Consider the following 141,789-nt stretch of genomic DNA (forward strand, 5'->3'; position numbering starts at 1 on the left):
GCAACTAGAGAAAGCCTGTGCACAGCAACAAAGACCCAATGCAGCCAAAAATAAATAAGTAAATAAATTTATTTTTAAAAAAATTCCACTTGTTCTGATGAAACTGGTATAGCATTAAGGCCCTTCAGTTCTGGACTTGTTTGCACTGGATCCAGGAATTACCAATTTTATTCCAAATTCTATAGATTCCAGGCCATTTATGTTAGTATTTAAAAGACCCCAACTTTTAAAGATAAATTCCTCTGTGGGTTAGTGAGCAGAAATAACTGTTTTATTTCTTATAAAAGAGAAATGTGTTTATAACATCCTAGAAGAACTGAAGGAAAAGTGCTTGTTGAACAGACTGGGTGTATCTTACTTAGATCATGAGTAGTGTTTCCTCAGTTCTGTGGTATGGTGGAGGTTTTATATTTTGTCTGTCATTCGTGGAGTCGACCGGATTTCACAGTGCCTCCCATACATCAGATACTGATCAGGCAATAGGAACAAAAGATTCAAAAGTGAATTGCTTGGAGGCACGTAGAGCCTAGGGTGATGTAATAAAGATGTGTGTGAAGAGCTACTAGATCACAAAGGAAGGAACATGTAGCCTCCTTGGTGAGAGGAGGTGGTGAAGGGAGGTTTTGCAAAGGTGGTAGCATATGAGCTGAGTTTCGAAGGGTGAATAGGAGTTTACAGGCAAACAGGAAGGGCACTGGGGCAGAGGGACAGCTGCCTGAGAGAACTTGGACTTGAGGGAGCAAGGTTCATTGTGGGAAGGCACTAGGACTGGAAGGCTAGGAAGGTTGTGAGGAATCTTTTACCCATGATAGGAGTTTGCAGTTTATCCTGTAGTCTAGGCTTTCTCGGAGGGCATTCTGTGGAAATCCAAGCCCCATGAGAGTCTCTGGGGGAGAAAAGTTAGAGATTCACATGAACATTACAATGTTAGACTCTTGAGTGCTCAGTAAAGAAACCAGTTTCCTGTTTATAAACTCGAATAAATGTTTTGGGAAGGATTGCTATTAGGCAGCGCAGGGCTCCTGAATATTTTAAGCAAGGGAAAGACTTCAACTGATTTACATTTAGGAAATTAAGTGGCAACAGTGAAGGGGTAGGTTGGAGTAAGGGGAGATTGGTGGCAAGAGAACAGTTCATAACTATTACTAGTTTTGGTAATAAAATCTGGCCGTCAGTATAGAGATGTTTAATCTCAAAATTTAGGAATTTAGGGCACTTCTAAGAAAAAAATATTTTAACAATGAACTAAAATACTTAGTTGACAGCCAAGATTTTGAGAGGAGAATTTTGGGACAAATGCAGATTTTGTTTCTGACTTTGATTAAAGATTAAACAGGGCTTCCCTGGTGGCGCAGTGGCTGAGAGTCCGCCTGCCGATTCAGGGGACACGGGTTCGTGCCCCGGTCCGGGAAGATCCCACATGCCACGGAGCGGTTAGGCCCGTGAGCCATGGCTGCTGAGCCTGTGTGTCCGGAGCCTGTGCTCCACAATGAGAGAGGCCACAACAGTGAGAGGCCCGTGTACTGCAAAAAAAAAAAAAAAAAAAAAAGATTAAAGAAAATCTTTGGTTTAAATTTTACTTTAGGAGTAATGTTTTTTAAAAATCCCTTATGATACAATCTCTTGAGTTCTTAGATCAAAGTGGTAGGGTTTTTAAAAGTTTTTTTAAAATAATGCTGGATTAAATTTTCAAATACATTATAATATACCTTCATTTAAGGACCATTTTCATTTCTTTTACTGTGATATATTATTTCTTCAGTCAATTTTTAAAAATAGATTGGATTTTTGGTCTTTCTGGTACCAGTTTTTAGGAGCCTTTTATATATTGAGGAGATTGGCTTTTTATATGTGATATTAGTTACAAGTATTTTTCCCCAGTTAGTCTTTTTTGCTTTGTAAAAGATCCCTGTGTTTTATTACCTGAATATATCTTTTTCTGTGGTGTCTGGTTTTTGAGTCATAGGTAGAAAGGGCTCTGTACTCCAAGGTTATAAAAAGGAATTTACCCAGTTTTGGTCTGGAATCTTTACAATTTTGTGATTTATATTTAAATATTTGATCTGTTAGGAACTTACGCTTGTGTATGATGTGCAGTATGAATCACTTTTTCCAGATGGGTATTTTAATTGCCCAGGCATCGTTCATTATATAGTCTTTTCCTTCCTCAGTTTTGAGATACCTGCTTCATCATTTACCATTTTCTGTTTCTGGACTTTGTAATTTGTCCCGTTGATCTATTTATGTGCTGTTGCCATACTGTTTTGAGGCTTTATAATATCTAGAAGTGCTAGTTTCCTTCTAATACTCCTCTTTTGGCATTTTCCTGACTTGTCTTATATTTTAATTTTTCTACATGAACTTTAGGATCAGCTTAACCTGTCCCGTAAGCATTCTGGCAGGGCGGAGTGGCAGTGGGGGAGTGGGGTGGTGGGGGGATCACTTTTAATTTACAGATTAATCTCTTTATTGATGGATGACTCTAAGTTGTAGCTTTAATTTAATCTTTCTCTTACAGATGATATTAACCGTGTTCTTGAGCAACAATGAACAGATTTTAACAGAAGTTCCCATAACACCAGAAACAACATGTCGGGATGTTGTAGAATTTTGCAAGGAACCTGGAGAAGGCAGTTGCCATTTAGCTGAAGTGTGGAGAGGAAATGGTATGTATTAGGCTCTATAAAGATGACTAAGTACATGAAATCCAGTGTTTATTGAATACAGAATGTTGTTTCCGGTTCTTTGTTATCTGGGGTAATAAGGAATTGAGTAAAGTAAAAACTATTTTATCGCATGAGGATAGGATGTTATAAATGCTGTTTGCAAAGAAGTGTGTTCTGTGATTTGACCCTCACCGTAGCCATGTGGAAGAAGCCGGGAAAGCAGATCTGGTTCTTGTGTGAAGGCTTTCTGACATCACTACTGACCAAACGAGAGTTCCCTGTCCACTGAGGCCTTACAGTGTTTCGTTTGTTGCATGTCAGGTTGTTGATCTGCTTTTCTTCTCCCTACGGTAACTTCACGAAGACAAAATCACTGTGGTGTTCCCCTGCGCACAAAGCCTTTTAAATAGTAAGTGCTTCATAAATATTTGCTTATTAAGTTGAGAAGAGTTAATACTGGCTCTTACATTTAAGGATTTGTCAGCTAGCTGGGCAGAGATGATCAGTGTAGGTAATATAATTACCGAATACAGAAAATTCTGCAAAATAATGTGGATTCTCATGGAGATGTGGAATTGAACTGGGATAGGATACACCAGGCGAGGGGAGCAGTGTGAGGGAAGGACAAGAGACGAGCATGGAGAAGGCGTGCTCCTCAGACAGCACTGAGAGGAGGGGCCCAGGAGGGTGGGAACTAGACTGGCAAGGCCACCTGCTCTGACAGCGTGTGGAAGGAGGTAGCTGTGTGCATGGATGGGTCTGAGTCAGGAAGCAAGAGAGTGGTCATTTGGAACATGCTGTGTATGAGGTGGGTGTCCAGATGGATGTGTTTAAAGGACACTTAGGGATAATCAGTGAATTCTTACACTTTTTAAAAATAATTTTTTAATTGAGGTATAATTGACATACAACATTTTATTAGTTTGAAATGTACTATATAATTATTTGATATTTGTATATATTGTGAAATGATCACCACAGTAAGTCTAGTTAGCATCCATTACTGCACACAGTTACAGAATATTTTTTCTTGTGATGAGAACTTTTAAGGTCTACTCTTTTAGCAACTTCAAATATGCAGTATGTTTTTTTTTTAAATTTATTTTTGGTGGCATTGGGTCTTCGTTGCTGTGCACAGGTTTTCTCTAGTTGCAGCGAGTGGGGGCTACTTTTCATTGTGGTGCGTGGGCTTCTCATTGCGGTGGCTTCTCTTGTTGCAGAACATAGGCTGTAGGTGCGTGGGCTTCAGTAGTTGTGGCACATGGGCTCATTAGTTGTGGCTCACAGGTTCTAGAGCACAGGCTCAGTAGTTGTTGCTCCGCAGCATGTAGGATCTTCCCGGACCAGGAATCGAACCCATGTCCCCTGAATTGGCAGGCAGATTCTTAACCACTGTGCCACCAGGGAAGTCCCTGCAGTATGTATTGTTAACTCTGGTCACCATGATGTACATTACATCCCCAGTAAGAGTTCTTTATATATTGTAGATACAGGTCCCTTATTAGGTGTATGATTTGTAAATATTTTCTTCCAAAGTCTTGTGCTTTTAATGTTATCCTTCAGATTCAGAGTAAAAACTTTAAGGACACATTGAGAGAAACTTGACTTTGATAAATGGTGGACTATTTACTAAAGTAGAAGTAAGAGGCCAGGTCCTCAGTTATCAGTCTGATATCAGCTACAGGAAGAGGGGTGTTAAGTAATTGCAGTTTTTAGAGGACTAATGTTAGAGCCTGGTCATTCCATCATTGTTTGCTCTTCTCTAGCCTCTTAGCACTCGTGCTTTTTGTGGCTTGCTGTCACTTCTTATTCCTTATCTGCCCCTTATATTAGTCTGGGAGAGCCCCAGTGGTCCCTGGCCGCTTGAGTCACTCATTTGTTGCAGTCCTTGGCTCCAGGGCCATCTGAAATCATAACCTGTGGTCTAGCCTCATCAGGAATGAGGCCTACCTCCTCGGAGCACAGAGGGTCACAGCCACTGCTCCCACTGTCTAGAGCAGTCCCTAGCACCCACGCACCTTTGCCTCTCATCCCTTCCTTGAATCTCAGAGTGTGTTAAGGGTCCCTCCCCTTTGCTCCAGTACTGTCATTGTATTTATCAAAACATAATATGGTAGCTTTCATCTCTCTCTGTCTTATTGGACTAAAATTCCTGAAGGCAGGAACTTGTTTGTTCACCATCATACTGCCAGTGCCCAGCCTGTTTCTCATAATAGGCCCTGAGTAAACACTTAAATCATTGAGTAAATTGGAGCAGCAAAGCGAGGTCTTGAAGAGATGGTGGTGGATGAGATTCAAAGGAAGGGGAAAAAGCACAGCCTTTCTCAGTCTTTTTTACCCCAGAGGAACCCTTAAGGTAATATTCAGATTTTGGAGAACGCTTTGCATAAAAATGATTGCATCTATAACACATGGTATACTCATGTCATCAGTATTCAGAAATATGATACTCCAATGTAATTGTCAGTGCTTTTGAGAAGAGAGTATTTCTCTGTGGATCTGTGTATTACTTTGCTCAGGCCGCCATAACAAAGTAACACAAACTGGGTGGCTTAAATAAGAGAAATTTATCTTTTCACAATTCTGGAGGCTAGAGGTCTGAGATCAAGGTGTCAGCAAGGTTGGTTTCTCCTGAGGCCTCTCTCCTTGGCTTGTAGACAGCAGTCTTCTCCCTGTGTCCTTACATGGCCTTCCGTCTGTATCTGTGTCCTAATCTCTTCTTAAAGGGACACCAGTCATTTGGATTAGGGTGCACCCTAATGACCTCATTTTAACTTATTACCTCTTTAAAGATCCTGTCTTCAAATAAGGTCACATTCTGAGGTACTAGGGGTTAGGACTTCAGCATATGAATTTGTGTGTGAAGGGACACAACCCAGCCCATAACAGTCTGTTAACTTGGCCAGCTTATTATCCTGATCTTTTTGTGGTTCCCTTCCTCGAGTATGTCAGCTCTCATGCAAATCAGGAGTGTAGGTAGAACCTTCAGTTTTTCTTTTTGTGAAATTTCCTACTTGATTTTCTTTTTGCCTTATCCAAGAATGGCTGAAAGTCTTATCATAGATTTCTCCATTACATAAGATGCTAATGAGGTATAGTATGCTATTAATTCTGCATGATACATGTGGGGTAGTTTTGTTTTCGCTTTAAAACAGAAATACGTTTTAGTTAACCCTTCTTATTTAAAAAAGGTAGTGAAGCTTAGCTTGCTTTTCTTGAAGTTAGTCTTTAAAATTTTTTTACTTATAAAGGGAAACATTTTTTTCAATAACTGGCTTTAAGGCAAAATTGGAGTTTTAACTTTATAAAGTTATGCTCAGACTTGGTAGATTTAAGTGGGGATTGTAAACTGATTTTAATTAATGTGAAAAAAATTTGTAAGCCAAAGCAATATGAATAAAAATATGGCCTAAGACACAATGTTATGTAAAACCAAGGGACACGATTAGGCTTAAACATGGGCCTCACAGCTATAAAACTACAATATACAAGTTCTTAAAAATCTTTTTTATAGGCCTATATCCATAAAAAGTGTTACTTTCAAAACTAAAAATATGGAATGATATTTCTTCATTAGTGTTCAGTTTGTGCTTGCTTTTTGTTGTACAAATACTCAGTTCAGAGTTGAACTAAGCACACACAGACTTCATTTTCAACTGAGATGAGATGATTTATGTCCTTGCCCTTGATGTTGGCTGAATAGGCAAAGCTTGCCTGCACATGTAGGAAGATGAAACGGCAGCAGCACAGTGTGCGCTGCATTTCTATGAATGGTGGGGTTTTCTTCCTTACGGAAGTCTGGCACTTATCTAGGACTGAACAGTAAATCACACCTTGAATGTATGATAAGGCTGCAGCTTGCACAGCTCTTTCTCTTGACTCAGTGTCGGGTTCTCAGGCTGAGCAGGAGGAGCCTCTCGCCCAGACATACTCCTGTGTTGAGAGGAGCCAAAATATGGTTCGGTCTTGTCCTGCTCCTCTCCCACGCCAGGCCGTTTGCTGTGAGCCTTGGAACTTGCCGATATCCTTTCTCGCTTTCAAGCCCAAGCAGCAGTGGGAACATTTCAAGATTTCCTTTTAATTGAGATAAAATTCACATAGCATAAAAATCCCCATTTTAGTGTACAACTTCGTGGTTTTTAGGACATTCTCAGTGTTGTGCAACTATCTCCAAACTCTGTACCTCCCCATTCCTTCCTCCCCCAGGCAACCACTGTATTACTTTCTGGCTCTATGTGTTTGACTATTTTAGGCATCTCATATAAATTGTATCATATAATATGTGACTTTTTAAAAAAGTATTTATTTTTTAATGTGTGACTTTTTGATCTAGCTTTTTTCTCTTAGCATGTTTTCAGGATTCATCCATGTTGTAGCATGTATCAATACTTAATTTCTTTTTTTGGCTGCAAATATCCATTGTATGATATACAACAGTTTATTTATCCTCTCATCAGTTAATGGACCCTTGGGTTGTTTCCACTTCTTGGCTACTATGAATACTGCTGCTGTGGACATTCACGTACCGGTGTTTGTGTGGGCTAGCTGTATTGCCAGCAAGTGCGTTGTCAAGCCTTTATACATCTGATTGCCACCTGTAACATTTTAATGAATAACAAGATTCAGCCAATTTGTTAATGTGTTTCTTTGAGAGAGTGGGAGGCATACTGCTTCATGATAAATATACTAAAGGACATTTTTTTCACTGTTCCCCATTTAATGTGCAGAATTGCTTTTATGTTTACTTCTTTGTGTTTATATGTTACCTAAATTATTTCCCCTTCATGGTCTTGTTTTCACTTTATTAAAGTTAAAATTCAGTGCTTGTAATATCCTTGAATTCTAATATATGTGTACATTTATTTTAAATTATTTTTATTCACTTTTTACTTTTGGTACGAGTCATTTTGTTTGTTTCTGAGAAAAGTAAGATTTTTTGTTTGTTTGTTTTTTTCCTAGAGCGTCCCATACCCTTTGATTATATGATGTATGAACATCTTCAGAAGTGGGGGCCACGAAGGGAAGAAGTGAAATTTTTTCTTCGACATGAAGATTCCCCAACCGAGAGCAGTGAACAAGGTAGATAAGTGCTTTTTTTCCCCCATTTGCTAATTTTTGCCATAAAAGTTAATTCAAACATTAAATTAATTAAAATTAATTTAAGAATTAACAGGAGTAAATATTAAATTATTCACGATTTCCCCCCCTTCACTTACAAGTGGTGAGAGGGAGAGTTGGTATCTCACAGGTTTTTTGACCTCTGTTATTGCAGTTTATGATTATTTCACACTTTCAGCCTCCTCCTCAGGATCCTAAGTTAGTCACGTAATGCACTGAAACATGTAAGGGGACCTGCTGATGAAAGGGATTGCTTTTGATAAATATCACATGGCTGAAATCTCTAGATTTTAAGAATAAATGAAACCATGAAAGGATCATAAAAATTCTGGGAAATATATATATATTTATATAGTATCTATATATGTGTATATATACACATACATGTATATGGAGAGAGAAAGAAAAACAGAAAAATAAGAACAAGACCTAAGTGGGGAGTTCTCTGGTGGCCTAGTGGTTAGGATTCCGGGCTTTCACTGCCACAGCCTGGGTTCAGTCCCTGGTTGGGGAACTGAGATCCTGCAAGCTGCACGGTGTGGCCAAAAAAAAAAAAAAAAAAAAAAAAAGAACAAGGCCTAAGTGTAACTAACTCTAAACCATAATAGAGAAGACAAACCGAATTATTAAAATAAAAAACCAAAAAAAACCTCTTTGCATGGCAGTAACCACATTAAAGCAAGGTCAAAAGACAAATTATAAACTGGGAAACAGCATGTATAGCTCATATTGCAAAGGGCTAATTTCCTTTACGTAAAATGATAAGGAAAAAAACAGTAAAAAAAATAGACAAAATATACAAACCCGATGTTCACAGAAAAGGAAATATTCATGACCCAGAAATATATGCAAAGAAGTTCAGCCTTACTCCTAATAAAAGAAATGTAGGAAAAACACTGAGATACTCTATTTCACCTGTCACGTGGCCAAGATTAGAACATTTAATAACACAGTGTTGGCAAGAACGCTGAGAAACAGGCAGTCTTCCACATTGTTGGCAGCTTCTGTAGAGGGCAGTTTGGTGGTATCTGTTAAGCTTACAAAAGCATGAAACCTTTCACCCAGCAATCTCACTTTTGAGAATTTATCCTAAAGCTGTGTCTGCACACATACAAAATGACATATACATAGTGTAACTCATGGGCACTGCTGGTAGGAGCAGCCTTCAATGCCTCCAGGGGCGTCGGCTGAAGAAACTGGAGTACATCTGCTCTGTGCCCTGTCCCAAACCACTTCCTGCACTTGTCACTTGAATAAGCACAGTGTACACACATGCTGCCTCCTGTGTAACAGAGATGAAAGAGTAATGACGTATTCTGTGTTGGCTTGTGTGTATGAAATATCTTTGGAACGATAAGTAAGAAACTGGTAACATGGCTAGCCTGGGGGGAAGGCTGCTGGGTAGGGGAAGGAGGGAGGGAAAATTGGTCATTTATATCTTTTGGTTCCTTTTGAATTTTTTAAAAAATTTATTTTATTTATTTTTGGCTGTGTGGGTCTTCGTTGTGGCGTGCGGGCTTCTCATTGAGGTGGCTTCTCTTGTTGCACAGCATGGGCTCTAGGCACACGGACTTCAGTAGTTGTGGTGTGCAGGCTCAGTAGTTGTGGCTCGTGGGCTGTAGAGCGCAGGCTTAGTAGTCGTGGTGCACGGGCCTAGTTGCTCTGCGGCATGTGGGATCTTCCTGGACCAGGGCTCAAACCCACGTCCCCTGCATTGGCAGGCGGATTCTCAACCACTGCACCACCAGAGAAGCCTGTTTCCTTTTGAATTTTGAATGATAGGAATATACTACTTTTTAAAAAAAAATTTTATTGGAGTATAGTACATTTACAATGTTGTGTTAGTTTCAGGTATACAGCAAAATGAATCTATTATACATATACATATATCCACTGTTTTTTAGATTCTTTTCTCAAATAGGCCATTACAGAGTACTGAGTAGAGTTCCCTGTGCTGTACAGTAGATCCTTATTAGTTATCTATTTTATATATAGCAGTGTGTATATGTCAATACCAATTTCCCATAAACTACTTATTTTTTAATTAAAATTTAAAATAAGGGAATCTTTTTTTTGGAAAGCATATACACTGTACAGTTAAGAAAGAAACCTTTGTTATTTAGCGGTGATTATGGATTACTTCTGGTATTTAAAAAAAAAACAATGAAAGGACATCCTTTTGTAAAAAGAAGGTTCCTTTATTACAAGTTATCCCTCTTTATTTATTTATTTTTTGCTGAGCCACATGGCTTATGGGATCTGAGTTCCCCGACCAGGGATTGAACCCACATCTTCTGCATTGGAAGCACAGAGTCTTAAGCACTGGACCGCCAGGGTAGTCCCTAGCTGTATTTTTTTTTTAATACCTATTTATTTATTTGGCTACTTCAGGTCTTTGTTGCAGCGCATGGGTTCCTCGTTGTAGTGCGCGGGCTTCTCTCTAGTGGTATGCAGGTTTTTCTGTGTCTAGTTGTGGTGCACGGGCTCCAGGGCTCATGGGCTCTGTAGTTTGTGGCACGCGGGCTCTCTCGTTGAGGTGCGCAAGCTCAGTAATTATGGCGAGTTGCCCCATGGCATGTGGGATCTTAGTTCCTTGACCAGGGATTGAACCTGCGTCCTTGCATTAGAAGGCGGATTCTTTACCCCTGGACCACCAAGGAAGTCCCTGTATTTTTAATTAAAGGATATTTTGCCCCTAGGATGAGCTACTGTCTGCTTTAAAATCATCTTCCCATAGCTGTAAATATCATGCTGTTTTTCACAATGCATCATTACTTCTGGTTTTTTTGTTTTTTTTTTTTTGCGGTACACGGGCCTCTCACCGTTGTGGCCTCTCCCGCCGCGGAGCACAGGCTCCAGATGCGCAGGCTCAGCGGCCATGGCTCACGGGCCCAGCCGCTCCATGGCACGCGGGATCCTCCCGGACCGGGGCACAAACCCGCGTCCCCTGCGTCAGCAGGCGGACCCCCAACCACTGCACCACCAGGGAAGCCCTACCTCTCGTTTTTATTTCACTGGGTGCTGGTCATCTGGAGTCAGGAGACCAAGACTCCAGGCCTAGCTCTTCATCCATTTCTACCTTAGAAAAGGGCCCTGCCTCTCTGGACGGACTCCTCCTGAGGAGGATTAGACTAGCTGGCAGTTAAAGCGCTGTTCTAGTGCTAAGAACTTACTTTAACGCTCTACCTGAGTGCTCCAAATATTTATACCCTAGAGTTAAATGAAAAGTTTTATATTTTACTTTAATCATTATAATATATGTACATAACCCTTACTGTCCCAGGATGGTGGAATGGGGGGAAGGTCTTATATTGTTCTCACTCTGTAAAGTCTGGAAGCGTTAGGGATACTTGAGAGAACTGTCTAGAGTTACAAGGAATGGGACAGCACTGACCTTCCAGTTGACCTTCATTGTCACACCGGATGCTGCTCAGTCTCGTTGTGCTGACGTGGCAAGTACACCTGAGACAGTGGAAGAGCTGGATGCTGAGCTGTTTGAGGTTAGGGAGACAATGCGTCCCAGGGGGATGGCGCTCGAGATGAGGGCCTTGAAGAGGGAGTCGGACCTGGAGGGGAGAGTACAGAGCTGCTGCACTGAAGGCAGGAGACCAGGATGAAGGAGGCTCCGAGGGGGGTGGTGCCAGGGAGTACATCTTTCTCGACCCGGGCTGGTATGGAGGGTTGGTCAGGATTGGAAGAACCAAATTCATCACACGACTCTCATCACTTTTCACAACTTTCAGCAAAGTCCCTGCTTCCCTATTTAATACTCCTCAGCTTAGCTTTGATGGCATTTGTAATGGGACCCTGCTCATCTCCTCAACCTCACTGTCTCTTCTTTCTCTCTTCCACCATATTCTTAGTTGCATATTCATTCCCTGTCGTGCCCTAACTCAGAATTCCATCTTCCTCCAGCTGTGATGCTCCACCCTCTTCCCTTTTTCCTCTGCCTGTGCTTCTGCATGTTCTGCCTCTCTCTCAGAGCTCAAGAAGAAAGGTGGCAGGTAGAACAGCTCTCATTGGGTGCTGTGTCCTGTTTTATTTCTGTTCACTGAACTTCTCCTCCAGCTTTTTTTTTTTTTTTTTTTTTGCGGTACCCGGGCCTCTCACTGTTGTGGCCTCTCCCGCTGTGGAGCACAGGCTCCGGACGCGCAGGCTCAGCGGCCATGGCTCACGGGCCCAGCCGCTCCGTGGCATGTGGGATCTTCCCGGACCGCGGAACGAACCTGTGTCCCCTGCATCGGCAGGCGGACTCTCAACCACTGCGCCACCAGGGAAGCCCTCCAGCTTATATTCTAAGCAGCCAGAGGTGAAGATCCAAGACTCATGTTTCCTCTCTGCTCCCCACAGAGCTGACAAGCCAGTTGTCACCGATATATATTGTTTAAAAGGAGTTACATTTGAGTATTTATTGCTTGTAGAACTATAAGATATAACAAGAAGTAAAGGACAACCCTGACTTAAAAGAGTAGGAATTCTCTATATGGAAGCTAGAGGAGAGTGTGGAGGACATTTCCTTCAATCACCTTGTATACCTGGGGGAACAGAAGCTTAACGTGTAAAGTAACTCGGTGCAGGTCATGTGCAGAGTGTAAGCTAGAATCCGGGGGCTGGTGTGATGGAGTTTGGAGCGAGGCCTCCTGGGTTCAGCACCGGCCCTGCTGCTTACTCAGTTTGGACCTTGGGCAAGTGACTTCCATCCCTGTGCCTCCGTTTCCTTACGTGCAGGTGCATTGGGTTGTGGTGGCAGTTAATGAGGCATCCTGGCGCAGTGCTAAGTGTCAGCTCTTACTATTACTTTCTGACTCCAGAATGCAAGATCATCAAGTTTCTTCTTTACCATCAAAGATTAAGTGGCACTTGATATAATTTCAATGTTGTGTGTTCTATAGTATTCTAATTTGATGGCTTGCTGTTTGCAAGAGGCAGCAATGATAGAATATTAAATTAACCCGAGTACCTTATTTCTTAAAAGTACTAATAACTAAGAATTTAATTTACCCTGTAAACTGATAGATGCTGTAGTCTAGGATGTGTGTATGCGTAATTTCTGCTAATAGGAAATATAATAGCTGTGATGAAATGGCTATTGTATATTCGACTGTGTTCGGTGGCATACTCTGTCATTTCCATTTGTTTAACCTCATTTTTCATTATCACCTCCCTAAGGGCCCTTTACTGGATATAGTATTCTTACTTGCTCCTGTCTTCCCCCTATCAGATGTACTGTATATCTGTTTATGTACCCAGTAGCTTTGCTTTATACATAAAAAGAGTAAGATTTTTTTTTAAATAAATTTATTTATTTTTGGCTGCGTTGGGTCTTCGTTGCTGTGCACGGGCTTTCTCTAGTTGCGGCGAGTGGGGGCTACTCTTCGTTGCAGTGCACAGGCTTCTCATTGCAGTGGCTTCTCTTGTTGCGGAGCACGGGCTCTAGGCGCACGGGCTTCAGTGGTTGTGCCACGCGGGCTCAGTAGTTGGGACTCGCGGACTCTAGAGCGCAGGCCCAGTAGCTGTGGCTCACCGGCTTAGTTGCTCCGCCACATGTGGGATCTTCCCGGAGCAGGGCTCAAACCCGTGTCCCCTGCATTGGCAGCTGGATTTGTAACCACTGTGCCACCAGGGAAGTCCAAGCTTTAATTTTTAATAAAAATTAATTGTGGTAAAATAACAGAGAAGAAACTCTGAAGTCTGGCTGTGGGCAAAGAGGCACCACTGGAAGGTGTGCTTCTTCTTGGACCCTCCCCTGCGGTCAGGGGTGCTGCAGCTCCCACCCAGCCTCCAGTCTGGGGCACAGAGTCACTCTCTGCACGGGGTGCAGCTGGTCGGAGGCTCAGAGCTGACCAGGAGGTAGCCTGTTCCAGCCAGCATTTCATCCAGGACCCAAGAGGGCTCCAGGAACCGGAAGGCGAAGGCCCAGGTCTGAGGACCGTGTCCTCAGGTCACAGAGCAGAGGAGACCCAGGCAGTGCCAGGAGTCAAGGTGAGGTTGGCAGGGGACAGGCCGCCCAGGAGGGGCGCCCCTGTGAGGCCCGAGAGCACCCCTCAGAAGAAGACCTGCCCATGGTCCCCATCTGTCACCCATGCCCACACTCCTGTCGGCAGCCCGACCCCGGTCATCAGGCCCCTGGTCCAGATGAGTGAGCTCTGCAAGCCTGAGGCAGACCTTCAGGCCCCAGTCCAGGCCCGGGGCCCAGTGGAGGCGCAGCGTTCGGGACCGAGGGGGAGGAGGCTGCAACCCCCTCGTCCTCCTCCTCCCCAGTCCGTGCCCACCCCCCAACCCAGGCCGAGTCCTTGTCCCAGGAGGCACTTGGTGTGCTGATGGCTGACCTGGTGGGGTTCCTGCTCCTCAAGTATCGCACCAAGGAGCCGACCTCCAAGGCGGAGATGCTGAGTATGATCCTCCGGGACCATTGGGACCACTTCCCCGTGGTCTTCAGCCATGCCTGCGAGTGCATGCAGCTGGTCTGTGGCATGGACGTGAAGGAAGTGGACCCCAGCAAGCACACCTATGTACTGGTCCCCACCCTGGGCCTCACCTGGAATGCCATGCTGACCGATGGGCAGAGCACGCCCAAGGCTGGCCTCCTGGTGATGCTTCTGGCTGTGATCCTCCTGGAGGATGAATGTGCCTCTGAGGAGGAGGTCTGGGAAGCACTGAGCATCATGGGGGTGTATGCAGGAAGCAGCACTGCATCTGTGGGGAGCCCAGGGAGCTGCTCACCAAAGTGTGGCTGCAGGAGGGCTACCTGGAGTACCGGCAGGTGCCCCACAGCAACCCCGCCCACTACGAGTTCCTGTGGGGTTCCTGGGGCCAACATGGAGACCAGCAAGTGGCAGGTCCTGGAGTATCTGCTCAGGGTCCATCGATGGGATCCCAGGTCCTTCCCATCCCTGTCTGCAGAGGCTGTGAGCATTGAGGAAGAGGGGCCCTGAGCCAGAGCAGCAGCCAGGCTCCTTCCAGGTCCACGTCCAGCAGCTTTTCTTGCAGGGCAGGAAGGGAGGCTGATCCTCCACTGTGAGTTTGAAGAGGGAGCAGTCAGCCTTCTAAGTAGTGAGGGTCTGGGAGAGTTAGGGGAACACGGTGTATAGCATCTTTGGGTTCCTGTTGTGTATGATGACATGGAATTTCATCTCTGTTTTCTTTAGGAATTCTTCAAATATTCCTTTTAAAAGAAGGCTTAATAAGCTTCGGTATCTAAGTTTGTGAATGGCATTGATCACACATGTATTTGCGCTAATTCAGTTCAACGACAAGAGTTTTGCTATTTTGTAAAACAGATTGTGAGATTCCCATATTATTTTGTGATCCTGAACAAGATAACATGGCATTGGAATATGAATCTCTTGGAAATGAGAAAGAACTTTAGAATAAAATTGATGAGGTCAAGAAAAAGAGAAATAAAAGTTAATTCTAAAAAAAATATATATACACACACACACATAACGTAAAATTTACCATCTTGACCATTTTCTAAGTGTTAGAAACTTTTTGATGTAAAGCAATTTCAAAATTCTGAAATAGAATATTAGAAAAAATTTTCATTTAAACAACTTTATGTATACAGGTTGATTATAAGACATTTTTTCAACTGTACTAATTTTTGAGTTGTCCAGCCTGGTATTTTATACTTGTGTTCAATAAATATTTGAATAAGTGAAGCAATGATAAAATACCCCTTTTCTAGTATGTCTTTTAGTAAGTTTGGCCTTCATTTCTCTAGGTGGCCATCAGACCCAAGAGCAAAGAACTCAGAGAAATGTAATAAATGTACCTGGAGAAAAACGCACTGAAAATGGGGTAAGTAATAGTGAATTAAATTGAAAAATTTTAATTGCTTTTTATAGGTACTAATGAATTGGGGTTATAATTTATTTTTAAAGAATTAATTTTGGGGTAGTGCTAACCGAAAACAATAAAACAGCCAATTATTTTACCAGCAAAACAAGTTTATTTGGGAACAGTGAAGAATTGCAATTCAGGACCCGCAGCTCTGGACAACCACATCCCAGTCCTCTAAAGCAAGAGGAAACTCTTTTTTAGAGGAGAAGGGGAAGTTGGGAGGGGCCGCTGTCAACAAAAAGTCTGTTGGAGGAACCTGGGAGTTTGAAGTATGGTGGCTTTACATTGGCTGAATTGTTGTCAGGCAAAGAGGAGATCGTTCTTCCTGCTGCTGGTGGCAGTAGAATGGTGTTACTTCCTCTGGGGATGCACAGTACATCTCTTCCTCTTGGGATCTGCACCAGTGTCTAGTGGTATGTGTGTGAGAGCTCCCCATTGTGGCTTCCCAACTCCATTTTCCTGAGGTTGCCCTTTATTTTCACAGAAGTTGTCATTTCTGTTGAATATTTCAAACATTTTTATGAAGTTATAAAGTGGCAGTCACTTGAGTGGTAATAGTTTTATCAATCCACACCATGGCCCATGCACTGGATGGTCTCAAGCACAGCAGTGCTCTCCATGCCCGTTACATGTTGCCGCCCACAGCATGTCCTGGAGCAGCAGCTGCATGTGTGCCTCTGTGCTCATGACAATGGCCTGTCTCCAGGAAGCAAATGGTCTAGTCTCTAGACTAAGAGATGGGCAGGCAGACTTGCTTTGTATCTTCAGTGTTGATGTCTTGATCCTTCTGTCAGGTCTTAAAAGACAAAGTGGCTGGTGGGTTGAAGTCTTCATAGGTGCCTCCAGGAAAGAGAACTTCCTTTATCATATGGTGTAGAGTTGGAGAATAGGCCTAACATTGATATAGGTGAGGAATTTTGTCTAAGTAGAAGCGTTCTTTTTTTTTCTTCTTTTTTTAATATTTATTTATTTTATTTGGTTGCATCGGGTCTTCGTTGCAGCAGGTGGGCTCCTTTGTGACTTGCAGGCTCCTTTGTTGTGGCACATGGGCTCCTTAGCTGTGGCATGCATGTGGAATCTAGTTCCCTGACCAGGGATTGAACCTGGCCCCCTGCATTGGGAGCACTGAGTCTTATCCACTGTGCCACCAGGGAAGTCCTAAAGGGTTCTTTTTAAGAAATACATGTTAAAAGAATGAGCAGAAATGAATGAACGAGGGTGAATGAATGAGAGAAGGAAGAATGAGAAATTTTCACCATGGTCTTTTCTGGAAGTTTTAGTAATAAGTTTTCCAAATAATTTTCAGGCTGGAGAATTAGTTTCTTTTTCTGGCTCTGCCACTAACTAGGTGTGTAGCCTTGGGCGGGTCACCCCCTGGCATGTGCTTGGCACAGCTATACACTGGAAAAAGCACCGGCCTGGAGTGCGGAGGGCCCATGCTCAGACACGGCTTCAGAACTTTCTAACTAGCTAAGTCTGAGCAAGTTACTTTGCCTCTGTACTTTCCAACTCGCTATTATTGATTTCCGATTTTATTTCTTTTATTGGCTACCATTGTGACTTTAAATGATATACTTAAGTCTCTATTTCTTTGTATGATAAACTTTAAACCATGTCTCTGGACCTCCCTTCTTGTAAGATGAGGGTATTAGCACCCCCTCCCTTTTCTCCGTCTCCCCTTCCCTCCTGTCCTACCTTCCAGCTTTTTCAGCTGTACTTTTCTTTTTTTTTTTTTTTATTTTTGCGGTACGTGGGCCTCTCACTGCTGTGGCCTCTCCTGTTGCGGAGCACAGGCTCCGGACGCGCAGGCATGGCGGCCATGGCTCACAGGCCCAGCCGCTCTGCGGCATGTGGGATCCTCCCGGACCTGTGTCCCCTGCGTTGGTAGGCAGACTCCCAACCACTGCGCCACCAGGGAGGCCCTTTTTTTTTTTAATTTATTTATTTTTGGCTGTGTTGGGTCTTTGTTGCTAAGCACAGGCTTTCTCTAATCGCAGCAAGTAGGGGCTACTCTTTGTTGCAGCGCGCGGTTTTGTTCTCATTGCGGTGGCTTCTCTTGTTACGGAGCATGGGCTCTAGGCGTGCAGGCTTCAGTAGTTGTGGCACGTGGGCTCAGTAGTTGTGGCATGTGGGCTCAGTAGTTGTGGCTCGCGGGCTCTAGAGAACAGGCTCAGTAGTTGTGCATGGGCTTAGTTGCTCCGCGGCATGTGTGATCTTTCCAGACCAGGCATCAAACCCATGTCCCCTGCATTGATGGATTCTTAACCACTGCGCCACCAGGGAAGCCCTCAGCTGTACTTTTATGTTGTCAATGTTGACAATATTTGTGTACTTTTATCTAAGTATAGTTAAGACTTTATACTTTGTTTATACATTGGTGATAAAGTTGAAAACCATTTAATGGTGTTTATTATTTTAGATTTTTCAGATATTAGCCACTGCAGAGCCAAGTGGTATACTAGATTATATTTTCTTCTTTTTAGTTCCAATGTACTAATCCTTGTGCCACTTAAGGAGAACTATTCCTAATGTCAAGATTAAGGATTCTCCTTCCTTACCCTTCAATTTCTAAAGATCATTCCACAAATCCTCTTCTTATTCCTGCCTTCTGATATACTTGTCCACTCCAAATCTAGAGCCTTTGTGGGGTTCCGTCAGGCATATGTGCTTCAGAAAGTCATAAGAAATAAAGGCCTAGGCCCCACTGGCAGAACTTTTGATTCAGTAAGTTTGGAATGGGCCAGGAAAACTCCCTATATGACTCTGTTGCCCTGCCAGGTTTGGGAACCTCCAGGTTACATGTACCCACTGTCGGAAGCATTCAGAACTTACCTGTACAACAGAATTTTGAAGATCCTTTTGAGTTCTAAGATTTCCTGACCTGAGCTTTAGGGAAGGTGAAGTAAATACATTGAGTAGGCTTTGTGTATTGAGGCGGGGTATGTGTGTATATGATAAAGGGAAGGGACTCAGGAGGAAAGGATTCCCTTCCAATAACGTAATAAGGTGAGTTTTGATGTTTTGATGTGATGGGTCTGTGATCTTTTCCAGGATGAAGTTGTTTCTTGTTAACATGGAAATGATGTTTACATTTCAAGAGCAACAAAACTGAAACCTGAAACCAAAATTAAAAATGTGTTTGTAGGGCTTCCCTGGTGGCGCAGTGGTTGAGAGTCTGCCTGCCGATGCAGGGGACACGGGTTCATGCCCCGGTCCAGGAAGATCCCACATGCCGTGGAGCGGCTGGGCCCGTGAGCCATGGCCGCTGAGCCTGTGCGTCTGGAGCCTGTGCTCCACAACGGGAGAGGCCACAGCAGTGAGAGGCCTGCATACCGCAAAAAAAAAAAAAAAAAAAAAAATGTGTTTGTAGCCTTTACATGAGCTTATAATTAGAGGAAGGTAGAGAGCTAGCGAGGAGGTATAACTCTGGCCTAGAAGCATGACATCTAAGATGTTACTGTGTTTTATGGCACACACACCTGCCTTTTAAGCCTAATAATATATTACCTTTGTGAAGTACTTTATTGTCTACAAAGCACTTTTACATGCATTTTTTTTTTTTTTTGGTGGTGGTACGCGGGCCTCTCACTGCTGTGGCCTCTCCCGTTGCGGAGCACAGGCTCCGGACACGCAGGCCCAGCGACCACGGCTCACGGGCCCAGCCACTCCGTGGCATGTGGGATCCTCCCGGACCAGGGCACAAACCCATGTCCCCTGAATCGGCAGGTGGACTCTCAACCACTTGTGCCACCAGGGAAGCCCTACGTGCATTTTTAAAGTTAATAAGGGGCTTCCCTGGTGGCGCAGTGGTTGAGAGTCCGCCTGCCGATGCAGGGGACACGGGTTCGTGCCCCGGTCTGGGAAGATCCCACATGCCGCGGAGCGGCTGGGCCCGTGAGCCGTGGCCGCTGAGCCTGCGCATCCGGAGCCTGTCCTCCGCAACGGGAGAGGCCACAACAGTGAGAGGCCCGCGTAACGCATAAAAAAAAAAAAAAAAAAGTTAATAAGATGTTAAAAATGTCCTTCTCCAAAAATGTTTTTGTGTATATCCTGGATATAGAATGGTGGCACAGTGAACCTTCTGTCTGTGGGCTGCAGCAACCAGGAACAGATCCAGCAGCCTGTGGGTTGGAAGAGAAAGACAGGCTGCTGATTTGGTGTGATTCATGCCCATTAGCAGCTGCTGAGGCAGGAGGCTGCGAAAGTTCTACTCTCCTAAAATTGCAGGTCATGAAGTCAGGTTGTCTAAGAAATAAAGGCCCACGGGCCTCCCTGGTGGTGCAGTGGTTAAGAGTCCGCCTACCTATGCAGGAGACACGGGTTCGAGCCCTGGTCCATGAAGATCCCACATGCCATGGAGCAACTAGGCCCATGCACCACAACTACTCAGCCCACGTGCCACAACTGATGAATCCCGTGCACCTAGAACCCGTGCACCGCAATGAAGAGTAGCCCCCACTCGCCACAACTAGAGAAGCCCGCGCATGGCAGCAAAGATCCAACACAGCTAAAAGTAGATAAATAAATAAATTTATGTATTTTAAAAAAAAAGAAAGGCCCAGATCCCATTGGCAGAACTTTTGATTCAGTAAGTGTGAGGTGGGCCTGGAAGACTCCCCATATGACTCTGTTGCCCTGCCAGTTTGGGAACCTCCAGGTTATATGTACACACTGTCGTAAGTATTTGGAACTTACTTTTCCAACAGAACTTGGAAGATCTTGTTTAACTTTATGGTATAAAGGCAAATTGATTTATTCTCATTGTGTATGCCTGTATCAGGGATCCCAAGACCACCCCCGGTGTCGGTGATTTGCTTGGAGGACTCCCAGGGCTCAGCATTATGGTTGTGCTCATGGCTGCAACCTCCTCCAGTCAGAGGACACAGAGCAAGAGCAACAGAGGGAAGAGGGGCACGGGGTGACGTCTGAGGAAACCAGGCTCCCAAGAGTCCGCTCCCAGTGGAGTCACACAGGATGCACTTAATTCTTCCAGCTGCTAATCGTGACACGTGTGAAATGTCTGCCAGGGAAGCTCGTCAGAGCCCGGAGGCCTGGGGTTTTATTGGGAGCTGCTCACGTGGGCAGCCTCTGTCTAGCAAGCACCAAAACTCCAGACTCCCAGAAGGAAAGCAAGCATTTTACTTAGGTGTCCTGAAAGTATCTATACTTCTTTGCTGTTTTCTCAGCCAGTCAGGCTAAATCTGAGTCCGTTTCTACTCTATTCCTCTACATCCACTAAGTTGCCAAGGCCAGTTGATCCTACCCCCACCCCCCATATTTTCTTCTAAGAGCTTTATAGTTTTAGCTCTTATATTTAGGTCTGTGGTCCATTGTCCATTTTGAGTTAATTTTTGTGTATGGTATGAAGTAGGGGGGCCAAGTTTATTCTTTTGCATGTAAATATCCAATTACCCCAGCACCATTTGGTGCAAAGACTATCCTTTCCCCATTGAATTGTCTTGGCACCTTTGTCAAATCAATTGACTGTATATGTGTTTGTTTGTTTCTGGAAGCATTTATTATTAATATGGTCACTTAGTCTCCTTGTTTTCCATATGGTACCCAGGACTCAGCTGGGGCTGTCATCTCCCAGGCCAGATAACGTTTCAATTGTCTAGAGAATAAACTTCTAGACTTCCGCCAGGGTAAGAGAGAGGCAGTCACCTAGATCATAGAGTTGGGGAGAAGATCTAGGGATTTTACTGCTGCTTAAATATCTTTCACTCAGTTTGCTTTGTTTTAGGTGCCTTACATTTCATCCCCCTTTCCAGAGATACATAGTTTTGCCAATTCCTGAGCCCTTTGAAGGTTCTGTGATATAACTGGTTTCTTCATCCAGTTTCACCTCTTCTCTCTTGAGGTTTGTCTCAGATCTACTAGGTCAGTTACTTCTCATCCATTCTCTCTCCAGCTTCCAAACATTCTTGATGTCTCCATTCCTGTTTTTGTGGTTTTATATTATTTGATGTCAAAAATCCCTTTACTATCATATAGTGGTTTTGAGATTTAATGAAATTAGGATTAAATAATTCTCTGTTTTGAGCAGAAGAACTAAGTGTACATTTCTGTTAATTTCTCCTGTTGGGATTTGTTGAACTTACTGATTCTGAGGATTGGCATCTATCAACATAGCTGGAAAGTTCTCTACTGTTATCTCTACAGGTATATCTTCTTCCACATTCTTTCTTTTTTCTTCTCTGGAACTTTGATTAGACATGTTATATCTTTCATTTTATCCTTAATTACTCTTTTATATTTTCACTTTCTTTGTCTCTTTGTACTGTGTTCTGGATAATTTCTTAAGATACATTTTTCAGTTAATGAATTCTGTCTTTCACTGTGTTTATTTGGATGTTAGTACATATAATATGCTTTTAGTGTTACTTGTTATGAAAAGACAAGGCACAGTGTGGGAGAAAATACTTGCAAATACTATACCTGATAAGGAACTATATTCAGAATATAAAAAGAAATCTCAAATCTCATTAAGAAAATAAAACAGTTTTAGAAGAAGCAGGCAGAGTATTTGAATAGATGCTTCACTAAAGAAGGTATGTGAATGTCAAGTAAGCACGTGTAAACATGTTCCACATCATTAGTTTTTAGGAAAATACAAATTAAAACCACAGTGAGATACTACCACGCATCCATCAGAATGTTTAAAACTAAAAAGACTGGTGATAGCAAGTGCTGGCAGAGGTGTGGAGAGCCTGCGAGACACACACGGCTGCTGAGAATGTAAGTGGTGTGGTCTGGAACACAGTTGGACAATTTCTTTAAAACCTGAACATAAATCTGTTATACGATACAGCAGTTCTACTTCTAAGTATTTACACGAGAAAGGAAAGCAGATGTCCATATAAACTTGTACATGAATGTTATAGCAGTTTGATTTGTGGTAGCCAAAAATCTAGAAAAACCCTAATGTCTTTTAACAGGTGAATGGACAAAAAAACAGTTATATCCATACAATGAAATATTCCTGAGCAATAAAAAAGAATGAACCGGGCATCCCTGGTGGCACAGTGGTTAAGAATCCGCCTGCCAATGCAGCGGACACGGGTTCAAGCCCTGGTCTGGGAAGATCCCACATGCCGTGGAGCAGCTAAGCCTGTGTGCCACAACTACTGAGCCTGCACTCTAGAGCCTGCAAGCCACAACTACTGAGCCCACGCACCACAACTACTGAACCTGTGCTCTAGAGCCTGTGAGCCACAACTACTGAGCCCACGTGCCACAACTACTGAAGCCCGTGTGCCTAGAGCCCGTGTTCCGCAACAAGAGAAGCCACCGCAATGAGAAGCCCGCGCACTGTAACAAGAGTAGCCCCCGCTCGCTGCAACTAGAGAAAGCCCGCGAGCAGCCACGAAGACCCAACAACGCAGCCAGAAATAAATAAATAAATAAATTTTTTAAAAAAGAAAAGAATGAACCACTGCTGCATGCTACACCATGGATGGATCTCAAATCATTACGCTGTAAGAAAGAAGCCAGACAAAAGAGTACACACTGTATAAGTTCCATTTATATAAAATTCGAGAAAACATAAACTAATTTCTAGTAAGAGAAAGTAGATCAGCAGTTGCCTGTGGACCTGGGACCTTGGAAGGGGTTGGAGGGAGGTGGGAGGGAGGGATTACAAAGGAGCACAAGGAGGTTTTAAGGGTGATGGGTTTGTCCATTTTCTTCATTGTTGTGATAGTTTCATGGTGTGCATGTTTGTCAGAACGTGTCAAATTGTGCACTTCGGATATGTATAGTTTATTATACGTCAACTACAGTAAAGTGGACTTAAACAGTCATTAAAAATTTTTCAGTTTAGAGGTTTTAATTGGTTCTTTTCCACCTCTTCTTGGTTACTCTTTGGTCATATTTTAAGCTTCTCTTACTTCTTTAAACACACTAAACATAGTCATTTCATATTCTGCAACTAATAATTTCAGTTTCTGCATATGTCGCTTCTACTGGCTTTAAGTCATGGTTTTATGATCTTTGTGTGCTTTGATTTTTGACAATGAGCTTCTCATTTTCCTTGGAACTTGACCTGTGAGGTTTTTGGGTTTTTTTTTTTTTTTTTGCGGTACGCGGGCCTCTCACTGTTGTGGCCTCTCCCGTTGTGGAGCACAGGCTCCGGACATGCAGGCTCAGCGGCCATGGCTCACGGGCCCAGCCGCTCCGCGGCATGTGGGATCTTCCCAGACCGGGGCACGAACCCGTGTCCCCTGTATCGGCAGGCAGACCCTCAATCGCTGCGCCACCAGGGAAGCCTGACCTGTGAGTATTTTTAAGGTCTGGATGAAGGTGGGATTTTCCCAAGTGGTTTGCATTTGCTTTGGTCAGTAACTGGGCATGCAGATAGACTCACTCTGTGGTCCCCTTTGTGGGTCTTGAAGCTTTCATGAGAGCTGTCAAGTCTTCATAGATTCTTAGCGGGGTCGTCCCCCTCCACTCAGACTGTGATGGAGAGAGGGCAGATTTCTCCTGCTCCCATCTGTGGGTTTGAGGCTGTTTCTCATTCACTGTCACACTGAATCGGGGTCCTGGATGTATATGGGCATCTCCTATTGGACTCTCCACCCTGGGTGGGTCTCGTCTTTCTCTCTCTTTTTTTTTTAAATCTGAAATGTGTTTATTGGGATGGTTTCCTGCTCTTCTTGATTCAGGGCGCTTCCATTGCTGCTTCCGTCTGGAGGAGCATCCTTCTGTAAGCCTCGCTCTTCCTCTTGCAGGCTGGCAGAGGGCAGTAGAGCAGCTGCCACACAAAGCTACTGTCTGTGCATGGCTAGAGGCGGTGGTGATTTTATAGCATCCTGGGCATTTCACGTCCGTGAAGTAGGAACTGGGGCTCTGCACCAGGCACTTCTTCTTGTGTTCCTCTTCTCTCCTGGAAAGGGATGAAGGAGATCCATTCTGAGAGGCGTGTTCTCTTGGGGAGGTCGTCACTACCAGAAAACCATACTTCTCTCTTAGTGCCAGGCTTCAGCAGCTCCAGAGGGCAAGTCTCCAGGTGGGCATAAGGTGGCTTTGATATTTCCTCAATGCCCAGAGCTTCTGCTCTCTCTTTATTTTGGCCCCTGTAGCTTCCTTCCTGCTGTGTCAGCTCGGTGATGCTTTTAAAAATAGGTTTTTTATGTTTTTTAATTTTTTTTGCGGTATGCGGGCCTCTCACTGTTGTGGCCTCTCCCGTTGCGGAGCACAGGCTCCGGACGCGCAGGCTCAGCAGCCATGGCTCACGGGCCCAGCCGCTCTGTGGCATGTGGGATCTTCCCAGACCGGGGCATGAACCCGTGTCCCCTGCATCGGCAGGCAGACTGTCAACCACTGCGCCACCAGGGAAGCCCGGTTTTTATGTTTTATCTTGCCTTTTAATTGTTGCTGTCAGGAGGGTAGCTCAGCGTGTTTTGTGGACCACATTCTGAGAGGTGGAGTAGTTACCATAATCCTCAGCTTGTAGCACTCATGCGGGGTGTAGTTGGTTTCTCTTATTGGTGTTCATGCTCTTTGATAGCCCTGTTCTCCTGTTGATCTTTCTAGCGCCAACTGCACCTAGCCACTTGCCTTGGGTATAAATGTGGTTAAACCACACTGAATTGGTATCAGTGAATTTTAATCATATGAGTGATTCACATATAGGATAAAATAGCATATTGTAGTAGTATTGCAGGGGGTGGGAGCCAGTATATGCTTTAGATATCTGATTGACTCTTATTAATTTGTAAGACTTAGTAATTTTTGGAATATGAAATACACGAGTCCCAGAGCACAATGAGATGTTAGAGAGGTTCAATTTTACAGAATATTTTATGTGATAAAAATAAACCTACATGCTTATAATGTACCTTGATATCATTATCACCTACTTTTTGTTTGCTAAATAAGCAAGTAAAAATACTCTCCAAACCTGAAAGTTTATAACCTTGGAGAGAGGTAGGAAAAAAGAGGAATGATTTAATGTTCTAGAATATCTTGTGAGTATAAACAGATTTTATCCTAATTATTTTGTCAGTTTTGTTTTAGGGATGTTTGTCATCTTTGAAGTGGCATTGTTCTTGAGAATCCAGTTATACTTTAAAAAACTAGTTATAATTTTAAACCAATATCTTGTGATGATTAAATCACAAGATGGGATACTGGCTGTTAGGTCTAATTCTTCTTTATTTCTTACTTTTTAAATTGAGAAATAAATTTACAGAAGAATGTGTAAAACATGTATGGTTTAAAGAATTACTTAGCAGACACTCAGGTAACTACCACCCAGGCTTGGAAGTCCTCTTTTATTCTTTTTAAAGCAATTCTATCCAGTTTATTTGTTTGTTTATTATCACAGTAAGTAGATTGACAATGCTGTGCTAGTTTCAGGTGTTCAGCAAAGTAATTCAGTTACACACACACACACATATTCTTTTCCATCACAGGTTATTACAAGATATTGGGACTTCCCTGGCGGTCCATTGGTTAAGACTCGGTTCTTTCACTGCCGAGGGCCCAGGTTCGATCCCTGGTCAGGGAACCAAGATCCCACAAGCTGCACGGCACGGCCAAAAAAAAGATGTTGAATGTAGTTCCCTGTATCCAATTTATTTATTTATTTGCGGTACGCAGACCTCTCACTGTTGTGGCCTCTCCCATTGCGGAGCACAGGCTCCGGACGCACAGGCTCAGCGGCCATGGCTCACGGGCCCAGCCGCTCCGCGGCACGCGGGATCCTCTCGGACCGGGGCACGAACCTGTGTCCCCTGTGTCGGCAGGTGGACTCTCAACCACTGCACCACCAGGGAAGCCCCCAATTTATTTTTATTTTAGATAGACCAAAGACATTATCAATGCAAGGTGTTTGGTGGTGGCTACTTGAAGTCTGCCTCAGATTTCACAGAGAAAGAATGGGTGTTTTTTGGAGAGAGCTGTGAAAACGGATAAACTATAACACAGTGTGAGGAGTGTGATGAGAGTAGGACAAGGCACCACAATAACAGGGAGGATCAGATTAGCTTTACTGACGTGGTGACCAGAGGCTTCCGCAAAGATAGGGAGGAAGACGTGGGGCTGTGTGGCGGCAGAGAATGTAACAGCAGAGCCAGGGGACAGGAAGGTGGGGTGATGATGAAGAGGGAAGAGAACTGGAGAACCCGCCCGGGGGTCTCAGAGCCTGGACATATCTTGTAGGAGGTTAAGTAAGAGGAAGACAGGGTCAGCTGTATCTCAGAAGGATCCCTGGGTGCCAGCGTGTGTGCTTGTGTGTCTGGGTGGAGGGTGGAATGGGACCGGAGGCAGGGAGCCTCATGAGGCTTTGCCAGCTCTACTTTACAGCAGAGTCACAGCTACTTGAATCTCAGAGAGAATTACTTCCAAAGAAAATATTTGAAAATAAAAATGTCAAGGTTATGGAGATATAAACTCAAAAGACATCCTGTTATCTGTAAATTACAACTTAAAGAAAATGTCACTTGAGATACTAATGTAAACAAGAGGAGTTATTAGCTAACAGAATGATCTTTCTTTATAGAAATCTTAAAAGAAATATTTGTAGGAGGACAATATTACCCTCCAAGAAAAGAAATTCCTTGAAAATCATCTTTCAAGAAAAATGATCAGACATGAGGTTTTAAAATTAGTTCTTCCGGGACTTTCCTGGTGGCGCGGTGGTTAAGAATCCGCCTGCCAATATAGGGGACATAGGTTCATGCCCTGGTCTGGGAAGATTCCACATGCCGCGGCGCAACTAATCCCGTGCGCCACAACTACTGAGCCTGTGCTCTAGAGCTCATGAGCCACAATTACTGAGCCCACGTGCCACAACTACTGAAGCCCTCACGCCTAGAGCCCGTGCTCCACAACAAGAGAAGCCACCGTAATGAGAAGCCTGCACACCACAATGAAGAGTAGCCCTTGCTCGCTGCAACCAGAGGAAGCCCGCACGCAGCAGCGAAGACCAAACACAGCCAAAATTAAATAAATAAATTTATTTTTTTAAAAATTAGTTCTTCCCCTCTTATAATTCATTTATATCTGCTTACATGAAATTGTCCCAAGAAAGCCACAGATGACTTCCTCTGGAATAATAGCAGCAGCGATAGGCAGGCCTGCTCACCATCCTGCCTTCCTCCAGAAAGCCCTTCAGTGTCACTAGGCAGGTGTCATTAGTCTATTTTGTCATTTCTCATAGTCTTCCAAAAATAGTTACCTAGAGTTCATTCTTCCCTGTATTTTTTTAATTATTATATGCTAGAATCAAGTTATCTTTAGCTTTTACATTTTTCCCAGGGGGTGGAATTAATCCTTTCCTGTTAGATTGAACCATATGAAATTATTGATTTTGACCGTTTTTTGATCTACAGAAATAGCATTTTCATATGATTCAAACTAATAATAATAACTGGTGTCTAATGGAGTGTCTACCCTTTGATACAATAAATGATTGTTGGTTAGGAGCAATCAGATGTGCCTATGCTGTAGCCTGGTAAGAAAAAAACATGAGGGCAATACCACCTGTGCGATGGAAAGAGCGTCTGGCTTGCTGTCAGGAGACCCAGGGTAAGATCCTGACACGGATACTGACCCAACCACAGGAACTTGGGAGAGCCGGCCAGCAGCTGCACAGAGACTCAGCTTCCTCATCCTAAACTAAGCTTATTTTCCTTCACAGAGTTTTCGTACACATCAGCTAAGATAACTGTAAACTCAAATATATATAAATGTCTGAGCAAGTGCTCCTTACATGTTGTTGAATCTCTAGAATTTCGAATCCATTAAAAAATACTGAGTTCTGTCCTATGTCTGGAAGTGATGTCAGATCCTGAGCGTCAGAACAGCTGTGTAAGAAATCCCTTAGATGATCAGGAAAAACTTCAGGAAGCAGATGGTATTGCCGCTAGATCTTCAAGGATAAGGAAGGGTTTAGGAAGTAGGAGAAAGGCACTGTGGACAGAAGGAAGAATGTGAGCAAAAATATGGAGGTGGGGAAGGGTTGCTTGTGGAATGGGGCGGCAGGCACAGCTGTGAGAGAGATCAGGAGCTGAGCCGCAGCTTCCAGTGGGCAAGGTGGGCTCAGGGTAGAGACAGTGCGAGAGCCATTGATGAAAGTCTGGAGTTTAGGGAGGAAGCCCGAGTTGGAAGGAAAGGAAGGGGTTTGGTTTCAGACATGTGGAAGTTGAAGTGCTGGCAGGGCATACAAACAAAAATGTGAGTTTGGCCATGGGAACTCTGGATCTAGAGCCCCTTTGGAGAGAGGCCAGGGGTGGATGGCTAGGCTCACCAGTGGGTTAGCTGTGTTCTCCATATAGACTAAATACAAGAAGAAACTTGAAAGCTTGGGGAACTTAACTTTTTCCCCAAATAATATTACAGTTATATTCTTGTCTGTTTTATAACCAGAGATGAAGTTATTTGGTTGAGCGTTAAAATCAGCATATCAGGATTAAAGCTGACATCTAAGGTGGCCCATTAGCAGATAGGTGTTTAACTACTGACAGAATCCACTAGTCTTTACTGTTAATTGGTTACCAAGCAGTGTACGTTAGGCATTGAGGGGAAAAGCAGCATTTATATTTAAAACCTCTTGATTGCCCTGTTATCTTACTCTCCTAAACATACACTCACAAACGCTCTCTTCGGATGGTGACAGTGCTGTTGGGAACAGCCAAACTCTTCTAAGTAGTACGTGATAGAACGATAGAAGTCTGTAGTCTTCACGAGACTTCACAGTCAGTGGATGTGGTGGTTTTTAAATATGTCTGCAAATTCTTTAACATGCCTCCCTTCAGAGGTGGAGCCTAATTCCCCTCCTCTCTAAGACTTAGTGACTTGCTCCTAACAGACAGAATGTGGGGAAGGTGAGGTTGTGTGACTTTGAGGCTGGTTCATAAGGAGATAGCTGCTCCAGCTCTCTCTCGGATTGCTTGCTCCGTGGGAAACCAGCCACTGTGTCACGAGGACACTGGAGCAGGCAGCTCTGAGAAGGGGCCCACTTGGAGGAGAACTGAGGCCCCCCACCAGCAGCCAGCAGCAGTTGGTAGCCATGCGTGTGAGCCATCTTGGAACCAGATCCTGCGGGCCTTAAAACGGCCACAGCCCTGCCTGACATTTGACTCCATCTCAGGAGGAATTTCTAGCCAGCACCAACCAGTCATGCTGCCCGGGAATCCTTCACCCACAGAAGCTGTGAGCCATGATGAATGTGTACTGTTTTAAGCTCATACCAAGGTTAGGTGTGATCCGTTAGCAGCAGAGAGCGGACACACAGCCTGGGAGATAAAGAAAGGGGGACTGTTGATTCCCAAACTGTTTTCACAGATATAAAGTATATGAGTTGAACGCTGAAGTCATGATGATAGAAGTAATAACACATGAATACAGCTGGGACATGAAATGTCATGCAATGACAGTGTGTCATATTTGTGAAAGGAGGAGAAGGCTTCACAGTAGGTGTGGTTGGTGGAGAGGGATGCAAGAGAATTTTTCTTTGGAATGACTTTGAAATGTAAATTCTTCCTTTTATGTAATTTTCTTCACCAATTTTTCAACTTTTGGGGATAATGCACTCAAACTGAACTTAAAGTTATAGGACAGGAAAGCATCTTTAGGGTAACAAAAGCTAAATAAGAGAGCACTTGAAAACAGATGGGGGAGGCCCTGTGCACAGTAGAGCAGAGGGTTGAAGAAGACGCCCCTCGGCCTCTTCACCAGGCGCGTGTGCTCAGAGCGCACGTGGGGACTCACCAGCCGTGACACTCGCTCTAGGGTTGGGCCACGTCCTATTCTCTGATGCAGAGCAGTTGGGGTGAGTAAATTGGTGACTGTTGATTTGCTTGAAACTAATGTCACAATATCATTTCTTATAGAGCACTTACTTAGTGTGTTTTCTGGGGGGTTTTTTTGGGTATTTTTGTGGTACGCGGGCCTCTCACTGTTGTGGCCTCTCCCGCTGCGGAGCACAGGCTCCGGACGCGCAGGCCCAGCGGCCATGGCTTACGGACCCGGCCGCTCCGCGGCATGTGGGATCTTCCCGGACTGGGACACGAACCCGTGTCCCCTGCATCGGCAGGCGGACTCTCAGCCACTGCGCCACCAGGGAAGCCCGCTTAATGTGTTTTTGGATGTCATTATACCAAAAAAAGTTGTCTGGAAAAGGGTGTCATTTTTTTAGGAACTGTGAGAGTGAAGAGTCATTAACTGAACACATACTGTGCGAGGTGATGAACTTTTTGTTTTCATAGACAGAAGTGCAGTCTTCGATGGTTTTGGCACATATTGGAAAAGCACATTCGGTGCATGCTGGCAGAACGTTTTCAGTAGCACCTCAGATGGGACATAAAGCTAAGTCTTCTTACTAATATTTGGGAAGACTGAAAATCTACAAGACATCATTAGAGACCTAGGATGGAAGATGAGCGTATTGCATAATTGTCCACAATGGTTTGTTTTAGAAGCTTTATTATATATTTTTAATAACTAAATTATTGTAACACCAGTTTCAAAATATATATCAAACACATTACCCGAGGAGACAAAAATACATTTGACTAAAGCCATGTTATCAACTGACTTGTGATCTAAAACTTTTAACCACAACTATCAAGTGAGTTGTAGTTGTTTAATATCTAAAAAATCTAGTTCTGATAGCCTGTTTGTCAAACATACTTTATTTTGATAGCTTTCTGAGTCATGACTCATATACATAATTAGTACAAATGAGACATTAGCCTGGGAAATAAGCCCCCCTTTCTATCTAAATTTCAGCAAATCTAGCTAGATTATTTGTTTATTTATTGGCTGCGTTGGGTCTCCATTGCTGTGTGCGGGCTTTCTCTAGTTGCGGTGAGCGGGGGCTACACTTTGTTGTGGTGCGCGGGCTTCTCACTGCAGTGGCTTCTCTTGTTGCGGAGCACAGGCTCTAGGCACATGGGCTGCAGTAGTTGTGGCTCGCGGGCTCTACAGTGCAGGCTCAGTAGTTGTGGTGCATGGGCTTAGTTGCTGTATGGCATGTGGGATCTTCGTGGACCAGGGCTCGAACCCGTGTCCCCTGCATTGGCAGGTGGATTCTTAACCACTGTGCCACGAGGAAAGTCCCTAGCTAGCTTATTTATTGAAAATCTGATCATCGTGCGTTTGGGGTTGATAGCTTCATTAAGGACATTTTTATGCTTCTTTTCATTATCAAAATACCATTTATATGGAATTTTTTCTTCAACAGGAGGTTAGCATTTTATTTCAAAGGGGGATCATTAAAATTTAAACCCTGACAACACCAAATGTTGACAAGGATGTGGAGAAGCTAGAGCTCTCATATATTGCTGGTGGGAGTGTAAAACATCGCTTCACTGTGGAGAGCAGTTCGGCAGTTTGTGTCAGTTAAACCAGCCCTTAACCACACAGACCACCCATCAACCCGTTCCCCTTCAGTTACCCAAGAGAAGCCAGGACGTCTGTCCACATAAATACTGGTACATGAATGTTCAAGATGGCTTTATTCCTCATAGCTAAAAAGTAGAAATAACCCAAATGCTCACCAGCAGATGGACAGGGTAACAAAACCTGTTATATCCACGTGACTGAATACTACTCATAGCAGAAAGGAACGAGTTCCGGGTACGGGTGATAACGTGGATGAATCTCTAAAACGTCGTGGTGAATGAAAGAAGCCCAACACAAGGAAGTGACCCTGTCTGTGAGAACTTCTCCAGGACGCGGGACTCAGTGATGATCGTGGCACAACCAGCACCACCCCTGCAGATGGCTGGTTTGGGGCGGGGGGAGTGGAGGTGACTGGGAAGCACAGCGGGGAGCTTTCTGGGATGATGGAAGTGTTCCGTCTTGACTGGACTGGTGGTTACACTGTGATGTGCAGTGGTCAGAACTCATTCAGCAGTAGACTTTAAATGGCGTATTTATGGTCTGTAAATTATGCCTCAATTAAAGTAAACGTGAAAAACTTCACTGGGTATTTCTTAAAGTAGCCTGTTGTCACTTCATTTTGTTAACTTATTACCACTATGGATGTTTTTGAAACTTTGTATCTGAAATGGATTAGAATATATGCATATCAATTTTTTTAAGTGGCTAATCTTAAATTTAGGAATGTAAAAATTAGAAAATCATGTGTTCTTTTATTATAAGTGTTGTGAAATTATATATATGTGTGTATATATATATTTAAACAGTAAATTTTATTATCTTACATAGTTTCTAGGGGTCAGGAAATCAGGGCTTGGCTGCGTGGTTCAGGGTCTCTCATGACGTTGTAATCAAGATGTTGGCCAGGATCACAGTCATCCAGGGCTTGACTGGGCTGGAGGATCTGTTTCCAAGCCCGTGAAATAATATTTTTATGAGGAATTTCTGTAAAGTCAGGAACAATAATGTAAAGAGGGTTTAGCTTCTCATCTGGGGTAGGAGGTTTTAAGAGGCACTTTTTATTTTCAGACCCACAGTTCTCATGATGAGTGGACGCAGGGTAGCTGAGTGTGGTGCTGTGAAATGTTCTGCTTTTCTGAGCTGTTCACAGGCTTTCCAGGACGGGCGCCAGGCTGAGCAGCACACTTTCACAGGAGTGCATGGTGATGCGTCAAGTCCTTGCTGCTGCGCTGGAAAAATGCTCTTTGTATTTCACATGAGACTCTTCAGTATGGAGAGCTGAGCTCAGGCTCTGCTCCTCATAGTTGAATCTGATGGGTAACTTCATTGCTTCCCGTGTGAGATTCTTATCCCATTCAGCAGAATCGAGGTTCATTGAAAACAGGGAGAAACTGCGTTTTACTTTCCTATTGCTTACAGTATCTGGGATTATATCTGGCATATCGAGGGTAAACGAATTACCATGGTATCAAATGTGTATAAAACTTAAAAAAAATAAAAGCCCCAGTTCTCCTGACCCCTTCACAGTCACCCTGTCGTGTAAATAGAGAATACCTGGTGCTGGTCCCCCCTCTGTCTCTGACTCCTGCTGGGGTCTTGAGCACATGGCTTAGTTTCTTCTTCTACGAAGCTCCTTTACTACTGCTGCTTATAGCCTTTCCAGGCAGACAGGAGTTAGGGGACATCGTCAGAAGGGAGGTGATAGGGGCCTGAGGAAACGTGGGTTCACGAGGTGTGGGGAAAGATCTGGGGAGGGAGATAAAATGGTGAGGAGCATGTCGACTCCCCGAAGGAAGACAGGATGAAAAGAAGTCTGGACTTTTAAGTTTGAGAAGATGCTGTCTCTGTAGGTGCGTGATCAGGGTGTGGTGGAAGGATGAGGAAATATTAACTTATAAATTCATTCAAGAAATGTTAATCATTGATCGGAGCCTGTGGCCATGCACTGGGCTGGGCGCTGTGGGCGTTGGATGCACTGGGACCTGTGGAGAGTCTCTCATTAGCCAGGGCATGCCAGCACAAGTTTTCTGTCAGGTGAGAGTTTTGTATATATTGCAATACAAGTATTGTAAGTTAGAGGAATAATGTCTCTTAATTCATTGTTCCCTCAAGTAGATTTGTAGACGCTTGGAGAAAGAAGCGGATGATATGCCCAGATAAGTGAAGGCTGGGGGCAAGAGGCTTCTGATTTTCTCTGAGCTTGTTGGGGGTAGGGGTGGGTGGGGAGTCCGTTATACCTGGGCTTGGGTGGGCTCTGTTTGTTGTGGGAGATGGGTGACATCAGTGTCAGGCTGGAGAGTGAACCCGCGTTCACTGGGAACATAAATACCAGCCCTGGAATTCAGAATCCAGGTAGAATGTTGGCGGGAGAGGGGACCCTGAGCCCTGGGGCCCCAGGCAGCAGTCCAACTGGGAGGATGGTGCAGCAGGTGGAAGGCTGGGGAGCTGTTTCCTTTCTCTGGGCCTGTATTTTAGAAGCCTGTTGGGCTGTGACCGAGAGAACTTCTCCACTAGGTTTACTAGTCGTGGAAGTGACTTGTCCTCCCTGTGACCTGGAGTTGAACTCATCAGATAACTACCATTATGAGGGACCTCGATGTGCCCGTGTGAACAGGATTTGATTTCTTCTTATTAGATGCAATGAGAAGAAATAAGTAAGGAATTAGGTCATCGGTTTGTCTGAATAAATTGAGTTCATATGGAGAGCTTTAAATTGTTCCTATGGGTTTTAGTTTACAAGGAGAGAATGCATACTGATAGGCCTGTCATAAAAGGATAGAATTTACATCAAAGGTTTCTGTTTTCTTAAAAAACTCTGAAAAGGTGCTTTCTTCTAAATTTTCACATTGAACAAATTAGGGAATATGTACTAAAGTGTAAAATGTTGCCTATCTGTTGACTTACAAATTTATGGTGGCTTGTGTTTTTATAACCCGTTTAAAATACAGTTAAATTACACAGGTGTGTTCACTCTGAAATAACTCACTGAGCTGAACACTATGATTTATACAGTTTTCTGTTTGTGATATCTATGTCAATAAACTTTTATTAAATTACAATATATATGAGTATATACATAAGATATAATACCTGAATTATGACAACAGAGTATATCTTAGTCTTATAGTTAGAAATACACATATGACACAACACATAAAAAGAGCTCTCTCTTGTTCACGAGTATGAATATCAGAATATCAAACAGTTAAATTTCTCCTCTGTCCTCTTTTCATTGTTATTCTAAGCCATTGGTGTGGAGGGGAGACCAAAGAGACAGGTTTTTGTTTTTTCTTCAAGTTGTAAAATTATGAAATTAATGTGAATTGAAAGATTTGTTGCATGAACTTCATTTTTCTCTGGTGAAAAATATGTTTAAGGAGTAAAGTTCTGAGAGTTTTAAAAATACCTTTTGTTGTGGTGATTGGAAAATCTCAATAGGTAGAAATTAGAATCCTTTATTAGTATTAAAGCAGAAATTTGGGGCATTGTGACAGTCCTGCCGGGCATTTCTGGAGAACGAACCAATCTCTTTTCAAATGAAGTTTCTGTAACTTGGCAGTTTACAATATCTAGTTTTGAAAAGGGGCTTGCTCCATATTACCTTCTCGGGACGTTAGATAAACGTGGTCCAGTTAAGACCGGTGAACAGATCCTGATTCCATTTTCCAAGAGTCCAGAATGGGCTTGAACACCACACGATTTGGGGAGGACTGGAGCCAGAGGAACAGGGGTGGGTACCCCTGTGAAGAATTACAAGAGGGCGCAAGGGAGGTAGGAGGGACTCTGAGACTGAACTTGAGCCTAGAGGTAGAAAGTGGAGCTCTGAGGAGGGGCTGTGCACCTGTGTGGTTAGCACAGCCGGGCTGGAGGAGGTGGGAGGAAGACAGACGTGGCTAGAATTGCAGCTCTGTCCCTTTGTCAGCTCTGTGCCCTTAGCCACGTCCCTTCACCTTTCTCCTGGGATTCCTGCCCATTGTGGGGCTCATCTGCCCGACACAGAGGTTCGCTATGAAGACTGTGTGATACAGCGCGTGTGTCACGTCTAGCGTAGTAGCGCATGCTTAGTAAAGACTGTGCTGTATGAGATGGTCAGCAGTAAGCCTACTCTGTCCGTGCAAACTGCCTGACCTGTGGCACAGTTTGAACTCTCTGCTTCATGTTCTCATCTGTAGACCAGGGATATAATGATACCTACCTGAGAGTGTCATTTTGAGGCTTAAATGAGTTCATAAATGGAAAGTCATTACTTCAGTGCAAGGTTCTTGATGAACATAATAAAAATGCTTGATGCAATTATTTATCATTAACAGAGAATGGACATGCTTTCCAATTCCATTGTTGCCACTCCTCCAGACGTGTTACCTTTTTGTATTTATTTCACATAGATTAGATAATTCTCTGTCAATAATGGGTCAATCTTTGGTGTAGGCCATACCTATGCTGTTTTTAATGAGATATTTGTATATTAGAATCTTCTATGTATTTCAGCTTCTTGAGACCAGGTGGCAGTGAAATGACATTTGTCCTTAAGGTGTCACCTACACATTTTTTTTTTTTTTTTTGCGGTACGCGGGCCTCTCACTGTTGTGGCCTCTCCTGTTGCGGAGCACAGGCTCCGGACGCGCAGGCTCAGCGGCCATGGCTCACGGGCCCAGCCGCTCCGCGGCATGTGGGATCTTCCCGGACCAGGGCACAAACCCGTGTCCCCTGCATCGGCAGGTGGACTCTCAACCACTGCGCCACCAGGGAAGCCCTACACATTTATTTTTACGTTGTTTATCCTTAAACATTTGACATCCCAGTTTACTCAAATAAGTTTAATAGAAGCAGTCAGCAATTAGGAGGAAAAGTTCTTATGAGAAAGTAAACTTATTTATCTTCTCTTATTTATCTTCTCTTAGCTTCTAGGGAACCTATTTAAAAATCTTGATGTGTGTGCATTTTGACACTAGAGAAAATGATTATGCAGATAAACATACATTCCAGTCTGAGTTTGTTTTGTTCCCTGCAGATTGGAAATCCACGTGTCGAACTTACCCTCTCAGAACTCCAAGATATGGCAGCTAGGCAACAACAGCAAATTGAAAACCAGCAGCAAATGTTGGTTGCCAAGGTAAGTTATTAAAATAGCGGTGGGGAAATGTTCAACAAGTGTGTCCTTCGGCATTACTTTAGATTACCTGGCTAACCCCTGCAAGTAGGACCATGCCGCCACAGTGTTAAACACAATATCTTTCTTAATTATCTCTTCTGTAATCATAAGTGCATACTGTAGCTTCTTGAAGTTGGGAAAGTATCAGAACAAGAGCATCTGACCCTTGACTTGCACACACAACCCCCCGGGACAGGAAACAGTTGGCCTTACCCAATTGTAGATAAAATTGGGAAAGAAAGGATGCTTTCCATTGTCCCCTCTTTTTCCCTCTGGATGTGTTCTCGGCTGATGTAGTTGGCATTAGTGTTCTAGAGGAAGCCAATGACCTGTGATAAGACACTGGCCCTGGGCCCCCAAGACAGTGGCTTCCCTTTATCCCACCCTACAAGGAATTTGTTTGGTTTATTTTGGTGCACGGCATCATCAGCACTCATTATTTACACTGAGTACTAGATTTGTTGTTGAAACTCTGTCGTAGCATTTGAAACTGTTGCCGACCCGCAGTGAGGCCAAACAGACCACAACAGAAATGTTGGAGTTTGGAAAAGAGAAAGGTTTATTGCAGGGCCAAGTGAGGAAAACGGGTGGCTCATGCTCAAAAAATCTGAATTCCCTGGTGGTTCTCAGGGAAGCATTTCTATAGGCAAAATTTAGGGGAGGGCTGCAGGGTGTGTGGCTTTCTTCTGATTCGTTGGTGGTGAGCGAACAGTCTGGTGTTCCGGAGTCTGTGCTCAGCGTGGAGTTAGCATCCTCCACCTGGGTGGGGGCCTTAGTTCCTGCAGAAGAGCTCAAGGGTACATCGTTCTGTGTGTCCCTGGAGGAGGAGCCCAGGACCCTGTTGTTTCCTGACTGCTCCTCCTTGGTTCCTGCATTCTCTTACTTCCCTGGTTAGTAACTGAATCTGCCTTTTAGGGCTCAGGGAAGGCATAGGAATCTGAAGCCTTTTCCCTACAAACCAGAAATGGGGGCGCAGAAAAGGCTTTTGTACCTGGGACGGCCCCACAGGATCCTGCTTGCTTTCAAAACTTTTCTAAATAATGGTTTAGTCTTGGACTAAAAAATCAGACCTATCACCCATGCCTGCTGAAAATGATTTCATGTTCTAATGATCGTAAATGTTCTGAAACTGCTGTAGAGAGAACACGTTAACGCCACTACCTAGGTTTTTCATGCTTGCTCTGTAGAGAGATTTTCTTAAGAACCAAATGTCCAGTTCAATTTTTTATCATTTATTGAATGACCATGTGATTCTGTCCACTTTTATATAAATAATAGTTTAAGTTGGACTTGTTTTTAAAAGTTGTCTTACAAAGTTTATTGGATTTACAAGAATAAAGAACAATTAAAAGTAATTGGAAAGTATTTTCATTCCATTTCTAAGATGAAATGTACGTGGTATTATGTCATTATAAAATTTTCTAATTCTACTTTTTATTTTCTTTCCAAATATTGATCCAAGAGTATTGCTATTTTAAAAAAATCTTAGATATTTTCAGCAGTGTAATTCACAAGTTAATGCTGATCTTTCCACATTGAAGCACATATTCCCTTCCCTTAGTGTGCAGTGTGTAACGCCTACACAGTCACACTTAAGCCTCTTCTTAAGTATGTTTTATGCATACAGATGGGACCATGAATAATACTGACTGTTACCCTTAAGGTGTGCTTTCACATGAGTAGGGAAAAAAACTATTGAAGAGTATCGCATATATTTTTGCTGTAGGACTGTCCTGTTCTTGTCTGACTATAAAATGTTTGATTACTTTTGAAGGAACTAATCCTAAAGAAAACAAACCCTTCCTCAAAGGTTCCTGTCACTTAGCAGATTAGAGGTTCATCTCCTTACTGCTCACCTTATCTCTTTTCAATATAAAATCCTCTGCTACTCAGTGCTCATTTCCTTTAGGAGGTTAATATAAGGGACCCTTGAAAGCCGCTTTGTAGCAGCAGGAAACCTGGTACTGGCGGCAGGAAGCTTAGGCTGCTGGGGCTTCACACACAGGATGGAGGTGAAAGCGTGGCTGGCATTTCTGTAACATTCATTAAGATAGGAAATACTGAGGGATCCACTTAAACTTTTTTTAGTGTACAAAAGTTACTGTATGTTTCAGTTTTCAAAGTTAGCTATTTTCCTCTCTCAATAGGAACAGCGTTTACATTTTCTAAAGCAACAGGAGCGCCGTCAGCAGCAGTCTATTTCTGAAAATGAAAAGCTTCAGAAATTGAAAGAAAGAGTTGAAGCCCAGGAAAATAAACTGAAGAAGATCCGTGCCATGAGAGGACAAGTAGACTACAGCAAAATCATGAATGGCAATCTGTGTACGTGCCGCGGCCCACTGGCACCCACACTCAGCAGGCGTAGATGACGTGAGACAGAGGCCAGCTTCCAGATGCTCTCAGTCACAAGCTGATTTCAGATCTTGCTGTAGAAAAGCACTAAAGCTTTGCTCTGTCATCTGCATCTAACTGGATGGATTGGTTAGATTAAGAGATTTTAGAAAATCTTCTGCAGCTTTAGCAATGTAGTAGAGAGATCCTTTTGTTCCCTTGGTTGCAGCCGCCCTTTGGACTGGGGCTAGGGTACTCTTAAGACTCACCTCATCATGAGGGTCTGTTTTAATTGAACAGCATAAATTCTATCTGTGTATTAAGATAAAGCATACAAATGCTCACTTTTTATTTCTGTGTGCGTGGATTGTTACTTCATCAGTCAATTCTGTTAGTACCTACTTTATGTTACAGAATAAGCAAGATAGATTTGGATGGTCCTGCCCTCTCAGAGCCTTTGGTCTCTTTGGTGCCTTGAGATTCCTAAGTGGCTTGACCAAGATAGCTTTTGGACAGATTGCCCTAATTTAAAAATATTGCCCTAATTTAAAAATATTCAATAATTAGTGCAAATTAATTGTTTGTCATATGAGCGGTCACATTTTGTGTTCCAAAGGCTTGTTGAAGTGTGTTTTGGATTATGGATATTACAACTTTCTCTCCAAGGTCTGGCACTAGATGATGCTAAAGTTGAGTTAAATGGATAGAAATGAAGAAATCACAAAATAAAAATAACAAAATACTATGAAAAAAAGAATATCAACTAAATTATGTTTTTTTTTTTTTTCCTAATTGGTGGGAAATTATAGCTGCCGAAATAGAAAGGTTCAGTGCCATGTTCCAGGAAAAGAAGCAAGAAGTACAGACTGCAATTTTAAGAGTTGATCAGCTCAGTCAGCAATTGGAAGATTTAAAAAAGGGAAAACTGAATGGGTTCCAGTCTTACAATGGCAAGCTGACAGGACCAGCAGCAGTGGAGCTGAAAAGACTGTACCAAGAGCTACAGGTAACTCACCTGGGTCTGAGGAATGATTCTATTAAAACTTCCTTATCTTTTGAGTTTTCTTTCAGTGTGGAAACCTCAGGAACTGGAAACAAATTAATGGATTCTAATTTAATAGTAGGCACAAAATGTATTCAGTACAAAATAATTTTTTAAACAGCTTTGAGACATAATTCACATAGCATACGATTCACCCATTTAAAGCATACAATTAAGTGGTTTTCAGTATCTTTACAGAGTTCTGTATATGCCACCACAGTTGATCTTAGAATATCTTCATCACCCCCAAAAGACACCTTTTAGCCATCACCCCACAACCCCCTATCCCTCTAGCCCTAAGCAACCATGACTCTACTTTCCATTGCTATGGATTTGCCTATTCCAGAAATTTCATATGAATGGAATCATGCAGTTGTAGTTCTTTGTGACTTGCTTCTTTCACTTAGCATGTTTTCGGTACAGAAATTTCAGTATGAATTTAATTGGCAATATGATGAACTGGTAAAGAATTAAGCTTTAGATAATACTTAAGGCCTCTGTGTAAACTGTGTTTTGACAAGATAGATGCTTATTTGTTAAATCCTTGTCTTAGTCAGCTTGGGCTGCCTTAAAGCAACAGACATTTATGTTTCACAGTTCTGGAGGCTGGAAGTCCAAGATCAGTTCATGGTGAGGGTCCACTTCCTGGCTGCCTTCTTGTTGTGTCTGCACATGCTCTGATCTCTCTTCCTCCTCTTATAAGGACACTAACCCCATCATGAAGGCCCCACCCTCACGACCTCATCTAAGCCTAATTACCTCCCAAGGGCCCCATCTCCAAATACTATCACATTGGGGATTAGGGCTTCCACATATGAATTTTGGGAGGACACAATCAACAACCCTTAAGATTCCCATTTCTCAGAAACTGTCATTCAGCAGGTGATTTTTTAAAAATATTTATTTAGGCTGAGCCAGGTCTTAGCTGCGGCACGCAGGATCTTTAGTTGCAGCATGCAGACTCTTGGTTATGGCATGTGGGATCTAGTTCCCTGACCAGGGATTGAACCTGGGCCCCCTGCACTGGGAGTGTGGAGTCGTACCCACTGGACCACCAGGGAAGTCCCCAGCAGGTGATTTTTCAAGCCAGATACAAGTTTTGCAGTTATATTAGTACTTGCTAGAAAGTATTATATCATTTTACGAAATGCAGATTTTTAATTACAGAGAGTAAACTCACTTGTTGCCATTAAGTTCTGTAATGTACACGCATAGAAACAAAGTGTTATAAAAATTTATTACTTTTTATATTTTTAAGCAGTTGTTAAAAGTGCAGGGTTTTTCTTTTTTCTTTTTAACATCTTTATTGGAGTATAATTGCTTTACATTGTTGTGTTTCTGCTATATAACAAAGTGAATCAGCTATACGTATACATATGTCCTCATATCCCCTCCCTCATGCAAGTGCAGGGTTTTTTAAGGATTTATTTTTGGTAAAGTGTGATGACTGTAGTACATTTATTTATATATATTTCCAATTTTTTGACTGCAGTCTAGGTTATAAAGTACATGTTACCTCCTGTCTGTACACATATGCCAGTATGTATGTGCTAGTACATGCATGCATCTGAAAGAGTTTAGCAAGACAGGACTTAACCTTCTGTGTGCAGTGCACTCTCATGTTTTCTGTTCTCTATTTCATTTTTTAAAAGTGCTTGTTATAACCCATTAAAATGATACAAGAACATTCTGCTTGGTGATTTGGCCATCCTTGGGTTTCCTGCTGCCACATTCAATGGACTGTGTGAGGCAGAACAGATACCCCTCCTTATGTCACTGAACCCACCCACCCCCGTTCCCTAGGACCACAGGCATGGTGTCCCACAGTCATTACTGGTACTAGTCATTCCGTACGCTTTGAAGAAGACACATTTGCAGATATTTGCTCTTTTTTTGTTCCATAAGAAATATGTTCCGGCTTCATCTGTGCTGTATCTGTAAAATATTTAGCATACAGGGGACGATGCCTGTATGTAAATACACGTAAGAACTAAATGTTGCTTTTTTCTTCTTTTTTTAATCCCCCTAACAATGAGAACTTGACTATTTAGTTAATACAAATCATGAATGTTGTGTTTTCTATTTTGCAGATTCGTAATCAGCTCAACCAGGAGCAGAATTCAAAGCTCCAGCAGCAGAAGGAGCTCTTGAATAAGCGCAACATGGAGGTGGCCGTGATGGACAAGCGGATCAACGAACTGCGTGAACGTCTTTATGGGAAAAAAATTCAGGCATGTGAAAAAGAAAATACTTCTGTGAGATAAACTACTGAAAATGGTTCATCCCCAAAGTGTACATCTTCACTGTAATGCCATTCTGCCCCCCATTTGCCATAGCTGGTAAACGTAAATTGGCCATAAACCATAAGAAGTGACAGCAGAAGAAAGCTCATGTTCCCAAAGACACAGTTGTTTCCTGGTGTATGTATGGATCAAAACCGCCCGGTGCGCCGCTCCTCACCATTCGTTCTCCCCAGGCAGCTCTGTCTCCTTTCCACTGGGGGGAAGCTTTGGCGCTGGAGTTGCAGCAACCATTTTAAGCTGCGCCATGTGCATAAATTCCTTGACCTTGTGTAGCCTCGTGTCCTTGCTGTGAACTGAGAATTCCTATAAGGATTCTGAGAAATAACCCATGTGGAAAGGCTTTGTAAACTCTTGAGAAAAGTGCTATATAAGGAGTTAGGGCTTTTTAAAAATCTTTATTTGGTATTTTGAATTTCAAAGGTGGTAAATACTCACTGGAAGAAAGTTAAAACAGTGCAGAAATATTTAAAGGAAAATGTGGAAGTCCCTTCCATCCTTCTCCTCCTCCAGGGATGGTAGTTATTAATGGTTCCAGTCTTCTGCTTAATATAGAGAGAAAGGTATTCAATTTTTAATTGAAAATGGAATTGTAGGAATTATATCATTCACACTGTTCTGTACCTAATCTTTTTTTTTTTTTTTTTTTGAACTGCAATATGGGTATCTTTCCAGGTCATTATTACCTCATTCCTTTTGTAACTTCTGTGTAAAATTCCATGTTCCAGGGCCTGTGGTCATGTTACCCAGCCCTGTTGTTAGGCAGGGTGTCCCTGAGTCTTGCTGTCAGTGCTTCGTGAGCGTATGCATCGCTGGGAGTTTGTGGGAGGATAAGGGACTGCTGTGTGTGGTGTCTCTGGCTGGATGTAGCACTTGACCTTTCGTTCCACCAGTGGTGCTCAGTGTTTGAGGGGAGCAGTGCCTGAGTGGAGAGCTGATTGGCACTTTGCCCTCAGGAGTGGAAATGGAGCAGGCAGCCAGGTAGCTGGGATAGTGCTTCCCAGAGTTCCTCTCTCCACACTCCAAAACCGGTGCTTTCACGGTTGACAGGTGTCCTCTTGTCAGCTCCTGCTGCTCTGAAGGTAGCTCTCAGGAGGCAAGGTGCAGGCTTCAGCAGCTTCGCCTGGTGGGATGGGTTAGGAGGACACGAGAGGCAGAAGGGTACTGCCACTTCTGTGGGCGTTGTGATCAGTGGTCTCAGGTGAAAAGTCTCTTATTTACAAATCCACACTTTTTTTTTTTTTTAACCAGAGTGCTTAAAGGTCAATGGTTGATCTGTACGATGCCATGATTTCAGATAATGATTTCCTTGTTCTCTCAATTAACAACACACAGTGCATGGGAGAGGACGTGTGCCCGTGTTCCATGCTTGCTTACGTTACAGTCTTAGTAGTGGTGGGTCAGGGGTCTCCGGAGAACAGAATCAGTTCTGTGTGTACATGTGTGTAGAGACTGATCAGCCGGCTGACTGTAAGGAACTGCCTCATGCGGTTGTGGAGGCAGGCACACCCCACATCTGCAGGGCTGGCTGGCAGCCTGAAACCCAGGGAGCTGTGGATGTTGCAGCATGAGTCTGAAGGCAGTCTAGAGGTGGAATTTCCTCTTCTGAGGACCTCAGTCTTTCTCTGTAAGCCCTTCAACTGATTGGATGCAGCCCACCCACATTATGGAGGGCAATCTGCTTTACTCAAAGTATGTTGATTTAAATGTTAAAAATACCGTTACAGCAACATCTAGACATGTTTGACCAAATATCTGGGTATCACAGCCTAGCCAAGTTGATAGGTAAAATTAACCGTCACAGATGGCTACATAAATATTACTTCTTATTCCATCTGATACTTCAAGGGATCTCCCTGAAGAAGTTGGTGCTTCTGCAGAGATGTGTCTCCAACCCAAAGGTTTTAGGCACCTTTGAACAACTGTCAAAATCATGGACGCTTTCTCCAAAATGACACATGCTCATGCATGCAGAATCTTGCAAACAATTGTAGGATGGGTATGGCTCTCTCAGAGCCTGTCTGGGGAACTCTAAGGGTCAGTGTTTCTCTAGTCAGATCCCTGTTTTGCAGGCTTTTGTTGTTGGGCAGTGTCACGTGACCAGTGTCATTGGCTGTGGCCTGGTGTCCTTGCTGAGAACAGCAGAGCTGCCTTCAGGGAACTGGTCAGAGTCTCACCTGGTTCCAGACCCTATTACTTTGTCCTGCGTGGCTCATTCAGTCCTTAAAACAACGCTTATCCTGAATTTTCGGACATGGGCACAGAGGCTCAGAGATGTTGCATCACTTGCCCAAGGCAGCCCAGCGAGTAAGTGGCAGAGCAGGATTTGAAGCCAGGCTCAGAGCCCAGGCTTGACGATGCCTCTGTGCCCACCCAGGGAAGGGAGTGCATCCCCAGGTGAGAGGGTTATGTACACAGAGGGGTCCTGAGGGGTTGCTCTGTTACACACTCGGCTCCTGGTTTTATAACTCACAAACAGGTAGGTGTTATCACAGAGCATCACTCATGTGGGACTGTGGGTTCAGGCCCTTTTTTGAAGTCTTGCCCTTTCCAGATACTGATCTTCTAGGGTGATGGAGCTTCCTACGTATGAACTGTTGAGTGATGGGCTCAAATCTGAGCAGTCGGTCATACTAGGCTTACAGTTAAAAGAACTTAACTGAGGATAATCTTGACTCTGATTTCTTCCCATTTTACAGCTGAGCCGTGTGAATGGCACGTCGTCGCCACAGTCACCCCTGAGCACGCCTGGCAGGGTCGCTGCGGTGGGGCCTTACATCCAGGTTCCCAGCGCCGGCAGCTATCCTGCCCCCGGAGACCCCATAAAGCCCCAGTCTCTCACTATCGCCTCAAGTGCTGCCCACGGAAGATCCAAATCCGGTGAGTGGCCTGGGTCCTCTTTCGGGGGGAGAGTGAGCAGGAAGGGGGACTGTGGGGGGAACAGTGGCCTCAGAGAAGACTCCCACGTTGCACCCAGCCTCTGTGATGTGTCCTCCAAGGCACTTTGTCCTCTAGGGCAGCATTTGGGGAGCTGTGTGCCACCACAGTAATGATGATCCTAAAACAAGAACAGGTTCTCTTTTTTGGACTCAGTGTCCTTACTGTGTGGCTTCTTAAAACACAAATTAGTTAAGACCTGAGCCTCTCCCGCCACAGGTTTTGTTTGCCTGTGAGGGTGCTCACTGGCGGCAGGGGACGCGTCACTGTAGCCTGGGCTGCCGCTCGTCCTCACGCTGCGGCCCAGGCAGAGGGCTGCCTCCACGTCAGCAGAGCCTGTAGCTGCTCTGCCTTCCCTACCCAGCATGGTCTCTGTCCACCAGAGAGTCCACAGACCACCCCTTTGGCTCTTGGCCACCCTGAATCGTGCGGTGTGACCGGACTCGGGCCCCAGCGCCGAGCCGGTGCGTAGCTGTCCCGATGACATGGAGCCCCTGCGGCGCCCCCAGCTTCCTAGCCGAGCGCAGGCCCAGGTCTCCACGGAGACTCTGCACTGTGTGCTCAGAGGAAGACGGCTGTGCTTTAAACTGATGCATGAGATGCCAGGGCTCCTTGGCAGTGAGACTTTGTATATGACAGGGCTGCCATGCTGGCCCATCACACACGGAATCACAGAGCACAGGTGACATGCCTGACAGCAGTAGTGCTGACTGGGTCAGGGCTACATTTTGAGGACGTTTTTCCAGGTTTGGTGGTAGATTTGTGCTGGTCTTTCGTTTGGTCCCTTTGAGTTCTCTTGCCTGGCACCTGGTCTGAGCAGCAACACCACTGCTGCCCCCCGCTGGAGGACCCGGGGCTTGCTCTGACCCATGTGGGAGGAGGTGTTCCCAGTCCTCGTGGGCCACGTGCCCAGCTCAGATCTCTTCGTGGCTGTGTCTCAGAAGCCACGTGGAGTACGTGGTCGGCATGAAACTCTAATTGCAGCTTTCTTTGATAAGCTGTTATTTATAGTTTGAACCACCCGATGGTGGGAGTATATATTCAGCTATTGCCGATGGCAGATAATTAGCACAGCCGGCTCCTTCTCTGCTTAAATATCTCAAACCTGCCCCGAGCTGAGGATGGCTCGAGTTTCCCCTCTTCTCTGTGGGTGTGTGCTAGGCCGCCTCACAGAGGCTGCTGGGAGAAGACCCCTCGCAGGGCCGGGAGACCGTGTCCTCCGGAGGTTCAGCAGTAGCCTCGCCCCTTCTCTGCTGTGGGGTGAGTGGGCGCAGGAGACCTGTGTCACCCCCACGTTGGGGGGCAGTATCTCGGCCCAGATGTAGAGCCGGTGTGAGAAAATCTCCCAGGGGAGACTAACTGTGCTGTCGGCTGTCCTTCTGGTTCCCGTGTCACACAGATGGCCGTGGCAAACCCAGAGTGACCAGCTCGTGGGCAGTGTCAGACCTCGACGTTGGGCCTGACTGTGGCTCGTCACAGCGCCCCACAAGCCCGTTTGCGAACCGTATGTTGGCCGGCAGGTCCGGTGGGAAGCTCTGGTGACAGTGCCAAATCAGCCGTGGCTGTTCTTCCAAACTGACAAAGGCCTGCTCCTCGCATTCAGGCTTGAGACAGAAGCCACATATATGTTAATTGGTCCCCACCTTCAACCGGTGTGAGATTTGGGCTGGGTCGAAACACCAGATCATCCTCAGGAAGGGTTGGACAGGTGCTGGCCCAGCAAGGGTTTTTTGGTTTTGTTTTTACAAAATTAAGATGATTTTCTGAGTTCATTATGAGGGTTTTAGTTTTATCTTCAGTACAGGAATCTCCCATCATACTTACAGATGATTTTGTCCCTTTATAATAATAATAAATGGTCTTCCTTCTGTACCTCCTGCCTCATCCTGAAGAAAGAAAATTCCTAGTCCCTGTCCAGTCCCTTTGCGCCTGATTTCTGCGAACTCTGCCATGGCTGTGGGATCTGAGGAGCAGCTGGGGGCCGCATTTTATGTGATCCTGAGAGAGGCCGGGGACTCTAGCCCCCACGGCCAGCCCCATCCTCCCTCCTGAGTCAGCAGCAGGCTCTGTCCATCTTCCCCTCAGCCCGGAGTTTGCACCTCGGTGCGTCCTTGGTGAGCCTGTGCATCTCTGGCCCACACACCCCCCGGCCTGATACAACCAAGGGGGTGTGAAAGCACACACACTTCTGGCCCGGAAGAGGCTGATGGGCCACACAGAGCAAAGCGATGGTTTTGACTAAGGCCTGGGAATGCGTCACCAGGGCCCTAGCAGCGGCCTGGAGCCTGCAGTGGTTTCCAGCCATGGAGGAACTGAGCCAGAGTAGCAGTGGACACAATGGGCTGGCCGTGCTGCTGCCAGAGAAAGATTTGGCTTAGGAGCTGTCGCTGCTCGGGCACTCAGAGGCCCTCTCATCCTCACTGCGCTGACGCTGCCTTGTATGGCTGTGTGCAGAGTGGATTTGAGAGTTTGCTCTTCCTGTTTTGTGAGTCGCAGGTTTGGGCTCAAGCACAATTGCTGTAAGGGAGGGTGATTTCCCGTGCTGGCAGATGGGAGGAGAGGCGAGGGTGTGCTACTCTTACAGGAGGGCCCAGAACAGTGCCCCTGGCTGCTTTCCCTCCCATACGGCTGATGGCTGGGAGGGTTCCCACTCCGGTCCAGCCCTGTACCGCTGCGGAGAGAAGCAGGGGCCTGAGGCGGGCTGAGATCTAACCCTGTGGGCTCACTGTGAGTGGGCCTGTGTTACCAGGGAATGCTTCTGCACCCTTTCTCAGTTTGGAAGACGCTATGTTAAAAAACATACCTTTTCAGTGGCTGTCCTGAAAATGCTGGGTTGACTGGCTTTCTAATCACTGCAACAGAATAATAGCCTGCTACTCCAATCACTGGGAACTTGTACTGTCCTCCTGTGATCATGAATTACTTTAAGAGGGTGGAAATTTCTAACAGATTAAAGTCAAATCTTTCTTTTAATACTAGAAGCAGTACAGGTCAAACCTGTTATGAAGTCAAAAGATGTCTTTTTTTATATTGCTGTCTGTATTTGTAAATAGTGTTTGAAAACCAAGTGCCGACGCTTATGTTATTCATTGGTGTCGATGTAATGGCTTTGACCTGTATTTCAGTGGGCGCTAAGAATGTTTCTGCAATCCTCTGGCCCCTCGCCCGGGCTGGAGCAGCCCTGTGCTTGGTCATGGAGTCTCTGCACACGTGACCGCACGTGGGCACTGGTGAGGCGGTGCCGGCAGAGGCCGACCTTGGTCGTCCTGCCGCGCGGCAGCCGGTGTGTGTGGGGGGCGCCTCCTGGTCATGGAGCTCCATCAGAGCATGGTGTTCCAGAAGGTGATTTTTGCTTCTGGCAGGGGGTTATTCTTACGTTGGTTCAACTAATTTCAAGAAAAATTTTACTTAAATTCTGTGTTCTTTTCAAGCCAATGATGGAAACTGGCCAACATTAAAACAAAATTCTAGCTCTTTGGTGAAACCAACGCAGATCGCCAGTGTGGACTGGAAGGACCCGAACGTGGAGGGGCCTCTCAAGCAGGGGGCCGTCTCGAGCCAGCCTATGCCCTTGTCAGCCTTGGGAGCCCCGGAGAAGCTGGTAGGCCGTTTGTCTTTGTCACAAAACACAAACAAGCTCCTGAGTGACTACATCCTTATTTAGCCTTCGTCTTTATCTAAGTGGTAGGAAGTGTCACGAGGCAAATTAATCCTGTTGGTGTCCAAATCATCCCCAAGTCCGAAGGAGTTCATGGACGCTGAGCACGAGAGTGGGGTACAGGTGTGAGGCCTTTGGTCAGGGTCGTTCACCCTGCTGTTCACCCCCACGGCGTGCCCCGTGCCTGGTCACAAGCCTGTTTGAAGGATTACAAGTCCTGCTTTGTGCTCTTGTGACCGTGGATGGAAACGTGCTTGACTTTTCAAAGGATGACTTTGTCTTTCTTTTTAACACCTAAATTTAGGGCATCGAGATTGGTAAAGTGCCACCTCCCATCCCTGGTGTCGGCAAGCAGCTGCCCCCGAGCTATGGGACGTACCCAAGCCCTGCACCTGTGGGCCCAGGCTCGACAAACTCCCTGGAGAGGAGGAAGGAGGGCAGCTTGCCCAGGCCCAGCGCAGGCCTGCCCAGTCGGCAGAAACCTGCACCGCTGCCCCCTGCGGCTGGCCCCCACCAGCCAGGGTCCTCCCAGCAGATTCAGCAGAGGATTTCTGTGCCACCAAGTCCCACGTACCCACCGGCGGGGCTGCCTGCCTTTCCAGCTGGAGACGGCAAACCTGAACTCCCACTAACTGTGGCCATTAGGCCCTTCCTGGCTGATAAAGGGTCAAGGCCACAATCCCCCAGGAAAGGACCACAGACAGTGAATTCAAGTTCCATATACTCCATGTACCTCCAGCAAGCCACGCCACCTAAGAAATACCAGCCAGCGGCGCACAGCACCTTAAATAAGTCGGTTAAAGCAGGTATGGTGGGTTTGCACTCTCCATCTCTCGGGGTGAGGAAATCGTACTTGAGAAAATGCCAATCCATATCCTTACTTTTGGGCCACGTGCTGTTTAGGATTTTACATAGAGTGCGGCCTTGGGTATCTGTGTGAGATGGGGGTAAAACATGACATGCATAGAGCAGTTCTGCAGGTGGACCACAGCTCTCTGACTTCCTGTCTGAGCGCCCGCCTGCCCACATTTCTCAGTAAATCCAGGTCTCGGAAGGCTGGCACTTTGGAATTTCCTCTTTTCCTCCTGCTTCGTAGTAACTTGTACAGGACCTATCTGGAGAGCTGGCGTAGTAGGAGCTCTGCCTGGATCTGATCCCCCTGGCCTCCTAGCAGTAGCTGAGCCAGGCCCCTAGGGGGTGATGCGAGGGGGGACGGTTTTGCTGCTTTGGGATCCTTTCCCAGAGCCCACAGGGGAGAAGAGCCCTGGTTTGGGTGCGGGAACATCAGCTCCGGGCCTCCTGGGGAGGCAGGTGTGAGCACAGAGCCCAGTTGCCCGCATACGGAGGCTGACGGTGATTCCTCCCTGTGCGGCAGGATCCTGGGCATCTGGGCGGGGCTGGGGCTTCTTCAGACGTTCTTGGGCGTGGGCTGCAGAACATTTCTAGAATCTAGTTTGAGAATCCCTAGGCAGGCCAGGCCACCCTGTGCCCAGAGATCTCCCAGGTGGATACACCAGCACGGGCCTGTGGCAGGCCCTGGCCCACGGGGGAAAGGCTTGCCGGGGCCACCGGATGAGCCTTCCTTTCTGAGGTGGCCTGCGTTTTACATCATTTGGCTTGGTCCCAGGTCACGTGGGTTCTCCTTGGCCAGGAAACAGTGAACACCTGTTTAGGGCAGGAAGGCAGGTTTGCAACCTTTTGTTCTTTTTCATTTGAGAAAGACCCAGTTCTGTAAAAACTGATAAACTAGAGACACTCCACCTTCCAGAAGGAGTTGGTGGGGTTCTGTGAGCAGCAGGTTCCTTTGGGATTGAATATGGGGACTTAGCACCCTCAGTGGCAGATGACAGTCTCTGTAGGAGCCCATCTCTGTGTCGTCAGAGGTGCCCGGTGAGCAGGCCCCAGACGCCACAGGCTGCTGAGGTGGGTGTCCTCTGTGTCTCCCCAGTGTACGGTAAACCCGTTCTGCCCTCCGGCTCCGCATCCCCGTCGCCGCTACCGTTCCTTCATGGGTCGCTGGCCACAAGCGTCTCGCATCCCCTGCCGCCTTCAGAAAGTGCTGAGAAGGAGCCAGAGCAGGACAGCCCTGCCGCCCCCGGAGACGGGGCCGCCGTGGAGAGCCTGCCGCGGCCGCTCAGCCCCACCAAGCTCACGCCCATTGTGCACTCGCCATTGCGCTACCAGAGCGATGCTGACCTGGAGGCCCTGCGCAGGAAGCTGGCCAATGCGCCCCGGCCCCTGAAGAAGCGCGGCTCCATCACGGAGCCAGAGGGCCCCGGCGGGCCCAACATCCAGAAGCTGCTGTATCAGCGCTTCAACACCCTGGCTGGGGGCATGGAGGGCACCCCCTTCTACCAGCCCAGCCCCTCGCGGGACTTCCTGGGCTCCTTAGCCGACGTGGACAATGGGAACACCGCTGCCAACGGGAACCTGGGCGAGGCCGGCCCCACCCTGCCCACGGCCCCGCTCCCGGCCGAGCCTGCCCCCGCCTCGGATGCCAATGATAACCGGCTCCCTTCCCCCGAACCGGAGGGGCCCATCTGTCCCCTGAACACCCACCAAACGGCTGAGCCTGCCGAGGACGACAACAACAACGTGGCCGCAGCCCCGCCCACTGAGCCGCCGCTCCCCCCATCGCTTCCCCCCGCCGCGCCCCCGCCGGCGGCCCCTACGGTGGGTGCCGCCCCGGACCAGGGCCACGGCTCCCTAGTCACCCAGCCAGTGCCTGTGGGGGGCGTGCCTGCGTCGGGGCTGCTGGGAGCAGTGGGGCTCATCCGGGGCACGAGGCGCGGTGGCCTCTTACCAGAGAGCCAGCCTGGGGGCCCGAGGCGGCCCTGAGGAAGGGCAGCCATGTGGGGATCAGAAGGGCGGGCGGGCAGCAAGGGGAAGGAGAACCTTCTAGACAGAGCCCTGGAGGGAGGGCAGTGCTGCAGGAGGAGAGAGGCAGGTGGGGGCCCTCACGGCTGGCGGGGCGGAAGCAGTTGGGCTCGGCTGTGACCCCCCCCCCGCTTGCTGCCCCTCTCGGGTGCCCATGGTACAGCCCGGCCCCTGAGGCAGAGACACCCTCCGGAGCCACTCGGGGCTGCGGGTGAAGCTCTGCCTTGGGCTTTCGGCCCTCCCCTCTTCCCCGCTTCCCCCCGGGCCTGCTTCCGTGGGGTCACCCTGAAATCCAAAGCTTCCTCCCGATAGAGCAAACGGACCAACCTGAAGAAGCCCAACTCAGAGAGGACGGGGCACGGGCTGAGGGTCCGCTTCAACCCCCTGGCACTTCTCCTCGACGCCTCCCTGGAGGGGGAGTTCGACCTGGTGCAGAGGATCATCTACGAGGTGAGTGGGCGGGCGGCCGCAGCCCTGGTGGCCCTGGGCAGGGCTGGGGCTCACGCGCCCTTTGTCCTAGGTGGAGGACCCAAGCAAGCCCAACGACGAGGGCATCACCCCGCTGCACAACGCCGTCTGTGCCGGGCACCACCAGATTGTGAAGTTCCTGCTGGATTTCGGGGTCAACGTGAATGCCGCCGACAGCGACGGCTGGTGAGGGCCCCGGGGCGCTGGGGTGGTGGGGAGAAGGGGAGAAGGGAAGAGGACGAGGGTGGCAACTTGCTCCCAGGCCTGCGTGTCCTCCTGGTCTTCGTTCTCGCAGGGGTTTTGTTAAAGGCTCGGCCGTGATCACGCTCTTCACGTGGCTGACCGCTGACTGTAGGCTGAGCCTCTGCTGATCCATACGTTTTCAAGCGGCCAGAAAGCCTGTGTGGAGGGGAGCCTCGCAGGCCGGCCGCTGCGCCGCAGGCCCTGTGCCCCGTGGGTCTCATCGTGAGCTTCAGGCAGCAGTCTGCAGTGCTGCGTTTGAACAGCTGTTTTTTGTATATTGTGGTGAAACACAGCCGTCACTGTCGCAGCCATTGTAAGGGACACATCATTGGTGTGAGGGACATTCGTGCTGTCGCACTGTGAACACCCAGCTTCCGGGCCGGTGTTCAGTCCGCTCCCCGCCCGCCCTTTTCAGAAACGTGTGTGTGGCCCCAAACTGTTAGTAGAAGTGAGGCCACTACACAGGCAGCAGCACAGCAGCTCGCGGGGCGCTGAGCACACAGCCCTGGGGGCCGCCTGGGACCCGGCCGGGCGTGAGCACCTCCTCTGTCCCTGCAGGACGCCGCTGCACTGCGCCGCTTCCTGCAACAGCGTCCACCTCTGCAAACAGCTGGTGGAGAGCGGCGCCGCCATCTTCGCCTCCACCATCAGCGACGTTGAGACTGCTGCGGACAAGTGCGAAGAGGCGGAGGAAGGCTACCCCCAGTGCTCCCAGTTCTTACACGGTGCGGGGCGGGCGGCCGGGGGTCCCCAGGGGAGAGGCCTGTGAGGGCTGAGGTGTCCCAGGGTGGGTCTCCCATCCTGTCCTGTGGGGGAGGGAAGCTCCCTTCTCCATTAGGCTGCGCTGGGTTTTCCAAGGGCTAAACAGTCAACAGGCCATCCACGCTACACCCGATGGGAGAACCTGTGGGCCCAGCCTACCTTAGACCCTAGGGACAAAGTGACAAATGAAACAGGCAATGCCCTCCAGGCCCAGCTCCCAGGACAGAGGCCTTGCGGCGCGGTGGGGCGGGGGGGGCGGCCGGCCTTCCTGGGGACCCGCAGGCGAGTCCTGGGTGTGCGCTGACTGGGTCGCAGTGGTTCCGTCCCTCTGGTGGTGAGTGCTTCCCAAGAGCAAGTCCCGCGGCTTCTTCAGTCATCGACTTTTGGGAGTTTGTTCTGCGTGTGGGCTATAAGTTTCACCTTAAGAAACGCCTTTTAGAACAACACTGCATTGCTTCTGGACACAAAGATTCCGCCACGGTCCTCTTGCTGGGACGTGGAAGGGACTGTTGGCTTTAAGCAGAGGGTGGCAGCTGGCCTGGCTTCTGACCGCTCCACTGCGGCCCCCGCCGGGCTGCCCAAGGACAGCAGCGTGTCCCTTCTGGTCCTGCTGTGGGGCTTTCTCTGCAGCCCGCCCTCCATGGAGACCTGACCGTTTGCTCTCCCGTCCCAGGGGTGCAGGAGAAGTTGGGCGTGATGAACAAAGGCGTGGTGTATGCTCTGTGGGCTTACGAGGCCCAGAACAGTGACGAGCTGTCCTTCCACGAAGGGGATGCCCTCACCATCCTGAGGCGCAAGGACGAAAGCGAGACGGACTGGTGGTGGGCTCGCTCTGGGGACCGGGAGGGCTACGTGCCCAAAACCCTGCTGGGGGTAAGCACTCAGCGCGGCACCTGGGGCCCCGTGCCGGAGCCAGCTGTCCCCTCTACCTGCCCGTGGGCGTAACCCGGGCTCCAGTCCTGCGGGCGGGAGACTGCCTTTCTCCAAGCCTCATGGGAGCCGTGGGGGGGGCATCTGCCGGAGCCCCCCAACAGGGGCTGCTCACAGAGTGCTCTGCTCGTGGGGTCGGTAATGGGGTGGGGACAGGGCGACTGCAGGCTGCTCCTGATGGTTCCTCAGACCCTCGGCAGGGCCGTGCCTTTGCTCTCATGCTCTGTGCCCGGTGGGGCTGGCAGATGCTTTCGTGACACAGTCACTGGACACCGTGGGCCTGCCAGGCACCTTTAGGGGCCTTACAGACATAGTGTCAGCGTCGAGTGCCCTGAGGGGAAGAGGAATGGGGGTATCCTGGGAGTTGGGAAGTTCCCCGTAGGAGGGTGACAAGCTGAACTTCGGCCTGAAGGAGCTGGTGTGCGGACTTCTGAGGGCAGCCTGGCCTCTGGAAGGGGTTCCTGCCCAGTGGGTCGTCCCCTTGTCCTAACTCCTGTCCCTTGCTTCCCAGTTGTACCCACGGATCAAACCCCGACAGCGAACACTGGCCTGAACTTCCCTTTGGAGCACCGCACGGGCTTTCCAGCGACGAGGAGCCACTGAAGAGATGATTCTGCCATTTCCCCGGGAAGCTGAAGCTAGAAATGGCTTTACTGGTGCTCCCTTTATCAGACAGCGTCCACAATGTGAAAGCCCAGCAGGTTCTAGGTGAGGCCCTTTCTCTGGTCTGCCCGCAGCTGGGAGAGAGACATTCGCCTCCAGGAAGACCGACTTTTGCCAGTTACTGTAAATCCAAATAAATACCCAGCTTTCTAAACAACTGCCCCTGTTGCCAGTAAGAAGCCCTGTAATTAACCCCTGGTCGGTTGCCAAGGAAGACGAATGCTGTCACACACTTGGGCCCCAAGGCCGTCGTCCCTCATTCCCGGTGTCACCCCAGCCCCAACAATGAAAACTTGCAGCTGCCGTGAGGTGCGTCCCCTCACTAGAGCCCTGCCCTCACGTTGACTAGAAATCACAGAAACCCGGGCACCTTATTCATCCTCACCACATGCGTTTCTTCATCACCAAACGAGGCCCCGTGTGGAGACTTCTGTCCAGCAGTGGTGCCTGGTGTGTGGGCTCCACTTCCTGTTCCAGGCCTTGGTCTAGGTCACCGACGGGCCGTGGATGCGAGGGACCTTAAAATCAAGTGACACGTGGTCAGGAGTCTCAGTGCAGCACTGCCTTCTCTGCAGGCTTGTGCTGCCCCGGTGTGGTCCACCCCTCCCAGCGTGGACATGCAGCCCATGGGCCAGGAGGCGGTGGACGCGGGGGCGGCTATGGGGGCGGGAGGGCAGGGGCCCCGGCTCCCCGGTCCCGGCCGTGACACCATAACCTGCCTGGTTCCAGACTTGAAGCAAGTAAGGCACTTCCCTGAGGCGTCAACTGTACGTACAGGCTTTTATATACCAAAACTATTTTTGACTAAACCACTCGAAACTGTCAGAACCATGTTGGAAATGTTTTTTTCTCTCATTAAAATCCAGGCCCTGAGCTTATTTTCCATGCGTGAGTCTTGTGTGTAATTTACGTACAGACACGTGTAGGTCCTTGTTGTAGAGCCACCTACCTTTAAGCGCTGATGGGAAGCGAACACCCTGCAAGGCAGTCTCTGCGGATGCCGTGTAAACGTGCACGCGGTAAACTGCTGTCTCTCACCGGAGGCTGGGAGTGAGTCTTGTGTTCTGGAGCCAGAACTGAGCTGAGCGTGAAGCTCAGGTTGTCTGGACACAGCGAGGTGAGGCCTGATCCGTATTTTCAAAATAGGTTTTAATCGTAAGCTTTATATACAAATTGTTGTACAATTATTTTAATAAAGGGAAATAGTGAAAAGTACAAAACACAAATCTTGTTCCTTCCCCTGTGAAGTAGCAAAGGTTTGTTCATAGCCCCAGATGAGTGACACATGAACGGGCAGTCTGTGAGATGCGCTCCAGTACAAATCAGGCCAAGTCACCACTGCCCAGATCACTTCTGTGGAAGAATTAATGGAACGAACATCAAGGGGCCAGAACCATCTAGTAAACGTGGGCACTCATAAAAACATGGTATAGATTATGCTAAAAAGATTTTAGCAGTAGTGTAGCTCAGTCTCTCCCACCCCCAATTAGGCATCGATGAGACACATTCTAAAGCACGAGGTGTTCTGAGCATTAATCAATCAACTGTGTACATATTGCACTAGGTAAGCTCCGAGTACTTGAGTTGCGTTTCCAGCACGTGTAGGGTTAGTTGCGCCTGTGCGTGCTCGGCGAGCGGGTGCTGCTGCCCCCAGCGGACTGTCCAGCCTGCGTGGCGTTACTGGTCCCGAGATTCGTAGAGAAGCTTGGCAGCCTGCAAGGTGACCAGAGATAAATGCGTGTGCCTGGCTGAATCCAGTGGGGGCACCCCGGGTAGGCAGGCAGCAGGCCTCCCTCTGGGAAAGGGTGGTGGGCAGTGCTCTGAGCAGAAGGGCCGGGCCCACGGTACCTTGTGCATGGCCACCAGCCATGCTGTCGCCTGCCTTCTGCTGCCGTTTGCGTCCTCCCCGGCCGTCAGCTTCAGCTGCGTCACGCCCTCCGCCCCTGGCGCCGTGTACTGCAGGGTCATGCCTGTGGCCCGCGCGTTGCCTCCTAGAGTGGGGAGACAAGGTAAGGATGCCCGAGGGGACGGTGAGCGCCCAGGGTGCCGCCGGCCCTGATGTGCTGCCGGGGCGCCTCCTCCCCAGCCCGGGTGCTGGTCTCAGACGGAGGCAGCCTGGTGGCGGGGCCTGGGCTAGGGGCTGCCCAGCGGACGAGCCCAAGCTCACAGGCCCAGCACCACGTGGCCGAGAACCCAGGGAGAGGCGCGGTGCCGTTGGGAGGGCTGCCCAGGCTGCACCCACCCTACTCTGGAGAGCCAGGGTCAAAGCGGAGGGCATAAGTGCCACCAACACCCCACTAGTACACGAGCTCCCGAAAAGATGCCGTATGGGGTCGGCCTGCTGGGACACTGCCCGCCTTTGGGCTGTGACGCCATGGACGACGACGGGACCCCAGCACCTGCTCTGAGAACCAACGGCTGGAGGAACAGACGGCCCTTCTGTCACGACTGCAGTCAGAAAAGTGGCAAGGAGACCAAGCCTCACAGTGGAGTTTGCCTACCTCCAGCTGTTCTACTTTGTGACTTGGGAGGAAAACTCCATTGTGAGCCGTTACCCAGCTCAGAAGATCCCTTCCATCAGACGCAGGTCTCAGAGTCAAACGCAGGCCGGCGGGGGAGCAGGTGCTGGGTGGGAGGGGCCCGGCCCACCGGGAGGTCGATCCGGCTGGAAGTGCCCCGCCACCCAAGGCCTGGGATGCCCCCCATGACCTTTCATCAGCCACGGTTCGACCCTGGGTGTCAAGCGGCTTGTCCCCGCCTGGGCTCCTTGCAGGAGTGCCCCCCGCCCCCGGGCTCTGGGGCGGGCAGGCTGTGCTCTGCCCACCCCCCGCTCCCATAAGTAGACTTCTACTGGCCCAGGCCACGTTTCCATGGCTCCTACGACCGCTGTCGCATTTTGAGTCTGTGGTCGGCAGAGCCGCATGCAAGTACCTGGGCCTCGACAGAAAGTGCGCGACGCTGCTGTGGCCACCGCCCCCGCCCCCTCGGGAACACATTTTTCTGGACGTTTAACGGTTCCGGAAGCCTGGGCAGAGCAGGGCTCACTGTCCTCCCAGCACCGCCACAAGGGGGCGCATAGCGCCACCAGCCCCCGGCCCCGCCCACGTGGGAAGGACACGGAGGGAGGCCCCGGCCTGGGTTGTGGGTGGCCCCCCGCTTCTCCCGACCGTGACTTCCGCACCTTCGACTCACGGCCCAGCACAGGTGCCACCACGCACAGCCTGTGCTCGGGGACAGGGGGCAAACGCTGAGCCGGCCAGCTCCCCTCGCCACCTGCGGGCCCAGGAGCGCAGGGAGGCTCCTTCGAGAGAACACGGGAGCGAGCGCGCTGCGGAGGGACGGGAGCGCGCTGGGGAGGGCCGCCGCCCGCGCCCCCCTCGCGTGGCCCGCTCAAGCCCAGTGGATGCCCAGGGGAGGATGCCCAGGGGACGTTAGGAAACACTGCGTAGGGCTCCCCTTGGGAGCGCAGAACTGAGCAAATGAGAGATTGCTTCCTTCATGCTTTGTCTGCCCGTCTTAGACCCAACTGTCCTTCAAATCAACCAAAAGAAGGGAATGTGTGTTTCACAGAGAGCCTCGGCGTGGACCCCAGCACCCAGCAGGGTCTGAAGGAGGCGCAGCCCGGCGCGGGGGCACGGAGCGCGGCGGGGAGCGGGGAGCTGACCTTCAGAGACGGGCTGGCTCCCCGGGAGGCTGGTATAAGTGTGCATGTCTTTTTCTACGTCAAGAAGGTAGGCAGGCAGGAGAGAAGAACAAGCAAGAGCCGATCAGAAAACAGAAAGCAAGACGGACTAAGTCACGTGGGTTTCTTCAGCGCACTGCACCCAACGCGGAACACCAACTCCACTTCCGTGGAAGGACAGCTTCTGAAGTGCGAAAGTTTAGGTGGAAAGATCCAGAACAGGCTAAGCGCTCCGCAAGCTCCAGGAGGAGGGTCGTCCCCGCAGACCCTGGGGGTCGTGGTGCTGGGCGGGCAACGATCCAGGCATCGGGGAATCGGACCGATGCCAGCTGCCGCCGGAGCCGTACCCCTGACCCGAGTCCGACAGGAAGTGAAACGTACGGAAGGGCAGAGTCCCCGCTTGTTTTACACGTTAAGCCCCATTCTCCTGGTGAGCTCCTACAGCCACTCACTAAACACAAGCCCCTGCCATGGCTGAGCGGGACGGCCCACAGACCTCGAGAGTCACCCAGGCCGGTGCCACACGGCACTCACCTCCAGGAGGGAAGCCTTCCGTGAGCATCTGCACGGCAGCAATGCGCGTGACCTCGACCTCGTGGCGACTGTCCCCGTCCAGAAGCAGGTACCTGCAGCAAACGAAGGGTGTCCACACCACGTCACTTCAGGCTCGGAGCGACAGAGCGTCAGTGCCGCGCAGCACCCGCTTTTACCTCTGGTTGCTGGAAAGACGACAGACCATCGTGTCTGGCTTCTCCGAGTTTCCAAAAGTTACCAGGAAGGTGGCTCCTGGGGATGAAAACCAGACATGAGGACCCGGCAGCTCCCTTCTCGCCTCCCCTTCCAGGCCAGCCCACCAGGGGACACGCACAGAGGACAAAAGGAAAGCAAGACAGGTGGCAGCTCTATTCTGTGGGGCCCTCGGCTGAGGCGGAAAGGCCGTGACGGGGTTGGGGTTCAACAGTGGAAATAAAAGGTGCTGCCTGGGGCTCCCAGGGGCCTTACCTCCCAAGGGCCTGGATCACAGGGCGCCGACCCTCCCCCAGTGCTCAGGGGCCAGTGGGCAGCACCACCTGCCCTGCTGCCAGGAGGTGGAAGGGGCCTGCAGGCCGGGGGGGCTAGGCTGCCAAGGCCCAGGAGGGGGCAGCAGGCACGGGGAAGGGCAGCAGGCAGGGGGAGGGGCAGCAGGCAGGGGGAGGGGCAGCAGGCAGGGGGAGGGGGCAGCAGGCAGGGGGAGGGGGCAGCAGGCAGGGGGAGGGGCAGCAGGCAGGGGGAGGGGCAGCAGGCAGGGGGAGGGGGCAGCAGGCAGGGGGAGGGGGCAGCAGGCACGGGGAGGGGGCAGCAGGCACGGGGAGGGGGCAGCAGGCACGGGGAGGGGCAGCAGGCACGGGGAGGGGCAGCAGGCAGGGGGAGGGGGCAGCAGGCAGGGGGAGGGGGCAGCAGGCACGGGGAGGGGGCAGCAGGCACGGGGAGGGGGCAGCAGGCACGGGGAGGGGCAGCAGGCACGGGGAGGGGCAGCAGGCAGGGGGAGAAAGCTGCCCTCTCGCCACCACCATGTCCCAGGACGGCAGGGGCCAACCTGGAGTCCCAACTATTGGTCCCAAGCCTGCAGCAGGCGCCCTGCAGAGACAGAGGCCAGGCAGGGCGTCACAGCATCGCAGCCACCACACGACAGACACGAGGCCCCAGGTGCTCACCACTCAGGAGCAGCTTGAGCTGCCTGTCGTAGAACTCGGCCTCCCGGTGGGACACCAGGGCGCACTCGGCGCACTGCCGCACGGGGTCCACGAAGCACATGCGCCGCAGCGCCACCTTCTGGCTGCAGCACTTGTCGCAGAAGCACTTCCCACACCGGCGACAGTGGTGCTGCAGACGCGGGGCAGGCAGTGAGGACCCCCGGAGACCCACGCCACCGGCATCCACGACCAGATGCCTCGAGGGTCCCAACGGTTTCCCAGCGGCCGGAACCCTGCCTGCTGACCGGGCTGCCACTGTCCCTGAGGCTCCGCGACAGACAGCGCCCACTCCCACCCCACCCCCCCGCCCCCTCCCGCCCCACCGCAGCTCACCTTCCTGGTGAGAAAGTCAAACTTGGTGTCGCACTGCATGCACCTCGGGCACTAGGAGAGAAGGTGACAGGGCGTCAGGACCCGGCTGCCAAGGCCACGTGGTCAGCTCCTCAGGGAGCCCCGTCCTGTCGCCGGAACCCAGGATCGGCTGTGAGAGGATGCGCAGAAAGTGATCTACACCGGGTCTCCGCGCAGAGAAGCCCAGTGGGTCTGCTGAGCTGGGGCAGCGTCTAGCTAGCAAGGGTGCTACCAGCCCCAAATGCCCGGGGCTCAGCGGGGAGGCTGGGGACAGTGCTCCAGGGACAGGCCGAGGTCCAGGGCCGGAAACGGCCACGTTATCACCAAACCAACCAACCACGCAGAGGACCTCAGACCTCTTATCTGACAAAGTGAGGGTTTTTTCCCATCCTGGCACCAAGTGCGGACAGACTGTCCCCGCACCGCCAAGGCTCAGCCTCCACGGTGGAAAAGCTGCTCCTGGACACATGTGCCACCTCACCCCAATGACACGGTGACAGTAAAATGCCACTGTCAGGGAGCCAGACACCCTGACCACCACGCGACCCGAACCCGGCCAGTCCCCAGTCAGTCCTGGCCAACACGGCCTGACCCCAGTGTCCTGCCCTTCGTCCTCACTGCCTGGCTTCAATCTGGGCAGCCAGAACCCACTTGCCACCCAGGCTTTGTTCCCCATCCTCCCCGTTCTGCCAACGCAGTGCTTGACCTTGACCCCTGCTCTGCACCCCTCCCGCCCCCAGGCCTGCGCCTGCAGCCGGGTCTGTTGCTCTGAGGAAATGCACAGCAGGTGCCAGGGCCCACCATGGGGCCGGGACCCTGAGGAAGCTTATGGAAGGAGCCTGGCATCCACACGCAGTGTGCCCTTCTCCGTGGGAGGGCAGGCGTCCAGGCTGGCCCCAAGCCAACCCAGCTCTACGTGGCCACGGCCCCACCCTGGGCTGGTGTCTAAGCGTTCTGAGATCCTGTGATTGGTGTTTCCTTATTTTCTCTTTGCTCTTACGCTGCTTTCTGGGCTGGGACACAGGGCCTGGCCCACCTTGGCCCTCCAGAACCATCCACAGAGTCCCTGTCGGCTTCAGGCACGAGCTGGCTAATCACAGCGCAGCTGCTTCCACCGGTCCCTGCCATTGCCTCTCGCTGTCAGTTCTGGAATGTTCCGTGTGTTTGGCCCTTGGGCCTCCACCCATGGCAGGGCATCTGTGTGCCACGCTCTCCTGTGACCTCACACATCTGCCAGCCACAGAATCCACTGGATGTGGGGAAAGCCGGCGGGACCACCAGCGTCAGGCCAGGCTCCAGTGCGAGAGCTGCCTCCCGAGTCTATGCACGTCCTGCACCCACGGCTGGGACACGGAGCCCAGGGCTGACCCACCCTCGCCGGGAGGCTCGCATCTACACAACTGAGAGACCAATTTCTAAACTAAGACCACAGCAGAAATTTAACATTTGCTCCCGGGGCTTCCTTGGTGGTGCAGTGGCTAAGAATCCGCCTGCCAATGCAGGGGATGAGGGTTTGAGCCCTGGTCTGGGAAGATCCCACATGCTGCGGAGCAACTAAGCCCGTGCGCCACAAATACTGAGCCTGTGCTCCAGAGCCCGTGAGCCACAACTACTGACTGCACGTGTCACAACTACTGAGCCCGTGCACCACAACTACTGAGCCTGCGCTCTAGAGCCCACAAGCCACAACTACTGAGCCTGTGCTCTAGAGCCCCCGAGCCACAACTACTGAGCTCACGTGCCACAACTACTGAGTCTGAGCTCTAGAGCCCATGAGCCACAACTACTGAGCCCATATGCCACAACTACTGAGCCCACATGCCACAACTACTGAGCCCACATGCCACAACTACTGAGCCCACACACCACAACTACTGAAGCCTGCGTGCCTAGAGCCCGTGCTCTGCAACAAAAAGCGGTGAGAAGCCCACATACCGCAACAAAGAGCAGCCCCTGCTCACTGCAACTAGAGAAAGACCGCGCGCAGCAACGAAGATCCAACGCAGCCAAAAATAAATAAATAAAATAAATTTTTAAAATAAATAAATAAAATTCACTCCCTTAAAAACATTAGTGATCTAGAAGTTTTGTGTTAATCTAAATAACCAACGAGGTTATTCAGAAAACTTACAGGCTTTTAAATAAAGTAAGTTTCCTGTGGATTTTATAAAAGAAGCTTTTAAAGTTATCAGGAGAACAATTTGATATGAAAACAGAATTATATAAGGAAATAAAGAAACTGGTGAAGATATGAGAGTAAAATTACCACCAAAGAACTCACACCTTGTCTGATAAACCAGCTGCATCAAAAGGAAACGAAAAGCCCAGGCCGAGGCCCAGCACCGGGCCCCGTGCACCTGACCTGGACCCAGAGGCTCTGGGGTTCTGGGAAACCACTGTCTGGGGAGACGGAGTCCAGAAACCAGGTGTGAGCAACCCACCTGCACCATGTGTGACAAAAGCTGCCTGGGTTCCAGCCTCCCAGACTATGTCGCACCCAGGCCTGTGTCACCACGGTGTCGCTAGGGTGGGCTGGGGCTGGCATCACAGACAGGCACGCTTGCAAGGGAGAACCGGGACCCACAGGAGCTCAGTGAGGGCCCTGCGTGTGAGGTGCAGGTTAAGGCACAAACACACACTGCACACGCGGACAGGCACAGAGACACAGACACACACGCAGATGCTGCCTGATCCTCCGCGGCTGCCCCAGGCCGCTCCCCACCCGCCAGGACGGGCGGTAGGACCAGCAGGGCCGTCCTCGTCCTCGAGTGAAACGGTGTCAACGGTGGGGCCTCCAGCCCACCACCGGGGCCCCTGCGCTCACCCTCAGGACTCCTGCCCCGCAGTTGGGAGGAAGCTGGTGGTAAGGGTGGCCTCCACAGTGTCCCCTGGGCGCCCACGAGAGGACAGGGGAGCCGGGGGGTGGCACAGACAGCCTCTAGTGCAACACCCGACGCCGAGGTGCTCCCGGCTGCAGCCCCAGGGTCAGAGCCCAGCGGCCTCAACCCCTCGCAGGGCCAGGAAAGCAACAGCTGACTCAGGCCCACCCTGCCAACGCAGGAGAGTTCAGACGAGGTTGGGGGTGTGCTTTCGGGTGGGGAAGTGAGGGGATTACGAGCAGTCAAAGGAGAAACCAGAAACGGCCACAGAAAGCCGGGCCCAGAGGGAAGACTTCAGGGCAGAAGGGGCCTTCGGGGATCGTGGGGTCCACCCCGGCACGCAGCCGAGGGCACAGGCTGGGCCACAAGGCTGCTTGGAGACCCGCGGTCTCTGCCGACCTGCTGTCCAACTCCAGCACAGGGAGCCCTGGGGGTGCCCAGGGCAGCGCATCAGGACGGCCGACAGGGCATCTCCCCTCAAGGTAGAATAGTCGGAAGAGAGAGTTTGGAGAGTTTAAAGGAGTGTTTAAAAAGAAGTTACTATAAAAAGGACAGGGCTTCCCTGGTGGCGCAGTGGTTGGGAGGCCCCCTGCCGATGCAGGGAACACGGGTTCGTGCCCCGGTCCGGGAGGGTCCCGCATGCCGTGGAGCGGCTGGGCCCGTGGGCCATGGCCGCTGGGCCTGCGCGTCTGGGGCCTGTGCTCCACAACGGGAGAGGCCGCAGCGGTGAGAGGCCCGCGTACTGCAAAAAAAAAAGGACAGAGTTTGGGACAGATGCCCACCCTCCCTCTGAGGCTAGAGCGGCAAAGGACAGTCACGCCTCCTCCCACACTGTCCTTGGCGGTGCTGGGAGAGACAACACCTGCCCGGCTGCGCCTGGCTCGCACGCTAGACCGTTTCTCAGGCTACAAGGGGACTTCCCTCGTGGTCCAGTGGGTAAGACGCTGGGCTCCCATCACAGGGGCCCAGGTTCGATCCCTGGTCGGGGAACTAGATCCCATGTGCATGCCGCAACTCAGACCCGGCATAGCCGAAACAAACAAGCGAATAAATAAATAAATATTTTTTTTAAAAAAGCTTCCTCCTCCCAGAGCCCATGCTCCATAACAAGAGAAGCCACCACAATGAGAAGCCCGCGCACCACAACGAAGAGTAGCCCCTGCTCGCCGCAACTAGAGAAAGCCCATGCACAGCAACGAACACCCAACACAGCCAAAAATAATTAAATTAAAAAGAAAAAGCTTCCTCAAAAATAAATCATAAAAATAAGTTACAAAATTACATGTATTACTGTATCTTTGTTGAAAGACAACCGTTTTTAAAGAGTAAAAGCATAACTCCTACAAATATAAAATGAACCCATGTCAAAGATTTAACTCATGGACTTCCCTGGTGACGCAGTGGTTAAGAATCCGCCTGCCAATGCAGGGGACACGGGTTCGAGCCCTGGTCTGGGAAGATCCCACATGCCGCGGAGCAACTAAGCCCGTGTGCCACACTACTGAGCCTGCACTCTAGAGCCCGCGAGCCACAACTGCTGAGCCTGCGTGCCTAGAGCCCGTGCTCCGCAACAAAAGAAGCCACTGCAATGAGAAGCCCGTGCACCGCAACGAAGAGTAGCCCCTGCTCGCTGCAACTAGAGAAAGTCCGCGCGCAGCAACGAAGACCCAACGCAGTCAAAAATCAATAAATTAATTAAAATAAATTAAAAAAAAAGATTTAACTAATTAACTAATGAGGGAACCAATAAGATGTTAGAAACCAGCTCAAGGGATGAAGAGCAGACACACAGCAGCCCCGGGAACGGGAACGAGACGAATTTGACAACAGATGCTTTCACGGGGGTGGGTGGGGCGCCTGAGGGAAGGAGTGGCAGGGACAGAACACCTCCAAGGACAAAGCCCAGAGCCATCAAACGGGAGCAGCAGGTGCAGACACCACATCCGAGGAAGGAGAGGCTGCCACTGCCCATGTCCCGCAGGACAGCCAGGAACCCGCCTTCTCCCAACACTGGCAGCAGCGCCCCGCCGGCCCAAGCGGCCATGGGCAGCTCTCCTGGCTCCTGACCACGGGGACCCGCCTGGGATCCCGGAGGCCACGAGACCAGAGACCGGGGACGCCGCCCACAGTGCTCTAGGAACGTATCCTGCAAAGGGTCCCCTCCCCTCTTGCCCTAGAGAAGACTAACAGACACCCCTGTCCACCCACCACAAGCCACACGCGGACTGCAGATGGGACTGGCTGACACATCCACCGGAACAAAGCGCCCAGGAACTGGACTTGATAAAACCTTCGTTAATCTCGCCTTCCTTCAGGGCCTTGAACTCTGACCCACCCCGTAGCCAGAGACAGGCTGTCCTGGGGTGCTGCACCCCCTGACCCGCTGTCAGATCACACCACCTGCCCCTCCCACCCCACTCTCTCCAAGCCTGGGCTGCCCCTCCCGTGGAGCAAGGCCCTGCCACCTGCCTTTGGAGAGCTCACAGGGCCCTGGGCCGGACCTCCCCCCACAGTGACCCTGTGGGACACAAATCTCTCCTCACCTTGTTTTTGTGTGACACACGTGTGCTCTCTCCTCCCCGATTCTGCATCTGCAGAGCATGTGACGTCAGTGACAGTGCAGAGCCATCGTCATCACTGGCTATACCCAGCACCCAGGACAGGAAGAAAAGGGATGCAAAACTGCACGGATTCTAACGATAAAATTCAGTATTTTGGGCTACTTGTAGCAAGTCCTTATGGCTGTGTGCCCAGACAGCCCACCCTTAAGGCCACTCTCCTGGTCGTGGGACACTCGGACGGCAGCCACACGAGGCCCAAGCTATTCCCAGGCCCTCCCTGTCCCGCCACTGCCTCCCCACCTCACAAGCTCCCAGGGGCACAAAGACACCAGGAAAGCGAGTCTCAGTTATTTCTGGGGCAGGAACCCCTCTGAGAAGCTGAGAGCTACAGACGTACCCACATCCCCATGTTTTCCAACATCTGTAAGGGATGCCCCTGTGGGCCCCAGCTACCAAGCTGGCACAGGGTCAGGCACTGAGTAAAGAGTTGATAGGGCTTCCCTGGTGGTGCAGTGGTTAAGAACCTGCCTGCCAGTGCAGGGGACATGGGTTTGAGCCCTGGTCCAGGAAGATCCCACATGCTGTGGAGCAGCTAAGCCCATGTGCCACAACTACTGAGCCTGCGCTCTAGAGCCCACAAGCCACAACCACTGAGCCCACGAGCCACAACTACTGAGCCCACACGCCTAGAGTCCGCGCACCACAACGAAGACCCAATGCAGCCAAAAATTAATTAATTATTTTTAAAAAATGAATCCCACTTTGATAATGGCAACACAACGAGAAAACCACATGTAAATAAACTTAAAAGAAAAAAAAAAGAGTTGATAGATGGGCAACAGGTTGGCCGCTGATGGACCCAGCAGAAGACAGCCGGGACGAAGAACACAGGACGGCTGCACACAACCGTGACACTCATCCAGCCACAGCTGAGTGCGGGGGCGGTAAAGCTGACGACAGCATGTCGCCCCCTGCCATGCGCCACCGCCCGTCCCAAACCACAAGTAAACCTACTTCTCAGCACTGGTAGATCCACGCTTGAGTCCCCTCCCCACACACCAGGGTCGTGGGTCCCAGAAGCACTGGGCAGGCCGAGTGCCACCAAGCCGAGAGAGCAGCAGGGCAAAGCCCCCGCAACCAAGGCCAGACTTCGTCCCGATGCTCCCAGCCCAAACTGCCCCACTCCAAGTTTCTTTTCCTCCCGACACTTCCTTTGGTCACTTCTGGACTCTAGGACATTCCCCAGTACATTTCAACACGCACCTCCTCAAAGTCAGAGGAGAAACTGTTCACGGTCACTTGGCGCTTCCTCCCCGCTCTGAGCTCCCTCCGCCTCTAGGGCCTTCTTTGGCTGCTCAGATGGCAAACTGGGGGCGTGTTTCTGGAAGGCAACCCGCCATCCTTCTAACACAAGAATGAAACTTCTGTTACGGGAAGGAGTGCCACGCTGATCCCAGCACTCCCACCCACGCTGATCGCTTTCCCGAGAGCCCCCAGACAGGCGGGCAGGGCCCCAGACGCACCTCAACACCAGACCCGCAAAGAAAGACAACACATGCGGTACAACCTGCGAAACAATCATTCCAGCAAAGAGCAAGGGGCCCTGAAGAGGGCTGGCAGGGGGACCCAGAGGTTAACTGAAGAGGGCTGGCAGGGGCACCCAGAGGTTAACTGAAGAGGGCTGGCAGGGGGACCCAGAGGTTAACTGAAGAGGGCTGGCAGGGGGGACCCAGAGGTTAACTGAAGAGGGCTGGCAGGGGGACCCAGAGGTTAACTGAAGAGGGCTGGCAGGGGCACCCAGAGGTTAACTGAAGAGGGCTGGCAGGGGCACCCAGAGGTTAACTGAAGAGGGCTGGCAGGGGGGACCCAGAGGTTAACTGAAGAGGGCTGGCAGGGGGGACCCAGAGGTTAACTGAAGAGGGCTGGCAGGGGCACCCAGAGGTTAACTGAAGAGGGCTGGCAGGGGCACCCAGAGGTTAACTGAAAGCAGCTCGCGGGCTGCAGGGGAAAACTGCACATCGTCCAGAGGGGAGTCCTCCCGCACATACGGTCCCTAAGGAGGTGGACGCACCCCTGCTGTGAGCACTTCATGGCGGATCAATCAGGGGAAAAAATGTCTAAAGAGGGTCCTCGGAGGACAAAAGTGGAAAAAGACTGACACTCTGACCTGGCCTCAAGGACACGCCTGGTGCCCACTCAGTGAAGTGGAGATGCTGCGGACACAGTCTGTCCCTGTCCCGGCTCCCCTCCCCCGGCGTGGAATAGACCAACTCGCCTCTAGCTCCTGCCCTCACCTGCCTCCTTCCAGGTCAGGCTGTGCGGTTCTGACTTCTCTTCGAACCTTGATAACACCTGCCCGGCTCCCTCACTGATGCAGTTAAAAGAGCTCACGTAGGAGAACGAGAGTCGCGATATTACCTTTTTTCTCTTTAATCACCTTTTAACAGCACTAACCAAGGAGACCACACAAGAAAAGGCATGTTCTGTGATTTCAAAGACTGCAAACGCCAGGAAGAAAAATGCAGAAGAGAAAGAGCACAGACAGGGCGACCAGAAACCCAAGAGGGAGGGAGGACGTGGCCTGGGCCAGCTCAGTGACCCGCCTGCGCGCCAACATCTCGCCCTCTGTGCACTGGCCTGCAGGGACTCGGTGACCAGGAGATGGGAGGAAAGGGCAGCCCTGGCAGGACGGCGCTGAGACCTCCCCGCGGCTGGCCCAACCGCCCCTCCGAGCTCTGGGCGCTTCACCGCCAGTGCCCTGAAAACACCTGATCGCATCCCCCCACTTCGCCCCCCCTGCAAAAAAATGTGTCGCCTGCAACCGTCATTCTACGGGGAGGAAGGAAAAGTGGTCAATCGGAACGCTGGAAGGAGATGCAACTTAAAGCATTTTCAAAAATCGTGCTACTGGGCTTCCCTGGTGGCGCAGTGGTTGAGAGTCCGCCTGCCGATGCAGGGGACACGGGTTCGTGCCCCGGTCCGGGAAGATCCCACATGCCGCGGAGCGGCTGGGCCCGTGAGCCATGGCCGCTGAGCCTGCGCGTCCGGAGCCTGTGCTCCGTAACGGGAAAGGCCACAACAGTGAGAGGCCCGCGTAAAAAAAATAAAATAAATCGTGCTACTTTTATGTCTCTGGGACGTCTGAGATCTACAGGAATGCGGTAAGTTTTTCCGCCTGGCTTAGCATAGCTGAGAATAACCGGCTTATGGGATCCAGTCCAAACCCTGTGGCACAGCACAAAAAGGCCTTCCGAGGTTCCGCCCCCACCCCACCCATGGGAGAGCTCACGCCCCACCCCGCCCCTCACCTCTGGGCGCAGGTGCAGCTCCCCAGGCAGGACGCCCTCCAGACGCCCCACCTGGACACGCGTACTCACCCCCAAGACTCCCTCAGACACCACCGCCAGACAATCCACACAGCGAGAGTCCCCTACACAGAGCGCGGATTATAAATAAACAAACACGAGACTCCTCTCCTCCCTCGCGGGAGGGGGTCGCAACTGTATCAAAGGTTCCAGCCCAGCAGCTCGACCTATGGATGTGGCGGAATCCACAGATGACCTCGCAGCTGGGCAAAGCCCGGGTCGTATCAGGAAGGGAGATCTGTGAGGGGTCACAGAAACCTCGGGGGGCAGTTTCTTAAGAGCGGGGTAGACTGGGCGCCCCGCGAAAGGGAACCAGGCCAGGCAGAGTACCCGTGGCCCGGGAGGGGTGGAGCCCGGGGTCTCCGCTAGGGCGCGGGGCAGGCGTCCCGAGGGCGGCCGGGTTTGGGGGTGGGGAGGACAGAGGGGCCGGAGGAGGCAGTTCCGGGGCCGGGGTGCGCGGGGAGCGGAGAGCGGGTCGGGCTGCGGAGGGGCGTCGGGGAGGCGGGGCGGGTCCAGGGAGCCGACGCGAGACGCGGACGCCGGGAGGCTCGGGGGCACGGGGAGGGGACAGGGGGCGCGGATCCGGTCCCGGGGCTGACGGGCGTCCGCGACCTACCTCCTTGTCCGGGACCCACTGCGGCTCCTCCAGGCCGAACGGGCTGCCGAAGGCGCGGTGCTCTGGCACCATACGCAGGCCGCTGGGGGAGCGCACCAGCTTCTTGGCGTCGCGGCGCGCGGCCACCTCGGAGGACATGACGCCGCCCCAGCGCTAGCCCGCCGCCCGCAACCGGGCCGGAGCCCCCCGGGAGCCCCGCCCCGCCCCGCCCCGCCAGCGCGACTGACAGCGCCTCCGCCCAATAGCCACCCCAAGCACGGAGCGCAGACCAATCGGCGCCAGGTGTCCGCCCCGTCGCTGCGCTCTCCAATTGGCGCAAGGGTACCTCCCCTGCCACCCTGCGATCGGCCACCAATAGGCAGTGAGGGCCGGCCCGATCACGCTCCGCCCCCTCAGGGCTATTGAGACTTTGGATTGGCCAATTAGTCGGCGACGTGGGCGCCGCTTCCTCTCTGATTGGCGTATCCGGCGCGAGGCGCCCAGCGCTCATTGGAAGAGTAGGCTGCGAAGGGTAGGACGGCGCGAAGAAGCCTGTGGAGCGCGGGCTAGGTGAGTGCGAGGAGTGGTTTCCGAGGTCCGGGGCGGGTGGGAGGCAGGGGTGGCCTTGGGCACCGAGAGCGCAGCTCGGCGCCCGCGCGGCCCTCCTCCTGGGGCTTTGCGGGGACGGGGTCGCGCGTCATCGATGCCCCAAGCCGCGGTTCGCACCCGCGGGCGGGCGGGCAGAAGGCACAGCCGAGCGAGGGTCCGAGCGAGTCCCGGTGGCGGGAGGGAGCCCGGCGCCGGGGCCGCGCGGGCTGGCTAGCGGGGCTGGAACCGGAGGGCCCCTGTCCTGGGGCCGTCAGCCCGCACAGCTGCAGGGCCAGTTTGGGCTGTGGCAGCAGTCTAGGGGCCGTGGGGTGGGGCGGGAGAGGGTGGGGGGTGGACCACCTCGGAGATGCAGCGCCCGATGGGAAGAGCAGATGCGCGTGGGTGGCAGGGTGCGTCTGCAGGGCGCCCTGGTCCATCGGACGGCCAAGGCGGGGTCTGCCGGACACCCAGGTCTGGGGGAGTGGGGAGTGCTCAAAGCCTCAGGGGCTGAAGAGAGAAGAGGTTCCCAGGGCAGAAGACGATTCTGAGAAGCGACGGGGCCAGAAGTCCAGGCTGGCCAGTTCTGGAGAAACCACAGAGGTGGCCCAGCCGTGGGAAGACCTGTATGGCCACCCAAGGTCCCAGGTGAAAGCTTCCTCCCAGCAGCCCAGGATGAAGGAGTGCTCGTTGGCGCCCTTTGTGGGAGGGGGAGCCAGAAAAGATGCCCAGCCTTGAGGGTGGGCTGCTCCCAACAGGGCTGGACACCCCAGGGCAGGTCAGCCTCTGGATGACCGAGTTCTGCAGAGTATGGAGACCAAATGATTCCCTTTGGATTTGTTAACAGGTGGGCCGTGTAAACTCAGGGTCGGCCTAATTTGGGTCGGGGCTTAGAACACACAGCCTGGACCTGGATCGCAGGCCAGCCACTTGCTGGCTGCATGGCCTTAAGCTTGCCGTTTAACCACACTGTGCTTCTGTTTTCTCACCAGCAAAACAGGGGTTATAATATTGCTCGTGTGATGTTTGAGTTCATACCTGTCACGTGCTTGGAAGAGACTAAGTGTTTGATAAAAGTCAGCCCTCGACCTTTCGTTACCTTTGGTGATTTTAGGGCAACATCAGTGGAGCTGTATGTAGTTTGCCTGAATTTAGCTCCGAACTTGGCCAGAGAAAGAATTAACAGTTTCAGTGTGTGGGGATTGGGTCCTCCCACGCCGACCAACCCTCTGGTTCCTTTGGGTGGCTGTCTGGTTGAGCGGGAGAGGCTCTGAACACGTTTATTTTAGTGCATTAGTTTCGAAAGATCTTCCCTCATTCTCCCCTTGAGTCCTTAGTTTGAGTCAACAAAAGCTGCCGGAAACCTGAGTGTTGCCCCCAGGGTGGAGGTGGGACCATCTGCCGCGGCCCCGCCTTCCTGTCCCAGCGTGTGTTGGCGGCGTGGGGTCCTCAGGCCCCCTCAGAGCCCCAGAGATACAGGAGAGGGATTCCACCTGGGAAGGCTCGGGGACATAACTGGAGTTTCCTCAGAGTCTTGTGCTGGGCCCTAAGAGTTGATGCGCCTTCACGCTCAGCAAGCAGCACCCGCTGTTAGCTGTGCCCCTGAAACGGTGCCTGCACTCAGATGCTCCTGGAAGCTGCCCCGCTCTGGCCAGGCCCACCCCGTGCCTGCTACTGGGTGCTGCCTGGGGCTTGTCCCCGGTTGGAGAAGCACAGGCCTGGAGGGTGGCTGGCTCACCCGGGCCCTGCTCTTGGTCGGCTCCTGGGCCGGTGTCGGGTACCCAGCGGGTGCTCCGCCAGTGGGCACTCTGCTTCTGGGGGCCCTACCCCCCATCACGGAAGCTTGAGGCCCTTCGGTTGGTGGTCACCCGCTGGTTTTCCTGCCCCGTGTCCAGCTGCTCGTCAGGATCCGAGCCTTATATACAGGCACCTCCCGGCTGTGTCCCCACGCAGGCTCCCTCCCCCCCGTCATTCAGAATCCAGACCCCAGCCCAGGGGGGGGGGGGGCGGGGGTTGTGCTTCCCACACGCACTTCCTCTAGAATTACAAACCCAGGTTGGTATTCTGTCCAGATGTCTGATGCCGGGGCGTCTCCCACACGGCCTCAGGGTGCACTCCTAGCTACTCAACATCCCCCAGCCGCCTTGCAGCTGGTACCGGGGCCCTGCACTCAGGCCGCCCTTCTGCTCTGACGTGCAGTCCTGAGGGCCTCGGTGTCTCCCCTCAGCCTCAGCAGTGTTTACTGTCAGCCCTGCCCCGAGCAGCTGGCCTGGGAGCCCCCGGGCCCCTACGCCAGCAGAACGTGGGAGCAGCCTGCTGGCCCGGAGACCCCCTGCCCGGGCTGTGGGCCCCAACGCCTCGTGCTGCCACCTCCCAGAAGCTGCCTCCGGGGGCTCCCTGAGCAGACCGCAGATGAGGGGGTGTACACGGCCTGCTTCTTTAAGCTTCCGGAGCGGCCTGACACCATCCAGAGGCGCGGGCCTCGCTGCTGCTGCTGCTGGACGCTGAGCCTGGCCCCTGCTGAGTGGCCACGGCCTTAGTGTTGCTGCCCTGCTGCACCCCCGGCTGTGCCGTCTTGGGTGGACACGCCGCTGGCTGCCCCTCCTGCCAGCGGGGAGGGCAGGCTGCAGGCCGGGCTGGACTCGGTGTCCGCTGTTCTCTGCTGGGGCAGCTCGGTGGTCACAGCGGTTCCGACCTCCTGGGCGTCCTCTGAGATCCACCACACGTGGCCTTTTCTGCTCTTTCCAGATCGCCGTGGAGACACACTTAAGGGAACTCACACCGGAGAACGCAAAGCCGGCTCCACTCGGATGAGCCCAGCGCGCACGGGCCTCTGACTGTATCCGCCGCCGTCACCCCAGAGAGGTGGGTCAGGGCAGGGCGCCCCTGGCCTGGGGGGCGTGGGGCTGGGACACAAGCCAGTCTCTCCCACTTTCTGCGGGGGATGAAGTGGGCTGACCTTCAGAATGCGAGGTGGGGGTTGGCTCTTCAGATGCATCTGTGTGTGGATTGAATCCTAGGTTCTGAGTTACCAAACAATTGCCCGGACAGAAGCGCCGCCTTGGACGTCTCTCAGTGCTGTCCCTGGTGCAGTGAAGCCCCTCCAAGCTCCGGGCTGACGGTGTGGCCCTGTCACAGAGGGAACCGCGCACCCAGGCTCCGTCACTCTGCTGCATTCGGCTCCCGGGCTGCTCGGGGGGACGACAAGCGCGTCAGAATCCGTGTCCCTGGGAATTCGTCCATCTCTGTGGTCACCCCATTGAAAAAAATGGATGTGGATCAGTTGGACCTGAATCCCAGAATTATTGCTGCAGTTAAGAAAGGTGCGTTTGCTGATGTTTATATAAAGTGATTGTGTAAAAGTATGAACGCACAGATATACACACCTCATGTAGAACAGGTTTACCAGGTTGCCTGTCCGAGCCTCGGGGACCCTCTGGTTACTGATCCCAAGACAGCTGGTCCTGATCAACGCCCTGATGCTGGAATGTGCCGCAGGTTTTTCAGTTGTGTGTGTGTGTTTTTAACTGAAAGGACTGCTTTTAAGTTAATTTCATTTTCATCAAAGCAGTACACACACAGTGTCTGAAAAGTGAAACGGAACTACTTACCACTTCGGAGTCTTCTAGCAACATTCTGTATTTATATCTGGGTTGTTGACGAGTGTGCTTGTGTTGCTGTGTTTGATTTGTCTGTGTTACGAGTCCTCACAGGCCTCCTGTTTTGGGGGTGAGGGCAGGCTGGTGCCCGTGTGCCCCTACTTCCTCCACACCTCCCCCCCACAGTTGGAACACAGTTTGGGTCCCATTAGCCATCAGAGTTGTGACTAGGGACATAATGGCTGCCACTGAACCCAGGGTTATGACTGTTTCCTTTCTTGTACCGTCTCTGGTTTTTCCCCCCAGAGTTAGCGGTTGCCTCCGTACTTCTGATTATTCCCACGTCGCAGTAGGTCTGTCAGGCAGCAGTGGCTCTTTTCTAAATGCTCAAAGGGTTGGCCAGCCCACCGAGTCTGCTGGCATCTGGGCGCATCCATCCCCAGGCTGCGCTGGCCCCTCCGCAGCCCGGCTGGCGCCCCGCACCCGCCCTCTGTTCTCCCTGCCTCCCGGGGTGCCTGTGAGAGACGCTTGGACATCGAGTGCTTGTGAGCAGGTGACGGGGGCCCTGAGTGAGCGCAGGGCTTGGCAGCAGGGTGCCCCCCCGCTCCTCCATCCTGCGAGCACAGCAGTAGTTTTGTTTTCCCCTTTCGTTCAGTCTTTGTGTTTTAACTGAAGCACTCAGTGCATACGTATTGAAGGTAATTCCTGGTAAATTTAGGTTTAACTCTCCCTTAGTATGCTGTGCTGTTTGTCTGATTTTTTATGTTGTTTTTCTTTTATGCTTTCTTCTGGATTGGTTGGATCTATTTTTAGCGTATTTTTTTCTTTCTACTCGTTTGAAAGTAATATGCTTATCTAAGCTCAAAATTATTCATTTTCCTCATGAAACACCAGCTCCCTTGGGCCGTTCACCCTGTAACCCGGCCCTCCGCGGTACTGCCGCCAGCATGCTGACTCTTCTTTTGTCTGTTCGCCCCACTGGCCATCCCGTGGCCTGGTTCAGTGGATGTTCCTTTGGATCCCTTCCTGCGGCTTCTCCCTCGTGCATGGTTCCCCCGACTCGGCCCGGGCCCTTCCCAGGCTGTGCACACACAGACCTGTCTTGGGAGATGTGACCGGGCGGGCATGGGACCAGGAGGAGGCCGCTGCTCCCGGCACCAGGGAGAGGCCCAAGCGTCCGGCTTCTGCAGCCAAGACGTGGGCCTCCCCAGGCCCCTTCCCTCCCGTCCCGTCACGGTCGCCCTCTATCTGGGGGTCCCTGCAACTTCAGGGAGCAGATGGACTGGCCCCTGCCCACCAGGTCCCCAGAACTGGAGGATACCTGTTGTCCCTGCTGTGTCTGACCTTGTCTTGTAATTGATTCTATACCTTCAGTCAAACTGAGGTCAGTAAAGGAGGTTCTGCATCTTTCTGGACCAGACCTGCAGAGACTGACCCGCCTCTCCGGCCCCGACGTGCAGCGCTTACTGAAGGCGGCCTCCTCACACCTGCAAGGAAGCAGCGTCTGCACAGGTGCCCGGTGCTCTGGGGTCTGGCTGGAGGAGCGGGGTGCGGGGCTGAGCCCAGAGGCCACGGCGCTGCAGCCCGAGGGGCCTCCTGGCCCGGGGGCGGCTGTGCGGGGCTGGGCTCACCTGTTGTTTCCCCGCACCCAGCGCTCCACCTGCTCCAGCAGGAGGAGCAGTTCCCCGAGCAGCACGAGCGCCTGAGCCTGGGCTGCCCCGTGCTGGACGGGCTCCTCCGCGGCGGGCTGCCCCTGGACGGCATCACCGAGCTGGCCGGACGCAGCTCCGCCGGGAAGACCCAGCTGGCGCTGCAGCTCTGCCTGGCCGTGCAGCTCCCACGGCGACACGGAGGCCTGGAGGCCGGTGAGTGCGGCCACTTCGGGGGACAGGCAGGGGTCCTGACCTGTCACCTCGCGGGCACCTGCCCTCGAGGCCAGAGGCTGCCCCTGGGGGCCGTTTTCCAGGGTTCCCGTCTCTGTCTTCACACCTGCTCTGTGATTCCTGCCTCAGGAGAGGGAGGGGGGCCAGGGGCCCCTCGGTGGGAGGGAAAGTGCAGAGCCCCGGGGCCTGGCCGAGGGGGGACAGAGCCAGCCTGGGGTGACTCCGAGCGACATGTCCCCTGCAGAGGCCTGGCCCGCGGCCACTGTGACCGCATTAAATGTGGGGCCTGAGGCACATTTTCCTGAGAAAGTGACTTCCCAAATCAGGTCTGAAAGGCCCAATTTTGAAAAGAATGGCCAAGCGGCTCTGCGCTTCAGAAAACGTGGAGCTCCTCCCCGCCAACCCTCAAATGCTGGGCCGCCTTGCCGCCAGCTTCTCGAAGCCCCTCTGTGGGCGGGCACCCCACTCATCTGTCCCAGTGAGACGCCCAATAGGGTGTGGGGCGAGGAGCTTCGAGGGCCGTGCGACTGGGTTTGGCTGTGACCCTTCTGTCCAGGCCTCTCCCAAGATGAGGAGAACACGGGTGCCACGGCGTTGTGACGAGGGTCTCGGCCATGTCGGGGGCTCCCCAGGCAGCCCTGCCCCCGGGAATGGGCTGGAACGTGCCAGGGAAGGTTAGGGAGGCCTCAAGGGTCAGGAGCTCACCACTGACACGGTCAGACGGTGCTTCTCCCTCCATCCTGCATCTCTTTTCCAAGTTTGAAAGTCTGTTGAAACAGAATCGGGTCAAAATGAAAGTTACACACTCACAAATAGGGCACGCGGACGTGGTGTCAGTGCTTCTGGCTCTTCTCTGGGTCCCCCTCCCCGGGGCGGTGCCGTGACCGGTACAGCGAGAGGAACGGTAGGTTTAGCCGTGGCCCTGAGAGTCCTGGTGGGGCTCAGCCAGCGCACCGCCAGATCACAGGCCTTTCTTATTTATTTATTTATCTTTGGCTGCGTTGGGTCTTCGTTGCTGCATGCAGGCTTTCTGCAGTTGCGGTGAGCGGGGGCTGCTCTTCGTTGAGGTGCGCGGGCTTCTCATTGCGGTGGCCTCTCTTGTTGAGCACGGGCTCTAGGCGTGCGGGCTTCAGTAGTTGTGGCTCACGGGCAATTAGTTGCTCCGCGGCACGTGGGATCTTCCTGGGCCAGGGCTCGAACCTGTGTCCCCGGCATTGGCAGGCGGATTCCTAAGCACTGCGCCACCAGGGGAGCCCTGAGGCCTTTCCTCTTTATTTAACTCAGTGGTTTTTAGCATTTTCACAAAGTTGTGCACCCACCACTACTGTCTAGTTCCAGAACATCTCATCACCCCAGAAAGAAGGCCCATCCCTATGAGCAGTCACTCCGCACTCTCCCCTCCCCCAGCCCCGGCAACCACCCATCTGCTTCCTGTCTCTATGGCTTCGCCTGTTCTGCACATTTCAAATAAACGGGATCATGCAAATAAGCCCTTTCACCCAGCGTAATGTCTTCAGGGTTCACCCACGCTGGAGCATGTGTCGGTGCTTCCTTCCTTTGTAGGGCTGAATAATGTTCCTTCACGTGTACAGACCACAGCTTAGCGACCCTTTCATCCATTGACAGTCACGTGGGTTGTCACACCTCTTGTTCGTGCGTGGCTTCGGGTGGACACCTAGGAGTGGGATTGCTGGGTCGTATGGTGGCTGCGTGTTCTGCTCTTTGAGGAACTGCCAGACTGTTCCCAGCAGTGGCTACACCGTTTTCCTTCCCATCGACGACGCAGGAGGTTCCAGTCCCTCCGCGTCTGAGCCGACGCTTGTCCCTCTGACGCCAGCGTGGGTGGCTCCTCACCGTGGCGCCGGCCGCACCCCCGGTGGCCGGTGACGTTGGCCGTCTCTTCACGTGTTGCTGCTCATTCGTGTGTTTTTGGAGAAATGTCTGTTCCAATCTCTTGCCCATTTAAAAGCTTGGGTTATCTGCCTGTGGAGCTGTAGGAGAGCTTTGTATAACCTGGACCCTAAACTCATCAGATAAAGAATTTGCAGGATCTTCTCTATTAGGCTGTCTTCTCCCTCTCTTGTTGGTGTCCCTTAAGGCACAGTTCTTCACTTTGATGATGTCCAATTTGTTTCTTGCTTGTGCTTCCGATGTCATGTCTGAGGATCCACTGCCTAATCCAAGGTCGTAAGGTTTACCCGTGTTTTCTTCTAAGAGTTTTATGGTTTGGGCTCTCATATTTGATCCATTGTGATTTAGTTTTCCTATATGGTATGAGGTAAGGGTCTAATTTCATCCTTTTGCACGTGGGTGTCTCTCTCTCCCAGCGCCATTTGTTAAAAATACTCTTTCCCCACTGAATTGTCCTGGGGCCTTTGTTGAGAATCGGTGGCCCCTGGTTCTTTTCAGCGCAGGACTCCGGGGGTACCTTCTGGTGGGGATTCCAGGCCCCTGGTGATGCACTGCCTGTGTTTTGTTTACTGGCTTTTCCAGGCGCAACAAAGACAGTTACCACCAGGTAGCCCAGAACCATAGGAGGAGCCTTGACAGTGGAATTGAGGGAACATCCGCCCAACAGGGCCTGGGAGGGGCATCTCCCTGTGTCTGCAGGAGGGGGCGTTTCCGAAAGCCGGGAGCCCCTACAGTTCCCCTCGCTCCCACTCGGACAGCCCAGGGTAGGCAGACCCACAGGGTGAAGTTCCGGCAGCGAGGGGCCTGCGGTGAGAGGTGGGTGCCGGCCGGCCCCCGTGCTGGGTCGGAGGGGCAGACCCACGAGAGGCAGTGCAGGAAGGAGAGGGTCGTTGGCCTTTGGTGGGGCGGCCTCAGGCCACCCCCAGCTGCTCACCGCCCCGCGGCTTCCCAGGGGCCGTTTACGTGTGCACAGAGGACGCCTTCCCCAGCCGGCGTCTGCAGCAGCTCATCGCTCAGCAGCAGCGCCTGCGGACAGACGTCCCAGGGGACGTGCTCAGGAAAATCAGGTTTGGCCACCAGATCTTCATCGAGCACGCGGCCGACGTGGTAAGCGTCTGAGGGGAAGTCGGCCGTGCGGGCGGGCGGGCCACGTGCACGACCCGCGAGGTCAGGCCCCGGTGCCGCCTGCGGCGAGTCGCCCGCTGGGGGCCGTGTGCTCCGCTCAGGCTGGCACTACCCGTTACCTGGACTCGGGCTGAACTGAGCGTCCAGTGTGTTTCTAGCAGCCTAACCCCAAGGGAAGAGCGGGCAAGGGAGGGCGCCGGACACGCCACCTCTGGCCCCCTAGAGGAGGCCCCAGCAGGGCAAGTGCCTCCTGCGGCTGTTCACCCAGCCACGGAGGTGACCGCGGCCCAGAGGACGGGACCTGCCGTCCAGGCCACTGGCCCGGCAGCAGCCGTGGTGCGGGGTTGTACCTCTGCCTCTGAAGGAGGGGAAAGCCCCCTTGTCGAGCCCCCCCCCCCCCAATTGCTGAGCGTGCCTGGCAGGGCCGCTGGGGCGAGAGCGCACCTGGAAGCCGCCCCCGGGTCACGTGCCCTCCCCGTGGGCAGACAGCGGTGGGAACACAGAGGGCAGTGGCCCCTGGGGAGGGGGCAGGGGGCAGGCAAGCGGCCGGGGAGCAGCCAGCTGAGGTCATTGTTTGGGGCTGAATAACGAAGCAAAAGCTTCAGGAGGGAGATGGGAGATGATGGAGTACAGACCAGCGCACCGAACACAAGTGTGCAGAGCCACCCACCCAGGCCCTTCCCCCATTTAAGAACTGCCATAAAAAGAATTTCCGGTAAAGGATGAGCTGTATACACTTTTAATTTTAAAAAATTTTACCGTAAAATACATGATCACACATAGCACGGGGAAGTGACACGATGAGCGGTGGCACGCGAGCCCGGGCTGGTTCAGGGCACGGGCGGCCCGGGGTGGACCGGCGGCAGGTGGCCGTCCCCTAGGGGCCCAGCGCGGCCGTGGCTTTGCAGGTGAGCGCGCGCTGGCGGCGGGCAGCGCGGTTATTAGCGTGACGGTGCTCAGGGCGTGGACACGGGAGAAGACGAGGTCAGTGCCACAGGCTCCGGCTTCAGGCCCTCCAGCCTCGCGACCGTCCCCTGGCTGTCACAGGGCCCTCTGGACGCACACAGGCAGCACGATCCTCGTCCTTCCGGCGCGTCCTCACTGAGAAACGCAGCAGCGGGTCAGGGCCAGGCGGTGAGACCCCGGCGGGGGTGGGGGCACATTCCTAAGTTCTGTTCCGGGAGCAGCTCTGGTGGAGGAGGCCCCCAGCCCCTCGCTGGTGTCTGCCCAGCAACTGGGGGGCCCTGCCCCGGAGGGAGGCGGGAGGTGCGGACCAGGGCCTGATGCTGCTACACAAACAGAGCCTCGGCGTCCAGGGCCTCCTCCCGGGGGACGGGGTCTCCAAGCTAGGCCCCTCTCGGAGTCCCGACGCTGCGGCAGGCGGGTGCAGCCCTGCCCCCGCCCCCGGCCCCCCGGTGCCCCAGCGCTGCCTGAGGTGGCGGGAAGGGGTGCAGGACTCACGTTAAGGCTGGCGTCCTCCAGGCCGCTGCTGCTGCTGTCATTTTCCACAGAGAGGGGCTCTGCTGGAGACACCCTGGAGAGTTAACAAGCACAGAGTCGAATTTCATCCCAGACACCCAACAGCTCTCAGGAGTGCCTGACAGGATGGCCAGTGTGTGGCCACTGGGCACCAGGGCCGAGTCCAGGCCGGCAGGGCCAGGCGGCCCCAAGGGACAGGGCTGCCCCGAGCACAGTGCGTAGGGTCTTGGGGGGCAGGCGGGGCTGGCCCGGAGGCACCTGAGGCCCCACGCTGGGCCGGTTGGCGTCCTAGCACACAGCCTGGGCGCGGCCCGGGGGTCTTCACGTGGGAGGCGACGCTGGTTGCAGGACAGACTCAGGTCCCCGCACACCTGCTTCCTCCCTCCACTGGGTGGGGCTGGGCAGTCCTGGTGACTGTGGTGGTCCGGGTGGTCGGTGCCCAGCACGGGGCCACTGAAGGGGAGGGGCCCCCCGCGCGGGTGGTGACGGCCACCGCCCCTCGGCTTCCAGGACACCCTGCTGGAGTGCGTGCATAAGAAGGTGCCTGTGCTCCTGTCGCGGGGCATGGCCCGCCTGGTGGTCATCGACTCCGTGGCAGCCCCGTTCCGTTGTGAGTTCGACCAGGCGGCCTCGGCCCTCAGGGCCCGGCGTCTGCAGGCGCTGGGGGCCGAGCTGCGCCGGCTGAGCTGCATCTTCCGGAGCCCCGTGCTGTGCATCAACCAGGTGGGCCCCCTCCACCCCCGGGGAGGGCGAGGCCGGGGGGGGGCCGGGTCCTCACCGCCGCTGACCCCGATCTGGACCCTCCAGGTGACGGAATCCACAGAGGAGCGGGGTGTGGCAGCCGGCCCGCCGGGGTGAGTGGCGCGCCCCGAGGGCAGGGGTGGCGGGGCCCGCAGATCCACACACAGCACAGGACAGTCGGGCTGTTTTCTGTCTCAGTGTCGGGGGAGAGCGGGCATCTCCGGCCCTGGGCATAACCTGGTCCAACCAGCTCCTGGTGAGGCTGACGGCCGACCGGCTGCGCCCCGAGGAGGCCACCTCCGCCCCACCCCGCCGCACCCTGAGGGTGGTCTCCGCCCCCCACCTGCCGCCTTCGTCCTGTTCCTACACAGTCACCGCCGAGGGTGTGCGGGGGACACCTGGGACTGAGTCCTGCTGATGTGTGGCCCTCCCTCTGGTTAGGGTCCCCTCAGGTACCAGGGGCTGCGGGAAGCGCCCAGAATCCATAGCCTGCCCCCACCCCCGCCGGCTGCTGCAGCGTCTCTACAGTAAGCAGCAGCTTCCTCCACCCTGGGCCCACGTTAGCTCTCGCCCGGATGCCGGCCCCTGCGCCCCGGCCAGACAGGGCCTCCACCTTGACCCCCACAGGCTCCGCACCCCCTTCCCAAAGCTCCCAACACCCACACCTCGGGCCACGGCAGGGCCGAGGTCAGACGAGCGCCCACTGGCCCTCCTCACCCCGTGGTTGGGCTGTAGGCTCCTGGCCGCCAGCACACCCCCTGGCCCCGGTCTGGCACAGGGTGGAGAACACACGGCAGGCCAGGCCGCAGGGTCCAGGAGAGGCATCGGGGCGGGGAGATGTGCCTTGTGCGCTGCCCCTGCCACCAGCCCCCCAGCCCCCCAGCCCCGCAGCGAGCGCTAGCAGCCTCGGCGCCGGCTTGGCCCATCTGCCGGGAAATCCGTTCTGGGCAGACGAGAACTATTCTAAAAGGAGAGCACATCCCGCTGTGCCCTCAGTGCCTCCTCCAAGGCTGGCCACTGGGGCCAGGACCGTCAGCCCTGGCCTGGGGGCGCATCCGCTCTGGCAAGGCGCTCCTGCACTGTGTGCGTAGAACTCGGGACCTCCCATCAGCCGGGGTCCTGCTGCATCGGGCCAGAAACTCCAGAACCTGAGCATCTGGTCATGGCAGCACAAGGCCCCACGGTCACCAAGGGACGTGACTGCCCAGTTCCGGCAGGGCTGCGCCGCCTTCACCCCCATCATCGCCCTGCCTCTGCCCCCTCCCCGCTGCTGCCCGGCACAGAGCAGCCCCGGCCGGACAGACGTGCCGGGGAAGGCACCTGCAGCCCCTGGACCCTCACCAGCGCTTGCTCTTTGCCAGGCACTGTCCTCAGGACTCATACACGTGACGTCTGTCCTCACAGCCTGGGGCAGCCCTGTCACTCCACTTTCAGCGCCATGGCCACCCTCCCACAGCTCCAGGAGCTAGACACTGGTCCCAAGCTCCCACGGGCTCACTGGGGCGGGGCGGTAAACCCCTGTCACGGGGCACACGCTTTGTGCCCGTCATTCTAGGACCGGATGATCCAGTTACAACTTTCATCATGTTTTCAAAGTAGTCTGTGACCCTAAAAAGATTGGGTGCCTACCATTAAACAGGAAAGGGTTCTTTCAGGGTTGGAGTTTTACAAGAGAACCTTTCCACAAAAGTACAGGGACTTTACAACAGGAAATAAACACTTTATTTTTCTAAGTAAATATAAACAGTTCCAAATGATTTCCTAGGTGAGTCACAACAACAGTGAGAAAAGAAAACTACTGCTCCAAGACAGAAGGTATGTTTCATGGCCAACCCCCTGCAGAGGTGCGGACCAGCACAAGCGCACCCACATTCGGCCTCTGGGCAGCCGCACCCGCCCACCAGGCAGACAGGCCGCCCTGGGGGTGCTCACCCACCAAGGGCCACAGAACTTGGCAGTGGGGTTTTCTCTCTGTGTCTCAGGAACACCAAGTCCCAAAGCAGCGTCCACCCTACCTCTCCCTGGCCTCTCAGCCAATCCCATCCCCCAGAGCACACCCCAGGGACAATTGGACGGTCCTCACAGGCCTGTGACCCCCGAGGGGTAGCTCCACACCACTGTGTAAACCATCTGAGTCCTCCCGTCGTGGTGGAGAACTAAGAGGAAGCCGCACAGGTCTCTATGCATCAGCCCGATTACACGGAGGAGACGTGTGCAGGACGATGCTCGCTTAGCTCGCTTGAACTTCACCTTTGGCTGGTGCTATTCAGTGCTGCTTTAGTTTCCAGACGTCCCATGATTACACAGTACAACGTCTAAACATACCAAAAGTTGGCCTCGCACAGATGTAACATGCCTTCCCCAGAACATTCTATGAAGTTATAACAAAGAGTGCTACAAACTAAACTCTGAATTCTTAGCAGTACTTATACTTCACTGTAAAGACAATAACTAATTACATGATACTCCTAGCAGCCTCCTGACCAAACAAATAATAGGGACTTTTTTTAAGTTTCAGAAAATAACTACCTGAATCCCTGCAGCACCGGAAGTGCCTGCTCCGCCTGGGGAGGGGCGCAAGGGTCAGGAGGCCCAGCTCGCCACGACCTCAGCCCTCCGACCTCAGCCCTCCGACACTCACGTAGACCCTCAGCTCCTCCACTGCCAGTCCGTCCTCTGGCCAGGGGAGTCTAACTCGATAGACACAGCACAGTGTAGAAATGGATGCTGGCCCCCTAGGGTCCCCTCACCAGGAAAGGAAGAGGGAGGGCTGGACCACCCCCACTGCTCTCTCCGAGAATGTTAAAATCCTGACTACCAGACTGCAAGTAGGTTACAACCTGGCTTCTCTCTATTTTGATACAAGTTCAAAAATCAGACACTGCCGACTCCCAGGTAGCATCCCCTCTGAGACACTAAGGCTTTTACAACCCAGCTTCAGGAAGGCCCTCGAGCCTCTCTTACCCCAAATGCTGTCTCCATGTGGCCTTAGAAAGGCCACCACAACACTCGGGGAACCAGGGCCAGAGAGCTCAAAGCCAGACAAGGTTCAACTAAGGCCCCTGCAATGGTCTCTTTTCACCAACTGGAAGCTTAAAATTAAATTCTGTTCTTAGCCCCATGTTTATTCTTTCTAAATGCCCTTTGTTTTTCCAGAGACAACTGTCACTAAGGGAAACCGAGTGGGTTTCAGATGTCCTGCACCAGCTCTGTGGCTGGGAGGAAACTTCAGTGTAGTGGGAGGAGGAGCCAGGACAGCTTGGTCCCCTCCTGGTTCTGATGTGACACAGACACATCATCCCCACTGCACCTAAACGTGAACCTGAAAGGGCCACGGTGCCCACATGGGGACACAGCTCTGCTCTTTTTTCCAGTGGTTTCTTACAACCCATCATATTTTTTTAAATACCTCTAGAGAGCATTTTGAAGGTTCCTGATCCATCGGAAACTGCAAAACCTAAGTGGAGTCAGGAGCTGAGGAAAGGAGCGTGGCCAGAGGAGACAGGCTGCAGGAGACCGGTCAGCCTCGAGGGCCCCCAACACCGGGCCAGGGTGTCTGCCTCTGGAGGGGCACAGCAGCTCTCACCAACATAAGCACCGGTGCCCTGAGGTGATCCACTACTGAATTATAGAAACTTTTAAACAAAGCTTAAGTTAAAGTCTAGCCTTGCTGTACCAAAACCCCAGGACGCTGCTGCCTCTAGCCCTCAGTCTGAGGTCCACAGTGGGGGTGAAGGACATGTGCAGTCCAAGGGCACCCCAGAGTGAGCACCCCCTAGTCCCCACAGGGAGCCCAGGGAGCATGTAGCACCCCAGCCCAGTGCAGTTGTTGAGGAAAAGGTGGCTGGAAGCGCCTTTGCTCAGTGACACCACCCATATGATAACATTAAGGTAAACTAGAAACTAACCCTGACAACATTTCACAAGGACGCTCACAGCTTTCCAGATCCTTTCAAACCTCCTCAGCAGGGATGTGCCCCTTGTACAGTTGGCATCATCTGGAATTACATCTTCTTAGCCTACCAGCTAGTCTCATGGATTCCCTTAAGGAATAATGTCTCAGGGTTGGTTTGAAAATGTATCTGTCAGGCCTTCCCTGGTGGCGCAGTGGTTAAGAATCCGCCTGCCAGTGCAGGGGGCACGGGTTCGATCCCTGGTCCGGGAAGATCCCACATGCCGCGGAGCAACTAAGCCCATGCGCCACAACTACTGAGCCTGTGCTCTAGAGCCCGTGACCCACAACTACTGAGCCTGTGAGCCACAACTACTGAAGCCTGCACACCTAGGGCCCGTGCTCTGCGACAAGAGAAGCCCCTGCAATAAGAAGCCTGCACACCGCAACAAAGAGTAGCCCCCGCTCGCCACAACTAGAGAAAAGCCCGTGCACGGCAACAAAGACCCAATGCAGCCAAAAATAAATTAAAAAAATAAAATAAAATGCATCTGTCAGAACCCACCGTTACTTAACGCTACAAAGAAAAGCTTTTTAAAAGGAACACATGCATCTCCGTGTGCTTAGTGTACAGAGGCCTGGAGGAGGGAAAAGGGCTCCAAAGGGGCTGAGATGCAGACCAGGAGGGGGTGCAGGCCTCCCCGCAGCTACCCCATCTCCCCCGCTCCCTAATCCCAGCATCACTGCCACAGGTCACTGGGTTCCTAGTCTCAAAGGATGTAGTTTAAGGTTCCAGTCTTAATGAACAGCCTTAACACAGTATTACAATTGAAAGCAGGTTTCGGTGCTGGGGCCGGTGTCCGTGAGCAGCGGCCGACCCCGAGTACGCTGAGCCAGCTCCATACCTGGCCGGGTCCCACCGCCAGGCTTTGGCAGCTCTCGGGCACTAGGGCTGCAGACCGCCTAACAGAATTCGGGGCAAACCTCCAGCAGGTGGTGGAGGTCACCATCCAGGAAAGGAGGCGACCCCAGGGCCGCCCTGCAGGGGGGAGGGGCCTGGCCAAGCTTTGAGGGTCTCAGCGCTCATTAGCCTTGGGGGTTAATCTAGCTCTGCCTCGACCCGTGGGGGCCAGGTTGGCGTGGCTGGCACTGAGAGCTCTGGAGTCTGCCAGACAATTATTTCGTTCCTGCGTGAAAAAACAAATGGAAAAATTATTCTCAACCAGTACCTCCTCACATGACGCCAGCTTCCAGTGGTCTCGGCACTAACAATAACTACACAACTCACATCAACACACGACGGTGCTGATGCTCAGATGTGTGTGTGCAGAACACAAGGAAGGGGAGCAGAAGGACTGTGTCAGCTCCAGACCTTTTAAAAACAAAAGCAGTTTCTTCGATCGTCATCGTCAGGAGTGCATCCTCCCAGCACCCTGCAGCTTTTAAACTAGAGGCCCGATGACAGCATCCTGGGAACAGCCGCTGCCCGCAGCGTGCTGGGGGTGAGGGGAAGGCCAGCACTCCTGCCGGCCCGTCACTGTCCCTGTCCCTGTGCGTCAAATAGGTTACCGGTGGGACTGAGGTGACTGACCAGGACACCTGGTCCTGGTGGACAGCAGCCAGGTCACAGAAGGGGCCAGAGGCCTGGGCGCACCCAACAGTCACACGTGGAAAATAAAAAGGCCATTTGTAATGGAGAACAAGATGCCAACAGTTTTAAGTGCAAAGGTGACCGGTCTGTGTGAGACCTGGACAGGTGACAAAGTGCTAAAGACTGTTTGTCCAAGTGACTGTACTTAGTGAAGTTTTGAATAGTTTTAAAACACTGAACAGCTTAGCTAGACATTATATTAGTTATAAACTACTAGAAGCTAAAATCATACAAATAATACAAATTAACAACTGGCCAAGTTTTGCTATTCCTTTATCAGAATATTTAATTTTTAATTGTCAATCAACGTATTTGTAAAGATCATTAATTCGTACACTGAGAATGTTCACAACATTCCCATAATTCAGATGGTTAAGTTCATGCCGACTATGAAAGTGTCATTTATGGTGTCTATGTGTCCTGAATCAGGAACACTAAAATGCCCACAGGCTCTGCTGAAAGGGTAGCAGCGGTGGGGAAAGGCCAGCCAACACGTAAAGGGTGTAAGTGGGGCAGTCCACAGGCTCTGCTCAAAGGGCAGCAGTGGTGAGGAAGGTCCAGCCAACACGTAAAGGGTGTAAGTGGGGCAGGGCTCCTTACTTGGAAATGGTCTGCGGCCGCCGTGCCACTCACGTTAAGGACAGTCAGAGAACTGGCACGCTTCATGCTGCACCCAGGACGGCGGACATGCAAGGACAAACCGTCAGCACGTCAGTCAACCAGGAGCAGAGAGCACAGCAAAGCCACCCCTCCAAAGGTTCTGTCACCATGGGGGCCTGGGACCATCCCTAACGGAGAGGAGACCTTTATCTCGCCCAGACTGGGACACCCACTGGGATACACGTACAACCCAGATCTACTCTACTGCACCCAGCAGAAAAAAGCGAAGCTCCTCTGCGTCTTTCTCAGCAAAAAGTTTATCTTCGAGCCCCATAAAGCCAGTGTCACTGCAGTTTCACTTGTTAAAACCTGGCTCCTATAGGAGCAGAGGGGCTCTGCCAATGCCACCCGCTGACTTCGGCATGGGAGCCCGAGGAGCCTCCTGAGATGAGTTTCAGGAAGGGATCCTCAACGACTCCCGTAAACCTCGCCCCTAAGTGATCGCGTCAGAGAGAGACCCTCAAGGGACTTCCCTGGTGGCACAGTGGGTAAGACTCTGCGCTCCCAATGTAGGGGACCCGGGTTCCATCCCTGGTCGGGGAACTAGATCCCACATGCATGCCGCAACTAAGGAGCCCACCAGCCACAACTAAGACCCGGCGCAACCAAATAAATAAATATTAAAAAAAGAGAGAGAGACCCTCAAAGCTCACTATTAAGATCAAATGCATAAATATATTCTGTATTTTGTAGATTTTTCTATATTAAAACTAGGCAAAAATAATTTTTTATTAGTAAAATAAACTCTAAGGCTAGTATTTCTCTGCTCAGAAACCAAAATTTAAAACATATTTCATGGCTTTACATTTACAAAAAACATACTGATTTTTATATATATATATATATATATATTTACTTTTTTCTCCCGTTTAACACCTTTAAAATACTTAATAAAATATTTTACAAATTACCTATAATCTAAACTTATAGACAGTCGTAAAATTACTGTAATTGCTTACTGCCACCACAGATGACCTCAAACAAAGCCACCTTCTCTTTTAAAGCTAAAAGAACCAATATGAAGGGTTATTTTTAAATGTTTATAATAGGATCAGTAATTCTGAATTTTAACTACTATGAAATCAACAGTGACCACTATTATTTACAAGCTGAGGGCATGGCTGCAAGGGTGAAGCACAGGTGTGAAGGCTGAGCACAACCAGACACAGACACACACACACACATACACACGCGCGCGCACACCAGCTGCAGGGACCAAAGGTCCACGTGATGGACGCGTGGCCGCCAGCACCACAGGCACAGTGCCAGGCAAACAGCAGGCGCTTACATGAGCTCTCACTAAACAAACTACACTAAAAGCAAAACCTTAATTGGCTCATCCCCAAGTATTACAGAACTCACTCCCCAAACTTCCCACCTAGGACAAGACAAAAACATCCCAATGAACCCCACACAAGTGTTGCCAGAGCTCTGGACAGGTTTTCCTCTCTTCAGAACCACTAAAGAACAAAGGATAAAATCAAACCAAATCACCAGTGAATTATATTCTGCCATATTTAATTATTCTGTTACTTAATTGGCCAGCTACCTTTTCCTAAGAAAGGTACACAAACTTTGTCCTCAAACTTCCTTTCTTTACAAGGTGAAGTGGAAGAACAAGTTGCCCCATCAGTGACTCTTCGGAATCGCACCCACACTCTCACTGAAGCCCGCGGTGCCCAGACCATCAAGCAGCCCAGTGCTTCCCTGGAGCTGTGCCCACTGCAGGCTGCAGACCCTGCTCCCGGGGCACCCACTTCAGTGATTCTCACAACGTGGCCCACCCAGCAGCGCTGGCGCTACCCGGAAACTTGCTAGAAAGGCAAATTCGCCCTGCCCCCCCACACACACACCCCCAGCCCCACTGCATCAGAAACGCAGGGGTGGGCCTTGCGGTCTGTTTTAGGAACCCTCCAGGAGACGCTGAGGCATGCTCCAGTTTGAGAGCCACTGGTCTAGTTAATAAAGATTGCTGCTCTTACCTGGAAAGATTACTTTGTTTCATGCATTTGATGGGATAAACCTTCTAAATTATTTAGTTTTTCAAAAAGTTCAGTAAGATATCAACCCAAATAACATCACATGGGAAAACTGGTAATATATGCAAGTGTGTGGGTCTACTTTTCATCAAGTCAGGCTGGCAAAGTGTTCTTAGCGCCGTGAACATCCATACTGGGGAGTGTCCACACACGCGGTGTCACGGGAAAGACAGAAAGACGTGAAGAAGGAGAAACTGTGAGCTCTGCCGCGTCCAGGACTCGGTGCCAGAGTTGGACGCTGCCCTAACGAGCTCCGAGACATCCAGAACCCCAGGCCACAGTGCGTCTGCCCTGGCAGAACCGGCCGACGGCCTGCGCGGCACAGAGCGCGTGACGCGCCCTCACTTGACGCATGAGACGCGCCGAAGGGTCAGGACGGGGACTCAGCGGGCCCAGCGATCTGCTCAGCCCCTCCCCACGCTGTGAGAGGCCAGACAGCGCCCTATCACTTTAGCTCTGGAAACCAAACAAGGGCACTTTAGGACCCACTTCCCTAAGGCAGCGCGCACATGCCCCCTCCCAGGCAGGGCCGACGCCCCACGCGCCCGCTGAAGCCCCCAGTGGCTTCCAATACCACAGCTTCTGGCGACTTCACACCGGACGTGGGCGGAGCGCGGGAAACTCCCTCTGCAGATTGCAGGCATTTCTGAGAAGGGGGCAGTGGAAACATGTAAACATCCAACTGCTCCTCTTGCCTCCAAAGCCATCGGGAAGCAAGTCCCTCGCCAGCAGAGATGTGGGGGCAGAGCTAAGGGCAAGCCCAGCCCCTCTCCCCACAGGTGCGGGTGAGGCGCGGGGCAGAGAGCCGGGCTGGGCGACCCCAGGGGTCTCGGGAGTCAGGCCCCAACTGATGACAAGAGGAATGAGACGGGACATGCCTTACAGACAGCAAAGCGAACTGTAAAAGCACCTACCTTTATGCTCCCATGCGTTACCCAAAGGAGCTCAGTCTCAGTCCTGAGACATGAGGATTCTTACAGAACTTAAAGTGAAATACTTGAAAACAGTCATACTAAGGTAAGAATCTACCTTTACAAAACAGGTACATTTCAGGGAGGCAGAGTTTCACCAAGAGCCGACAGTACGATACAGTGCTCCCGTGACAAACGCATCCAAAAGCAGGAAGCCGTTTACACCAGAAATAACCCAGAAAGCAGGGCAATTTGTTAGCACTAACAGAGAAGGACAAAGAACCCTTCCTCTGACGAACCTCATAAAAAGCAAGGAATATCTTAGAATCAAGTTCCTTTGATAACTTAAAAGTTATTGTTCAAAAAACCCTGAAAGACTCATGACTAAAGAGACCCTTTTCTAAACACATGCAAAACCTAAGGTTTTTTAAATCTCCTAAAGAAACTCATTATAACAGAAGTCTTGAAATTGTCATCCTTCTATTTAAACCATTTTTCTTCCTATAGTAACACCTGTATGATGAGATTGAATAGTCACAGCTGGCGTCTGATTTTAAAAGAAAACTAACTTTAAAGGATTTAAGCTAACGCTGGTTTTAAAAATGAATGATGCATACTTAGAGAAAACAAGTTAATATGCTCAATATTTTAATATTAAATTCTTACTTTCCACTGCTAAGGCTTTCTTTGAACATGTAACAAAATCAAAGAATTCCATAAATTTCTTTCAAAGGCTTCAGCTCTTTTAGCCTCTAAGCAGGAAATTTCACAATTTTTTCTCAACCTAACCTGGGCAAAAGTCGGATTGCAGCTACTAACCCTCTGCACTGCTACCGTGTGGGAAGCAGGCGGGAACGCAGCTCTGAGGTCTACGGGCGAGAAGGGCGGGCAGGCGGGGGCGGCGATAGTTACCCAGGGTCCTTTGGCTCACTGTCTCGTGAACCTCCTCCCTTCAGCTTCCTAACCAGCTTCTCACTGCTGCGTCTAATTGAAGCCCGGAGTTTGCTAAAGGAACCACTGCGTTTTAAAGATCCAGTGCCATCCTGAAAAAAACGTGAACAAACGTGAAGCGCTACACGGTTCTCCCTCCCAACCCGCAAGAGACAAAGCTAAATGAAAACAAGAATTCACATGGTGGTTGACCTGCCGGTCTGTGACTTGCTGGTAATGTGATTCCTACAGAAATTATCAATTCGCCATGTATGTAAATACACTTTAAATAGAAATCTATCCATTTTAAATTTCATGAAAGATAATCCAATGAGTATGAAAACCTTTGAACATGAAAAAGCTCATTCAAACAGAAGTAGTAAAATCCCCAAAGGAAAATTAATTATATTACTGTTCTGAAACAAAAGATACACAGAAAGACTCAAGGAAATTAAGGCAGCTTCTAGGAAGATCACCAAAATCAAACTCCATGTTTAATAAATATGGAAGCATCTGGTCCATGAAACAGTACAGGACCTAAAACATTTAGGTTTGACATAGGCAACTTCCTTTTAACAATTTCATCTACATGCACTAGATACACTGTTTCTTCATTAAGTTTTATAGGACAGTTTTATTAAATGTTGATTATAAATGTAGTGGGAAAATTAAACAATACGTTCATTCTATACAAATAACTAAAAATCCTTAGATGCCTTGTAGGAAGCAAGTGAAAGAGTGCCCAGCTTTCGTATAACTGATTCAGACATTAATAAGTGAAACACCTGGCAGCATCTGGATATGAAAATCAAATACAAAGAGTGAAAAAAATGTGTATAGAACAACTTTTATTCTCAGAATGAATCATTTAGTAAGATTAACACTAGCCCCACCACTTCTAGAAGCTACGGCAATGCTGCATTCCATGGAAAGAATGAGAAGGCCTACCAAGCAGACAGACGCCAAGACACAGGTCAGTTGGAGTGAGTTTATTAGAAGTTAGAAAGACACAAATACACAAATCACTGAACACTTAAAAGATTAGTAGAGAAAAGCAGAATTGCCAAAATTTCACACAAAGACTACACAGCAAATTCTACTTGAGCACGATCCTAAGGGGAGCGCCCAGAGCCCAGGGTGGTCCCACCAGGTCTCCAAACGCGACAGGAGCAGCACATGCCCTACTCTGACAGCCTAGGTAGTGTCACAGTCACCATCATGCCATTGCAGTAACACCTGGGGGATACTACTAACTACCTCTTATCAAAGTGAACAGCTAATTGCTCTTAGTTTTTAAACTCATGTATTACACAGTAAATGGTTTTATTAACACAGTTTATATTACTAAGTACATATCTGGCAAAGCTACATGTATACAGAGATAAGGAACCCCCCAAAAGGACAGCAGCACCAAAGGAATGGCCAGTCACAGAGAGGTGTAGCTCTGACAAGAATCCTAGGGGATTGCTAAACACAGCAGTCAGCACTGGAGAGAGAAGAAAAGCTGGAGGAGATGCCGCCCATCATGCAGGAGACAGTGTGAGTGTCACACAGGGCAGCTAGGCCTGTTAGACAGAAACGGAGAGAGAAAGCCCAGGTGAAACTCATGAGAAGAGAGCCAGTTTCCACGCAACACAGCTTGGCTTACAGTATTTCTAGGTCACAAAGTCTAAGCAGCATTTTTATTGCTTTAGTATTTGGAATTACCTTCTGTCTGCTCCTGTCAGCCCCGTATGAAACAGGTACTGGACCTTATGTTACATTTTACATAATCTAGACTAAAATCATTCCTAATCCTCAATAAAATAAAATTCAACATTTTTAGAGCACGGACTGGCACTGTGCTAGAAATCTCCTTGATACTTCCAATAAAAAGGTTTTCAAGTTACTGTACATAAGGAGATTCTGAAACAAAAACCACCGACAGTGACCAAAAGGAAGATTGCACTCATTAAAGATTTAACTTTATCAGAAATCCTCTTGCCTAGAACTAAACTATAAAGTTCTCTCTGAAATCAGAAAGGACTTTCTCTGAATAACACTAACATTTTAGACATTTCAGAAATGTTAAGAAACACTGACTTTTCAAGTTTATAGCACATTTTAAACATGCAGTTGATAATCCAAAATAAAATTAACTAGAAAAAGGACTTCCGAAGCAGCAACGCATCCTGGGTCCTGGTAGATTGGAAGCCCCAGACCGCGGGGACCTGAGCCCCACCCGCGCTGACTCACCATGCGACGCTGAGCAAGTCATTTAACCAGCCCGAGCTTCATCTTTCTCATCTTTAAAATGGAAAAATAAAACTTGTTACCAACTCCCCACCAATGCTGGGAGGACAAGAAAACACAAGTTCTTGCTGCTCTTTAGAAATAGAATGCTAAAATGTTAATATAATTCTATAAATGGTACAACTCCTTGTGTTCATTTCAAAATTCAGGGCTACTCTTTAGTAGCACTATTTGTAATATTCCTGTACTAGACACTCCGCAGAATATCGAAGAGTAATTTCAGTCAGATTCCAAGAGCATTTCATACACTCATCCACACACACTCACTCCCCCACCCCCGCCCCCACCGCAAGGCAGGCTGGGCTGGGCTGGGCTGGGGGAGCAGCACCTGGAGGGGAAGTGGGGCGCTGGAGCAGGTAGGTCTGCCTGCCCTCCTTGCTCTCACCAGCTGGGAACCTGGCCCCTGAGAACCAGCAGGAAGGACAGCACAAACCCACCCAAACAAGGTGGATTTCTACTCAAAACAGACTAGAGGGCTGGGAGGTCTCACTGTATCCCAACACTTTCAGAAGAGTCTAGATCGTTACACTGCCGTGAAAGAATATCTGCATCAAACAACTGGGTCTCTGAACAAACACTCATAGTATACCGCGTGGGTGAAGAATTATATGGCAGTGGCTATCATCTACAGATTTCAGGTGATTTGGTGTTTCAAATTCTTTTTTGGTCTATTCTAGTTGTCTTCCTAGCTTAATTTTTATTTTTAAAAAATAACATTATTTCTAATTAACAGCTACCTCATTCCCAGTAATCCTGGGAAAGAGTTTAGTGTATTAAAAGCTTTTAGAAATATTAACATGGGGAGCAGTACAAAAAGGATGGGGACATAGGGGTGGGGCTACTTCAGAAGGACCCCAGTAGAGAACTGGCCCTCTGAAAACAGAAAGGCCAGCACAGGTCAAGCTCAGGTTCCGCTCAGAATGTAAGACGTGTGATGTCTCCTGGTGGCCTAGTGGGACCGCTGCAAAGGCAACTCCTTAATTACAGCAGCCCCAAGGCTCCTGTGTGGCCCAGTGGGGACCTGGGTCCCGGTGACTGACACGTGTGCGTCTCACAGTTAACGTGAAGTCAAGTTTACCCAGAAAGGGTCACTATGCACAGAGCACCTGCATCTTTAGAAGCAGGACCGTAAGAGACTTATCTCGACAGTGACTTTTAGATCTGAACAGTTTACACAAAAATAACGTTTGATGAAGTTACATTTTCAAGTACTTCAATTATGATCTCTATGGTACATAGAAAAAGAACAGAATTGTACTTCCCTAAACAAATTATCTACCATGTCAAGAATCTCATCCAGAAACTTCACGTGAATTAGAATATGTCCAGGAGCCTTACGTTTCTTGTATCTTAATAGCATACAATTCAGTTCTCTGCTGATCCAGACTTGCAGTATGTGCGGGGAGTAACTATTATATAACCTAGTTTGTCTTGTCTTTGACCACACTGCCCTTTGTGGTCCATGTTATTTCTGAATGTTGAGAAGGCCTGCGCCTAGTGTCTTGTGAAAATGTTTGTGAAAACCCAAGTGAGGGCTGTGTGCATGTTCCCAACAGAGCAGCTCAGCACTTTCCCTACAGCAGTGGTTTCCAAACTTTATAAGGAGCGCTGAAATCCTTTTTTAAAAAATTAAAATCTAATGTAGAACCCCAATATAAAATAAAACCTAAACAGCATTTTCTCATTATAAACGGGTAACAAGTTCTTATGATTAAAGCAAACAAGTAAGAACAATGAGGCTGCCTTAGAGAACCTGTGATCTGAACGTGAAGTTACAGACAGGTCCAGCCTCAGCGCCCACCTCAACTCCCAATTTATTTTTACCTTTTATCTTGACTGCATAACAGAGAAAATCTCGATGCACACAGGAAAGTGGCTGCAAATAGCAACAATGCTTAATCTGCTTGCCCTGTAATCCCAGGGAAATCTGCACTCATGCAGAGACAGCATTAAACATTTTATCCTCACACCTGGACAGAGATAATGTGAGGACAGCAGTGTGTGAGCCTCTAAACCAAGGTGAACTTAAAATGGGCTCCTCTGGTTGCACACAATTATACCTCAATAAAGCTGAATCTAAAGAGCACCTAAGGGTAGACGAATGGATAAAGAAGACGTGGCACATACATACAATGGAATATTACTCAGCCAGAAAAAGAAACGAAATTGAGCTATTTGTAGTGAGGTGGATGGACCCAGAGTCTGCCATACAGAGTGAAGTAAGTCAGAAAGAGAAAAAGCAAATACCGTATGCTAACACATATATATGGAATCTGAAAAAAAAAATGGTTCTAATGAACGTAGGGGCAGGACAGGAATAAAGACGCAGGCACAGAGAATGGACTTGAGGACATGGGGAGGGAGAAGGGTAAGCTGAGATGAAGTGAGAGAGTGGCATGGACTTATATACACTACCAAATGTAAAATAGACAGCTAGTGGGAAGCAGCTGCATAGCACAGGGAGGTCAGCTCGATGCTTTGTGACCACCTAGAGGGGTGGGATAGGGAGGAGATACGGGATACGTGTGTATGTATAGCTGACTCACTTTGTTATACAGCAAAAACTAACACAACATTGTAAAGCAATTATACTCCAAAAGAGATGTTAAAAAAACCAAACACCACCTAAGGGTGCATACTGCCCTTCCTGCCTCTTTTTAAAACATAAATGCATGCTTTGAAAATAAAACTCAAGTCAAGTGTTGGAAGAGCAGCACTAACTTCTCAGAGCCTCAGAGCTCCCAAAGGAAACCAGTCTGAGAGCCAAGGCCTCCCGTTTGGGGGCAGTGCTGGTCTGAGCGGTGGCCTCAGCACCAGCTCTCGACTGTCCCTCCCTGGTTAACCCAAGCAGTTCTCTATTTACTCACTGCTTCACATAAGTCCCATCTGAAGGGAGGGTTCCTTCTGCTGCTCAAAGTGAGTTTAGGAACCGCTGCACTGGATGACCTGCAATCTAGATTCTTTCAGTCAACTGGACCCAGCCCAGGCGAGGCGCCCTGGAGTGGGTTCTGTCAAAGATGCAGAGTCGCTAGTGTCTAAAAGTCAAGTAAAAAGGTACCCAGCACCCAGCATGTGCATGTGTGTCCTGAGTGACAGCATGTCCACAGTGAGAGAGGAAATGTGAGGTGAAGGGCAGAGAGCAGGAATGGGGGGGGGTCCCCACCTCTGCCCACCGCACCGTGACGCCCGCCCGCCCGCCCCTCCACAGAGGAACGAAAGCAGCTCTCCCTCACCAAGTCTCAGTCTTGAAGACAGTAATAGAACTCTCAGATGTCAATAATTTTATTTTCACGTGATTTCATAGAAAGATTGACCTAGAAATACTGTCTCAAGAGAAAGCTCCTCCAGAACTTCATTCTAAAGGATCAAACCCTGCCCCCTGGCTCCTGAAGACCAGCGAAAGGAGGGGCCCTCTACACAAAGCACGCAGACAACAGCCACCACGGGGAGAGTACAGTACACAGTGCGGGCTGGACGCAGACACGAGTAGGGCAGCGCCGCCCTCATTTCACTTTGGGCGACTGCCCGACAGGGTGAGTGGTCAAAGCAGATGCTGATTGGTTGTCTTGGCACAGGGAAACCAAAGCAAGGGAGCTGCCAGGTAAAGACAGTCGCAAGAGATGCTCTCCCTTAAAGTTTGGCCAACAACATTCTGTATAAAATGTCAACCAGAGTGCTGACCCTTACCAAATTGCTACAGCTGTAGAAAATCCCAAAGAATAAATAGATTCAAAAAGATAGACTATAAGAAAGCCCCAAACTACCATTTGGAAAAACATCTGCACAATTACAACTAATCAAATTGCATTACGTGACTTCAAAAAAAAATCAACACTGCAACTGAATGCATTAAACCTAATCCTGCATTCAACCCTGCCCCATAAGAGCAGAATTCCAAAGACACCAGCTCAATGTACAAAAAAATTACCCACGTGTTACAAAAATTCACTAGAAAGAAAATGTCCAAAAGGCACTACTGGAGAAACAGCAGTGGTAAGAATTTCCACAGAGGCAGAGGCAGAGCCTGGCCACAGAGGTGAGATGTTTCTAATAGAGGCACATGCTCGGGACGCAAAAGCCTCCGGCAGGTAACCACGGAAAGCAGTGAGCCGCTGGGCCCTCCGTGGACTGAGCTGGGACGTGAAGAGCAGCCGCCCTAACATTCCCACTCCTGACCTGTTCTCTTCTACAGAAGAGTTCTGTCTGAATCACCCTTTTCCTTGGAAGTATTTAAATTAATTCTAACAAAATCTACAGCAGCCTCGTCAGTGAAATTAGGAGCATTGAAGTTAGCAATGAAAATGGGTAAGTTAAAATAAGCGAGTTAGTTATCTGCCACACTAATCCTAATATTAAAATAAAACCAAATTATGGATTATGCTTTAAAAGCCAGGACACTCAATCAGCATTGAAGTGCTCAAGGTTAAGCCAAACAGCTTTCATGGATTCCTAAAAAGAAGAAAATTACTACTTCAAACAAATAACAGACTTCAGTGTTAGCAGGAGAACTTACAAAAAGCTTAATTCGTACTTAATTTGAGAAAAGTAGGCTGTCTAGCAGTTAAGCCAGGAGATGCCAAAGAGCACTCCCGGTGGGAGGCGGCCCAGGCTGCTGCCCGGGGCCTCGCAGCACGGGCTGAGCACGCGCTGTGTACTGTACTTACCCCGTTCCACTCTACGCTCATACTCACTTCCTCCCCTCCGTCAGGGCCGCTCTCGTACTTGACCACATCCACGCTGAGGCTCTCGCGGCTCCTCCGCTTCTCCGTGTTCTCAGGGTCATTCAGCACTTCAGCTACTCTCTGCTTGTGAGCATTGTCAAGACCCTGCGAGCCAGGCAGGGGGAAAAGGGTGTGGTCCATCAGCACTGAAGTTTTATTGGGAATTGCTAAGATAACTAAATGTATGTTCGGGGAAAAAAAGTTCTTAAACATTGGAGGGAAAAATCAGAACAGTGATTCTCACGAATGTACACTTAGCACTTGTGCATTTCACCGTATGTAAATTTTACCTCAAATGTTAAAAAGTTATAAACAAACACTGAGCTCCAGGTCATGATGTGCACGCTGAAGTATTTAAAAGGAAGTGTACTGAGGTATACAACCTTGAAAGGCATCGGAGAAAAGAAAAGGACTGAAGGATGGATAGATGGGAGAGATGCTCGTGACTGAATCCAGGAGGCGGTACACGGGCATAAAATCCTCTCAACTTTACTCTATGTTTGGAAGTTCCATGGTGAGATGCTGGGAAACTGCCCAGTTTTTGACACTTTAACATTAAGTGCCTGGTGTTCCATGCCTCCAAAATAAGTACATGGTTGAAAACTCACGGATTACTTTGTTCTCAGTATAACATTTTTAAAAATTAGCCACTAGGGCTTCCCTGGTGGCACAGTGGTTGAGAGTCCGCCTGCCGATGCAGGGGACACGGGTTCGTGCCCCGGTCCGGGAAGATCCCACATGCCGCGGAGCGGCTGGGCCCGTGAGCCATGGCCGCTGAGCCTGCGCGTCCAGAGCCTGTGCTCCACAATGGGAGAGGCCACAGCAGTGAGAGGCCCGCGTACCGCAAAAAAAAAAAATTAGCCACTTATTTAACAAAAGGCATTTTAACAGCAAACTTTCCTACTCCACAGAGCGATGAGCAGCGGCAAGCACTCGCCTGCTTTCTCAACAATCGCCCCACGCACATCTGAGTGAAACGTAACCGGATCAACACCCAGCAGCAAACGCTGTCCAAGTGCATTTCAGCACCATCTGAGGACCAGGTGCAGCATGTCTTATGTTCTAAATGGAATCTCAACCTGAACAGCTCATGCAAATACTGCCCCTTCGCTGACCCTGAGGGTTTCCTCCTCAGGGGGGCACGATACCCAAACAGACCACGTGCTGCGGTGACCTCCACAGTGAAGTGGACCGTGGCCCTCCCAGGCGCAGGAGGGGCTGTTCTCAACAAACCACTAGCAACATCCCTTTCTCTAAACGTCTGCAGCTCATGACTCTAGACACCAGTGGCTGGATAAACACTATCTGGCACTGGTTTACAGCAAAGCCTGGTGAGGAAGGAGCACCACGGACCACCAGTCGAGTCAGAATCCCACGCCGCCTACACCCAGGGCACCCTCCCCTGAACAGTAGCCCCTCAGCGTCAAAAGACCTGGGAAGGACGACAGGACTCAAGAAAGGGGCTCCTGCAGGGCACAAGCTAGGAGAGCACCACTGACAACACCTATGCGGGGCCTTCTCTAATCCCTCTGCACACAATCTCTTGAAGGAAAAAATTCTAAGGTACCTATGGGTAACTTTAATCCCAGCCAAAAGGTGGCTTTAAACCAACAACTGCATAATAGGCTACACACACACCATTCAGGGGAAAAAGCCACACCTGTCCCTCCAGCACTAAAAATAGAAAACAAAACCTGCCATCTTTATATGCACATACATACACAGTAATACATTAACTCCTTACTCTAAAACTGGTAATTAAGGGGCAAGAACTAAGCCTTTTTCCTGTATGTTCTTTACAACTGTATTTCAGCATAACTAAAATACCTCGGTTGATGAAGCAAAGTGCTTCAGCAGTCCTTCTTATTGGCAAATAGCATTCCATCGCATGGATATACCACCTCGTGTATCCATCCATCCACCGACGAGCCTGGGTCTGTGTTCGTTCAGCCTACTGAGAGCAACGCTGCCACGAACGTACATGCACAGGGGCAGTCAACCCTCACCACTTACGGAGGCCGCATATGCTAATTCACCTACTGACCAAAACGTATTTGTAATCCTAAAATCAACACTCGCAGTGCTTTCACGGTCATTCAGACTCACGAAGTGGAGAAAACTTCGAGTCACCTGACACGCACATCCCCAGCTAAGATCGAACAAGGTGACACTCTGCTTTCTTGTTTCACCTTATAATGTAAACAAGCATCCTCCCTCCCTGAGTCTAAATCATCTGGTGCCATGTTTTCCGCATGTCGGTCAGTGATCTCACTGTTGAAAACGGGGAAGAAGTGTCCCCTGGTGTTCCTACGCGCAAGAAGGCCGGGGTGTGCCTTGGGGAGACGAGCTCTCTTCAGACACAAGTTAGAGTGCTGCTGGCCATGAACCCGACGCTAATGCACCAACAACATATACTAAATAAGGTGTCTTTAAACAGAAACACACCCAGAACAAGGTTATGTATTGATCGGTTGAAGTAAATGTGACCAGAGGCTCCCAGGAACATAAGTCTGTATCTCCCTAGAAACAATGGTTCAGTATTTGCTAATTCAGTGTTCAAAGCAACTTTATAGAACATAAGTACCATGAATAACGAGAACCGGCTGTACTTCTTTTGAGTACCTGTGTTCCATTCTCTCCAGTGTATACCTAGGAGTGGACTTGCAGGGTCAGATAGGAACTCTATGCTTCTCTTTTGGATGAACCTCCAAACTGTTCTCTACAGAAGCTGCACCATTCTGCGTCCCCACCAGCAGTGCACAAGGGTTCCAGTCTCTACTCCTCCTCCTCGACACTTACTATTTCTGTTTTGGTTTTGAATTCTATCCATCCCAGTGGGTGTGTGGTGGTGCCTCACTGTGGTTTTCATTTGCATTCCCCTGATGGCTCATGACGTTGAGCATCCTTCCATGTTCTTGTTGGCAGTTGTGTAGCATCTTCCGAGAAATGTCTATTCAGGTCCTGTGCTCGTTTTTTAATTAGGTGTTCCTTTTGTCTTTATACATTCTGGACACTAGACCTCCTCAGAGATGTGATTTGAAAATATGTCCACCCATTCTGTGAGTCTTTTCATTTTCTTGATAGTGTCCTTGAACGCACAAATGTTTCTAATTTTGGTGAATGTGACTTTTGCTTTTGTTGCTCGTGCTTTTGGTGTCATTTACCATATATTTACATTATATTGTCGCTTGAACAATATAAGTTTATTTGTACAAACTAGAACAGTAAACGTTTTCTATTTCTAAATCAAGGTTTCAGTAAGTCTCGTAAAAGAGAATCATTAAACTCAAAGTTAAAAACGGAAGACTACGGCTTCCCTGGTGGCGCAGTGGTTGAGAGTCCGCCTGCTGATGCACGGGACACGGGTTCGTGCCAAGGTCTGGGAAGATCCCAAATGCCGCGGAGCGGCTGGGCCTGTGAGCCATGGCCGCTGAGCCTGCGCATCTGGAGCCTGTGCTCCGCAACGGGAAAGGCCACAACAGTGAGAGGCCCGCGTACAATCAATCAATCAATCAATAAATACGGAAGGCTAAGTTAAAAACAGAAGGTTTTTGACTGACCTGTTTACGTGACCTCATGGCTGCTTCTTCCAATGTTTCTGCAGCTTCAAATTTGCCTTGACGTCTGTAAAGTGCCCCAAGGTTTTTTAAAGTAGTTGTAACAGTTGGACTGTAAGAAAGCATATGATATACAAAACTATAAAATATAAGTTTTAGAGCAACCACTAGCACATAATCTAAAGGACAAACAGACTTATGTTTGGCTAAAATTATTTAAATTTCTATGGTACTTTTTTTTAACTGTAAAACTCTAAAAGGCTCTTCTATGTCAAGCATCCCCTGCCTACTGCACTGAGCCCTGTGGCTGATGGGACATGTCCCTGTATTCTTTCCAGTCTGTGGCTGCTCCCACAGACCACCGGGCAGTCTCAACAAAAATGTCTATTCTGGGTCTGTCCAGTGACCATCAGGCTTCTCCCCCCTCGGGGGCAGAGCTGACTGTGCCAGGTAGTAAAGAGGACACATGTTTTAATGCTGCTATCTACCTTCTCCCCTCCCTCTACAAGTAGAGGGGAAGCAAAGTGAATCCAAAACTCATCACCAATGAGATCTGAGTCACAGAATGACGGCTGTGTGTGCGAAAGGATGAACAAACAGTGTGGACACAGACAGTGCTTCTGCACTCCCCACAGAGCACTCTTACTAAGAAACGAGAAATAAGTCTAGTTCATTTTAGTACAGATATACTTCAAGAGATTCTTTTCTTACTGATGATAGGCGCTTTAGAAATAAAGAAGCTATACTCCATGTCTTTGAGACAATTTACAGAGTATGGGGAGAAACAAAGCACATGCAGTTCAGAAGTTATGCTAAGTGCTACGGGGAACCCAAAGAAGGAGTACTTGTTCCAAACTAGGGGTTCAGAGAGTTTTTCTGAAATAGAAGACTGGTAAACTAAGTCTTAAAGGGTGAGCAAAAGTTAAAATAGGAAAAAGACTGCAGGAACGGTGTTGCAGTCAGAAGAGGAAACGGGCATCTGCACAGGCTCATGGGCTGCTGGTGAAGGAGCTCACACAACCCTCCGCAGACACGGAGGCCCTGAGGGCTGCGGGAGAGACTGGGGTGTGCACCTGGACACACCTGCAAAGTGCTGGCTTTTGCACGTCTGCTGGCCTGTTTCCCGTGAGTTTGCTCTATGGTCACCTTAAATGTTGTGTCTCTGTATTTAGTCCTCTCTTCTCCTGCGATTTGGTACTTAGCCTTAGACACAGCATTAATGGACAGAACCAATATGTTACCCACGTGACCCACATTACGGTGGGTTTTGTGTACAAGAATTACCTCATTTACGAAGTTATGGAGTTTGTATTGGAATTTGTGGAAAATCAGGGACTGTGCAACCACACCACTTTAAGCAACTTACACACTCGGTCATTTACAAGCTACCTTCGAAGCATTAGCACCTTCCACAGCTGTGTCTTTGTTTTTCAGTTAAGCAGACGTACCTGTCAACTTTGCAGGCTTTGTACCAGCCACCATACTCTCCAAAAGAAGTCCCATCCTTTTGCTTTCCCTAAATTATAGCAAATAATTTCAAGTGAATAATTATCTTAAGCAATATATTCAATTTAGAATCTCTCGAAATAGTATGTCTGTCCTTACTTTGCATTCTTCTCTTTCCTCAGCATGCATCCAAATGGGTTTATTTTCATCTAGGGAAGAAAAAATAACATACTATAAACTGAAGCATAACAGAGCCCACAAAGTGGAATTTGTCAAGTTTCAGCAACTGCAAGGTTTCTGTTTTGTTTTCCGTATGATCCTTCTCAGATATTACTTTTCACATCATGGACAGACAAGGTTTCACAATGGAGAATAAAGACTATGAAGACAGAACCAGACCACAAGAAACCAGTAGGAAATGGCCATTCACATGCAGCTCTGTGAACAGAAGACATGGAATCAAAGGTACCTACCTAGACAGGGTAGGCAACGATCAAAAACACGGACAAACGCTAGGGTCCCTATAAGGAAACTTTTAATGCTAGAACCCTCACGTAACACTTGGGACTATTTAGAATTTGAACAATTAACATTAAACAAAAATCTAAGAAATAGTAGTAAGATGTTGGGAGCAAAAATGGAAAAACTACAAATCAATATTCCTTTAAAATTTTCTTCACTTTTGAGAACACTGACACATACCACTCATCCAAAGCTTCCAACTAATGCACCCACATCATGGAGGATAAGCAGTCTTAAAAGTGAAGGTTATGGGCTTTCCTGGTGGCGCAGTAGTTAAGAATCTGCCTGCCAGTGCAAGGGACACGGGTTTGAGCCCTGGCCCGGGAAGATCCCACACGCTGCGGAGCAACTAAGCCCGTGTGCCACAACTACTGAGGCTGCACTCTAGAGCCCGCGAGCCACAACTGCTGAGCCCGTGTGCCACAACTACTGAAGCCCGCGCACCTAGAGCCTGTGCTCCACAACAAGAGAAGCCACAACAATGAGAAGCCTGCGCACTGCAACAAAGAGTAGCCCCCGCTCACCGCAACCAGAGAAAGCCCAAGCACAGCAAAGAAGACCCAACGCAGCCAAAAATAAAAATAAATATTTTTTAAAAGTGAAGGTTATGAAAATACTTTTATGACATGAAAAAATGCTTAAGCTACAAGTATAAAAGGAAATAAGCAGTATGCATGATTATATATAAAGTGTGGTTTCAATCACGCAAATCAATTGGCAAAAAAGGAAGGAAAGACACAAAAAATTAAGACATATTTGGGTGATGAAATTATAGGTGATTTTCATGATCCCGTCTCTTCACTTATTTTTGAGGTTTCTGGAGAATAAGACCTGTGCTCCCACCCAATCCAACCACTCATGAGCTACCCATCCTGGGCGAGTCGCTTAGCCTGCAGTGTCCTCGCTCCTAAAATGGAGTAATGTGTGACCCACTTCACAGGACTGTTGAGAAAATTAAATAAGATTACATATTTAAACTGTTTTTAACTAGAAGACTAGTATGTGGTTAACTATTCTTAGGATTATTGGGCATGTCATAGGAGAAGAATGAAACTAGTTTTAAATACTGGTTTTAAAAGAGTGAATATCTGTATAGCAAAGGAAACCACAAACAAAATGAAAAGACAACTTACGGAATGGGAGAAAATATTTGCAAATGATGCAACTGACAAGGGGTTAATTTCCAAAATATACAAACAGCTCCCACAACTCAACAACAAAAAAACAAACAACCCAATCAAAACATGGGCAGAAGGCTGCTTCCCTGGTGGCGCAGTGGTTGAGAGTCCACCTGCCGATGCGGGGGACACGGGTTTGTGCCCCGGTCCGGGAGGATCCCACATGCCACGGAGGAGCTGGGCCCGTGAGCCGTGGACACTGGGCCTGTGCGTCCAGAGCCTGTGCTCCACAGCGGGAGAGGCCACAGCAGTGACAGGCCCGCATACCGCAAAAAAAAAAAAAAAAAAAAAGGCAGAAGACCTAAATAGACATTTCTCCAAAGAAGACATACATATGGCTAACAGTCACAAGAAAAGATGCTCAACATAACTAATTATTACAGAAATGCAAATCAAAACTACAATGAGGTTATCACCTCACATCAGTCAGAATGGTCATCATTAAAAAGTCTACAAATAACAAATGCTGGAGAAGGTATAGAAAAAGGGACCCTCCTACACTGTTGGTGGGAATGTAAATTGGTGCAGCCACTATAGAAAACAGTATGGAGGTTCCTCAGAAAACTAAAAATAGAATTACTGTATGATCCAGCAATCCCACTCCTGGGCATATATCCAGACAAAACTGTAATTCAAAAAGATACAATGCACCCCTATGTTCATGGCAGCACTATTCACAATAGCCAAGACATGGAAACAACCTAAAAGTCCATCGACAGATGAATGGATAAAGAAGATGTAGTACATATATACAATGGAATACTACTCAGCCATAAAAAAAGAACGAAATAATGCCATCTGCAGCAACATGGATGCAACTAGGGCTTACCATACTAAGTGAAGTAAGTCAGAAAAAGACAAATACCATATGATACCACTCATACGTGGAATCTAAAATATGACTCAAAGGAACCTATCTATGAAACAGAAACAGACTCACAGACATAGAGAACAGACTGGTGGTTGCCAAAGGGAAGGGGGGTGGGGGAGGAGTGGAGTGGGAGTTTGGCGTTAGCAGACGCAAGCTATTACATACAGAATGAATAAACAACAAGGGCCTCCTGTACAGCACAGGGAACTATAATAGGTATCCTATGATAAACCATAATGCAAAAGAATATAAAAAGAAAAAGAATGTACATATATAACTGAATCACTTTGTTGTACAGCAGTAATTAACAACATTGTAAATCAACTATACTTCAATTAACAATGGTGAGACTAGCCAGGGAAGTTTTGAAAAGGAAGAGTACTTACAGACTTTGTCACATCACATATCTAACTTCACCCCCACCCCGCCTCACTGCAAAACCACAGCAGCCAAGAAGATGTGCAACTGGTACAAGAATCAATACCTGCATAAATGGAGAGGAATGGTCCACCATTACCACTACCACTACCACCAGCAACAAAACCCTTGACTTGATAAAGAATTTAGAATATGACCTTACGGATGAGTGGGGGGAATGGAAGGATTATTCAGTTAGTGGTGCTCGTACAATTGTTTAAATACTTGAAAAATAACTGTATATCACAATTATTAAAAAAAAAAAGCGAACAGTATTTAAAGCTTAATAACACTGTTATTTACTGCAGTTTTAGCTTTATGTACTAACCTAACCCTATTGTTAGAACAGACAAGAATCCACCAGTTAAGAGAACTAGATTTCCTGACAACAAACCAGGTCATGGGTTTCAATGCTGCACTGTAGCCAAGGCCCTGTGACCTGAAAGCCACGCCCCGACAGCAAACCAGGAAAACACGTGCATCTTGCCTAAAGAAAAAATGCCTTTCTGTCCTACGTTTTAACATTTGTATGGAGGATAAATCTGAGTACAGAAAAACTGCTTTTAACTAGAACCCAATTAACTGGACTTCATGCTACTATTTTTAGTAGAAAGAAGCTAGCAAATCACAAGGAAACAAGTCTTCCCCAAGAGTAAAATTTTTTGAAAGAAGCACTAAGGAGATGGCCTGGAATCAACACAAAACCAGCAAGGCCTCTACAGTTAGACGAGGACATGAAAGTGCCCTGTGAACTGTACAAGTCCAGGGAGGTGGGCTGTTATCCAATCCCGGCACAACTGCAAACAGAATCCATTTTCAAAATGATGAGCCTGAGGCATTACGATCTTCTGATAGTAAGAGATTTACTGCTCCACTTGTTCACAGAGAAAAACTAACACACTTTTCAAAGATTTTTCAAAAGTAGTTTCTAGAAACTCTCTATAGAAGGAAATATTTATTAATCAAAACCTTTTTCCCCACAAATTCTAAGGTTTCCCACACACTAATAACAACTGTTCACATTCTGAAATCCTTATGTAATAGGCAGTAAAGGGGGGAAGATGCCTTATGTAACACACAAATATTGTTTTACTGAGCAATTCAAATCTTATAAAACATTAAGCACCTACAATACTTTAAGGGATACAAAGGAGACAGGCCTTAGCTCCTTAAGGCCGTCAAACAACCCAGCAGGCCTGGGATGGGTCGAGAAGCTGCATTTCTGACAGGTCCCAGGTGGCGCTGAAATTGCTGGTTCCTGCCGGCACTTTGAGAACCACTGTATTACAGAGCAATTCTAGAAAGCATTAATGACTCCAGGAAGGCTTTCTGGAGTCAGTGCACCTAGGCTGTGCCTAAAGCACGTGTGGACTCTGGTGAGGGTAGCGTGGCCCATCACCCTGACCACAGGCTGCATGACTCCATTATCAGTAATGCCAGGGCAGGTACGCAGGGTTCACCACGGTCACTGGATGATGAATGATGAGCCGATGGGCACTCACTCAGACCGGGTCACGTCCTCTCCAATAAGCGCTCCATGGAAAATCATTTCTAAAATTCAAATTAAATTCTATCTTGAAAATACTGTGATGACTTGGGTATTACCAAGTTCAAGCTGGAAATCACTATTTTTTTTTATCCTTGTGCTTCACGGAAATCACTATGTTTAATGCATCCTACAACTGCATCTGCTTAGAAACAACAGTACATTTCTTACCATCTACAGAACCAAACTCCCTTTCATGTGCGCGAGTGAGAATCTCTTTGTACAGTGTTTCCGCCTGCTTGAATTTTCCTTGCTTCAGATAGCAGGATGCCTTAAAATAAAACAAAGTACTTACTATTCTTCATACGTAAGTGAAGCATACGTTCTTATTTATAGGTTAAACTATGAAACAGAGTTCAGATTTCAGGAAGAAAGTAATCTGGCTCTATCTATAGAGTTGTACCTCTGTCAACGTACCAGGTTATTTTTCGTTTTGGCCACATTGGGGTCATCAGGCCCCAGTTTGGTTTGGTAGATCTCGAGGGCTCTTTGATAATAATACTCTACTTCTTCGTACTTGCCCTGGTTCTGGCACAGTAAGGCCAAGTTATTTAACTGCTTGGCAACATCGGGGTGATCCTTTCCCAAAACCTGGGAATAAAAAATAGTGTATTAGAAACACGTATTATTTGTTTCACATGGTACCATCCGATCCATTCTCCACCCTATCATGAGAAGGCGCGTTCTAAACATAAATACGACTGTGCCTTGTTTCCAGGCTTATGATGTTTAAATGGCTCCCCATGCAATAATAAAAATAACTTAACCAGAATTTGTTGAACTCCTTATTCCTGGGGGGAGGGGACTATGCTGATTTCCTTCACGTGCTTTAGTGTCTTTAATTCTTATAATAATCCTACATGGTAGGCAATACTATGCACAGTTTGAAGATGGGTTTTAGAAAGGCTATTTAATATGGCCGCCCAGTCCTTGAAGTGCCTGGACTTACACCTGGCCCTTCTGAGTCTAACTACATTACACTTATCCCTGCACAGAACAGCCTTCAAAGGAAACTTCCAATTCTTCAATTCACATCCTACGTATCCCTTCACATTCAGACCCAGATTCTCTGAGCATCCCAAACCTCTGCCCTCACATTTCAAACTTCACCTCAGGGCTCTTCGAACTTGAACTTACTGTCCCAGACGCCCAACACTCTTCTCCCAGCACTGCCCTGCTCCCCACCCTCCACTAAATAACTCATCTTTCAAGTCTCTTTTCAGGTCCCCTCAGAGAGGACCTCCTTATATCCAATTTAAGGGAGCCCTCAGCCCATCCCCACCCAGTTTACTCACAAGCACATCACCTGGTTTTTTTCTTTCTTTGCAAGTATCACTACCCAAAACTATCTTATCTATTTAGTCCTTTATCGCCTGACTCTCACCCGTTAAGATGTAAGCCTCAGTGTGCAAATGCCTTGTCTCAATGTCTGGATGTAATGTCCTCTCAGCACCTAGGACGGTGCTGGCACACAGGTGGATGACCAAACACTACACTGCTTCCTCAGGACCTGAGCCAGCCATCCAGTCTCTCACCTTGTGCCTTTACCTACAAAGTCCCCAGTGAGGCAGGCTGCCTCTCCATCCCCTCTGCATTCCCTTCCTCTCCCTGCCTGGGAAGCTCTGACCTCGGTTCTTGAGACTCAGCTCCAACGCTGGCCGTTTGTGGGAGGCCATGCCCAGCACAGTCCCAGCCCTGTACCTGGAGAAGCCCTTGCTCTATGTGCTCCCTGAGCTCTAGGCTAGAAGCCAAAGCACCTGCATTCCCAAGGTCTGCTTGCTGCACTGTGTCCCCAGGGAAAGGACTGTGTCTAATTTGAAATCACCAACTCTAACCAAGCAGGGAGCCCCCAAGTCCTCAATAAATGTCTGCTACACGACTGAACGAAAGAGCAAATATATATGAATGAATCTGAGAGATCATCACCTATAGTTCATAATCCTCAATTTGATACATTTGTGATTCTCCCTGATTTTAACCCCAGCCCACTCAAAATCTCAGTGGATAAATAAAAAATAAAATAAAAACTATTTTAGGGCTTCCCTGGTGGCGCAGTGGTTGGGAGTTCGCCTGCCGATGCAGGGGACACGGGTTTGTGCCCTGGTCCGGGAGGATCCCGCATGCCGCGGAGCAGCTGGGCCTGTGCGTCCGGAGCCTGTGCTCCGCAGCAAAAGAGGCCACAGCAGTGAGAGGCCCGAGTACCGCAAAAAAATAAATAAATAAAATAAAATAAAATAAATAAATAAAGATTATTTTATTTTGTAAATATTATGCAGATGGCAACACGGACAAAACTTTACCTGCATAATGTGGTAATTAGCCCCTTTTCATCTTCCCTTTCCCAGGTCCTTGCCATATGACTCAAAATTAAATGACTGATTGCTCAGTATCAATGGTAAATAATGACACAAAAGTCAAATTAAAGTATCATGGCATTGGACTTCCCTGGTGGCACAGCGGTTGGGAATCTGCCTGCCAATGCAGGGGACACAGGTTCGATCCCTGGTCCGGGAAGATCTCACATGCCACAGAGCAACTAAGTCTATGCGCCATAACTACTGAGCCTGCGCTCTACAGCCCGCTAGCCACAGCTATTGAGCCCACATGCTGCAACTACTGAAGCCCGCGCGCCAACAGCCTGTGCTCCGCAACAAGAGAAGCCACTGCAACGAGAAGCCTGCACACCGCAATGAAGAGTAGCCCCTGCTCGCCGCAACTAGAGAAAGCCCACACGCAGCAACAAGACCTAACGCAGCCAAAAACAAACAAATAAATAAATAAACAAACCTATATGTCATAAAATAACCTTAAAAAAAAAAAAAGTCACGGCATGGACCTGCCAAGTCTCTAACATCTGAATACACGGTCATCCAGAGCACTGCTGAAATTAACAAGTTACATTTTAAAAATACCTAATTACTATAAACTGTATTAGCTGACATTACACATCCATGACTGACTTAATCTACAGCTCTGAGTTACTCTTTAGTTCTCAAAAACAATCATTTTCTTCAGTTTCATAAGCATATTTGTTGACCTCATTTTTAAAATTTTAATGTTTTTCTTCTTGACTGGCACATGCCCCACCGTCAATGAAATGCCCCCGTGCCTTCCACCTACAGGCCTGAGAAATTCCTTCTTCAGTTGAATCATTTCTAGGCCTCAGGCTGGGAGGGCATGCAGACTCAAGGCTCCACCCTCTGCATACCCACTCCTCCTAAACTTCCATGTGTATGGGCCCATCTGGCTGCATTTGGGGCTGCCCACCTGACTGAAGGGCTTATTTTCAGTAAATGGTCAGTAATGATATATCACAGTGGTCCTATCTCAAAGCTTAAAAGTGAGTTATTAAAAAAAAAAAAAGTGAGTTATTTAAAAGCATAAAACATAGCATCTCAAGGAGAACCGTCCTTAGTCGCACCTTTTCTCTGATCTCCAGAGCTCTTTTACACAGCGGCTCAGCTTCTTTGTACTTTCCTCTTTTGCCGTAAAGCACTGCGAGGTTATTCAGAGTCGCTGCCACCTACCAACACAGGGAACCGTGAAGAACAGTAAACGACAGCAGTGGAGGGGACGTGAGACATCACACACTCATCACGCCCAGTATGTGCAGGGAAGAGCTCTCAGCTGGATGAAGGAACAGGACTCCACTTAAAGGCGAAAGAGCAGTCTCACTGTCTACAGACAGACTGCATAAAGTCACACTGCAGAATATTAAAATTAACACATCAACATCAACAGGATCTTGATTTTTTTAATTTCACTGAAAGCCACAAAGCCAACCAAAAGAGATCTATATGCAAATCTGACCAGATTTTAATAAAAAGACAATACAAAATCTTTATGAAAAAATTTACAGAAGTACATGCAATTTGATTTAGGATCAAAAAACACAGTACGTGATCCATTTGAGGTGGGGTGATAAACAACTTAAATGCACAGACACCTGCTAAATGGGAGTCACCAGCACTGAAGCTCATCACTTGTACTAAGTGAGGGAAGTCCTACCTGTGCCGTCCAGTGAAAAGGCAGCTCTTAAATCTTCCCTGTTGAGTTTAATATTAAAATGAGATGGGTATAAAAATACATTAGGGAAAATAATATATAAAAAGAATGAAAGGACCAGTATACAAACCGCAGGATGATCTTTGCCCAGAGTTTTTTCACGGATGGCCAAGGCATCATTCAGTAGATTAGCTGCATCTTTGTATTTATTCTGGTCTCTAAATTGAAAAACATACAGTTAAGTGTTATAGACACAGCTTACTACATCTCTTTAAAATGTAATTTTGGAACTAAAGAAATAGAAGTTAAGCTTCAGTTATTAAAAAATAGACGTTAGCTATTAAAACTATTAAAAACACTGCTAATGTAGGAGAAAAAGACTCCATCAATAAACGTACTGGCAAGGTGAGCTGGGAGTCGGGCCTGATTAGCTTTTGAACCTGGCCCTCCCATCTAGATCACTGGGACAATACTACCCCCATAACCCCGCACACAGTAAGCGAGGCCGTCCAGAACGGTGAGGCAGATGGAACGGATCCCAGTGTCTGCACCCAGTTCTGCCAGCTACCGGCTGCGTGGCTCTGGCATGTCACATGGGCTCCACAGTCGCAGTCGGCCCACCTAAAAAGGAAGGACGTGACTCACAGAGCTGCTCTAAGAAGCTAATGATTCGCCACGTGCCATGGAAAAGCCTGTGAAACAGAAGCCCAGGACGTACCCCGCAGTGTCTGCTGGAGCAGGGCGGAGCAGAGGGTCCTGCTGACAGTGGGGAGACAGAAGCACCTCCAGCCCAGCACCCCTGGGTTTAAGTGCTACCTGATGATGGGGCTGCAAACCAGTTACTTACTTTGTGAGACTTAGTACACATACTTCCCAACTGAGTAAGAACGGCTGCCCAGCAAGGCTTTGCCCTGCAGAAGCCAGACTGTCCTGCAGAACACTGGAAGGGCTAATAAGGCTTCCAGATCCTCCGAAGCACACTAATTCTGGCCAAGTATATAGGTTTTGGACTTCCCTGGTGGCGCAGTGGTTAAGAATCCGCCTGCCAATGCAGGGTACACAGGTTCAAGCCCTGGTCCGGGAAGATCCCACATGCCAAGGAGCAACTAAGCCCCTGGGCCACAACTACTGAGCCTGCGTGCCATAGCTACTGAAGCCCACGTGCCTAGAGCCCGTGCTCCACAACAAGAGAAGCCACTGCAATGAGAAGCCCACGCACCACAACAAAGAGTAGCCCCTGCTCGCCAAAACTAGAGAAAGCCCGCGTGCAGCAACGAAGACCCAACACAGCCAAAAAATAAATGAATAAACATATATTAAAAAAAGGTAACAGAACATTCACAGAAGGACACAAATGACTAAAAACACACAATCACGGAATACAAATTAATACACAATGCTGCACATCTCCATTAATAAAGAGTAAGAGACAAGCAGCCCAGCCCCAGGCTGGTGACGGAGGAGGAGGAGTGTGAACTGGCACCACCTTCCTGAAAGCTGCTGGGCAACATGTACCAAGAAGCGTATCATGTTTTTGTTTTTTTTTTAATTTATTTATTTAATTAATTTATTTTTGGCTGCGTTGGGTCTTCATTGCTGCACGCAGGCTTTCTCTAGTTGCGGCGAGCGGGGGCTACTCTTCGTTGCGGTGCATGGGCTCTAGGTGCGTGGGCTTCAGTAGTTAGGACACATGGGCTCAAGAGGTGCGGCTCACGGACTCTAGAGCGCAGGTTCAGTAGTTGTGGCACCCAGGCTTAGTTGCTCTGCTGCATGTGGGATCTTCTCAGACCAGGGATCGAACCCGTGTCCCCTGCATTGGCAGGAGGATTGTCAACCACTGCGCCACCAGGGAAGCCCGCGTATCATGTTTATACTCTAACCCGCTTTAGGAATTGACTCTAAAACAAAATACAAAATCCTGAGCAAAACTTGAGCAAAAGATGTTCATCAGTAGATTAATGCCCCCCCACAAAAAGCTTAAAATTAAATGTCCCTTAACAGAAAAGTGTTGAAATAGAGTTATGGTACAGCTCTAGGACACAACATTAAATATGAATATATACGTAGCTGCTAACTTTTTTCAAATGTTCTGCTGACATGAGTAAACTCTCACACTATAGTGCGAAGGAAAAACACAAGACTGAGGAGAGGCCACCGAAGTCCCAGTACCCAGCACAATGACACCTGTGTGACCACGCACCCTAAGTACAACAAATTCCAGTGGCATTCTATGCACATTTTTTATTTAACTCATTTACAATAAAAATATCTACCATCAGCCAGAAACTCTCATGTTCTTCGTAGGCATGTAAATTTTTTAAAGACCTTTCTGGAATAAAATTTAGCATAATCTACCAAGATTTTAAATGCAACCTGTGACTAGGGAATTCTTACAATAATGCATAACAGTAAAAATCTGCAAACCTAAATGTCCATCAGCAGGAACCTGTCAAAAAATGTCAGGACTACCTGTAAAACAGAGTGCTATGCAGCATGGAAAAGGCTGTGCTGCTCTCGAAGCCCAGCCGCGGCAGTGGCCTGGAGCTGCAGCAGTGGCATGGCAGTGCTCAGTTTCCTTCCGGTGCTCTTTAAGGCCATCACCTCCCTCTCTGGACAGTTTACTCCTCTTCTCTTCATGGAGCCCTCCCCCTCCTTTCCCCCTCCCTGCTCAGGTTCCCAGCTCCATCCCCGCCAGCCCCACGCTGCTGCCTCCTGCCGGGCTGCCCTGCCTCCAGGCTCCAGCCCCCTCAAGTCCTGCGCACTCCCCACAGCCACTCTTCTAAGACCTGGCACCTGCAGAGTGCCCAGCCCCTTTCAGCCCCATCTCTTACTACTGCCAAACAGGATGCAGGAGTCTGCCCCAAACACACCCTTCAAGGCCGCAGAAAGCGCTCGCACCCCTCCATTAGGCCTTCCCTAATTCTCTCAGCTGGAAGGCATCTTTCTGTTCCATGAACACTTCTGGGTTACTTTCTTTCTTTATTGGCCATACCAAGCGGTTTATGGGATCACAGTTCCCCAACCACGGATTGAACCCGGGTCCCAGCAGTGAAAGCGCAGAGTCCTAACTCCTGGACCGCCAGGGAATTCCCACTTCTGTGTTATTTTATTAACAACAGTCTCCCTGCTTCTATAATTACATATGAACATAGCCAGCCTATTCTCTAAACAAGGTTCTCAGTTCCTCTAGAAACAGGTTTAGATGATGCTGTTTGACTATTTCACAGTGCCAGGTAACACCATGTCTCACATCCCCTGCAACCCTTCAGAGGCTCAGAAAAGCTAAGGGCTCTGGACAACATCCTCTGCCTAGGGGCCACTTAGCAGAGATACAAACTGAACTCTCCTGACTTCCAATTCCACGTTCTGGTTTCTCCTTGAGAACAGGTATTATGTATCCATCTTTAGGGTCTCACAGGAACCAGCCCAAAGTCTTACATACATCTGGATCAAAACTGTTGGCTAAACTGAAACAACCAAACCAACGAAGAAAAAATGGAGCAGTTCCCTGAAACCCACCACACTGGAGTGGCCACAGCAAACCAGTCCTGCACGTGAGTAACACCCCGACCTGCTCAATTTCAGGTCAGTTCGGCTAAAAGACAGAAGCAGACAAAGGGCTCCCATGTACCACTGCCCAGTCAGTGCCTAGGCAAACTTTTTAATTCCATTCAGGAAGTTCACCAAAGGCTTCTGAGTTAGCAAACATGTTCAAGTGACTCAAGGTGGAGACAAGAAGACAACCTGGTCCTCAACTTCAAGGAGCCAGGATCCCGGGAGAAGAGATGACAAAATTCAAATCACCCGGAGGCCAAGTACAGGGCAAGCGCTGCGAGAGAGGCAGGGACAGGGTTATGGGGCACAACTTGGGAAGGGGCACGTGGAGCCCTGGATTCAGAAAGGAGAGAGAGCTGACAAGGCCTCAGAAAGGCAGGGGATACGGGCAGGCAGGGTGGGCAGAAGGAGCCTGGTATACCAAGTATTGTGGGGAAAAAAATCAAAAGAGCTTAGCCTGGCCAGAGCAAAGGGTGCTGTGGGCTAGTCCTGGACGGCTGCCTGGGAGCCCCAGGCAGCGTCTGTTCTTCAGGGTCATACTCTTGCCAGAGAACTTGCTAAATGTTTGAACTTAACCCCTGGCTGTGTGAAGACAAATGGACGATAAGGCTGGAAAAGTAGCTCATAACTGTTTACAGAAACGTATTTTTAGGACAAGCTCATTAAAAACGTTGTCTCTAGGTAAAATTAAGAATAAAATGAGGACTACTAGCCTGTACACCAAGGCCAAGATGTTCAGCATGGTGGCCACGTCCGGGTGGTCATGGCCAGAGGTCTTCTCCAGGTCCTCCAGGGCCTGCTTGCAGAGGGGCACGGCGACCTCGTAGCGCCCCTGCGAGGCGTACTGGATGACCAGGTTGTGCAGGGTGCGCAGCCGCGCGGGGATCTCGTAGCCACCCTGCTGGGCGGCCACCGCTGCACTGCTCTGCTGCTGCTGCACTGCAGAGAGAAGGGCTCACTTCAGGCAACAGAGAAAATCACCCGATGACACCAGCTGATCAGCACTCCCTGCTCCGGCTCTGGTCCAGGTCAGCACGTGGTCCCCACTGTACCAAACCTGTCCAGCGTTCCCCGCGCAGGCGAGGCAACACCAGCGACTTGTCGGGGATGCCGCACGCGCCCCAACAGTGTGGTGAGACTGCTCTTGGCCCCAGGAAAACTCCTTTGCCCTTTCACTCTGTGAGAATCCACAGACCGCACCAGAACTGCTGGTGCATGCCCTGTTTACGAGGGCTGGCTCAACACGTTACTCTATCCCAGCGACGAAACGACGCACAATTCTCTGGGGAACCACGAGGCAGCCTGAGTGTGCAAGGGCTGCTGTGAGGCAGGCTGCAGGCACGCCACCGCCTGCTAATGACAGCAATTACACCCCAAGAGGACCCGCCACCTCCGTCTGCATGCTGCCATTTAACCACCACTCCCAACTTACTTCCTTGACCAGGGTCGTCATCGTCATTTGGGAAGAGGTCATCCAGAGGTTCTTTGGTGGAATCAGTGTCTTTGTCCTCCTATAAAACCAACCCAGGAGAATATTAGTCTTACAAATACTATAAAATCCTGCACTGGAAATCTTTGATACAAATCTCATTTAAACTAAAAATAGAAAAGATGGTTTGTTTTTCAGAACAAACATAGGACTAGCCACAATGTGGTCTATCCATCAGTTCAGTAAAGAGTAATAAAAGGCCTGCTAAACTGAACTCAAAGTACTTGTTCGGGCAGGAGTGGCAGAACAGATCACGATGGCATCTCTGTGCCTTGGTCGTCACCCGTGTCCTACAGAAGTTCAAAGAGCAGGGAAGCCCTTACTTGAAATAAATTTTATTTGGAAACTAAATGATTAAAATGGCAAACCTCTGAACACCGCAGAACTGGCAGGCTGGACACTCCCCTCCCCACCCAGCATCTCCACCGCAGGACCCCTAAGAGCAGTGTGACAGCCTATGACTCGTGTCCCCCACAGATGAGCCCTCAGGTAAAAAGAGTACACACTGGAGAGAACAGACAGCAGCTTGACCAGGGGAGAACTCAGCGTCGCCCTGGCGCAGATGGACACCATCTGCCTCTGGAAGGGACCTGAGAGGCACATGTCACTTTTATAACATTCCCATCTGGGACACACAATCCAAACACACTCATGAGGAAACACCAGACAAATCCAAACTGAGGAACAATCTATGAAGTAACTGGCCTGTATTCTTCAAGAATACCAATGTCATCAAAGACAGGCTTTCTTCTTTCTGTGAAAGGACCTGTTCCAGATGAAAGATGACTAAAGGGACGGGACCACTATGTCCAACATGTGGTCTTGAACTGGATCCTGGAATGAGTGAAAAACGTCATCGAGGACTCTGCTGAGATAATCAGCAAAAAATGGAATCTGGGCTACAGAGGACAGAGGAAGCACTGCGCCTGTGTTCAATCTCCTGAATCTGACCCCAGCCCTGGGTCTCACAGGAGAACTCCTCATGCCAAGGAAATGCACCAGCAGCGGTAGGAGGAACGGGGCAGAAAAATTATCATGCGAACCCCCTAAAAGGGGAGGCAGGGTTAGCTCATTGTATCTCTTCTCCAAGCTAGACATGTTTTCCAAATAAAATGTTTTAAATGTCTCTGATTCTATGAGACTACCTTTCCCCTGCTCAATGTTATCCAGTTTTCCAGGTGAATCCACTTCTCTATTCTTATTCCCACAGCAACCTACAGGAGTTATCTTCTAAATCAAAACATTCAGTTGCTCCTGACCTAGAGACACAAGGGAGAAATACAGTATGCCTCATAAAACAGGGTGCTATGGACTAATTGTGCCCAAAATCATGTTGAAGCCCTAACCACCAGTGTGATGGTATTTGGAGGAAATTAGGTTAGATAAAATCACAAGGGTGAGGCCCTCACGATGGGATTAGTACCCTAATAACAAGAAGAGACATCAGAGAGCTAGCTCTCCCTCCCCCCACACCCACACCCTGCCATGTGCAAACACAGTAAGAAAACAGCTATCTGCAAGCTGGGAAAAGGGTCCTCACCAGAAACCAGCCATGCTGGCACCCTGATATCTGACTTCCAGCCTCCAGATCTATGAGAAAGTAAATGATCTGCTCTTTAAGCCACCTAGTCTATGGTATCTGGTTATGGTAGCCCAAGCTAAGACACAGGGTAAGTGTAGGTCTGCTGGTACAATACACAAAACCATTCCTACAGTCTTAGGATGAGGGCTCAGACTGGAGACACAAATGTGGAACTCAGTGGTATACAGATTATGTAGCGAACATGCCTAGAACTGTTTAGGCATTAAAAAAACGTTAGCTCAAAATACCATGCGAAATCCAGGATTGGATTCTAGAGCAGAAAAGGGACACTAATGGAAGGACTGGTGAAATCCAAATAAAGCCTGTAGTTTCGTTAATAGTGACGTAGCAATAGCAACGTTAATTTCTTACTTTTAACAAACGTACTGCTAGGGACTGAATGTCTGTCCTCCCCACCCCCTAATTCCTATGTTGAAGCCCTAATGGTCAGTGTGATGGTGTCTGGAGGTGGGGCCTCTGGGAGGTAGTGTGGATTAGATGTGGTCATGAGGATGGGGCCACGATGACAACATTAGTTACACAAAGAGCAAGAGACCCTAGGTCTCTCTCTCTCTCTCTTTGCACAAATGCACCAAGGAGGCCACACGAAGACACACCAGGAAAAAGGCCCTCACCAAGAAACGGACCAAGCTGTCACCCTGATCTCAGACTTGCAGCTTCCAGAATCAGGAGAAATTAACTGTCTATTGTTTAAGCCATGCAGCCTACCGTACTCTGGAGACAGCGCCCCAAGTTAACTCAGACACGTTATGCGGCAATACAAGATGTTAACACTAGGGGAACCTGGGTGAAGGGCATGCGGGAATTCTCTTTACAGTATCACGTCAAGAGACCTAGGGTCTCTTGCTCTTTGTGTAACTAATGTCGTCATGGTGGCCCCATCTTTATGACCGCATCTAACCGACACTACCTCCCAGAGGCCCCAACTCTGACTTTTCTGTGAATCTAAAATTATTCCAAAATAAAGAAGGTTACTTTAAAAAAAAAACTTAACTGAATCAGAAATAAACAGTAAACAAAAAACGGTAATCGAGATTGGGATGAACATCCAGAGAGAGCCAACAGAAGAAGGAAAAGATCACGATCCTTGGGGAACCCTAACATCCAGGAACCGCAGGAGGCCAAGGAGGCACGAGTGAGGGTGCAGGAGAACCAATGGTGTCCTGGGAGCAGGGCAGAGGGCTGCAAAGAGAAACTGAGGATCCACCACAAACTACAGAGGTAGTCCCGAGTCTGGATTCAGGCGACTGGATCAGGGCACTGTTAAAGGAAAAGCATTCCAGCAGCGGGATGTGCATGGAAGCCAGACTGCAAAGGGTGAGGATGCTCAGGAGATCTCAAGCTGCAACAGACCTCGTTGAAGGCAATGGCACCTCTCTGCATTTATTTTATATTTACGAAGTATTTTCTGAACTGACCATCGTTCAAAAAAAACACATACGAAGAAACTACTCCAGAGAGAACTTATATGACTTGCCCAGGGACTCAGTCCCAAGACCCTTAATCCTTGGTCTTGTTTAAACACAACCGCTGGAGGGAACAGGAAAACACTGCCGGCTTTACTGAAACAACCTACCGACGATAACGTGGTAACTGTCAATACTGCATTCATACAGAACCACTTACTGATGGAGAAATGTCATCATCGTATTTTTTTAGCTGATTCATGAATTCCAGATGCTTCTTTTCTTCCTCCAGTTGAGCCACAGACTGCTCACTCTTCTGCAATTTCTGCTGCGTGTTGGCCAATTCATCCCGCAGCCACTGATTCTCCTGGCACAGACGACGAACCTGTGCACGCAGTTTCTGCTTCTCCGACTCGACGGCATTCAGGTGATTTGACAGAGCCATCATAACCTAGACAGACAGAAACACTGACAGCACTGCAGTACTCAGCCCAACAAACGCCACCTCCCGTCTCCGCAAGCATCCTGGGGTTGTAGCTCTAGCTGACACCTGCAGACACGTGCTCCAAAGTACATACAAGTATATTTTGCCATTTACTTCTATTTCCACCCTTTCTTTAGTCACAGGCTACATTCAGGGCAGGATCAAGAATATCACATGCTCAGAACATCTATGAAAAATGCATTTCTTTTTTCTGTTTAGAAAGTATCTCGAATGGACTAGCAATGGACAGGCAGCTACTGTACTGATGAAGCTGTGTTGTTTTACTTTTTATCTAGATGGCGCCAACAGAATTTCTCAGAGACCCCTTGCCACGGGTGAGAGCACGTGCACACAGCTGCACACGTGTTCAGAGTGCAGGTCACTCTGTGAGGGGCTGGTGGTGGAGCTGGCGCGGGGCGCACAGACAAGACTTCTTCGCCACTGCAGGGGAAGGGACGAAGGCTCTGTGGTGTGGCCAGCACCAAGAGTCAGGACGCCCTGACGCACTCATAAGCGGAGGTCCCTACTGGGCTCGCTCTGCCTGGGGTGCACTGATGGGTCTCAGGGACCGGCCTGCCTGGGAGGATAAGGGCTGGAAGGGTTGGGGAGGAAAGCCGGCTTCGGTCTGTTCTCTCTGCAGACCGTGCACCTGCCCCTCCCTCTTTGTTATCCTCCTAGGTCTAAAACCTGACACTCTAGAAGGTGGGGCTCTTTCCTCCTCCTCCTTTTAACCCCAATATCTGCCAAACTAAAAAAGGAGGTTCACCTCTATATCGCTTTTCAACACAACTTGCAAAATAAGAGATTCACAATAACCAAAGTCCTACAATTAGAATCTGTCACATGCTTAGGATGAAGAATTCTAAAATCAGAGTATGGCCGTCACTTTGGTACAGAATGATTTCCTCTGTGAAAGCAGGAACTGGTAACCCAGCAGCCCCACTTCTGCCTCATTCATTCGCTATACAAGACGAAAGCTAAGAAAGAAGAAGCCCATTTTTAGTGTATTTAATTTTACCTAAAATATGTTGGCAAAGGTGAAAGTTATGGGGGGGGCGGGGGCACACCTAAATGTTTCCAATTTTTTCATCTCTACGTCTAGCAGATCAGAAACAAAGGTTTAGTCAAGTGCATAAGACAATCTTGTCTTGGGGTACTGCAGAGACTATGAGCTGTTGGCCAACATTCACCCTTCTTCCTCAGGCTTAAGAATCTGGAACTCTAAGGGGCAAGACAACATTCCCCAGTGTCCCTCACAACTAGGTGTGCCCACGGAACCAAGTTCTGGCCAATGAGGTGTAAGCAGAGTGCCACGCACACTTCAAGGAGGTAAAGGGAGGAGGCACACCCTTCCTGCCCCTTCGCAGTCCTAGGGTGGGGTCACGTGGCTGCAGCTGGGACTCTGTCTTAGCCCACGAGATAGGCTGACTGGGGTGTAGTGAAGCAGGTGGCAGGGTCCTGGGTACCCCTGACACCCATACAGCTATAGTATCCATCTGGGACAGCCCACCTGAGTATGTGCTTTTACGTATGACTATGATATTTAAGCCACTGTTTCTGTTTTTTGATATATGCAGCCAAATCAAATCCTAACTGACACAGAGTTACCTCTGTTTTCGCTCTACTTTTTAAAATGCAGACATGCCCAAATCATCATTTGTATAACATACATAACCCACATATAAGCTGATGTCTATTACTCTGTAAGTATCTGCCCTCTAGTTTAGTTAAACCTCGTATGTCAAACAAAGTCTCCCCTTTTCCAGACTGTCAACTCCACGTCCGTATCTGAGGCTTGTACCTGTGCCTCGCTCAGGCCGAGCTCCAGCATTTCCAGCGACTTTCGGATCATGTTTGATTTCTCTTCCACCAGGTTACTTTCGTCATCTTTCTTCAAACACTTCAGTGTCTCCAGTAAACTCTGTAGAATGGAATTGTGCTCATTTTTCAGAGCCTCCAGGCCCTGAATTACTTGCTTTGTCTTAGAAATAATTTCATCCTGTGTAAGCTTCTCCAACTTGTCTTCCTTTATGTACACCATTGTGGACATGTTGTCATACATTCTAGGATGGAAAAAGGAAAAAAAGATAGACATCTCATTAGAGGCTTAATTTATGTTACACCTTTAATGAAATACATGTGTGAAGACTTCCGAATTAACATTTTTATAGGTGAATGATAAATATGTGTATTGTGATTTATTACCTGGAAATACTACATTCTGTACTGTTTCTGTTTGTCCTTTGCAGACCAAATTAATCACTTTTCTGGCTTATGTCTGAATTTTTTTTTTTTATGGAAGAAATGACAGTAACTGAAATTAATGCCAAAGATGAAAAGCAGCAAAACATCCAAATGGCATTTCTAAGACACACAGCAGGGCTTCCCTGGTGGCACAGTGGTTAGGAATCCGCCTGCTAATTCGGGGACACGGGTTCGAGCCCTGGTCCGGGAAGATCCCACATGCCGCCGAACAACTAAGCCCGCATGCCACAGCTACTGAGCCTGCGCTCTAGAGCCCGTGCTCCGCAACGAGAAGCCACCGCAATGAGAAGCCCGCACACCACAACAAAGAGTAGCCCCCGCTCGCTGCAACTAGAGAAAGCCCGTGCGCAGCAATGAAGACCCAAGGCAGCCATAGATTAATTAATTAATTTTTAAAAACATATTGAAAAAAAAGAAAGACTCCAGGAGGGTGAGGGCTGAGCATGCCTACTGGGTCAGACTAGCCAAGAGGTCACCAGCACGAAATCATATGGTGTCTGGGACTGGTTTTAAAATACTACAGTGAGAAGGTAAAGGAAAGGGGAAAGGAGCACATAAAACAATGTCAGCAAAATGGTGATGATGGCTAATACGAAGCAATAGTTCTTTTTACTATCCTCTCTAGTTTCATGTCTGTTTTTAAACCTCATAATTTTTTTTTTTAAGGCCACAAACAGTGATCATTAGGAAAGCCTGTTCAGGAGAGTGAGAGGGACAGAAGTCACATTAAATCACCTGAGAGTGATTTCCTTCAGAGCACTTACGACTACCCAAAATCTTTGTTTTCACATATTGTCTTATATTCCCTTAAATATGAATTTTATTTAAAAGGCAAGACTTTACCTCATACCCACAGTGAATGCACACTACGTGGGACAGTTCCCGGCCCTCACAGACCATCTGGTGAATGGATGGACTGATAGATGCTGGGGGAAGGGGAAGCAGTGGTTGCTTGGGTTTTTTGTTTTGTTTTGTTTTGGGCGGGGGGGGGGGGGGGGGGGGGGGGCGGCACGCCGCGTGGCCTGTGGGATCTTAGTTCCCTGACTAGGGGTTGAACCTGGGCTACGGCAGTGAAAGCGCCGAATCCTAACCACTAGACCACCAGGGAACTCTGGGGAAGCAGTGTTGAAGCAGTGAATACAGACCACACATTCCAGGATTTGGGAGTGAAGGCTGCAAGTAGCCGATAACAGGGTCACATCTGTCCTTGTACCCCCAGTTTCATACTGGAAAACTGATTTTTTTGCATAACACAAAGACTAAACTTTGGAAATTTAGAAGCTGTCTGCAGGACTATTCAGAAATCCACCTCCATAACATAAAGAGCCCAGAAAACAGCAAAAGAACAGAGGCGGCTCCTCTACCTGACAGTGTAGTACTATTAGATTTGTTACATACTTATTTAACTCATAGCTCTCCACCTGCACTGCAAACTCCAGGAGAGCAGGGACCTCATTTGTCTTGTTCAGCACTATATGCCCAGCCTGTCACACAGTAAACGCTAAATATATATTTGCTGAATGAAAGAAGGGAAACATTTTAGAACCAGCTTCCAATGAACAGGACTCAATACCACCAGGGTAAGGTGTGGATCTGAGCACTGCCTAAGGTTCACTTCCCAGAACTGGTGTCCCTAGAGAAAGAAAAATAACCCAATATGAAGAACTCCTTCTCCACTTTTGGCAGCGACACATTTATGTATTATTTCCTAACGGTGCAACGTTTATTCTCTTCTTCCCCAACCTAGACCATAAAAGTGTTTTACTACAACATACTCTGAGTGAGGCCCTGGCTTACACAGGGTGACAAGGGCCTCACCCTCAGGGACATGCAGGTAAGGAGAATATAAGTAAAGGAACACATCCACCCAGAGCTAAAGACACTTTACAGGTGACAGGACTTACGGTGGGAGCATGGGGGGTGAGGGAGCAGCAGCACTTCCACTGGAGAGGGGAGGCCAGCTACTCGAGAGAAACGACCCCCGACCGCCACCCCCAGGAGAGCTGTTCTTAGCAAATGAGCACATCTTCTCTAGACGAAGTGCAGGGCACTGCTGGCAACGGGCGAGGCAGAGACGTACACGCTCCTGCTGCCTGTGAGCAGCTGCACCACGCTGCAGGTCGCTGTGAGCTAGGCACACTCACGGTGATAAGACTAGAGACGCACAGGAGTGAGGCCACAGCACACCTGCATTCTGAAGGCAAGAGCCGGGGTGAGGGGGCCACGGCAGCAGTCAGGAGAGGGAGGAGGGCATCAGTGACCACGCCATGGAGCCATCCATCAAGACCCACGGCACTTACTTCCCAGCCCTCTGCTGGCCCAAGGTTTGATGCCTCTGCTCAGAAAGCCAAACACCTCGCCAGCAACTTCTCAGTCTTTCCCAGCAATGTTAAACCCAAAGGGACGCAGAGGAGAGTCTGTAGACCTAGTAATAAATGGCAGCGACTTCACTGCTCAAATCACCTCCGGAAAACCAAGGCTCTTGGGGCATGAATGGGCAGTAAGTCATAGCCCTGCAGGTTAAATTCTGCCCAGCTATAAAGATGGTCAGTGTCACACCTCTACAGGTTACAGCAGTGGCTGAAACGGGAAGAGAGGGCACTTTTGTTGACGTAAAAGAGAAAGGGGGACAGTGTTTACACAAAAGTAGGAAAACCACAAAAGGCAGGACTTAGGTAGGTAAAAAAGAAAACAAAATGAGAAAGACTTACCACTTTAATTGAGGGAATGCCTCAATTAAGTAAATACATTTAGAGAAACCCAATTTTAATTCCTTAAGGAATATGTAACAAAACTGGCCCCAGGGTACTGCGTGCTCACACGCTCTTGCAATGGCTCTAACCATATACACAAGAGTGATGAATACAAATGTTTTCTGGATGCATGCGTATACACACACACACACACCAAAAAAGAGTCGCTTAAGGCAGTTTTCTTTTAAACTTACTCTTAAAAGAAAATGAGAATCCAAATGCTTTTGGGGGGCACTTAGAAATGAGATGACAGGTGCTGTGGACAGGACGGAGCCTGGCTCCACCACCAGCCATCACTGCAGCATGGGCGAAGTCCCCAAACCTCCTGGGGTCTCAGTGGTTAGCAGACCTCCCTCACTAGGCTTTTATCAACATGGGCGAGTGTAGATGGGGCACTAGCACAGGGCTGACAGACACATAGGAACCGCTCAGTAATCAATGCAATCTCCCACCGGAGAGATAAGGAATCAGGAACTTCCCTAATAAATGACTGCTCAAGGTCTGCAGATACACTTCCTATAACTCACTACTCTGCAAGATAGTCAGTTCCTTGTTAAGACTGTTCCAGTATTTAGTTAGAAAGTTATTCCTTTTGCTGAGGTGATATCTTCCTCCTTGTAACTTCTACCCACTGAGCCAACTTCTTCCCTCTAAAATAAACACAAAATACATTTACTATCGCATCCACAAGATAACGTTTCAAATATTGTGTGACAGGCACAGGACTCTGCAAATCTTCCATCTCCCTGGCTCACACCTCACACTACTCCTCTGGCACGCCTCAATCGTGACAGTTTCTTCATCTCCCATCCAAGTCACCATCACATGGATTCAGCTGTGCACGCTGCTTCTTCAGAGGGAAGCACACAATGGCACATATATTTATACTGCTCCATAGCTCTCTTATTTCTAAGCTAAGCCATTATAACCAAAGGTGGGTTATAGAAAAAACAGCGCTAAGACAACTGGCTATTTGCGGCGGGGGGGGGGGGGGGGATGCTTTCCTACCCTCACTATACACTAAAATAAATTCCATATTGCATAAAGAATTAAAGGTTAAAAAACCCACGAGAAACTAGAATAAAATTTAGGCAAAGATCTGTAAGCATACAGGTGAAGGTAAAGAGCATTCTATGAATAAAATGGCAGAGAACTAAAAGAAAAGACTAATAAGAGTTTATTTAAAGTAAGAGGGCTTCCCTGGTGGCACAGTGGTTGGGAATCCGCCTGCCAGTGCAAGGGACACGGGTTCAAGCCCTGATCCAGGAAGCTCCCACATGCTGTGGGGCAACTAAGCCCATGCACCACAACTACTGAGCCTGAGCTCTAGAGCCCGCGAGTCACAACTACTGAGCCTGTGTGCCACAACTACTGAAGCCCAAGCGCCTAGAGCCTGTGCTCCGCAATGAGAAGCCACCGCAAATAGAGAAAGCCCACGCGCTGCAACGAAGACCCAACGCAGCCAAAAATAAATAAATAAATATAAATTTACTTTTTTTAGAAAAGATATGTTTAAAATAAGAAACTGCTAGGGAGTTCCCTGGTGACCTAGTGGTTAGGATTCTGGGCTTTCACTCTCGTGGCCCGGGTTCAATCCCCGGTTGGGGAACTGAGATCCCACAAGCCCCAGGACGCTGCCAAAAAAAAAACCTCCTACTAAAGTTCGATCTAGAAACTACCTTTCTGAGGAAACACTATTTTGCAGCCCATCACAGTACAGAGTTGAGAGGGTGAAGGCAGAGGTCACGCTGATTTCTAATGCCAGCCATCCCAGTTTGTCAGCCCTCAGCCTCCCTCCACCCCTGCTGCTGAGTGCGCCTCCAGGCGGCTCCACTGAGGCATCAGCCAGCACAGCCCCGGCAGGCGCACAACAAAGAGACACGCTAGTTATTCTGTTGCTCAAACGTTTCCAGCTCTGGCCATGGGAGCTCTTTCCGTTTCTTTTGTGCCCCACTGACATGCCCATCCTTTTATTTTTCGAGCACTTTCTGGCACAAGACATTCCACGCCCATCTTGTATTCTCCCTAGCCCAGCCCTAGAATCAGCCATTAGTCCAAAACTGGGCTCAGGGGTCTCCCTCCCAAAACCCATAAACCGGGCTTCCGCAGTGGTTGAGAGTCTGCCTGCCAGTGCAGGGGACACAGGTTTGAGCCCTGGTCCGGGAAGATCCCACATGCCGTGGAGCAACTAAGCCCGTGTGCCACAACTACTGAGCTTGCACACCACAACTACTGAGCCCACGAACTGCAGCTACTAAAGCCCGCACGCTCTAGGGCCCGTGTGACGCAACTACTGAGCCCACGCGCCTAGAGCCTGTGCTCCGCAACAAGAGAAGCCACTGCAACGAGAAGCCCGCACACCACAACAAAGAGTAACCCCCGCTCGCCACAGCTAGGGAAAGCCCGTGCATAGCAACGAAGACCCAACGCAGCCAACAATTAAAAAAATAAATTAAAAAAAGAAATGTGGGGAATAAAAGTAGCAGATCTGTATGCAGAGTGAATAACAGCCAAGACAGAAATGTGAGTTATTCTGACAGTTCTTGAGTGCGAAATGAAGTTCCTATAAACACAGCAGAGAGTGGCACAGAAAAATAAGATGGAGGGAAGAACATGGAGGTCTTTACCTAGCAAAGATTGGTAGCAGAAAATCACATTTGAGATGTTTTTCCAAGAGATATCTGAGCTGATCCAGTGGGAAACTCTGGCAGCCAGCCAGACCCATCTCTCCACACAAGCCCTGATGAGCAACAGACACGGGGAAGGTGCTGACGCAGAGGGCAGCAGTGAGGAGACGCAGGTCGAGAGTCTCTAATGGGTCTGTAGAAAACAACCCAAGTTGTATTCAGGGAAATATTCAGTGCCATGATCTGAATGTCTGTATTCCCCCAAATTCATATGTTGAAACCTAACCCCTAAGGTGATGGTATCTGGAGGTAGGGCTTCTGGGAAGGCCATGAGAGTGGAGCCCTCATGAATGGGATTAGTGCTCTTATAAAAAAGACCCCAGAGACCTCCCTCACCCCTTCCCCCAGTGAGGACACAGGGAGACACCATCTATGAAACAAAAGCAGGCTCTCACCAGACACTGAATCTCCTGTAACCATGACCTTGGACTTCCCAGCCTTCAGAACTATGAGAAATAAATTTCTGTTGTTTATAAGCCACCCAGTTTATGGTATTTTGTTATAGCAGCCTGAATGGAGTAAGACATTCAGTATCCTGGGACCCAAGATTACAGTGTGTTGTGGGTAAAACGACACAAGTATCAAAACTTAAAAAAATTAAACGAATGAGCCATCAATTCCACTCCTGGGTATATACCCAAGAAAACTGAAAACATGTTTATGTAAAAACTTACACATGAATGGTCCAAAAAACGAAATGCTGGACAAATGTAAAACTTGTACACAAATATTTTGGCATTAATCGTAATACTAAAAATGTGGGACTAACCCAAATGTCCATCAACTAATGAATGGATAAACAAAATGGGGTATATCTAGACAGTGGAATACTATTTGGCAATAAAAAGGAATGAGATACTGATACATGCTACAACATAGCTAACGGTGTGCTAACTGAAGGAAGCCAGACACAAAAGGCCACATGTTGCGTAATTCCATTTATATGAAGTGTCCATGGAGACAGAAGGTAGATTAGTAGTTGCCAAAGGTACAGGAGTATGGGGAGTAACAGCTAACGGGTACAGGATTTCTTTTTGGGGTGATGAAAATGTTCTGGAATCAGATGGTTGCAAAACCCTGTGAATTTTTTCATACATGAATCATATCTCAGTGAAATACAACCAGAATTTTTTTTAATTAAATGATACAGATCAAAGAAAAACACAAAACCCCACTTTGGGACCTAATCTATTTTAGCTTTGTCAAGGAGTCACAGAAAGCTTCATTTCTCAACCTTTTTATCCTATGCTCCCCTTTTGATAAACAAAAATCTCAAGCCCTTCTCAAGGTATTTAAAAATGTCTAAATACACAATACGTAAGTTACCTATTGCAACTAAAAAGGTAATCAATGGTAATATTAGAAGTAAAAATATACATACTTTTTGGTTCTGAAATTTCAGAACAAAAATTATACAGTGTAGAGTCAAAGGGAAATACAATTCGAGAATTTCCAGGGGATGGTTCATTTTTGTTTTGGTGGGGGCAGGAGAGGGTAAGCAGGGAGGTGTGTCACTCCCCCAGTTTATATAACGAAGTTAAGGTTCATATTTGAGCAAAATCCAAAAAGGTCTCCTGCAGGGTCTCAATCTTGTTCAAACCATGACATTTTGGATAAAAATGCAAATGTCACACCCCTTCGTGGTTTGTATTACAGTAGTGAGTTTGTTTTCTAAATATAATACCATATTATAATAATAAATATATTTTATCCAGCTCTACATGGCCTGCCCTTACCCACTGAGAATCACTATAATCTACTCGAGGGAGGATGTGCTGTATCAGGTACCTCCTGACCAGAAATTTCATCTCTGGCCTATGAACTGACAGAGACAACTGAGAGATACAACTCCAGAGCTTGCCAATGGAAACTACTGACTGCATCATTTTCTGCTAGAACCATGGTATCTCCTCTCATCTAATCTAACTTTATCTAATCCTTTTATTTCCTCTTCTAAACTTGGGTCACAAGAATGAACTTGAATGAACAAAACTCCTGCTGGCCTAAAAATCAGAAAAATCTATAAAGTGAAATGTTTTAAAATTAAAGACTCCATAATTACAGTATCTATTCTGAATTTGTTTCCATCCTAAAACTATAAACCACTGGATAAAACAAAAGCTTGTACTTGCCTCTTGGGTGAGTCTACTGTAGATGCCCTTGCAGAATTAGAAATAAAGGCAGTCAGAACTCCAGGTACTTTTCCCCACAGCCCTGCTCAGGAAGTTGAGGCTGAGTGTGGTTCTGTTTTGCACTGGGCCACCTCTGCGTACAGAGATCCTCTAACTCTATGATAACCTAACCACACCACCTGTGGAAAGAACTTTACAAGAAGGCCAGGTCCCCCACCAGCTGGTGAAGTGCCTACCTCTCCCCGAGCAGCGCTCCAGGCCAGGGCCAGGAGTGCACTGAGGTCTTTTAATCTGTTGTGGGACCACAGGTCCATCTCTCCGCATACAAATTTTAAGTATGAGAAGCTACAGGGAAGGGTTCTACATGAAAATATGGGAGAACATGCATTTTCCTGAAACAAGGATGAGTGAGCCCAAATGATGCAGATGTCTCTATTACAAGTCCTTGGTTGAGCAAGCAAAAAGGAAAAACAGCTTCACCAGACATGACTAAGAGAATACATAAGAGGGTGGTTATGGGTGACTGGGGCAAAAGAATATAGAGTATTCATTCTGTGGTTTAAAAAAAACCATTTTTATTTCAAAATGAAAAATGTCAGCAGATTAACATAATACCATAGGACGAAGTTCACGTATTTAAATGCTAATCAATAACACATACATGAAATAATTTTCTTTCCTAAAGAAAGGAAATTAAAAAAAAATTTTTAGGGGCTTCCCTGGTGGCGCAGTGGTTGGGAGTCCGCCTGCCGATGCAGGGGACACGGGTTCGTGCCCCGGTCCGGGAGGATCCCACATGCCGCGGAGCGGCTGGGCCCTTGAGCCATGGCCGCTGAGCCTGTGCGTCCGGAGCCTGTGCTCCGCAGCGGGAGAGGCCACAACAGTGACAGGCCCGCGTACTGCAAAAAAAAAAAAAAAAAAAAAAGGCACAGCCAAAAAAGTTAAGCCCCAGATTGGGAAAAAGTATTTCTAACATATGGCAAAAGACATGTACCCAAATACATAAAGAACTCCTACAATCAATAACAAAAAGACAACCCAATTTTTTTAATGGACAAAAGACTTTAACAGACACTTCACAACAGCAGGTATACAAAAGACCAATAAGTATGTGAATAAGTGCTCATCATCATTAGTCATCAGGGAAATGCTCACTAAACCCATCACAAGATGCTACGGCCTTGCAGTCACTAAGATGAAGCAGACAACACCAAAAGCTGGAGAAGACATGGAGCAACTGGAACACACACACTGCTAGCGGGAGTGTAAAATGCACAACCACTTGAGAAAACTGGCAGCGTCTTTACAAGTTAATCCTACATCTAACCTATGAACAATTCCACTCCTAGGTATTTATGCAAAAGAAATGAAAATGCGGGACTTCCCTGGCGGTCCAGTATTTATGATCCCATGCTTCCACTGCAGGGGGGGAAAGGGGGCACAGGTTCTATTCCTGGTTGGGGAACTAAGATCCTGCATGCCTCGGGACGAGGCCAAAAAAAGATGTATGTCCACACAGTCCTGTACAAGAATGAGTGCTCCCCACCCCAGATGCGCAACAAAAGGAGAATGGCTAGACTGTGGTAGATCCATACAAAAGAACAATACTCAGGAAGAGAAAGAAGGAAATCACTGACCCATGCTATTGTATGTGTTGAATTTTTTTTTAATTTATTTATTTATTATTTTTGGCTGCACTGGGTGTTCACTGCTGTACACAGGCTTTCTCTAGTTGTGGTGAGCGGGGGCTACTCTTCGTTGCAGTGCACGGGCTTCTCATTGCAGTGGCTTCTCCTGTTGTGGAACACGGGCTCTCGGCACGCAGGCTTCAGTAGTTGTGGCATGCGGGCTCAGTAGTTGTGGCTCACGGGCTCTAGAGCACAGGCTCAGTAGTTGTGGCGCACGGGCTTAACTGCTCTGCGGGCATGTGGGATCTTCCCAGACCAGGGATCGAACCCGTGCCACCTGCACTGGCAGGCAGATTCTTAACCACCGCGCCACCAGGGAAGTCCCGCATGTGCTGAATTTTAAATGGTTACGCTGAGTTACAGAAGATGGATGCGAAAATACATATATTGTTTAATCTCATTTGCATGAAATTCTAGAATAGATGGAACTAACCTATGGTTATGGAAGTCAGTATTGCTGGTAGGGGAGTGCAGGCCACCTCTAGGAGCTACGGGAGGCAGCCCTCAGCTGACAGCCAGCCAGCAAGAAAACCAGGACATCAGTCCTACAACCAAAAGAACTGAATTCTGCCACAACCGCAAGAGCTTGCAAGAGCATCCTGAGCTCTGGAAGAGAACAACAGCCCAACACACAACTGTAGCCACGTGAGCCCTGAGCAGAGGATCCAGCCAAGCCATGCCTGGACCCCTCACCCACGGAAACTGTGAGATAACAAACATTACTGTTCTAAACCACTAAATTTGCAGTAATTTGTTATATGGTAAATAGAAAACTAACATAAATGTCACAGAAAAAAAGCTTTAGAACTTAATGATGTTTTAGTTAAAAAAAAGTAGAAATTATGGATGAATCTTGAGGACATTATGCTAAGTAAAATTAGCCAGTCACAAAAAGACAAATACTGCATGACTCCAGTTATATGAGGTATCTAAAGTAGTTAAATCTATAGAAACAGGAAGTAGAATGGTGGTTGCCAGGGGCTAAGGGGATGGGGGGAAATAGGGAGTTGTTATTTAATGGATACAGAGTTTTAGTTTTGGAAGATGAAAAAGTTCCAGAGATCTACTGCACAACAATGTAAATATATTTAAGACTACCGAAATACACTCTTAAAAATGGTTAAGATGGTAAATTTGGGGGTTTTTAAAACCACAATCTAAAAAGAATAGAAATTAACATTTTCCCCATTTGGTCAATAATACAAATAATTTTTGGACAGAATAAGTGAATTCAAGAGAAAACACACCACCATATTCACCATAAGAATGAAGATTCAGTCAGCTTTTACTGACCACGGAGCCTGTGCCAGCTTCCCTGAAGGACACAAGTACTACAACGCCCACATGGTGACCCGAAACACTGTACTTCAGACAGCAACCCCAAGGAGTGACCACGACCACCTGCATCACCTGGGCTTTTGAAACCGAAGAAATGGGGTGGGGCATCCCAGGTGAAGGCAACTGGAAGACTGAGCTAAGCATTACTGTGATTCATGATAGCAAGGTGGCTCAAAGCTTGAAGTGTACAAGCAAAAAGCCTTGAATTAGAAGGCTTTAAACCAGCTGTATACCTCTGGTTTACATAACTTGCCCTCTCTAATCCTCAATTTCCTCAACGGCAGGATAGAGGCGATTGCTGCACCAATTTTACCTGGTACAGTGCTAAATTCACTATTATCAGTTTTATCGTAGAAGTTTAATAACTTCAAAGAGGCTGGAGCATAAATTTCCACATTATGCCATCGAAGTCAGGGAACAATCTAAGGTTTGAGTTGAGTTAGGCATCTTCCTGGCAGTCCAGTGGTTAAGACTTCGCCTTCCAATGCAGGGGGTGCGTGTTCGATCCCTGGTCAGGGAGCTAAGATCCCACATGCCTCATGGCCAAAAACCCAAAACATAAAAAACAGAAGCAATATTGTAACAAGCTCAGTAAAGACTTTAAAAATGGTCCACATCAAAAACAAAAAACAAAAAACCTTTAAAAAAAAAGAAAAAAAAGTTGAGGTGACTGGGATATTTTAGAACCAAGGAAATAATTTCTACTTTACACATGCACTTAGCTTAAATTGTTTGTTCTAGTGATATTCACTTATATCTGCTTTATTAAGTATCAATGACATACCAAGCATATTTAAAAGCATAGATTGAGACTGCTTTCATCTGCTTCCAAAAATTAGTTAAAAATAAAAACATAATTCATTTTTGATCTAAGCGTATGTTAACCAGCAGGCTACAGGGCAGAATGACACAAGGATACCTTGGGAGAAAAAAAAAGCAGGTCATCTCTGAATTAGCCCTCCAGTCTTGGAAAGCAATATTCTCAGGAAAAGTTTAAAAGGTCACAAATAGCCCTGCAGAACCAAACCCAATAGACTTTTCTGTCCAAATCTTTCCTTACCTCTTAGCCAATTTGATACTGCCCTCCTCCTCTTCCCTGTGTCCCAGGGCTTTCCTACCCTTAGGGCCACTCTGCAATCTCTACCAAGTGTCAGAAGCTCTCACATCTTTATCTCCAGCCTAAATCTTGTCTTGAGCTCCAGGCCTGAATCTCCAACAGACCACTAATCCACTTGGCCGCCCCACGACGTGGATTTAACCTACCCAAACACAAACTCACCATCTCTTCCTCCCATTTTCCCCATCGTGGTGGGTGTCACCTGCCAGTGAGTCACCCAATTTAGACAGGGAAGTGACTCTAGATGTATTCCTTCACATTATGTGCCAAGCACTGACACTGAATACACCAGATAAAAATCCCCACCCTGCCCTTGTGGAGACTGAATGTAAGTGGAGGCGACAGATAAACTATATAAGAAAATAATTAAGTAGGGAATTCCCCGGCAGTCCAGTGGTTAGGACTCCGAGCTCTCACTGCTGAGGGCCTGGGTTCAATCCCTGGTCGGGGAACTAAAATCCCACAATCCTCGAAATGTGGCCCCCCCAAAAAAAAGAAAATATAATATTGTACAGAGAGTGAGAAGTAGTAAGGAGTGTGTGGAGAAGTGAGGACACACTGATATCCTGAAGAGCAGACTCGGAATGCGACTGGGCGGACTTGAATGAGGGCAAGAGTAGGAAGACAAGGGGAAAAGATGGGGTGGGGTGCTTACAGGACACTGGCAAGAACTTCAGCAGAGGAGTGACATGATCCCGCCTAGGTTTTAGCAGTTGGCTTGGGTTTGAAAACTGCCTATAGTCTCCTTCTGCCTACAGCCCCACCCTTCCCCCACTCCACTCAGGTCCCGGGTCAGGACCACCCTCCCTAGACACACTGTACATCGCCTTTCCTGATCTCATCCTTCCATTCTCACCCATTCCCAATCTGCAGAGCCACCACTCCCAGTCCCACCCCACTTTTCTTCAAGTCTCCAGCCAGAATCACCTGCTCAGAGCACTCCGAACAGCATTCAATCTCATCTGTGGTACCAGACTGTGAGCTCCTCCAGGACAGCGACCGTCCCCTATCCCCGACTGCTCAGCACAGCACCTGCCATTCAGCTGGTTCTCAATAAACATTTAAGACCTTGCTTTCACATCTTAATAGGCTAACCATTTTTATCCTATACCACGAAATGGACACTTAAAACTTCCCTGTACTTTTTGATCAGTACTTTTGTACTGATCACTTCTTTGTTAATAAAGTTCTGGTTCCTTATCATATTTCACTTAGGCTCCCAGGTTATACGAATCCTACACTTTATTTAACTTCTGACTTTTCCACTTCTAATTTTCTTTTTGTACAATTATATTTTGCAATAGTTTATAGCCCTACATGGAAAGCTACACATTGACTTACCTATCTTTCAACATTATGAAACATGCTTAAGGTATAATTTTTTAAAAGAATATATAATTTAAGTAACTGCAGCTGAGTTTTTACTTACTATGCAATATTTAGGATACTATGTGCCTCTCCCCGGTGGCATTTCCTCCCTCCTCCTTGCTGCGATTCCCATGCATGTCTTTCTTCCTTTATTATGTACTGTTAGAAGACACTGCCAAGCAAGGTGAACCTGCAAGGCTGCCGTGAGGTTACCACCCCAGGTCCTCCACGCCCCTCAGGGACAACAGGGCTGCCAGGCTCCACTGCAACATGAGGCTGCATTCTTAGATGACTTGGAGAAACTGGCTCTTAAGAGAGGGTCCTCCCCCACGACATATAATCCCACACAATCTGAAATTTTTAGTGTTTAATATCACTGTACCCTTGGAGGTACTGAGAAAACAGAACAATGAATCAAATTTCCCACCTTAACTAAGGCTTGCTGCCAGTCCATAAAAGAGGATCACCCTAAATAAGAATACGAGATTTAAGGAGGTTGTTCCAATTTCTAATGGAACTATTCACTGAACTATTACAATGTATTCTGAGCTAATGATTCTGATCAGTGGCTTAGTCATGCTCTACAAAAACAGCCTTTGCGTTTAACAAACGCAAAGGCTCAAAGAACCAACTGCCCCTTCACACGGCAGTTTAAATGGTGTATCACAAATTTTCTGCTCTCACACTTCTAAAGAACATCATTTTTGCAAGTTCTCCTTAACAAACGCTTAATATGTAAACTCTGAAAGTGCTGTTTAACAAAACAGTAAAAAGCAGCAACAGTACAAAATCTCTAACACCGAATTGCCTGGATCTACAAACCTTAAGTTATAAAACCATCCAATTCACCAGGCATTCGCTTTTTTAATATTTTATTTTAAATTTTTAAGGAAAGAGGTACATCAAATTTGACAACCGAGTAGATATTCCAGGACCGGAATGCTACAAGTTTAGTGGGAGCAACTCCAGCCTAGGCGAACACGGGGGATGAGGCGTTTCGGGTCTGGCCGCTAGAAGAAAGAGGCCGCGGGGCAGGCGGGGTCCAGTCGGACTCTCGGGAAGGAGCCCGCACGCTTCCGACCCGCCGACCGACCGCGAGCATGACAGGCGCGCCAGCCCTGGGCGGTGCCGCGGGAGAGGGCGGGGGACGGAAGGAAGGGGAAGGACTCGGACAAAGCGAGCCGGGCCGGCCGCCCCCTCCCCGCGCGCCGCGTCCAGCCTCCCGTCCCCAGCCGCGGGGCCACAGCTGTTCCCAGGGCGGCCGCCCCCGCCCGCAGCGGGGCCGAGCCTGCGACGCGGGGCCGGGCGGGGGGCCGGAGCCAGATGGGCACGCGGAGGGGACCCGAACCTGAAGGGGCCGTGACGGGGATGGGCCGGGGTCCTGGGCGGCGGCCGGGGCCGGTGGAGAAAGGGGACGGACCTGCTGGAGGCTCGAGGGCCGGAGAGGGGCCGGGAGGGGCCGGGGTCGGGAAGGGACACGGGTGCGGCCGGAGGACCCGGGCCCGCCGCCGACTCACCGTGCTGCTCCCGCGGGGCCGCGCGCTCGCGCTGTCAGCACCGGGAGGCCGCGGGCGCGTGCGCCGAGCGGGACCGCCGGGGCTGTCGCCTCACCGCCTCAGGTGCGGCGCCGCGGTCACAAGCGAGGGGCGCCGGCGCGGCCGCCCCGCAGCATCCTCGGCCGCCCACGCGCGCTGTGTCCCACGGCTCCTCCTCGCAGCCGCCGCCCAGCCGGCTCCGGCTCCGCTGCTCCCGCCGCCGAAAATGGCGTCTCCGCGTCCCTCCCCCGGCTCGGCGTTCCCGCCCCACAATGCCGCGCGCCACCGTGACGTCACCCTGCCCCGCCGCCTATGGGCGGGGCAGCTCGGGAACCAGGGGCCCGGCAGAGTGGGGCTCCTGGAGCCAGACGCGGTCCCGGGCTGGCTGTCGCGGGCCACACTGGGGGCGGGGAGGGCGTACTACCCCCCTCCGTGGGCGGCCTCGCGCGGGCAGGGCCAGAAGGTGGCCTGAGGAGGGCGCTGGCCCAGCGCTGCCGGTCAGCACCGCGTCCGGGCCCTTCCCTCCCGGGCGCGGCCGTCTCCTGCTCTCATGTATCAGGAATAATATTTATTCACATAATATTTATGTGCTCGTTTAAATCTTTCCAGAACCCACTAGGGGGGCTTTCACCAGCCCCTCCAAAGGAAAGGGTCCTGAGGCGCTAGCCTAAGCCAGGAGGCCTTTCTCCAGGACAATCTGGAGTCTTCGGTCGAGACCCTGACCCCCCAGTCCCCACGCCTTGCCTATCTCGTTCCCTCGCCCCTGGGCCATCGGATCTTCAAGGATCTGAGTCCACGGGCTCTTTCCAAGCCCTCCCCTCAGCCACAAAGGCCTCGCAGGAACAGCACCTCAGGCTCATAAGCGGGGTGGGATGCTTAACCCCTACTGCCTGGCAAGAGCAGAGGTGCTGTCGCCCCCCCACCCACGGGCAGCCATCACCAGGGCACACCCCTGGGCGCAGTGCCACGACCTCCAGCCCAACCCAAAGGGCAGTACTTCCAGGTCAGACAGTGCTTCTGGGCCCCATCCTGCTGCATCGGGGCTCTGCAGGCCTGACTCAGCAGCCAGCTGCGAGGATGCCTGCTGATTCAGTAGGCAAGACTCGGCTTGCTTTGCCTGCCACCAGCTTGGGAGACCCCCCCCAGGTGTCTGCGGATGCCCCAAGTGGCATTTCTAACCAGGAGGGGTTCCTGTGCCAGTCCCCCCCACACTTGCTTTTAAACTGCTGTGTTTTTCAGATGCTACCACCCCAGCACCAGCAGCCGTTTTAACCCTGCGATGACCCAGTCACCTGGGAAATAAATGCTCCTAGATTTTCAGAGGGTGGTCCAGTTACTTTGCTTTCATTTGTAAATGCAAAGTTGAGCTAAAAGTGGGAAAGATCCTTGGTGACACAGCAATTACTGGGCAGAGAGAGAGAGAGAGAGAGAGAGAGAGAGAGAGAGAGAGAGAGAGAGAGAGAGAGAGGGAGAGGGAGAGAGAGAGAGGCAGTTAATCAGAGTCAAACAACCCCTCCACATTCCCTTAGTGATTGGGCCGCACTGCAGCTTGGATGTCACCTGCTCCCCAGCAACCACCCTGGGGCTGGGCATGGCAGGCAGCTGTAACTGAAGTGCTCTGGAGAGGGGAGGAGTGGGCTGAGCTCCGGGCTCAGTGACTGTTCCTTCCACTCACTCATCACACCAGCAAGTAAGGAACCTGAGATGCTTATGCCCTCTTCCGATGGGTGGCCAAGATTCTACCCCTTTGCTATTGCTTTAGTCCATCCCCTCTGCTGCCGCTCTGTTCAGGTTCTATTATCTTGGTCTTTTATTCTCTCAACAAATATCTGTTGAACTGCCGTGGTCACCACGATAAAAGCCAAGATGCACTGGTAAACAGAATAGATAAGATGCCCGCTCTTTCTGGTGCAGTGCTCGGCAGAGAATTGAAGTAAGACGATGCGGCAGGCAGAGGCAAGGTGGTGGGGTGAGCTGAGACCTAAATAATAGGAAGCAGCCAACTGCAAAGCCGGCGGGGATGGCGGGGGGGGGGCGGGGGGGGGGGGGCCGGGGACACTCCAGGCAAAAGTCCTCAGGCGGCAATGAATCTGAAGGGATGAGGGAAACAGAGAAAAGGCCAATCATCCACCACAATCAGGGACCCTCCTGGAAGCGCTGGATGCACCATCATTCTCAGGGCGGCGGGATGGAGCGCCTGTCCTCACCCAGGGTCTCACGCTGAGACTAACAAGCATCCGTCCTCCCTGAGCACCCCTGAGCAGCCTCAGTCTCTTTCAGTGCTCTGAATCTCATTGGAACTCCCAAGAGGAGCACTGCTCTCTCGTTTTACAGATGTTGCAGCTGAGGTCCTGCTAGTTCTGAGGTCTGCTTGCTGCTTCCCGAAGAGGGATTAACTTGGCTTTAGGAATCAAATGGAAGCCCCTGGGCCCCTGGCACTGGCGGGGCCAGGAGTTGATGCCTTTGTAGTGGGGAACTCTCATCAGGGCTACTCAGGGGCCGCAAATTCATTCGTTATCTGTCCTAGAGGCAGCAAACCTAGAGGCAGCAAACACGCTTGCACATCCCTGTAGCCAACAGCCTGCTGGGCCAGCCAGGGTCCTGGAGGGGTGGGGCTGTGCCTGGGGGGCAGCAGGGATCTTTGGCCAGAGCTGGGCCCTGCACCCGGCCCCTTAGGGCAGGACTAGGGGTTCCTCCCACAGACACGAGAGACGTGAGCGGCCTCCCTCCTCACTCCCATGTATGTCTCTTCCGTTTGGAAAGGCAGCCCATGTGGCTTGAGCCGCTGCCTCCTCGTTCTCTCTGCCTGTCCCTGTCTCTCCATCCTCCTGCCATGTTCTCTGCCCTCATCTATTTCTGTCTGCTTCCCACCTTTCACTCCCCTGTTCCAAAACCTGAGAAATCAACAGGCAGCCTATAGGTCGAAACAGAGGTTAGGGCTGCAGTACAGCGTACAGGGCCCAGATGAAGCTGTGACTGAGGTCCCTGGTCGAGGAACAGCGGAAACAACCACAAGCCAACCTCCTGCAGTTCGCAGGCACCAGGGCATAGGAGATAAGCTAGGAGGGTGGCCCACGCTCATTCCACTCCCAGTATTATTGAGAACCAATACCGTCTGGTGCGAGGCTGGGAAATAGGAGAATGAGGGGCGCCTGCACAGGTGAGCCCAGGACAGGAGCTGAGACAGGAAGCTGGGCCAGGTGCGACAGGGATCAGGGGACCCCATGCAAGAGGGACATTCACTTGGCAGGCGGGAAGGACTCAGCAGATGACGGTCCCAGTGGAGGAAGCGCCCAACCAACCACACGATCCTCTGTCTCCAGTGGAGAATGGGGCGGGATGCCACCACGGTTATAAAGCATCCATCTTCTTACTGTAAACGTCCGTGGACGTCTGTGTCCAGGCGCAGCCCTTTGGGGGAGACTGGGATCTGGGGATTTCCCTTTGATCCTGAGAGGTCTGCATTCGGGGAGCGGGGGCCGCCCCGGTCTGTGAGTGCCTGAGAGGGAGGGCAGGCAGGGAGAAGGAAGGGAAGGAAGCCTGCTTGCTCATGGCAGTGGGGAGGGGCCAGGAAGCGGTACTTGGGTGGCGTCCTCAGTCCGGAGGGGCGACCCATCTGGTCGGCCCAGGCCAGAGAGAAGCCTGCGCACCCGCAGAGGGACAGGGAGGGGGGAGGGTAAACACAGGCTCTACAGCCAGGACCCCCCAATTCCCTGCTGGCCCCATTGCGCGCCCCGCACCTCACCCAGCTCCCACAGCCCACACTCCTCTCTCGGGTCCACACCCCTCCCCGCCCCCTGCCCTAGCCTGGGCGTCACACCCAGCCTGGACCCCGCCCCACAGTCTGGGCATAGAGGAGCCTGGGCATCATCGGGTCTTCTCTAGGCTCGGGAACAAGTGGCC

General features: G+C 49.6%; 4 protein-coding genes across 6 annotated transcripts; 2 read left to right on the plus strand and 2 right to left on the minus strand.

The window, feature by feature from the left end:
• Window positions 1-2,476: 2,476 nt before the first annotated feature.
• Window positions 2,477-55,229, plus strand: PPP1R13B (protein phosphatase 1 regulatory subunit 13B). Its single transcript, XM_065870935.1, has 16 exons — window positions 2,477-2,666; window positions 7,626-7,745; window positions 15,508-15,584; window positions 36,988-37,089; window positions 39,276-39,450; window positions 40,269-40,465; window positions 42,592-42,732; window positions 45,501-45,681; window positions 49,170-49,339; window positions 49,701-50,202; window positions 51,345-52,069; window positions 52,586-52,723; window positions 52,794-52,927; window positions 53,543-53,709; window positions 54,420-54,619; window positions 55,188-55,229. The coding sequence occupies exons 1-16, from the start codon at window positions 2,477-2,479 to the stop codon at window positions 55,227-55,229; spliced, it is 3,261 nt and encodes a 1,086-aa protein (XP_065727007.1).
• A 1,787-nt stretch (window positions 55,230-57,016) lies between these two features.
• ZFYVE21 (zinc finger FYVE-type containing 21) lies at window positions 57,017-70,712 on the minus strand. 2 transcript variants are annotated; one of them, XM_065872305.1, is made up of 8 exons: window positions 70,527-70,664; window positions 61,088-61,138; window positions 60,716-60,884; window positions 59,732-59,807; window positions 59,556-59,647; window positions 59,004-59,057; window positions 57,188-57,330; window positions 57,017-57,052 (listed from the first exon to the last, which is right to left on the minus strand). In XM_065872305.1, exons 1-8 carry the CDS (start codon window positions 70,662-70,664, stop codon window positions 57,017-57,019), a joined length of 759 nt encoding a protein of 252 aa, XP_065728377.1. The 2 variants fall into 2 exon arrangements, with proteins under 2 accessions (XP_065728377.1, XP_065728378.1); XM_065872306.1 differs by lacking the exon at window positions 59,004-59,057 and having other exon boundaries at window positions 70,527-70,712.
• Window positions 70,713-74,358: 3,646 nt separating this feature from the next.
• XRCC3 (X-ray repair cross complementing 3) lies at window positions 74,359-82,246 on the plus strand. The gene is made up of 7 exons (XM_065870943.1): window positions 74,359-74,413; window positions 76,064-76,201; window positions 76,342-76,554; window positions 79,436-79,590; window positions 81,598-81,810; window positions 81,895-81,941; window positions 82,027-82,246. The coding sequence occupies exons 1-7, from the start codon at window positions 74,359-74,361 to the stop codon at window positions 82,244-82,246; spliced, it is 1,041 nt and encodes a 346-aa protein (XP_065727015.1).
• A 10,639-nt stretch (window positions 82,247-92,885) lies between these two features.
• KLC1 (kinesin light chain 1) lies at window positions 92,886-123,065 on the minus strand. Of its 2 annotated transcripts, XM_065870936.1 has the most exons (14): window positions 122,805-123,065; window positions 120,740-120,970; window positions 117,454-117,532; window positions 116,735-116,960; window positions 112,597-112,684; window positions 111,883-111,984; window positions 108,879-109,052; window positions 108,633-108,732; window positions 104,087-104,136; window positions 103,930-103,997; window positions 102,485-102,593; window positions 98,868-99,029; window positions 94,147-94,197; window positions 92,886-93,476 (listed from the first exon to the last, which is right to left on the minus strand). In XM_065870936.1, exons 1-13 carry the CDS (start codon window positions 123,063-123,065, stop codon window positions 94,165-94,167), a joined length of 1,683 nt encoding a protein of 560 aa, XP_065727008.1. In that variant the 3' UTR covers window positions 92,886-93,476; window positions 94,147-94,164. The 2 variants fall into 2 exon arrangements, with proteins under 2 accessions (XP_065727008.1, XP_065727009.1); XM_065870937.1 differs by lacking the exon at window positions 92,886-93,476 and having other exon boundaries at window positions 94,165-94,197; window positions 98,895-99,029.
• Between the last annotated feature and the right edge of the window lie 18,724 nt (window positions 123,066-141,789).

This window comes from Phocoena phocoena, chromosome 2 (genome assembly GCF_963924675.1).
Source record: "Phocoena phocoena chromosome 2, mPhoPho1.1, whole genome shotgun sequence".
In the NCBI taxonomy this organism is placed as follows: Eukaryota; Metazoa; Chordata; class Mammalia; order Artiodactyla; family Phocoenidae; genus Phocoena; species Phocoena phocoena.

Excerpts from the sequence above, each read along its gene's own strand:
- KLC1 (XM_065870936.1), bottom strand. The coding sequence starts at position 123,065 with ATGTATGACAACATGTCCACAATGGTGTACATAAAGGAAGACAAGTTG. Across the intron at positions 116,961-117,453 it reads TGACGACCCTGGTCAAGGAA|TGCAGCAGCAGCAGAGCAGT; the intron begins GTAAGTTGGGAG and ends TTCTCTCTGCAG. Across the intron at positions 112,685-116,734 it reads ATCTTGGCCTTGGTGTACAG|AGACCAGAATAAATACAAAG; the intron begins GCTAGTAGTCCT and ends TTTTCAATTTAG.
- PPP1R13B (XM_065870935.1), top strand. The coding sequence starts at position 2,477 with ATGACTCTAAGTTGTAGCTTTAATTTAATCTTTCTCTTACAGATGATA. Across the intron at positions 37,090-39,275 it reads AGCAAATGTTGGTTGCCAAG|GAACAGCGTTTACATTTTCT; the intron begins GTAAGTTATTAA and ends CTCTCTCAATAG. Across the intron at positions 42,733-45,500 it reads TTTATGGGAAAAAAATTCAG|CTGAGCCGTGTGAATGGCAC; the intron begins GCATGTGAAAAA and ends CCCATTTTACAG.
- ZFYVE21 (XM_065872305.1), bottom strand. The coding sequence starts at position 70,664 with ATGTCCTCCGAGGTGGCCGCGCGCCGCGACGCCAAGAAGCTGGTGCGC. Across the intron at positions 60,885-61,087 it reads TTGACTTTCTCACCAGGAAG|CACCACTGTCGCCGGTGTGG; the intron begins GTGAGCTGCGGT and ends CCGCGTCTGCAG. Across the intron at positions 57,331-59,003 it reads GAGCCAGCCCGTCTCTGAAG|GAGGCAACGCGCGGGCCACA; the intron begins GTCAGCTCCCCG and ends TCCCCACTCTAG.
- XRCC3 (XM_065870943.1), top strand. The coding sequence starts at position 74,359 with ATGGATGTGGATCAGTTGGACCTGAATCCCAGAATTATTGCTGCAGTT. Across the intron at positions 79,591-81,597 it reads TCGAGCACGCGGCCGACGTG|GACACCCTGCTGGAGTGCGT; the intron begins GTAAGCGTCTGA and ends CTCGGCTTCCAG. Across the intron at positions 81,811-81,894 it reads CCGTGCTGTGCATCAACCAG|GTGACGGAATCCACAGAGGA; the intron begins GTGGGCCCCCTC and ends TGGACCCTCCAG.